Source organism: Notothenia rossii (assembly GCF_949606895.1).
Source record: "Notothenia rossii genome assembly, chromosome: 4".
Classification (NCBI taxonomy): Eukaryota; Metazoa; Chordata; class Actinopteri; order Perciformes; family Nototheniidae; genus Notothenia; species Notothenia rossii.
This window is the reverse complement of record NC_136902.1, coordinates 66,942,543-67,064,438: the sequence shown is the minus strand read 5'-3', so window position 1 is coordinate 67,064,438 and position 121,896 is coordinate 66,942,543. Positions and strand designations below refer to the sequence as shown.

The following is a 121,896-nucleotide window of genomic DNA, read 5'->3' as shown; positions in this document are numbered from 1 at the left end:
TTAGGAGACATTGTAATTTCCTTCAGGGCAAGCTAACCACTTATACGCTACACAAATGGGTTATGCTAGCCCTTATCAGTCACAGTAAGCGATGAACCGCTCCAGAGTTCACTAGCAAGCCTCCCGAGACCACCTCTTTTAGGCGTACCAGAGTCCGGTTCTTTAGTTCACATCAGAGGACTCGGACTGAACAAGAATGGTGAACTTATTGATGTAATATTACGGTAACTTGAGTTCTGCAACAGTGCCCTTTACACTGTGTTGGATGGGATGTAAACAGTGATTACCCTGACTCCCAGTGTACAAGTTCATAATTTCATGTTTAACTGATTGGTTAAATACACTGAAGTTCAACTCAGACCCCAAACATTTGTGCACTGCGTTGAGGAAAGGTTAAGAGACAAGTCTTTGAGAAAATCTATGTCAAGCAATGTACAAATGTTGGAAGTATAGCAGAAGATGGTTGGAAAGAGCAGTGATTAAGCTATTTTTGTTAAAAAAAAAGCCACAGATAATAAGCCACTGGATTAAGAGCAGGGACGTTGTGGCTCTTGTTCTGCCTGTCAACCCCTTAGACAAAAGGCAGTAACAGTTTTGAGCGTGCACATGTCAGCGTACAAATCTGTGTTTTTTTCATGTTTCTTACATAGCTTGCATACATCCAACAGAAAGTAGTATTAGTATTAGATTTGTTTTTCATTGTCCTCATACAGACATGCTCATTGGTCACACTTTGATCATCCAATCTGAAATAAGTTGTGAAAACTTAGCTACAAGGAACAAGAAGGTAATAAGAACACTTTATAACATATTCCAAAGTTTTACACATAGCTTCAAACTGCACAAACTCTAGTTTGTGAAACTATTATTTAAAAGCAGAAAGATAAAAAAAAAGTGGAAGACCAGTTTTAAGAGTTGACATTTAATGTTTTTTGTCCATAAAGCATGATTTTCCGACACATGTAGTTACACAGCTGTAAGGGATTGCAGCAGAATACTATCAAGTATGAAGGTTCATATAATGTATTTTTTATCAAATCATACTGGAATTCCTGACGGCTGGAAGACCACACTTCACTCTTTAAACTGCAAAATAAAAATAAGTATTATACTGTGATTCATATTAATCTAATCTGGCTGTTTGCTTAATTGTGTTCAAGCTTAGGCAAAGGTCGCACTAAGGACACTTTGTTGATTTATTGCAAACAAATTGCAACAAAAAAAAAGAATGGGTTGGCCATAAAAAATACTTTTGTCAAAATTGTATTTCTGCTGTATGTTACAACAGATTGTTACCTGAAACACAAGGGTGTGTGTATTCTGTCTCAGCCTGGTCACCTGAGAGGAATGAAGGAAAAAGAAGCAGAAGATAAGGAGACAATAGTCTATCCAAGCACAAAATCATTTTTAAGCATTACTATTCTGATAATGTTCAGGTTGGAGCAGAGTGTATCAGTGTGGGCTGAAGTCTCTGTTAGGGGTTCGTAAGGATTTACTTGGCTGATAGTAGTCATAGATCTTGACCACGGCTGGCTTCATGTTCTGCACTGGGATCTCCAGTATGAGATCCAAGCTGTGGTTGATAGGTAGGTCTTTTGGTAACTGTTGGGATGCAAAGAAACAAAACCATGAATAACAAATGTGAAGGGCATCATCAGTTGCTGCTTGCTGAGGATAGGATTTCTCTCACCTCCTGTATGTACACCAGAACATGATCCTCCTTTTGTTCAACGCGATCCACCAGCAGGGCTCCTTTGAGCTGTGAGGAGATGGTAATCAGCCGGGTGGCTCAACAACAGATGAAGATTTTTTTTACTTCGAGCTTACTTCGAAAGTTACTGAAATAACTCACCCTCTTCAAAGATTCTTGGTCTGGGACAAATCCAGAGAGTGCTTTGATATCCAGTATCACCATGTTTGTGCTGTTCTCCTTTCCACTAAATCTGTAAGGAAAGTGAGGTTAAAAAACATTTGTCCCATGTCCATCCTCCAGCAGTTACATAGTTCAAGCTGGTAGATGCAGAGGATTGTATCTCAGAAATGTCATGGTTCTTCTTTCGTGTGAATCTGCTTGTTGATAACTTACCGGGACTGAAGATTCAGAGTGAGTTTGGTGTTTTTGCTGGTGCAGTTGAACTCTGTTCTTACATTGACACTGAGGGTCGTTGTGTCAGTAGGAGTTGGGATGTTATAGTGTTGAGAAATCTGGAAAAGAGAGACACAAGTTATTGTAAGTTATATCACTATTCATAAAGAGTGAACCCGAATCTCGAGATTGCCTTTGCTTTTAATATACGATTAGTTAGGATTCACCCCATCAAGAAGTACAACCTCGTTATATACATTCATCCACATTTTATTTCTTGAAGGACAACAAGCTACTTTTGGATTTGTAATGCTTGAAACAAACAATGTAGCTACTAATGGGGGTTAAAGCTCTGAGCTGTTATGGAAGTTGAGCTGAAAATACAGCGCAAACCTCAGCTAAGTTGCTAGCTAATGCTATCAAGTTGAAACTGTATGTCCATCAACTTTACCTACAATTGTGTTGAAGTATGGAAATGTTTTTTTGTTCACAACAAACTGAAACGGCTCAATTGTTGAGGTGTGTTTATGGTTACAAGCTGTGATATGACGGTCGCTATGAACTTTATCCTGGCTATCTCGCCAACTTTAGCAAAGTTGATAATAACTCTGATGTAATTGTGCCTTAAAGTTAATGTCAGTGTCAATTTAATGTCAATCTGGCAATTCAAGGCCATAATTTACCAAAACATAGTGTTGGTGGTTGAGCAATCAGGCAGCTAATATATTAGCTGCCCGATTGTGGTGTACGTATCTCAAAGAGAAACAGATAAATCTGCATGACCACTGACCTGCATTGCAGCGCATGCAGTGCCCTTCACCTCCAGGCTGAACTTTCCTGTCACGTCCTGCAGCAGCTTCTCCTGGTAGAGCAGTTTGTTGTTCTGGTTCACATCAAATGTCAGAGGGTCACTGGGAGACTGGACTGTCACCGAGCTTGAACCTCCTGGACTGAACACCAGAGCGGAGTAGAGAGCCAGAGCCTGAAGAGCCACCACTGTGTCCTACAACACGCATACAAAAATGCCATATGTTGTGTGCGCCTACATTTGTAAATGTTGCTAGGTCAGAGCAAAGCTAAATACATTTTAGGTAACTTTGTTCATCATATTGATCAGGGTGGTTTTTAGCAGTGTGTGCTTTACCTGTGTGGAGGAGAAACCTCCGTAATAGTTCTGCTGGCCCGCCAGCCATCTAACGATGCCAGCAGCATAGCCCAAGTCTTCAGTAGTGGGAGAGGCACTGAGTTTGGCCAGCAGCACGTAGGAGCTGATCTCCACAGACAGAGAGGCTGATTTTTCTGATGCGGTCTGAGACCAGTGAAGGAAACCTCCTGAATCAGCCATCCACAAACAGAAAAACAGATACAAGGTAAGCTACACCCACATTAGTTCAGTCAGATATTTCTTTGTTGGATGATGACTCACCTTGTTGTATTGCAACAGTGTCTAGGTGATTGAGAAGGTGAGCACGGGTCTCCATGTCGCCTGCCAGGGTGAAGACGTACGCCATCAAAGCTGTGGTGTAGGTGTTACTGAGGTCACTGATGGACTCTTTGAGGCAAGACAGGCTCTTGTTCACCACAGGATCCTAGATCAGATTCAAAGAATTACACAGTAAATAAAGTCAGGTCTGAACTGATTTAATCCATCAAAACACCAAGTTTATTCTAGTTCTTGATGCTATTATATTCGTTATCAAGAGAGAAAACTTCAATAAATGCAGGTTATAATGGTAAGCAACAGCAAAAAGAAAAGGCACATGAGAAACAAGTCTTTATCAGTAAGTATTTTGAGCGAAAACACTAAGGCTAGTCAAATGTACCAAACAACATAAATATTTGGGATATTACTACAGACAAATCATTAATCCTAAGTATTTTCAGCATGATGTTCATCTATCTATCATCTATCATCTGAACAGTGTGGTGGTTGACCAGCCTGATTGGTTCCCTTCAAAGAACTTTGACAAATCGCTTCAAACTCATAATTATTAGCCCGAGGAGAATATAATTATGTAAAAAAACAGACATAATGAATCCTAGAGCCCAATTCTTCTTTTGCACAAGATCCATTTAGCTTCATTGGGCAGAGAAAAGTACACCCAGAGAAAGGATGTGGGAAGTATTTTTCGATAAATCATCACACGTTTCCGTAATAATGTAGGATTTGTTAAAATTATTAAATAATTAATGAAATGGTTTCACAAACACAAACACCCAATACAATTAAATTGAAGGAGGAACAGGCGTCATAGCAACCTTAAGTGCACTCCTTGGTGTACTCACATCCACAGATGCATTAATCTCTAAGAAAGCAGCAGTGATGTAGGCACTGAGAGTCACTTCATCAGACACCCCTCCCTGTAGAGAAAAACCATCAAACATACAGATTAGCACAGCGCCTCCCACACCCAGGGCCTGATTCACAGAAGTAATTTTAAGCACGGCTTGCAAGCAGTGTACAAATGGGGGCAACAGGACATTTTCTCATGGTTGTCACTCTGAGCCCACATGTCTCTCGCATGCTCATGTATGAGTTGCAATTATGGTGTTTATTTTGAAAGACAAGTCCAGTGATCTAATCTTGCAAATCGCCGCTTGCATGTCACACATTTTGTAAAACCGGCTGCTATCCAATACTGAAAGTACTGACTGTGTATTTGCATTTAAATAAAGGCACAGCAATATGTGGTTCAGTGAAAATTGAGAATTCTAACCTTCTAGATTTCAGTTATAAGGTATTTTCATGAGAAGAAGGACTGAAATTACCTTCATTCTGTTGTTAAACAGCTTTCCTGACTGTTCAAAACAGCCATTTCCTCGTTGTTTCCTTTGGAGCCACATCTTAGACTCTTCCATCTTTGCTGGGTTAATGTAGACAAACGCCTGTGCTTTGGCAAATGATCTCACCACAAAAGCAGTCAGCCTGAGGATATTAAAACAAAGTTATACATGACTGATATAATTAAACAACTAAAGATCATGATCTGTGTAATGTCTCAAGAGGTACAAAACATACCACGCTATTTCATGCATTCATTTGAAATACATTAACTTGCTTGTGTTGATATAGCCCATTCATGGTAATAAAATAAAATTTTCCACAACATGTGTGCTCCAATTTGCATCATCTCTTTGTTATCACTGGGTAATCTTTATGTATGAGTATCACAGGGTGAAAATTCAACAGCATGTACATATTGTTGTTCTTAGATGTTGATGATCGATCAGCAGTTTTCTCACCAAGTGTTCCCAGTTCCTTTTCCAAATGTACTATAGGCACCATCAATATGCTTGTAGTTCAGCTGTCTCTGGTAGCCTGTATCAACATAGAAACAAACTTGTAAGACTTGAAAGGATTTTGCTAAGTTAAGTTCATGTTTTGAAGTAAATGTGTTTCATGATGTCATAGGTAAAGGTGCATTTAACTATGCTCATTACATATTAGTATAGTTGCCAGCTCATAGGGTCTTTTTGTAGCCCGGAAATGTTGAGTAGTACACCAAAGTTTTATGCGGGAAATGTATAGTACAGGTCCACAGCACATAGAAACTGCCGGATATACAGATGTAGCGATTCATTTCAGACAGTTTGAAACGCGAGGGCCGTGATTGGTACGTGATCTGCCCTCGCTCAAGGGAAAACCTCCAGCTTGACTTGAGACCGCCCCCGTGATAGATAAATGTAATTATAATGAAGCCAGCTGCAATGGATCATTGATCCACCAGGGGGTGCAGTGGGGTTCCACACTGGAGCTCATGTGAAATAAAGTGAGATACAGTATGCTGGATGTACAGCGGAACTTTGTTAAGATCCATATGTCACGGATATCATACTACTGTGCTAAATAAGAGACATGTAATCATTTACAAAACATCAACATGTTGTTATTTAACAAAATAATTTTGTTATTCGAAAAAAACGAACGGGAGGAAATGCAGCCCGGCTCTCGATTTTTAATCCTAATTTAATCATCATCTTCACCACGATCATTTATGTTTATGTTCGCCGAATTGACATGAAATCACTGACACATATGAATATACTGTATTCAACTTCATTAAAACGTTATTAACGTGCCTAAACTCAGTAATTCACCAAAAATATGTATATTTTAATGGAGCTTCGTCGGTCGATCAGGATCCCAAAGTGTAGCGGAGGGATCCTCATCTGGATGAAGGGTGTTATTTTCCCCATAAGGAACAAGTCGCTGCAAATTATCCCGCTTATTACATGGCCACATTCTCAACAAAGTAACGACATGACTCCCAATATTAATTGAAATGCTTTTATGGATTTAGAAAATGTTTTTATTGATTTAAAAAATAGTTGTATGTATTGATTTAAATTGACATGCATCCGCTAAGAAAAATAGTCCGTTGTTACAGTTTTTTAAACAGTCTGAATGAAACGGCAGCTCTCAGCTGTGTATTTACACAACAAATGGCCCATCAACCACAGCTCTCTCCCCCCCTCCCCCCCTCCCCCCCTGATCTTTCTTCTCCAGCAGCTAAATTAACAGTAGGTTACTCTGAGTGACCATAGACTGTATGTGACAAGCTTACAGTTAGTGACGTAACAACACCATAAAAGCTGGTGGGTTGAAAGCAATACGGGAGGTAAAAATAACTACAATAATTGTGACTTATTTATTGTGGCTTTTATGTTTTTAGGTATAAAATGTTATGTAATTCAGGCTTATAGTTCACCCTTCTCTAAAAGCCTTCAACAATGACAATATTCATTGTAATTTAATAAATCCTTCCAACACACATTGTAAAAAATAGCCTACTGTAAGTTAAGAAATCATTTCAATATGTACATCTTCTGATGTAACAACAATAACATTATAAATAGTAACATAGCTGAACATGGTATTGCACATTTAGCTTTGAGTGTTACTGACCTGAGGTTTTTTTTATTACATGAATTAAGGTGACTGAGGCTTTTTAACATACAGGGATGCAAACTCATCAGGTATGAAAAAGGTGACAAGGATCCGAGCCCCGGGCTCCCCCACCCCACGGAATGACAGAGGATTTTAGCAGTCAGAACAACTAAAGCAGCAGTGTTAATAATAACAGAAACGCCAAAGAGTCACATCTAATAGAAATATATAAAAGCATTTATTTTAAATTGTGTAGCAGTCAGTTTATAATTTTGGCAGCACTGTTGAGCATTTTGAAAATGTATTTTCGTGACTCTGTGCAAGGCTTAAGTCTTTTTATCTTTATAGCCACATGGTGTAAAGTAACTAAGTTCATAAACTCAACAAGTACCTACTTGGGCACAATTTTGAGATACTTGTACTTTATTTAAGTATTTCAATGTTTTGCTACTTTGTTCTTCTACTCCACTACAGTTCAGAGGTACATGCTGTACTTTTACTCCACTACATGTATTTAATACCTTTAGTTACTTCACAGATCTGGATTAATTAAGTGAAATATAATCAAATGTTAATTCAGACTTTAGTTCCACCTGGAGTAAATCCACAAGCTACCCTTTAGTATACAAAGTCATTCAAACTAGCTGCACCTTTAGCAGCTTTGAGAACACTTTCATGATCAATCATTATAAAACATATCATATCTATTATTCTGAAATGGACCAATCTGCACAATGACTACTTTTACTGTAACAGAGTATTCCTACACTCTGGTACTTCTACTTTTACTGTCGCTACTTTCACTATATTTTGATGAGAATACTTTTATACTTTTACTTGAGGAACATTTTGAATGCAGGACTTTTACTGTAACAGAGTATTCCTACACTCTGGGACTATTACTTTTACTCAAGTACAAGATCTGAGTACTTCTACTTTTACTCAAGTACAAGACCTGAGTACTTCCACTTTTACTCTAGTACAAGATCTGTGTGCTTCTACTTTTACTCAAGTACAAGACCTGAGTGCTTCTACTTTTACTCAAGTACAAGATTTGAGTACTTCTACTTTTACTCAAGTACAAGACCTGAGTACTTCTACTTTTACTCTAGTACAAGATCTGTGTGCTTCTACTTTTACTCAAGTACAAGACCTGAGTGCTTCTACTTTTACTCAAGTACAAGATTTGAGTACTTCTACTTTTACTCTAGTACCAGATCTGTGTGCTTCTACTTTTACTCAAGTACAAGATCTGAGTACTTCTACTTTTACTCAAGTACAAGACCTGAGTACTTCTATTTTTACTCAAGTACAAGATCTGAGTACTTCTACTTTTACTCAAGTACAATATATATATACTTATACCACCTCTGTTTATAGCCTATGAAAAAAAAATATTAGAAATAGAAGGCTAAAGCTAACGTTAGCAGATAGTGACAATGTATGCTAGCTAGCTAGCTCAACGATTCCTTAAATCAGGGGTGGGGAACCTTTTTCCTCTCGAGGGCCATTTCAATTTTTTCAACATCCTCCGAGGGCCGTACAAATTATTGACCTCTGCTTAAAAAAACTAAAATCACAGCCCATTCATTTGGCCTTTCTTTCATGCTGTGCAAAGAAAAAGCAACCTCTTAATTCAGATATCTCACCATGACTCGCGCATGCATGCACGTGCAGTGTGGCATGACCACCACAACAGAAAGATATGGACACAAGATGTGTGCAAATGTATTTAGTTTCATATCCATGTGGACATGATTTAAGTGGGGGGTTACCTCACACCCTCCAGGGGGGTCCGGGGGGCATGCTCCCCGGGAAGATTTGTTTTTAAATATTGAAATTAAAATAAGGTGACCAGATTTTCAAAATTAAAACCGGGGACATTTTGAGTTTTGCGGTCAATATATCATTAACATATCCAATTTTCTTCACTGTTAAAGAGAAAACAGGGACAATTCTGGTTCAATGTAATTCGAACATTTTAACTGTTGGATACAAACAGACGGACGATAGCCCATATATGAGATTTCAAAACTATTTTATTTTGAAGATCTTCATCAGAGTGTCCTGATTTTCTCTGATTGACTAGATGGGGTCTCCTGCTATCAACCTGAAGTGAAATAAGTATTTAATTGACTTCGAATGACTCTTTGGTTATGGACAGTTTCCAATAAATAATAATCAAAATATAGATGGACAATAGATCTAATTTGAGATTTTAAACAGCATACATTTTAAATTGTGCTTCAGAAAGTAATGTTATTTTAGGAGTGTTGTGAGATGATGTCAACATCAATTGAAATTAGTTAATTGAAATTAGTCACCCAGTGGAAATGTCAGATATCTTCATAACTGTATACTTACATTTTACATTCACTCAGTTCACACAGTTATAATGTGGTAGTTATACGTAGTTTGTTTTAAATTATTATTGATCAAATTATATAGTACATATTTCTTGATTTAAGCTCCAGTATATATGAATATGTTTGGTGTGTTTTTTAGGTATATTTGTTATTGACCGAGTAAACGCTTTTATTTTGAAGACAGTTTTTACAGGCCTCTACCTTAATGCATAGGATATTCGCGCACCGCAATACAACGTGCGGGCTGGCTTGACAGTTTTTTCCGAACTGGGGGCTGGCTTGACCACAGTCTGTTTACCCAGTGTTTCCTGACATAAAACGTTTTATTTCACCTTGCTATATGCTTTTAACGTATATTAAAAAACGGGGACATTTCCGGGGACAGTTTCAACCGGGGACATGCCAATACAAACGGGGACTGTCCCCGGAAAACGGGGACGTCTGGTCACCCTAAGTTAAAAGCATCAATCTGGTGCACTTTGAGAGCAACATGAAGAGATCTATGGATACATCTCTCAACACCCATATGAAACAGAACTGGAAGCAGATTTTCTTTTTCTTTATGGATATTTTACAAATCACTCCCCTTTCAAACTGTATTCTTCTTTATTAATAACAACCTTGTTTTACTGTCATACAGTATTTTATACCTGTTTACTTTATTGTCTTATTTTTTTAGAACTATAATGATCATATTGATAATAATAATAATACATTACATTTATAAAGCGCTTTTCCTGGTGCTCAAAGCGCTTACAAGCAAGTAAAACAAAAATAACAACAGATAAATAAGGATAAAATAAATAAAGATGATGATAAAGATGTGCCTTTACCTCACTGGTTGTAGAAAAAGCTTCTTATATTCGTTAGCATAGCTAGCTAACCAGATGCTAATAACAACAAAGTTATTGACTGTATGATCAGTATGACAGATGAACAGATCGCCCACTGGGCTTTCAACTAAAGACACAGCCACGCAAAAACTGCGGCATGTGTACGGCTCCTTATGGGTACTGCAATTTCTCAAGTGCCGGAGCGGCGTTCTGGCTTTCTGGTGCTCTCTGTCAAAACTGCACCCCTGTCAGACACGTTAGGCTCGTGTTGTGTTCAAGGACCCTCATCTTGGCCAGGAAAAACAGACACTCGCTTTTTTTATTTGTTTGCGGTCTATATTTCTTCAATTTTTTTCTTTTTCTGCGTGTGTTTATAAATTACCTCGAGGGCCGTACCAAATGGTCTCGCGGGCCGTATACGGCCCGGAGGCCGGAGGTTCCCCACCCCTGCCTTAAATAATATTGCCACAGAAAAACTTTTCAGTTCACATCACGCTCTGCCGCACCGACAGGGAGCTCTGCTCTGAACACCTGAACGGCCCGTTCTAACAGCTGTTCACCAGCGGTCCAGTCTGTGCCACAGTGACTCCGGACGCACAGTTAATATTAACGAACGCACCCGTAGGTAATGTAGCTGCTGAAGCTAGAGTCTAGACTCTAGACCACTGGTTCTCAACGGGGGCGGTACCGCCCCCCAGTGGGCGTTCAGAGAACGTCGGGGGGCGCTGGAAGCAATATTTTTGAAAGGGGGGCGTTGAGGTGTTCTTGGGGGGCGTTCACGAATAATGTCTTTTTGTCATGAAAAACGCTGGCCACCCACAGCGTCTTTTCCTGTACAAAAAGCAGCTGTCAGCATCTTTTGTTGCTATAGGAAACCACAACTCTGCTTGCGATTGGTCAGCTGTCAGCAGTGTTATTACGGGTACGTTCGTAAATGCACGAACGGTCAGTCCGCTCGGACAACCCGTCTGTTCCGCCAGAGCACCCAGCTGTGAGCGCTCAGAGCGCAGCGCTCTGGACTGTGGAACGGGGACGCTCGGAGCGCTCTGAGCGCATTTACGAACGTACCCTACAAAAAGCAGCCGGGAGCGGACCGGAAGTCGTTGTAATTTTGGGATCGCGACTGTTAATAATCTGTGTCACTTTGTTAAATTTTGATATGTTTTGATATGACAAATTCCACTAACAGATTCGAACTAAGTGGTCAGTTTATGAAAATAATACCCGTTTCTATGTCTGCTACGACATGGAAGAGCTGGCTAGCCAGGCTGCTCCACACAGAGCTGTTTGTTCAAAATTACAACAACTTCCGGTCCGCTCCCGGCACGATGTCTTGTCATGTCACCAGCTAGCCCTCTAGCGTTATCGTGACACTACTTGTGGCCAAATCTAAAAGTCCACCTCTCCACAAGTCTCTCAATGTTGCAGTAAAGGCAATAAACAAAATAAAAGCCCACGCCCTGAATAACAGATTGTTCCGACAGCTGTGTCAGGAAAATGATGAGACCTTTGAGCGTCTTCTTCTCCACACTGATGTCCGCTGGCTCTCAAAAGGAAACTGCCTTGCTCGTTTTTGTGAGCTGTTTGACAGCATCGTGGAGTTCCTGGAGGAGGTGGATGCAGCTCTCGGGGAACAGGTGTCATCCAGCCGCTGCGACATCATGTACCTCACAGACTTCTTTGGCAAAATGAATGAAGTAACGCTGAAGCTCCAAGGAAAAGGAGTTACTCTGATCCAGAGCAAGGCGGTCATCCACAGTCTCACCTCCAGGCTGGATCTATACCGGAGCATAGGCAGGAGGCAGTTTGCTCATTTCCCGCTGTTGACCAAGGTGATCTAGCCTAGGCTACTAAATAATGATAATAATAAATAATACATGTAATAAATGTAGGCTACTCTATGCAACACTATATTTGTGTTCCTGGTTAGTATAAATAACTTATGTTCTGAATGTATTATGAGAATAAAGAAACATCAATTAGTAAACTAATTAGCAATAAAATAACCAGTTTAAAATCAGATGGTAACATTCTGCACCGATAACAATTTCCTGGTTATACTCATTGCAGGTGTCTGAGGCTCTTACCGATGAGCGCCTTCTCATTTACACAGACCACCTGAGGATGGTGAATGCCGATTTGAAGATCCACTTCAGAGATCTTTTGGACCTCGATGTTCCCACCTGGGTGGTGCAGCCCTTTCAGGCGGACGTGGCGGAATGCGAGCCAGCAATACAGGAGCATCTCATCGACATCCAGAGTGACGATGAGGCCCAGGCTATTTTCCGCACCTCTGGCTGGGGCAACTTGTGGGTCAAATACTCTCAGCGTTACCCGGCTCTCTGGGAGAAAGCGAGGCTGCTTCTTCTGGCTTTCCCAACCACATACCTCGTGGAGCAGGGATTCAGCCAGGTCCTCCACATGCAGTCCAAGTACCGCAATCGCTTGAACTTGACGGCCTCAGGTGCACTGCGACTGAAACTAAATTCTCTGCAACCCGCAGTGAAGAAACTGGCGGAGAACCACCAAGCGCAGGGCTCACACTAACCTTCCCCCCCCCCCGCAATTCGGCGAAATGCTCACACCTTTCCGACCTGTTAGTTCTGTAGGCCTAATGTACAGTTTTGTAGCCTACTGTTTGTTCTGCACTGGACATGTGTGAAATTGCTGCTGTTCCGTAGCAGTCTGTTTGTATTCTCTGCTCTTGTCTGAGTTTGTTTAACACTCATAAATATCATTTTAATTCACATTCACATGGCTTTTCTGCTCTCTGGTAAACTAATGATAATGATATTCCAACTGCCCAGTTAAATCAAATCTATTATTTGGCATTCAGTGACATTCTTTTTAAATGATATAACACAGAATTTTAGTCAACATTAATATTCAGGGAAGAAAATAAGTCTACTTATTTTGATGGGGGGCGGTAAGAGACCTGGATAATGGACAGGGGGGCGCTGGCCCAAAAAAGGTTGAGAACCCCTGCTCTAGACCATCATCTCGGAGCAGCAGAGCCTTATTATACATCCATGAGCAGAGCCGACAGGCAGGAAGACTCGAGCACACAGCTCGTACTTCATTATAATATATAAAAAAAGAACACCATGCGTGTCATGATGGCACATAACAGCTCACGGCCGCAGATTACTCCGGGTCCCAGCCCCCCCCATACCCACAAATATTTGTATTGCAGATCTACATGAATCACACAAACGGCGAATTTCGCCGAAAGGTGACAAGTTTGCATCACTGAACATAGACAGAGCACAACTGAAACATAACATCTGAGATGTAACAACATAATACACTTTTCGGGGATGCTTGGGATGTGAGTGAGGGACACGGCTTAGAACGGGCGTGTCGCCTGGCAGGACAGGAGAGTGTGTGCACCAGTCTGCCTTGATCTATGAATTCATGTCCGTGACACTCACTGCTGCCCACAGCTGTTTTATAGAAGGACATTCCTTCACTTCATGAAAGTGTTTTAACCACACACACTACACACAAATGACGGGTGTTATTTTTCCCATAAGGAACAAGTCGCTGCAAATTATCCCGCTTATTACACGGCCACATTCTCAACAAAGTAACGACATGACTCCCAATATTAATTGAAATGCTTTTATGGATTTAGAAAATGTTTTTATTGATTTAAAAAATAGTTGTATGTATTGATTTAAAAAATAGTTGTATGTATTGATTTAAATTGACATGCATCCGCTCAGAAAAATAGTCCGTTGTTACAGTTTTTTAAACAGTCTGAATGAAACGGCAGCTCTCAGCTGTGTATTTACACAACTAATGGCCCATCAACCACCGCTCTCTGCCCCCCTCCCCCCTTGATCTTTCTTCTCCAGCAGCTAAATTAACGGTAGGTTACTCTGAGTGACAAGCTTACAGTTAGACACAACACTGTAATTGCAAGTGACCCTCAGTTAGTTGACTTTTATGTTCAACTGCTAAATTCGTTACTGATAAAAAAGGGCTTCTACTGTACCTAATTACCTTAACACTAGAACCGCCAGAGGTTTTTGTATAGGCCTACCTAAACCCGTCAAATCCCGCTATTAGAATGCAATGTTTAACAACATAGGGTGCTACATAACACACTTTCAGGAAAAGTCACGGACTGGGAGATTTTAATATTTTATTGAAAAAAAGTTACATTGCACACACACAACACACATCACACAAATTGACCCGATTGGCGGTTCTAGTGTTAAATAAACTCACTAATTAATGAAACCAGTTCAATACGCATTATTCTTATTCTTATCATTCTTTATGAGCGCAGAAATAGTCTTAAAATCAGATCTGTTTTTTAAATGAAATCTGACGGCAGGCAGTTAGCTCTGATCACATATGATAAATGCGCCGCACCTAATCGCTGGCCATTCAGCCACAGACACTGTTCGAAATGGGGGGGAGCTAGGGGGAGCTTGGCTCCCCCGAGGAGGGAGGGAGCTCCCCTGAAGGCCGACTTTGAGATAAATAGGGGGAGCCCAAAACAATCGTGCATATTTGTGTCACACAGATTAGAAATGTTGAGTTTCTGTAATTAACAGTTCTTGAAATAAATAATAGTTATTGTTCATTACAGTTTCTGAATATTTGTTTTATATTTGTGAATATGTCTGGGTGTTGCCATCTGTACGTGGCGGCGCTGCATTCTTACTTACGTTGCTATGGTTATGGCGGTGATGCCGGCGCGGTATTTGAAATGTTCATATTGATATTTTTTTAACTCTGGATGTGTAATAAAAAAATATGGCAAAACGAAAACAGCCAAGCGTCACAGCTTTTGGATTCACAAGCAAAGAAGCGAAGGAGTCTAAAAATGACAACGTGAACGGAAAACAACTTTTAGTTGGCCGGCTGTAAGCGGTGTTAGGGTCGAGCTTGACAGCTCCACACCGAGGGAGAGGCCTGCCGATGCGGAGCCTGAAGAGGCTTCAACAACGACCACATCCGCCGGCATAGTGACACCGTCTGTATTAGTAGAAGAGTGTTTTTATAGCAATTGATCGCATCCGCAATGCTGCGCCAGTCAACAGAGCGTGCGTGTGACATATTTAGTAGCAGGATGTGCTCTGATAAATAGGGCTCCCCGAAAGCAAATGGGTAATTTGAAAACTGACAGAGCTCCCTCTATACAAATCAAACTGTAGACGATGTGAAAGCACCTATTGTTTTAAATAATGGTCGGAATGTGACCTGTGAGCCTTCTGAATTACCGTGGGACAGCACATTCTAAACTAAAATGTTCAATCAATAAAGTAACATCTTATCTTATCTTAATAATATCTTCATATTAATAATAATAATACATCATACAGTATGTGTCACAAAGGGAGCAGGAGGAAGCAAACACAAAAATATACTGCATATTAAAGCAAACGATTGTAAAGGTTAAAGTATGAGCATAACAAATAAAGAAGTGTAATGTAAACATTTACATTATGATTATTTAATATATAAAGACTATATATTATTGAATTACAAGATTAGATATACTTTAGTTGATCTAAAATATTGATGTGTTCAAATGCTCTTCAAAACACAACTGAAAGTCCATGAAACTTGTCTTTCTGTATTTGTGAATGAAGCGCCATCTCCTGGTTAAAACCTGAAATTGAAAATCTGGCAACGCCCTCTTGGAAAATAGTGGGAGGGCTTAACATTCCTCTATACTAGGGATGTGCATCTCCATCACTGAGGCCGATGCGATGCGCATCTCGATACGTTACCACGATACGATACATTAACGATACCTTTGAAACACCAGGCGATGCGATGCGATACGATTCACCCCTGTTGCGATACAGTTCGATACGATTTGATTCAACATTATGCGATTCGGGGCGATACGATGCGATTCAACACGATGCAAAAATAATGATACTTCAATATGGTACGACAGAGGATTTTTGTTTTATTCCTTATATGCAGCAAATCATACATTAACAAAAAAGTGCTTTACATATTTGGTACTGCACATCCCATCATGCCGTTTATTTTTTTACATTTAAAAGCTCTCCAGAGTACAATTGTATAACACCTCACAGTTAAACAATGTAAGGATGCATTGCTCATGATTAACAATGTGCAAATAACAGCTACCATAGAGCAATGCCCATACAGCTGCCAGCCTGATGTGCTTAACACTCAGAGGCTAACTCACCAGTGAGCAGAAAGCAGTGGTTTCTATCTGAACAATAAAGAAAACAAATAACCTTTCACAAACAGGTATTTCATAACTGCTTACAGTAAGGAAGACATTTAAATTATTATTGGCCGTCACAGGCTGCTGTAAGCTAAACACCTCTCTCTGACAGAACACCTCACTGAGTGATTTAACTCATATGTCTCACTTTCAGGTTTCTCTTTTCAGCCGCAGACCCCATGTCGCCTCTTTATGTGCGTCGCTAAGTTCCTCGTACTACTTGTGTACTTTAAAGCGGCTCGGCATCGTTAACAATTTGCGAGTGATTTTTCAAGTTGACCGTCTGTAGTAATAGTGCCGCGCACATATACCATCAGGACGTTACTGATGGGGTGCGGCTGCGGAGTACAATATAGTACAAAGGTCTACGGATACCTTATTACTCTCCATGACCTGCGGTCAACTATATAGCATAAATGACTATTACACCGTCTTTCTTGAACAATCCAAAGTGTTGCCAAACGTTTGATTTGTAGGTATTTTTCGCTGCGCTGTGTTTCTCTTTCTCCTCAACTTCCGTGTGTGTTGATAACTGAGACTCTCGTTCTCCGTAGTGGCGAAGCAAATATCAAAGATCGTCTCTGCTGAACGTTGACAAGATAAGGGGATTTTATATGAATGAATCGGTTTTTTACCGATGCAAAGACGCTACGCAATCGATGCATCGCGAGTTCAACCCAAACTGTAGCCGATGTGCACTCTTTCAACCGGTGCACTCGCATCTTGAACGTTTATGCCGGTGCACCGATGCGAATCGGTGAATCTTAACATCTCTACTCTATACTGGTCTTTGGCAGGTCGTAGGCAGGAAGCTGTAAGCTGGAGTCCGAAATTCAGTGCTACATCTGTATGTCGAGCAATATGCACAATCAACATAAATTGCGTTAATTAGCATGGATTACCATTATAGCCTTTGGGGACAATAGTTTAAAAATGGCTTGGCCGATTTGGACCACTTTGGAGTGGTTTCGGGATTATAGAGGATGCTGAGTCCATTGCTGACACTTTCAGGATCAAAAGTTTCCATATTTGTACTCCCGGTGGACTAATTGCATACATTTTGGTCGATCTTGAAGATTTAGGGGACTCGTCATTTAGATTGGATAGATTGCTTATTTATTTGAACAACATTTTTACACATTAGAGTTAATAATTTTCATCTTGTGCTCCCTTTATCCAATGGTCGCAACACTACTCATGGTAGTAAAATCAGCCCACCAAGAGTACACATACAGTATGGCAACTTTCTGGTTACAACTGCAGTCTTTCGCAGGTTTTAGCACTGCTGTAAAAATAGAAGATTTTCCAAAAATGGGAGAATCAACCATTTTCTAACCAGCTGTGGAGTCAAACTATTAAAATTGTTTTGCTCACTGTCAACAAGGATTGAGGACTTTGAGATCCATTAAAGAGCATCTTGCAGGGTTTTTTTTTTTTCTACATTTATGCTTAAACTTGCTTGAAAATTACAATTAAAAAAGTGAATGTAGGATTTGATATGTTTTACGAGACATAAGGGCAGGAATTCAGAGGGAAAGGAGCAATTTTGAGCTCTGCTCTTAAAAACGGCTTTTTTTTAAGGTCATACGTCAAACGCGTCATATTACATAACAAAGGGGAAACATCTCCGCCCTCTGACCGCGGGTATAGTTAGTAGTTGCGTTGAGTTGAGCGGTTGTGTTTTAGTGAGCTGGTATTTTTCGGTAGTTTTACATTGTATTTCACCATTTGTAATCATGGTGCAGTATTGTGTTTGTGCAGGTTGCACAAATACCAGTCTGTCAGGACATCGAGTCCACAGTAAAAAGGACCGAAGCTTGCGTTCGTTCCTGGGTGCGTTGTGCATCCACCTCCCTGCAGCACTCTCCGTACACAGCACCGTAGTGTGGAGATGCATTAGGTAATGCGAGATACGGCTGATACTTGCGCATTAGTTTCTGTTATGGATCAGTATCAACAGTCCTGCCAGTAACGTTACTATATTATCAATGCTACGTTAGTTATAGCCTGATATATGATAGCTAACTTCACAATGTTGTGATGTGACGTTAGCTAACATTCTGTAGCTAACGCCGGTCACTCACCAAGATAGCTGCCCAGTTCTCCACTGGTTCTCCTCACACCACAGCTCAATTTCTCTCCGATGGCCATTATTTCTTCTAATCCTTGGCTGCTCCTGGTCTCTTGGACGCCTAGCAGGCTCATAATTATAAGGTTGTGGTCCGTCATATGCATTTGAATATTCATGTTCAACTTCTTCTGTGTCTTCTGTGTCGAAACTAGCATTGGGATCCATGTTTATTAATACGTTAAACCGGCCGCTCTCCCCCTTGTGTCCCCCATGTTACGTCACACGCGGGAGGTCACGTGCCGAGGCTTTTTTATGCGGAAGTGAACATTTCTTACAAAAACGACGCCAGATGTCACTGTAGTGTATATTTCTGTATATATTTTTGAAAATCTAGTGTATTCATCATTTTCCTACACATTTATTCACAGGTGTCTTTAACCTGGAAGTTGCTCTTTAAGCCCCTGTCACACTGTCCCGCAATTGACACCAGATGGACACACGAATATGGAATTGTGAATTTCACACGAAGATGGCCCCGAACTTGGTCAACAGCCAAGTAACAGCTGAAGCAACAGCCGAAGCAAGTACGATGCCTACAGAAGGCCACACGATGGCACCCGGCCGAACCACACACGAAAATATGGTCCTAGACTTTACTGATAATTTAGAATGTATCCAGGCTCAACGTAAGAGCTTGTGCCTCTTCGGGGGGTGCTAACATTTAAACATAGACTTTATTCTTTACTTTCTCCGTCTTTATGTAGATATGACTTTTCTCCGTTAATCTCTGTCACGTTGTTTCCATAGCAACAACAACTTCCTGTCAACAGCGCTAACTCTCCTTCAAAATAAAAGCATGTCCATAAAAAATAGGAAGCCAAGCAAAATTACACTTAAGAAAAATACAATATCGTTTTCAATTTCAAAGAAAACAAATTGGGTTCTATACATTAACAAATAACCACAGCCCAACCTAGTGTCAGCAGAAAGTATTACAAATAATGATTACAACAAAATGCAAAAAATAAATAATATATAAAATATATTTTAAGATCATGTTTAATCATCTGATTTGTCTGTACATTCCTGTTTTAGTCTGTGTTCTTCTAATTAGTGTCTACAGTGTGTGCCTATTGAGCTGTTTAGAGCCATGTGGGACAAAACCCGATCATGCCCCTCCCTCTCACTGTCTAAGTGAACGGTGACTGTAAAAACTACACTGCGCGTGCTCAGAACATTGTCCTATTTAATGTGTGTGGCAAAAAATAATGACCATAGGGTCACTGAGCTGCCATCCCCACCATACGTCATCTCACATCATTCAGAGCTGATTGGCTGTAAGTATGTGTGCCGCGAAAAGTGTGGTGTGTGAAGAGCAGACGAGAGACGCGTCCTAAAACCTGGAACGTAAGCTGCGCATGGGTTCCCTCCACAAAAAAGCAATGAGATTTCTCCATGATTTTAGAAAATAGCTTGAAATAAGATCTTTGGGAAACGTACCTGTTAGATAAATGCACGTTTTGTTCAGCAGGATAATATCCACATGTCTACCCTACTTTTATAATTTTCAAATCATAAATCTATCGATTAGATTTATGATAGACTTTTGGAACTACAAGAAGATAAGGAGGACTTTTACAAAAAAGTAATAGAGATTTTTGTCCAGAAGGATAGGCAAATGGACTTCATCTTCAAGTCAAGGTAAGACCGCAATTGTATTGAAAATGGGATCTTACTAAGAGAGAACAATTAAATATTTAAATGATAAAATTACATTTTTTGGGTATCCTTCTGTTGAACTGTCTGTTTAAAATTAATCGAAGCATCAGACTAAAAAAGCTTTTGAAAATAATATTATATTTTGATTTAGGTCAAAATATAATATTTGTAAGCCTGAAGAGTCATAGCCAGTGCCTCACCAGCCATGAACCTCACTGCAGAAGCTTATATATAGACATCTACGTTTTTTGTGCCCCACCACTTTTGTACATATAGAAACGCCACTGCAAATAACTATAAAACAACAATACTGTTGAATATTTTAATACCCCGAATATCCGAATATTCGCTGCTGATTACTACCGCATATCCGGAGCCGGAAAAATGGTATTCGGGACAGCCCTACTTACCAGCAGGCGTCGGTAGTGTGTATTCGTAATTTAAAAGAGGCAACAACCGGAAGACAGACTGCGTGATACACCGAGAGAAGAAGAACAGACTGCGTGATATAAACAAACAGCAAATAGCGTGTGCGTTCCATTTTCACTCTACAACGAGAAGCTCTTGCCAATTAAATATATAGACACTGGGGCTTTCCCGAACCTGTGTCGAGAGCTGGATTTAAATGAAATCTCAGATTTGCCTTCTTAATAGTTTGTTACTTCCGTTTCGCCTCTCATGCACTGATTCGCTAAGCTGAACAGCCAATCAGAGGGATTTCTATGGCCGACCGATTCAACATGTCGAATCGGCGGCGGAAGGTGTCGGCACGACATCTATCGACATCTATCGACGCAGAAAATCGGCTTGGTGTGTAAGGACCTTTATACATACAATTGCAACGAAAGTAACAAAAACAATGTAAATATGATTACAGGACTGTCTCAGAAAATTAGAATATTGTGATAAAGTTCTTTATTTTCTGTAATGCAATTAAAAAAACAAAAATGTCATACATTCTGGATTCATTACAAATCAACTGAAATATTGCAAGCCTTTTATTATTTTAATATTGCTGATTATGGCATACAGCTTAAGAAAACTCAAATATCCTATCTCTAAATATTAGAATATCATGAAAAAGTATACTAGTAGGGTGTTCAACGAATCACTTGAATCGTCTAATTAACTCGAAACACCTGCAAGGGTTTCCTGAGCCTTGAAAAACACTCAGCTTGGTTCAGTAAACTAAATCACAAGTATGGGGAAGACTGCTGATCTGACTGCTGTCCAGAGGACCGTCATTGACACCCTCCATCAGGAGGGTAAGACACAAAAAGAAATTTCTCAAAGAGCAAGCTGTTCACAGAGTGCAGTTTCAAAGCACATCCACAAAAAGTCTGTTGGAAGGGGGAAATGTGGCAGGAAACGCTGCACAACCAAGAGAGATGACCGCAGCCTTAACAGCATTGTGAAGAAGAGTCGCTTCCAGAATTTGGGGGAGCTTCAAAGACAGTGGACTGAAGCTGGAGTCCAGGTATCAAAAGTCACTGTTCACAGACGTGTCCGGGAAATGGGCTTCAATAGCCGTATTCCCATGGTCAAGCCACTTCTGAACTCAAGACAACGGAAGAGGCGTCTGACTTGGGCTAAGGAAAAGAAGCACTGGACAGTTGCACAGTGGTCCAAAGTCCTCTTTTCAGACGAAAGCAAGTTTTGTATTTCATTTGGAAGTCAAGGCGCCAGAGTCTGGAGAAAGGCTGGAGAGGAGCAAAATCCAAGTTGCTTGAAATCCAGTGTGAAGTTCCCACAGTCAGCGATGGTTTGGGGAGCCATGTCAGCTGCTGGTGTTGGTCCACTGTGTTTCATCAAGCCCAGAGTAAATGCAGCTGTGTACCAAGAGATTTTAGAGCACTACATGCTTCCGTCTGCTGAAAAGCTCTATGGAGATGAGGAATTCATTTTCCAGCATGATCTGGCACCTGCCCACAGTGCCAAAACCACCAGTAACTGGTGTACTGACCATGGCATTACTGTCCTCGATTGGCCTGCAAATTCCCCTGACCTGAACCCCATAGAGAATATGTGGGGTATTGTGAAGAAGAAGCTGAAAGACACCAGACCCAACAATGCTAATGAGCTAAAGGCCGCTATTGAAGCATCCTGGGCATCCATAACACCTCAGCAATGCCACAGGCTGATTGCCTCCATGCCACGCCGCATTGATGCAGTAATCCGTGCAAAAGGATTCCCAACCAAGTACTGAGTGCATTAATGGACATTTTCAAATGTTTGATTGTGTTTTGCTGTTATAAATCTTTTTTTTTTACTTGGTCTGAGGAACTATTCTAATTTTTTGAGATAGGATTTTTGAGTTTTCTTAAGCTTTATGCCATAATCAGCAATATTAAAATAATAAAAGGCTTGCAATATTTCAGTTGATTTGTAATGAATCCCGAATGTATGAAATTTTTGTTTTTTTAATTGCACTACAGAAAATACAGAACTTTATCACAATATTCTAATTTTCTGAGACAGTCCTGTATATTTACAGAATATGTTTACATGATTTTGTTGTGTAATAAATGCAATCTCGATGTCATCGTACTATAATACGATGGCTACACGACGGCATTGCGAGGGCTTCACGTAGTCGTGTTTTCTTCCTAAGACAATCGGGCAGCCTCTTGTTTCCTTCGTATTGTCTTCGTGAGGCAAAAAAACTCGATGGCACCGATGATCAGACAAAGATGACACGATTTGACAAGATGCCCTCACGGGTGCCTTACGAAGGGCAAAATGGACACACAAATTCAACACGAAAAGGAACCTTCGAATGGTCCTTCTGCAATTTGTTTGCATGACAAAGATTTTGCCACTGCTCACAAAGTTGCTGCCGGAGCCTGAGAAACTCCACCGGTGGTCATACGATGGCTTAAGATGCCCTCACGAATGGCCCGATGTTGTTACGATCAGTCGAATTTGAACATTTCCTTTATCGTGTGTCCATCTGGTGTCAATTTCGGGACAGTGTGACAGGAGCTTTACCAACACGTTTTTGAGTAAGATTTCGGTTTTTAGATCCATGGATAAAATCACAGGATAACTACAGGTTCTTGGGTTTGGCAGAAATTGTTGATTGTTTTTTAACTACACCATAATGTAAACAAGACTCACCACTGGTCAGGAAGTTGGTAGCCTTGTTCTTGATGACTGGGGTCAGCTGCTGAGTGTTTTTCAAGTACTGGAGGATGTAGATGTTGGGGGCCAGGAGAGCCATGTTCTGCTCACCACATCCATACGGCATCCGCAGCAGCCCATCCAGGTTGTTTAGAGCTCTGCCCAGAATGTCACCTGCACAAAAACAATGAAGCTAAGACTGTGAAAATGTAACTCAGCTGACTTTTGACTTTTTCTGACCCTCCTCAGTGTCATCCGAACGGCCAACGCTCTTTCATCCTTCCAACACACACAAAAGCACAAGTAGCCGGCTTTCAAATCATCTGCTAAAGGGTAGATATTTTGTTCTGTTCTTAGTTCAAATTCTAGTAAAACATGTGAAGGGAAAGGTTTTTGAATTGTTTGACAAACAAGATATCTCCGAAAAAAGAAAATTCAGACAGAGATGTTTTTATTTTATTACTGATACAATTATTGATAAAGCTTCAAGAGAGGGAAGCCTATTGATCAGGAATGTATTTGTTACCCAGAACTGATAGCGAAGCTCGGGCTGATCCAACAATGACGTTCTCAGGCAGTTGTATTTCTATTTCCTCTGTCAAAGCCTCTCCTGTGTGCAGACAGGGAACAAACCCTCAGCTCAGTACAAAACAAAGAAGTTGTTAAGATGTTACATATTGTATTGGTAGTTTGATAAAATGTCACACAAATTGTTGTCCATTAATAAATAAAAATCAGGTTGATCAAATGTATTTACACAATGACCTTCCATAAATCAATGACACCTGCACTTAACTTAACACATTTTCCATAATAATTGTAATTACTGAATGTATTCATTATATTTTTTACATGAAATGTACTCCTAACTAACTTATAAACTTTGGCTGTTCCTTTTCCTGAACAAACTGACCTTCTGGGCAGAGCAGCCAGTTGTAGGTCTTGGACATCTCAGTTCCTTCCGCCTGAAAGGAAAATATATAATGTGAGTTCAAAATGTTCCCTATAGTAAATGGATAAATTATACTTTTTAATTTAGTTTAATCGTCCTGACCTTGACTATGAGAGAACGTTTGACCACGTCGATACGACCCCTTTCTGGCACACTCACAATCTCATTGTCACATGAAGCTTGGGATGCCACAGCCTCAGCAGTCACTGACACATTCATAACCCCTACAAGAGATCAACAAACAAGATGTGAAACTTGATCAAGAATTGTGTTTTTATTAATTATCATGTATAAACATTCTGTCACTAAGGTGGATATGATTTCACTGAGCTAAAAAAGGTTGTATACACCTTGGCAGAGTAACATTTCATATCAGTCAAAAATGCTTCTCTCACCTAAAGCTGAGGGGGCCATGGTCCAGCTGAGGGTCTTGCGCTCACCGCCGCACAAACAGGATGTGTACTGGTCACCAGAGAGGGGGGTAAGGGTGTAATCTAAGGAGGGCTCTGGAACCACAGTAAGCTGTTGAGAGTTGGTTAGAATGAAATGAAATCTGCGGTAAACACATGAGCTTAAGATATTTATTTGTTAACAACATAAATTCCGTAAGTAAATACCACACCGATGAAAATCTGAAGCTTCCGTGTCTTAAAAAAGGGGGTCGCTAACAAGTGGTCAAATGAGATTAATAAACATAGAACATTAGTTGCCTTTAACTCAGTGGCGGTGGCTTAAAAACATACAACTGTGAGTTTGTTTTTAGCCTTTTGGCGATAACATTAATACTTTAAAGAAAACAAAATTATAAGATTGGTGTTAATATGTTAAGATTATCCCGCTAAACTAAAACCTATAACGGTACGTCCACACGGTTCCGTCGCGTGCTTCAAAGGAGACGCTTCCCATTCACTTTGAATGGGGTTACGTCAAGCTTTGCCGAACTGCATGGTGGTTCTGTTGAGTCGCTTTGCCTCCGTTGCTCGCTTCGAAAGTTGAGAAAAGTTCAACTTTTCAAGCGTCGACGGAAGCGCCAGCCAATCATATCATATGCCAGTACAAGCGCAAGCCCATCAAACCGCGTGGTTGTGTGTCCGGGGCGGGAGATTCATGTGATTGGTTGTTGGTCGCGCGCCAGCCACGCCCACCGACGCGACGGAACCGTGTGGACGTACCATAAGTATCATGAACGTTTAATTGTATTTACCACAGCAAGATTCCAAACCCAGTGGGACTATGGATGCTAACTTTCAGGCTTTCCCTCACTTAGGTGTATCTTGCAGACTTTATTTTCAAATAAGAGCAGAGACCAAATAATCAAAGAGCTAGAAAACTAAAGTTAATAAATGAGGATTACTCCAGGTATTTACAAGAACCTTGGTATCCCTGTCATCATGATTTTGTTGAAAGGGCCCGTTAAAGAGATGGAGAAGGAAAAGGCAAAGTACAGGTTTTAAATAGAGACCCTTCTAGCGATGGGATCATGCTAGGTGTGATGCCAAATAGGACCAGGGGTGTAAAGTGGGAGCTAATTGCCCCTCCCCCACATTTCCTACACCCCTACATCAGATGTCTTCACTGAGTAATGCCCATTTCTTTTAGTTCGTCTACATTTTGATCTCAACTACAAACCTCAATTTCATAACTGTCATGGCTGGCAATAATGATCTAATATAGTTTTTTATTTGACCGTCAAAAGTGAGTGGTTTTAGTCGATATCAATAACAGTCTAAATAATGAGAAAATATGTATCAACTCATAAGGAAACCAATTAAAGTATATTGTACAATCCTACATTTGGTTTATGATTTTCAGAGAAATATGTGGGATCACAAGTATAAGGAATATTGAGTGAATCATCTGAGTATCTATTCAGTAATCTTGTCCAGTCTGAAATAAGAAGCAAATGTTTTAAGAACTTGGTCAATGAGTAAGGGACTAAGGCCTTGTTTAGAATGCCAGCCAAAATCTATTTCTGGCGTATGCAGATTATATCCAAATTGACTCCAGAACTTCAATTCCGATCAGATGTCAAAGGATGTGTAACTTGCAACGCAACACACAATAACAATGTCTATGGTGAAAGTTCTGAGCAGAATCCATGCTGCAAAAAAACAGTCAATAGACAGATGCACAAATAAATAGTTTGTTGGGACATTTTGGAGGTAGGATTGTGTAAAGGCAACGCCAGAGGAACCCTATTTAAAATAAACGACCTATCAAGAGATATATTTCTATGCAATGAGATTAAGGATATGAAATTCAGCCAAAGTACATTGCAGTCATTACACAACTATAAATTGCATTTATATTGGGTGCATTTCCATAACATTTGTTGTGGCATGTTAGCAACTATTATGAGCATGCTGACGTAAATATGGAGGAAATATAAGTTACCATGATGCAGCTGGTCAGGTAGTTGAAGACGGTTGCCTTCAGTTCAAAGTGCTCCCCTCGGATGATGGAGTAGGGCAGGCTGAGCTCGAGGAAGAAGGGCTGGAAGACAGTGATCTCTTTACGAGGAGCCAAGCCAAAACCTTGAGAGGACAAACAGAACGCCTCCGTCTCCCAGGTGGTGATGGTGTCTGGGACTGTGACGGACACATCCTTCGTTCCAGACTTTCTGGATCAGCAGAAACACACAAACAGATTCTGTGAACTTGAAAACATACATGATGTAATGTACAAGACTGTAAAAAATGAGGCATATAATACATAAGTAAGATATAACGGTCAACATAATAACATTTTTTAAAATATATTTACAAATTGAATGTTCACCAAGCTTCATTACACTTTTAATGATATAATGTACATGTTATTATACAGTTTAACCTGTATATGGGGCTCTACACTTACATTGGATTGAGGTCTGACATTCTGATTAGGGTCAAGATTGAAGAAGTTGAGAGATTGCCAGAACATTCTATATGTTTTTTTTAATAATTGTATTTGTAAATATGTTATAAGTTATGAGGAACAGTTATTGCATTATTATTATTATTCTGTGAAGTTGTGTAATGAATGGTCAGAACTAATATGTGAATAACACATGCACAGTACTGTATGTGTTTGGCATTTTTAGTAATTGGTTTGAGCTTAGGAACATAAATAAATATGTTATTCTTTGGCAAAGACACAAACTTAAAGAATGTGAATAAAGCCAGACCATTCTATACGCTAACTTGTGTGACTTCTCATTCATTTTCCCAGCCCTCCTCAGATCGCAATCCTGAGATGGTAACAGAAGCCTAACCCTGAAAATGGTTCCCACTAGCACCAAAAAAACACTATTCTGCCTACAGAATCATTTAAAAAGAAATGTCAGTAAAAATGATGAATACATGTTCCTTGGCATAACAAAAGTCCTTACATACATATTTGAGCCAGCTGGTTAAAAAACATTCTAGTTGAACAGTGCTTTTCCTGCTATCCCTTTGTGCAGGGAGAAGCTCCCTCAATTCATGACCATGAAAACGATTTGAGGCAAAATCTTACCCAACCTCTATAAGCTCCCATATCCAGGTCTCGGGGAAAAAAGTGCGGACAGTCTCAATCGGTGAATCAAAAGAATGTTGGTCTAAGGAAGGTGTGCTCATCATTCGCATTCTTTCTGGAGCAGAGTCATATGTTACATGCATACCTGAAATTAAAGCATACAATAATCCAGCAGAAAGCAATGACATGGTTACCTTTTTAAAAGCTGGTAAATAAACAGAATGTGTCATTTGATACAACAAGAAAATCAAATACCATGGCCCTGGTGGTATTTTCTTCCTCTGTACTTGAGGCATGTCGGCACTCTGATAACCAGGTTTGTTGCTATCTTCATACCTACATTCTAAATACATAAATACAGTCATCACTTAAAAGTTGATCAACTAGGCAACAACAACATATATTGGTGTATGCTTTATTTTGTACATTAATGTTTGTGCACTAAGTACCTGGAAAACTGTATCAGCATCATCTCTCTGGTTTCTTTCACGATATGAAATAGCGTATCTTCTGGGTCTCACAAGCAAGCATTCTACACGATCTTCAACATTGTATGGAACATGGGATGCTTTTTTGACAGGCAACAAGTTGAATATCTGAGAAGAAAGGTATGATTCAATTTTATACACTGACAAGTGTTTGTTGTTCTTTAGGGGAGCTCTATGATTTAAGTTGTAGTCTTTTATCTTGAAATATGAATATAAATAATATTTGTTCAAACAGCACCTCGCAAATATGATCATAACTTTTTCCAATAGCATTTTCAATAACAGTGGGCCTCAACTGGGTAAATATGGCAACACAATCAGCATCAAGCTGCATTAAACAGATGTTTTACATAGTTGTTTACGATATTCAACTGGTAGAAGAAGAGAATGATTAACCATGACACAAGGAAATGAAACACAAACTCTAACCTCTTATTAAAGCTTATTCTGAGGTAACGTTAACTATGTATCTATTTGTGGTCGATTCTAGAAGGTACCTTGTCTGCTTCCAGAGTTTTCCCTGGCTCCTTGATGAGGACGCTCTGGTCGACAGCGCTGACACCACACAGAGAGTCTGGCAGGGCCTTCACCTGCAGGGTGGTCGGCTCTCCGGGGACGGCCGAGGATGGAGAAAACTCCAGCGACACCTGACGTATATACAAAAATATATCTAATCAACCAGAGGGTGAGATGATTTGTTTTGAGAACCTACACTGTTGTTAACCTTAAACAAATGTGTAGTTTAACCTTTAATTTAGTCTTAAGTGCCTAGAGGGGAAATGTCCCCACGCCAGACTCGCACATAGCAACATTGCTAGATAGTGTTTTAGTGGAATGACAGGGGCTAGCTGTTGTTTTAATAGGCAAGGCAAGGCAAGGCAAGGCAAGGCAAGGCAAGGCAAGTTTATTTACATAGCACCTTTCAACACAAGGCAATTCAAAGTGCTTTACAAAAAACGAAAGACATTAAGAAAATGGCATTTCAAATCAGTCATTAAAAAGAAAAGATAACAAAAAAAAAAACATAAAAAATAAAAAATACATGGATAAAAGTTACAGTGCAGTTTAAGATGTGAATAGTTCAATTAAAAGCAGCGGCAAAAAGAAAAGTCTTTAGTCTGGATTTAAAAGTAGTAAGAGTTGCAGTGGACCTGCAGGTTTCTGGTAGTTTGTTCCAGATGTTTGGAGCATAATAACTGAACGCTGCTTCTCCATGTTTAGTTCTGACTCTGGGGACAGAAAGCTGACCAGTCCCTGAAGACCTGAGAGATCTGGATGGTTCGTAATTTACCAGGAGGTCAGAAATGTATTTTGGGCCTATACCATTCAAAGCTTTATAAACCAGAATCAGTATTTTTGAAATATATTCTTTGACACACAGGAAGCCAGTGTAAAGACTTCAGAACAGGAGTGATGTGATCCACTTTCTTAGTGTTAGTGAGGACTCGAGCAGCGGCATTCTGAATCAGCTGCAGCTTTCTAATAGATTTTTTAGTGAGACCTGAAAAGACCAGTAGTCCAGTCTACTGAAGATAAAAGCATGGACAAGTTTTTCCAAATCCTGCTGTGACATTAGTCTATTAATCCTAGATATGTTCTTTAGGTGATAGTAGGCTGATTTAGTAACTGTTTTAATGTGACTGTTGAAACTCAGGTCAGACTCCATGACTACACCTAGATTTCTGGCTTTATCTGTTGTTTTGAACATTGCAGACTGAAGCTCAGCGCTAACTTTTATACGTTCTGCCTTGGCTCCAAAAAACATTACCTCAGTTTTATCTTTGTTTAATTGGAGATAGTTTTGACACATCCAGTCATTGATTTGTTCAATGCACTTACTCAGTGTTTGAATTGGAGCATAGTCTCCTGATGAAATTGTTACGTACATTTGTGTCATCCGCATAGCTATGGTAACTTATTTTGTTGTTAATAAATAACTCATAGTGGCTTGCATCAACTTCTGTGTCTAATGTGATTTTTAGATTTTGTTGTTATTCTCACTCCCCAATCCCAACTCTGCTAATGTTGATGCTTCCTTTTGGGAACTGACAAGGTGAGAGGGTAGGCACCAAAAATCAACCTTGTTCAACATTTAAAGGGGTCATATTATGCCTTTTGCGGTTTTCCCTTCCCTGTCGTGTGCTATATAGGTTTTTGTGCATGTGAATGGTTCTCAAAGGTTAAAAGTCCTCTGTACCCTCCAGAGGTAAAACTCGGCTCAATACTAAACCTCGGCTAAGATTAAACTTAACTTTAATTGGCTGGTCATTGTTAGGGAATAATTTGCTTAGGTATGTGACCTTTGACATTCTTTGTCTGTTTCTCCTTCCTATGCCTCCTTTCCCATGGACACACGTCTTCAGCAGTGGGCTTGCTGTTATCCCCCTTAAGGAGGGGCTGCTCAAGCTGTCGTTGTTGCCAGTTTACAACCGGGCACAACTTGACATGAGATAGTTTATTGTTTAGGGACATCTGGAGCACCTTCTTATCTTACTCACAAGGGGCTCCTGGGTGCACATTCTCTAGCCACAGCTGACAACTTCTGTTGATTCAGTGTCTACTCTAGGACTGTTTAGTTTTGATTACACTCTGAACTAGATCGAACCTCCGACTGCGGAAGAGTTCATCAGAATTGGTTTGGCAACCGCTGTGTCAACTCGTGGCACAGCACATGTCTTTTGAATTCTCCGTGCTTTACCCACAACATGAATGATCTTGTATAACAACACTTTGGTTTAACTTCTATATTTGTTATTTTCTTACCAGGAATCTTGATTAATCTTGGAATTTCCACAACAGTTAGTATTTTTGGAATGTTTATAAAAATATATCTGCATATGAACAGAATCCTTGGGCAAATGTATCAAGATTATGGTCACAGAAGCTTCGTAGTTGATTCCTATTGACCAATGATGTTTGAGCGCCCATCAAACCGGCGTGAGACTGATAGCACAGATATATATACACTTTTTTCTATACATCTGACCATAACAATGACTCCTCAAACTGACCTTGTGACTGAAGCATTTCTCAATGGAGAAGTCGGCGCTTTTGGCGATCACAGTCTCACTGGGGAGAATGGCGTAAATTATAACCTGGATGTCTGGAGCCATGTCTGGAGACACTGTGAGCTTAAAGGACACCTGGCCTTCATTCACTGAAATACAAACCAACTGTTATGAACCACAATCCTCAATAACATGACTCCTTGGATCAATAAAACAATACAAATAATTATTTAGCAATGCTTATTTGAAAGGAGATTTTAAGACGTCGTTCTCTTCTCACCTGATTTATCTTGCACTTCAACCTGTTTAACTCCTTGCATGACAATGGCACCTCTGGATAGGACCTGGGGAATTTCAAAAGTTGAAGAATGAATAATGCATTGATAACTCTGCCGACTATTTGCTTAAGCAGTGGGGAAAGGAGCTGTTTGTGAAAAATAACCAATCAGAAGCAACATTGACAACAAAAAGGGGAACTCCGGTGATGAAACTTATCTGGATAACAATAGAGGTGGGTATTGTTATGATTTTATAGAAACCCAGACTGCTTTTCAACCGGTATTCATCTATACTCTTATTGATACTTTAATCCACTATTTTGTGCAAAAACTAGATATTACATGAATAGATGTTAAGATTAATTAAGCAGTGGCGAGCCGTCAGGGCCCTCTAGGCCCTCTCTGATGGTCTACGACAGGGGTCGGCATCGGCAACCTTTTTGATATGAGGTGCCATTAAAAAAAAAAAATTGTATTAGTGCTAACGATCGTGAATTATCAACGGGGTGGGGTTGAGGAGCTCGACGCTCGTGAACTGTCAACAGGAGAGCGAGGGAGCCTTGCTGCGGGGAAGCACTGCAGTGTGTGGACCTGTCAACTTACATGATGCCGAATTTAACAAACACATTTAAATAATTGGTTTAAACGGCATAATAATAAGGACGATCATTCGTTCTGTGATTCTCCAGAACACACATGTTATGATATTAGGGTCATGCAGAGTGAGATGAGATCGCTGTCTCTTTAAGAGAGAGAGAGAGGAGTGTTGCGTGTGCATGTGCATGTGTGTGTGTGGATGGTAGAGCGAGAGTGACCAAGCGTGTGTATGTTTCGGGAAGTAAAAACGAGGCAGCAAAAAAACAGAGGTTTGTGATGTATCTTGTGAAACAGAAGAACAACTAAATAAACGCAACAGCAACAGAAGAGCTCGCCTCTCTCCAGTCATTTAAGCTAAAGTGGGTTACTGAACCTGAAGCTTGTTGCTTCTGCCCTGGGAGACGACAGAGAGCCGAAAGTTCAACACACAGATGGCCAGTCCGCCCCTTTGTAGCATATTATTTCGATGAGAGATGAGCAGATCGCCACTGGCCTTTCAACAAAAGACACAGCCACGCAAAAACTGCGGCATTTGTACAGCTCCTTATGGGTACTGCAATTTGTAAAGTGCTTTCCTTTGTGGTGAAACGATCAGCACTGCACGGAGGAAAGCGGCAGAAAGTCACCTGGAGTCAAGGAGAGCGGGGCTGCGTTGCATGCAGGTAACGGGGAGACGCGCCCTGACGGCGGTCTCGTTCAGGATCCGAAAATACAATTTAAATATTTTGCACATTTATTCCACTTATTCCTAGTGTGCCACTGGTTACGGTGCCAGGGGTTGCCGACCCTAAGATATTCCAAATATTTTTTTTTTAATATTTATTTTGTTATAGCCTATTTTTCATTAGTTTTACCAAAATAACTTGATTTAATTGTATTTAAAATAATATTTCCAAATAAATAAATCCTTCAAATCTGCCTGTTCAGTTCTGTTGGAATGTGAAGGGTTAAATGAAAGAAGCTTGTCTGGCCCTCTCTGCGAGTTCATTCACACCAACGCAACTCCGGTTCAAGCTCCGTGCTAGAGGTTTTCAGGTTCAGAACCGGTTCTTCGGTTTAGCTCCGGCTCTTTTCACACAGCCCAGAGTCCGACTGGTGCTGCGTCATTGCGTCATCGTTTGCGTCATGACGTAACCGTTTGCGTGCCTGCTTCATAAAGCCAAACCGCGCGGAAACCCCTCACAGCTCACACCTCACACCGACGACAACAACAACAACAATGGCCGATTGTGCTCCAGCTTCCTCTGTACCTCTTCGGAAGACCAGATTTGTCACGATTCTTGTGTTACGATTCACGTTTTTAATTTTGTATGTCTTGTATTGGGTTTATTTTGCTGTTCGGTTCTCCCTGTCATGTTTTCCTCTTTGGGTATTGTCTGGTCCCTCTCCCTGTGTTTTTCCTCCCTGTCGTTAGTTTTCCTGGTGTGTCTAATTGTCTGATTTTGTTCACCTGTTGCCCTTCTCCTCCCCTGCCCGCCTGTTTCTCGTCTCGTGATTACCCCTCCCTGTATTTAGTCTCGTCTCTTCCTGTGTTCAGTGTTGGTTCCTCTTTTGTTGGTGACTGAGTTCACCGGTGAGTGTTCTGTTTTGTCCGAGTTATTTTCATTATCCTTGAAATATATATATATTAGGGCCGGGACTCGATTAAAAAAATTAATCTAATTAATTAGAGGTTTTGTAATTAATTAATCGAAATTAATCGCATTTTTAATCACATATAAATATTTGACCTGAGAACAGTGAGAAGATGTCAATAAAGTTTGCCGTCACACAGAGGTAATTTGAATTGCTTACCGAGGTCCAATGATCCCCAGTCAGGGCAACACATTCGGCTTTCTCCAATAAATTCCCTTTATCTTCCTTTTCATTGTCATAAAGCTGCTGGATTCTTTTTGTCACTGTCTTTCTGCATGGCAGCTCATATGTTGTGTGTCAGACGATGCAATCTGTAGTAGCTTTTGCAGCCCCTTATCTTCTACCACTCCAAGTGGTCTACAGTCGAGTGCAATCCAGTGAGCTGGTTATTTTTTCAGACGTGGACTTAGTTATCCTGGCCCTGAAACCAGTCATCTGGTTGAGTGTGGGTTGGGTGTGGGTCATATTTGTCAACCCTCCCGATTTTCGCGGGAGACTCCCGATTTCATTGCCCTCTCCCGGTTTCCTCCCGGGGTCATATTTCTCCCGCATTTCTCCCGATTTCTGACAAAATCAGATTTACACACAACTGTTTCCACTCTGACTTTAATACAGCTACACCATTGTTTGGTTTCCATGGTAACACGTCTCTTTAGTAGCGCGCGCAACTCAAAGTCTGAGAGGATGAGGCAGATATTCACAGAAAACAGAACGAGAATCGACAACTACTCTACTCTCTGCTCACTCCTTTCCTGTAAAATGCAGGTCCAGTCCACACATATGGTCCATTAAGGACGGTGCTACAGGCCGCAAGGCAGTGCACTTACAACTACAATAAGCATGTTAATGTTAATCTAACAGCTCCGGCGATCCACTAGCACCCCCCCCCCCCCCCCAATTTTGCATTTTGAAATGCTCCCGATTTCTGAGGGCCAGTATGGTGTGGGTCCTTGTACTCGGAGTCGGGCTAACGTCCACGCTAGCTTCCACGCTAGCTGCTATATGTTTTGCATTGAGGTGATACTTGAGGCTTGATGTGCTGCGGTGATATGCGAATTCCTTTTTGCATAATTTGCATACAACCGTGCTCTTATCGACCCTTCCATCCGTGCGTTTTTTAAAACAAAATTTCCCATCCACGTGGCCAACCAAAGCGGTCTCATCAGCTTCTTCGTTCATGTTTGACTATTGTTCACTGTGGTTTGTTGTTGTCTGAAGTCATGAACGTTAGTTGGTGCTCCAGTATAATCCGTACGCCTGAAACTCATCCAGTGAGAAACGTTTCGCAGGGCAAAAATAAGTGCGATTAAAATGCGTACATTTTTTTAACGCGTTAATGTTTGTGTAATTAATTAATCTTAATTAACGCGTTAAAGTCCCGGCCCTAATATATATATATATCTGCATTTGGGTCCTGCTTCCTTCACTCAACCGTAACAGTACGAACCAACCAGATATGGGCCCAGCAGATCCTTTTGAGCAGGAATTATTTGATTTTTCCTTTTATTTGGCTAACTGCTCTCATCGATGGAGGGGAGCGTCCGGGGTTCAGCAGCGAGATGCTGCTCTGGCAGAGGCGCGCCAGATGACTACGGAGAAACCAGGCTTGGTGGAATTCTTACCTGGCTGGATTTTGAATTTCCTCTCGGTGTGTTATCCCCTGCCTGCTAGCCCCAGGCATGCTAGCTCCCTGCCTCCCAATTCCCATTATGACACCACACGCATCGGTGTGTTCCGTTTGGGGTCACCCCTTGCTTCTGCCCCAGTTCTCTGGAACTCGTCTGGCTTTTGGAGGTCCACGGATCCTCCAAACGGCTCCTATAAGAAGGAGTCGCAAGTCCAGGCTAGCAGCCCGAGCCCCAAGAGTCATGGTTCCGGCCCAAGTTCTGGCCCCAGCAGCCATGGTTCCGTCCCCAGTTCTGGCCCCAGCAGCCATGGTTCCAGCCCCGGTTCTGGTCCCAGCAGCCATGGTTTCAGAACCAGTTCCTGCCCCAGCAGCCATGGTCCCAGACCCAGTTCTGGCCCCAGCGGCCATGGTTCCGGTCCTGGTTCCGGCCCCAGCAGCCATGGTTCCGGCCCCAGCAGCCATGGTTCCGGCCCCAGTAGCCATGGTTCCAGACCCAGTAGCCATGGTTCCAGACCCAGTTCTGGCCCCAGAAGCCATAGTCCCTTCTCTAGTCCCTTCTCTGGTCTCTTCTTGAGTCCTAACTCAAGTCCCTTCTCTAGTCCCTTCTCTGGTCCCTTTTATAGTCTCTTCTCGAGTTCCCTTCCCTAGTCCCTTATCTAGTCGCTTCTCTAGTCCCTTCCCTAGTCCCTTTCCTAGTCCCTTCTCTAGTCCCTTCCCTAGTCCCTACTCTAGTCCCATCTCAAGTTCCCTCTCCAGTCCCCTCTCGAGTTCCCTCTCCAGTCCCTACTCAAGTCCCAACTCAAGTCCCTACTGAAGTTCCGTTGGAGGTTCCGCTGGGAGTCCTGCAAACTCCATGTCCTGTCCCGTTGGGGGTCCCGCCGACTACTCTTCTGCCGGGGGACCTGCCAACCCTATGTCCTGTCCCGTTGGGTTCCCGCCGACTGCTCTTCTGCCGGGGGTCCTGCCAACCCTGTGTCCTGTGCCGTTGGAGGCCCCGCCGACTACTCTTCTGCCGGGGTCCTGCCAACCCTATATGTCCCGTGCCGTTGGAGGCCCCGCCGACGATTCTTCTGCCGGGGGTCCTGCCAACCCTGTGTCCTGTGCCGTTGGAGGTTCCGCTGGGGGTCCTACCAGCTCCATGTCATGTCCCGTTGGGGGTCCCGCCGACTACTCTTCTGCCGGGGGGTCCTGCCAACCCTATGTCCTGTGCTGTTGGAGGTCCCGCCGACAACTCTTCCGCTGGGGGTCCTGCCAACTCCATGTCCTGTCCCGTTGGGGGTCCCGCCGACTACTCTTCTGCCGGGGGTCCTGCCAACCCTATGTCCTGTCCCGTTGGGGTCCCGCCGACTACTCTTCTCCCGGGGGTCTTGCCAACCCTATGTCCTGTTCCGTTGGAGGTCCTGCCGCCACCTGTCTTGCCGGGGGTCCTGCCAACTCCTGGTCCTCTTCCGTGGGGGATCCTGCCGAAGCCTGTTCCGGTTCCGGCTCCGGTTCCTGCCCGGCCTCCGGAGTTGTTCCGTAGCCGCCTGCTTCACCCTCGAGCACGGCCCCCTGAGAGCCGCGGTCTTCGCCCTCGAGCCCGGCCCCCTGACTTTCCCGGCCTTGCTCCCGGGCCGTCCGCCCGAGATCCCTTCGGGGTCCTCCGCTGTGCCCCTGGGTTATCAGCTCAATCCCGTCCTCCTGACCCCCTCCACCCACCCTGGTGGCCCTGGCGATGCTTATATAACTAGGGTTACAATACGTAACCCCCTGTTATATTTCGCACAGGCTCCGCCCTCTACTGGACTCTATGGGTACAGTGGGCGGAGCCCCGATGTATACACGCCCTGTCATCCAACAACATCGACCCACCACACCGTCCCTGACCGGCTTTTGGCTAACATCCATTGCATCCCCACTTCCTCCCATCCGGTTGTAACCATAGAGAAGTGGGGGCCGCAATTTGGATAAGGCACACTCACACACGCTTACTTCGTGTAGAGTGTGCACGGAAAAGATCTGTGCGGAGACTCCGTCTGGAGCCTACCGCGCACCATGTTCCCAAGGTCCCTCAGGAGCATGGGAAAACATAAGTGCACAACGTCCCCCACACTCACACACGCTCCGTGTAGAGTGGGCATGGACAATAGTGAGGAAGGCTCTCCAAGCCTGCCTCCAGCCCTGTATGGGGTTGATTGCGCACCATGTCTCCCGAGTCCCTCAGGAGCATGGGAAAACACAAGTGCTTTACGTCCAGGGGGGGGGTCAGACACCTGCTGACCCACATCCACCCCCCCTCTCACCAGTCATGCGTTGCCTCGGCAAGAACAGATGACGAGAAGGAGCCAGACATGTCCAGGAGATAACATTTTATGAAGGAGCCTGGCGTAGACCAAGACGCCGCCGTGCATATATCTTCTACACTCACGCTGCTGAATAAGACACAGCCACAGCCCGTGTAAAATGTGCACGGACCCCAGTGGGGAGGGCTCTCCCCGCCCGTCTATAGGCATGTATAATGCACCCGCATAGCCATCCTGTTAGGCGCTTCTTGGAGAGAGCTTTTCCAGCCACACCATCCCCAAAGCACACAAACAGCTGTTCAGTGCGTCTAATGGCAGCCGTGCGCTCTACATAAAATGCTAGCGCACGCACTGGGCCGAGGAGGTGCAATTTAGCCTCCCTGGCCTCAATATGGGGTGGAAGATTAAAGCCACCTAACTGAATAGCCCTTGACCTGAACGAACTCCTTAGGCTTTTAGGAGTAAAGGAGGGGTTCGGTCTGGGTGTCGCCCCGCTACGGTCACCCCGGATCAAAAGGCAGCTTGGGAGCACCGACTAAAGCGCTCAGCTCGGACACTCTTTTGGCCGAAGTCAAGTCAAGTAGCAATGCTGTCTTCCATGACAGTGCTTTCAGGGAGGAGAGCTCCAGAGGCTCAACTGGTTCTGTGACCAGAGCCTCGAGCACCAACGGCAGATCCCACTGTGGGGTGGAGGCGTGCACTTGGCGCTGCCTCCTGACCCCCTGCAAAAACCGCGCCATGACCTGCCTCCAAATCCCTCATGGCAGGACGAAATGGCTGCTGCATACACCTTAATTGTGGAATGAGCCAGCCCCCTGTCCACCAGTATCTGTAAGTAGGTAAGAATAGAGCCCAGCGTGCATAACAGAGGCTCTAGACTCCTTCCTTTACACCATCGCCGGAATCCCGCCCACTTCGGCCTGTAAAAGGCTGTGGTGGATTCTGCTCTTGCTGCTTGGATAGTCTGAATAACGTTGTCAGACAGCCCCACCTGTCTCAGCCTGTCCCTCTCAGGAGCCAAGCCTGGAGAGGTTGGCCCAGAGTGGGTAATGCCCCTATTGCACCTGCTTCCTGAGACAGCGCTCCCCAGACCTGAGGAATGGCCCAGGGCTGGCCCACCATCATCTGTGTTACCCCCGCGTACCACGGCACCAGGCGGCGATCTGGGGCCACTAGGATGACTGGCAGCTGCTCTCGCCTCACCCTCTCCAGGATGGATGGGGGGGGGGGGGGGGGGGGGGGGGGGGGGGTAAAGTGCAGCGGTGGAAAGGCGTAAAGCAGCTTTCTTGGCCATTGCTTGTGTGCAAATGCGTCCACCCCCAAGGGCGGATTGTCCCACCAGGTCCACCTCTAATCTCCCGAACTGAGTCCAGACCTGCTTCACCACCTCCGGGTGAAGCCTCCACTCGTCTGGCAGGGGTCCGCCTCTTGACATGAGGTCGGCCCCCCGTTCTCCCGTCCCGGGATGTGCAGGGCCCTTAGAGACAACACAATCTGTGAAACCCACAACCACAGGTTCTCTGCTGCGGTCAACAAGGCTATTGAGTGGACTCCGCCCTGCCTGTTGATGTACGCCACTGTGGTGCGGTTGTCGCTCCTCACTAGCACATGTTTGCCCTGTATTAAGGGTTTGAAGTGCTGTAGGACCAGCATCACTGCTTGCAGCTCCAGGAGGTTGCTGTGCCGAGCCTCTGTCTGAGGCCAGCAACCACCTACAGCTCTCTCTAGGCACGTCCCCCCCCATCCTGTCACTGAAGCGTCTGTGAAGACTGTGATATAGGAGGTCACTTGCCCCAGTGGAGCTCCCCTCTGCAGATTCTCTGGGGACCCCCAGAATCGGAGGTTGCTCTCTACTGAGGGGGGGATGGTCACCAGATGTGGTTTGTGTCTTGAGATCTAAACGAAGGCCGGTAAACCACCTCTGCATGCGACGTGCATGCAGGAGTCTGAGTGGCACTACGGAGTGAGCAGCCGTCATGAGACCCAAAGTCTGCATGATGATCAAAGCTGTCACCGTCGCCCCCTGACGCAGCCTGCAGACTGCCCGCAGCAGGGATGACCGTCTGCTTTCTGTCAGGGTGGCATGTAGTCTGCCTGCATCGAGCATCACCCCCAGATATTCTACCTACTGGTGAGGTATGGGGGAGCTCTTCTTCCAATTGACCGCAACTCTTTTTCAACCCAACTTGGTTAGGTGTAGGATCAATTGGGCTGTGTGAAACATTGCCCATTCACTGGACCTGGCCATGACTATGAGGTCGTCCAGATAAAAGAACACCCTCATGCCATGGTCCCGCAGCGGGTAAAGCGCCGTAGCTGAACGTGCGTGGGGATAGGGAGTAGCCGAACGTCAGTCTGTTGTACTCGTAGGCTACCCCCTGGAAGGCAAAACGCAAATACTTTCTTTGTTTTGGAGCAATTTCGCCATGAAAGTAAGTGATCTTCAGGTCAATGGTTGTAAACCAATCGCGGCATTATGTTTCTTCATAATGCCGTCTCTTTGAAACGGGCATTATGTGGAAATGTGTAATGTGGAGAGAGGTGACTCTTACTCTGGGATAAATGCAATCGTTTTTACTGAATGCATCTTACACACACATATCACTCTAGAACAGAGTTGCACAACGTAACCCACTGTTCTTCTGCGGAGGTCCCTGAACGCACCGCGGCCACTCTCACGGGGGCCGCGCCTCATAATGGGTGTCCACTTAACATCGTATGAAAATGGCCTTGCCGATCTCAACGAGGCATTATGGGGAAATGTGGAATGGGGAAAGAGATAACTCTTACTCTGGGATAAATGCAATCGTTTTTACTGAATGCATTTTACACACACATATCACTCTAGAACTAGAGTTACACTACGTAACCCACTGTTCTTCTGCTGGAGTCCCTGAACACACCGTGGCCACTCTCACGGGGGCCGCGCCTCATAATGGGTGTCCACTTAACATCGTATGAAAGCGGCCTTGCCGATCTCAACGAGACATTATGGGAAAATGTGGAATTGTGGAGAGAGATGACTCTTACTCTGGGATAAATGCCATCGTTTTTACTAAATGCATTTTTCACACACACATCACTCTAGAACTAGGGTTACAATACGTAACCCACCGTTCTTGCAACAGGGCCTCTTTTCGACTTCCTGTTGAAAGGAAACCTATCTCCTCCCAGGATGATAGATTTGACTCTCTATTGCCCCTGAATGGAGGAGGGAAGCTGCAAAGCTGGAGTGAGCAACCCAGTCTCAGCGTCCTGTCCCTCTACTCTGTCAGTACACAGCTTTTGTGGGGTTTCCATTCCCCACAAAACTGTGTTCAGGGGACATGCCAGCAGCTATGGAGCCAAAGCTAAGAAGCTGTAGTATTCTCTGGTGGCCTACTCCGCTGCCAAACCTTCCATAAAAAAGGGAGTTTTGGCATGGGGGCTGACAAAGAAAAGGGCAGATTTTCTACTGAGGTCCTTGAACGCACCGCGGCACGCTCCCGTGGGGCCGCGGCTCTGTCCTAATGCCGTCTCTTTGAAACGGACATTATGGTGAAAAGTGGAAATGTGGAGAGAGATGACTCTTACTATGGGATAAATGCAATCGTTTTCCCTGAATGCATTTCTCACACACACATCACTCTCTCTTGAAACCGCAGTGTTTTGACAGCACTTCGGTTTATTCCACTCACGTGCACGCGCCCACCTGCTGGCTCCTATACTGGAGTTTACAAAGGGGGCGGGGAGTGTGGGACAGCGTTCTTTCCTCTGGGGATGAGCAAGAAGCAGCCACGCTGCGACTACTCCTCACCCACGTGACCAAGGAGATCGATCCAAAGAGCCCTTCCGTAAACACGGGGGGCTCCCAGTCCGGGAGATCAACACGGTCCTTTTGGAAAGTGCGGCGTGATCCCTCACCGGGATATCACACGGCAGACAACGGCGGCAGCCACGATCAAGCTACAAATAATCGCTCTGATATGGTGAGGTGGGGGCATCTTCAGCAATGAGCGAGATGCCCAACACACCCTTGTTTATTTGCAGTCGCCCTGTCATGCGGTAGAGTGGCAGAGCTCTTTTCAGCTCCCTGCCCAGCCTGCTGCCTACTGGGAGCATCTGCGCTCCGCCGCCATGGTCATCACCGGGCGGTGGACCTCCATGTACCGGACCCGGAAGTGCCCGACAACGGCAAAAGGAGCCATCCGCCCCGCTGGAATGGCGAACGTGAATGGCACGGCCTCGGCCGTATCCTGGTCCCCCAAACACTCTAATCAGAGGTGGTGGAGATCGGCGCCCGCGATCAAACCAGGGCAGGTGGGGCATGGCCGAGCTTCCAGTAATGGTGAGTCAATTTTTCGTTTCTTCTAATCTTCTTTCGTTTAACTCTTTGGTTGTCAGCTCGTCTGAAGAGAAAAAACGATAGTGGGCGGCGGGTGTAGCCGCCTTTATATACTGTGGGCCTGCGCGTGCATTCAGGTAGGCTCGCCCCGATTGGCCGGCTACGTTTACGTAAACTCAGTAGGTGAAAGAACGCACAGCATGATAGAGAGTAGTACCCATAGAGTCCAGTAGAGGGCGGAGCCTGTGTGAAATATAGCACCGTTGGTGTGAATGAGGTATTACTGCCCTGCTGTAAATTCATCAGGGCCAGTTATAACTCAATGAGAGAGTAATGTCAAATGACAGTACAATTGACCAATCATATCTTCCCTCTAAATGGGTGGGCTTTATTTTCGCAGACTTTATGACAAGTTCCGCCCGCTGTGAGGTTTATACATGTGTATAAAGTGGTGCAGTGACGCATCTTAAAACCCGGAAGTAAGCTGCGCTCGGTTTCCCTCAACAAAAAAGCAATGGGATTTCTCCATAGGATTTTGGAAAATAGCTGGAAATAAGGTCTGTGTAACGAACCTGTTAGATAAATGCACGTTTTGTTCAGCCGGATAATATCCACATGTCTACCCTACGTTTATAATTTTTTTATCATAAATCTAATCGATAGATTTATGATCGATAGATTTATGATTAGCATAAGTTCGTTCATGATGGCTCACTTCAGTGATGACATCGTTGTGAAATTATTAACTGAGTCATTTTCAAGATTGAGTTACAATGATAAACTGGAGTGGCATAAAAGTCACGGCTCGCCACTGTAATTAAGTTATTATATGTATTGCTTTTCAGAAATTACTGTCCAACTATAGTCTTCTCAGAAGCAAATAATATAGAACTTACATACTTTTGGGATACTATCATCAATAAGTTATTATCATCAATCCAATATTGTTATAAATGATTAAATCTGCTATAAGCTACTCATGCTACACACCACATTTAAAGCGAACAAGTGCAGTTGCTATTTGTCATGGATTAGGTTTGCTGTTACACTGAACTAGTTGCTCACTGCTTACTGATATCTAGTGGTCTACAGCAAGTGCAATACATCTAGCTTTAGCCACTTCCAAACTTGGTTAAAGTTTTCCAAATCAATTGCGAGCATTAATATCAATGACATTAGTTTATCAATGGATTGAGTCCTGGACTTCGAGGCGTGGCTGAACCTGTCACTGTGGTCCTGCCTGACTCTCATCATACCACTTCCCTGATGGCTCCCACAGGATTGTTGACATCCTCGTTGATTAATTTTCTTATTATAGACACATGCATTTCCAAACATTTGGTCTGCCTATGTTGTAAAATGTATTATCTCTTCGATTTACACACGGCATCTATTGCACGTCTGTCCGTCCTTGGAGAGGGATCCCTCCTCTGTTGCTCTCCCTGAGGTTTCTCCCATTGTCCCCTTTAAACTGAGGGGTTTTTCTCTGGAAGTTTTTCCTTGTTCAATGTGAGGGTCTAAGCTAAGGACAGAGGGTGTCATTTTTTCATACTGATATTCTGCACAAACTGTGCTGTTGTATTTGTTGTAAAGTGTCTTTATTGCAAAGTATTTTTACTGTATGTACAGCACTTTGGCTCGACCAAAAATCGTTTTAAAAATGTGCTATATAAACAAAACTTGATTTGACAGCCCCAAAAATGAAATTTTTACTTACGAGATACATCATATCCACTGAGCCCTGGGCCTCTCCAACTACTGTGTATTGAATAAAGATTTCTTCTTCTTTTTCACAGGGAAGTGGTTTATCCTTCTTCTTCACCTCCAGGAAGCTGACTGTTTTAGTATCAGGAGAAGAGACTTGGGCCAATGAAACTGTGTGATGTCCAGCCTCATAGTATGGCGTTCTATGATGGTGGTGGACCAATGCTGGTGTCAAGCTTAGCTAGATAACAGAAAAGAACAATGTAAATATTGTTAAAGACCAATGTAAATATTGGTCTTTACCTTAACCAATATTGGTTAAGGTAAAGAAAGTCAACACTTCTACATGTAATATGGCCACCTTGGTCAATTGTATTATATCGGGAAACATTTTAGGTTTCAGCTTTTCTTTTATACATCTTTATTGTTGGTTATTAAGTGTTATGATGTGAATTATAATTGTGGGAAGCTTGATTATTTCCTTCTTACCTGGATACGGATGTTCCCATTTACGTTAACTGTGCTGAATGAGAAAGGGGCAACACCATTGCTGTCAGTAGTGAGATTCTGTATCAAACGTGCTGACCACCTTTCAACCATAAACAGGTAGACCGGCATGTCAGCAATTGGTGTATTGTTGTAATAAACTGCTTTAACCTGTGGAGACAAAGTGGTTTTTACTGAGAATTTTTTTCAGTATATACAGTACAGTGCCATTCAGTTGCATGACACTAAAGAAGTGAAGACAAGATGCACTTACTTTTCCCTCCACAACTGATCCTTGGTCATAAATCTTGGGTGTGTCAGTGAAGGACAGCTTTCCAACAACATATGAAATATCCATACGCTTCTCTTGTTGGTGTGAAATACCTGTAGAAGGATGCTCCATATTAAGAAAATCACATCTTCCGTATGTCATATTCCAGATTAAATCACTTTTTAAAATATATATAAATATATATCAAATGTATAGAAATATATTTTGAAGCAAAATACAAATATATATAAAAATACTTGCCCGTGCCCTCCTCTTCCATCTGAGCAGTGAGTTTCAACTTATCTAGCAGAAACTTTTGGGCAACTTTTGTGAAGGTTGACATTGGGAAGATAAAAGTGGCACAGCCTTTCTTGTCCGTCTAGAAAGCACAATAAGATAGATCAATAACAATGAAATAAATTGAAAAGGGAAGAAATGGCCATCAGAAAAGACCTATTCTTCAGGAGAGCAGAGTGTCGCTACAAAAACTGTACCTGCTTTGTCTCCTTGTAGCATGGAGCATATATTCCCTCTGGATTGTCAAGGGTGAATATAACAAATTGTTTAAAAGGCCTGCACATCTCTACGTTAACACTGCCTGGCACCGGCTGTCCATATGTATACCTTATTGGAAAGACAAAGAAGAAAAGGGTTGTTAAAACTCAGTACACCGGACTTTAATGTAATGTTTAATGAAATTAGCAAAGAGCTTTAACTTACGTTGCACAAACTTTAGCTTTGATTTCTTCCTGATCAATACTTACTTTGTCAGATGCAGTTATTTTAACATCAAATTTAGGCAAAACTGTGGACAAAATATGATCATTAGCATTCTTGCCTCATTATTAATATTATTAATGTATTGTAATGGATGGCTTAAAACAATACCTTACCATATTTCTCCACTTTGAAGCTGTGATATACTTTATTAAACCCGGTCGACACACTAACTTTGTAGGATCCTTCACGAGCCTCGGAGTTCAAGGCAAAAGAAAGCTGCAATATACTATCGGATGTTTCATTCAGCCACTGTCCAATCCTGTTCCTGTTAGCGTCCTATTAAATAAATAAAGTAGATGAAAAGAACTTGACGAAAGTAGGATGTAGGGTGCAGAGCAAATAAAAGAAAAAATCTACTTCAAATGAAATCCATTAAAAGGCAGTACAGAAATAGCTCGGTTTTTTTGTCATACTAAATCTTCGTGATATTTTAAGGATAAGGGACAAATAAGAAGAAAAATTGCGGCCTTTATTTTAGATTGTTCTAAGTTGTTAATTAGTTTTTGTTTGTCACAATTTATCAGAATTTAATTATGTCATTCCTAAGAGCTTGGGCGGTACACTCAAATATTGATGTCATAGACAGCTTAGTGCACATGCTCATTTTCTAAACGGGAATAAGTAAAACTGGACCAAATTACTTTCAGGTATTCTGACCCAACTTAACCAAATATAATAATAGTTTAAAATGTTTATATTATTTCATGTATTTTTTATGTACATCATTGTAGTCTTACCTCAATTCCGATGATATTATACTGCAAAAGAAAAAATAATTGTTAAGGGACCAGCTTTGTTGTATTGTTTTCATCATACAGGGTCCAAAAGAAAGTCAGTTTATAGGAGAATACCTGCACGTCATTGTAACCTCAGACTTTAGCTTTTATGTTCAATATGTGTGACAGACATACTGTTGCTCAGAGTATGTAATTCTGATTTACAGTTTTAAGAAAAAGTGATAAACAGTTCAATTTTATCTCAACATTAGTTCCACTGTCTTATTAAAGGATATACGTGCTATAAACGTTTCAAAATGAGGCACAAATTGAAACGCGAAGCATTATTAAACATAATCACTAAAAACGTAATTTGGGAATGACATTTCAGGAGGGACTTTTCTAACACTCACCATCTGATTGGCAGGTCTCATCTTGGTATCCAGTGAGATGACTCTGAATTTCACTGATAAAAAGCAGACAGATTACAAGAAGCTTTTACAGCTCTCCTACAACAGTATTAAAAGGCCATATTATGCTTTGTAGAGTTGTCCCTCTCCTATAGTATGTAACAGGGGTTCCCTCAAGAGGGAGTTTTTTCTTCCACACACTCCTCTGCCTGAAACGCCTCAATTGTACTCATTTTTCTTTCTTCTGAACATAATGATGTCACTATGTACCACTTTTTTGTTCACAACACTTTGAAATCTGTTCAAGTGTGTTAACGGTTACAAGCTGCATATTAGAGCTGCTATAAACTTTAGCTTTGCTATCTAGCAAGGGGAATGAGCTCCTTCTGAGCATTTTAGACAGAGGGTAAAAGAGGTGCTGAAGCACAGGCGGTATGAGAAATATAAAAACCTTTTTGAACAATAAAGTATGAAGACATGTCACATTATAAGCACAAAATACAATACATCTGGAAATTAGCATTATATTTAAGCAATAGCTCACGACAGGCCGTGGTATATGCTCATTATATCACAGCTAAGGGGCGTGGTTCGGCCCGACGGTAAAACGGTTACCAAGTGTGGCAATATGAAAGAAAAATACACACTCTAATTTAAATAGTTTTTATTAGTAAATAATGATGTTCAAAATAAAATAGTCCCTCCGTTGCCTTCTGCACGAAACATAGTGCGAGGTGATTGCTATGCAACAACACTAACAGCTAGCAAACATATTACAGAGAGCGTTGATCCATTATTTGGCTATTTATTTACATTCATTTGTATGTTGCCATTTATTGTGCACCCACTGAAAAACTGTCCAGCATCAGTAGCATGGCTTACGTGGTTACTTGTTGAGGTTGTTCTAGGCTGTTGCTTGGCGTGGCGAGAATATTGCTCCACTTTCTCCGGTCCCTGAGATTCGGCTTCCAGTAGCTCTGGAGAGAGCTTTCGCACCTGTGGCCACTAACGGTCATAATTTCTCTGCTTTGTTTCAAGACCTGCATCAGAAAGCTTTTGAATGGTGGTACTTTTCCAGTTGGTCTACTCTACCTGCTCTTCACGTAGCTCTGCATGTCGTCGTTTAGGTGCTTTTTTTTCTGGAGATAGTTACTGCTCAATTCACTCCTCCGTAGTAAGGCCACCTCGGAGGTCGAAGTTCATCTTAAATGTTTCCATCTTATGCTTTGTAAGTTTGTTTCGTAACGGAAGAAATGTAAATATAAATATATTTATAAAACTGACAGGCCAAATCAAGCAATTGGTCGATAGCGTTTTTGCGGACCTCTTTGATTACAGATTTGAAAAGATCGTTGCTTGCTTTAAAATAAGCAAAATTCATTATGTCAAACCTTGGAAAGTATCTAGATATCCCTGCCCTAATGCCAAAGGAACTGCACACTGAATATGTTTTGCCGTTTGATGTCTATGTCTGGACCGCTGCGTAAAAAGGAGGGTTTCTGCCCCATTACTTCTCCGCTGCTTTCTTGTTCCAGTATGCTGTTTTTCTCAGACGCGGAGGGATACTGACTTGTTGTGAAAAGTAACTTACAATTCTACCCGTGGTATACGCTCAGTATATCACGGCTAAGAACCAATCAGATTGCTTGATTTGACTTGTCCGTTTTATAAGTCCTATTGAACATCAGGGTGAAAACTGATTTTCAGTCAACTCAGAAATCATATAATTTTCTATCAAACGTACAACTTTACGTTATTTCATGTGTCTAATATAAGGATTGGAAAATGTCTAATATCCCAAGAAGTAAAGCTCAGCGTGCATAGCTTCTGGCATCCATCCGGTAATGATAGATCTCAATAAAGTGGTAGTGGATCCGAAGTACAAAGCTGGTGATGAAATAAACAACTAATTTAGCTCACACGTTTTTTGTTTTTATAAATAGGCCTACAGTAAACGTGTTTTATTACTATAATATCCAAGTGTGGGGACATTTATGCTTAAACTTGCTTGAAAATTACAATTTAAAAAGTGAATGCAGGATTTGATATGTTTTACGAGACATAAGGGCAGGAATTCAGAGGGAAAGGAGCAATTTTGAGCTCTGCTCTTAAAAACGGCTTTTTTTAAGGTCATACGTCAAACGCGTCATATTACATCACGCAGGGGACACATCTCCGCCTCTGACCGCGGGTATAGTAGAGTTGCGTTGAGTAGAGCGGTTGTGTTTTAAGGAGCTGGTATTTTTCGGTAGTTTTACATTGTATTTCACCATTTGTAATCATGGTGCAGTATTGTGTTTGTGCAGGTTGCACAAATACCAGCCTGTCAGGACATCGAGTCCACAGTAAAAAGGACCGGAGCTAGCGTTCGTCTCTCTCTTGTGTGTGCGTGGTGGCTGTCACTCCTGGCTCCCGGCTCAACCTCCACTCACCTTCTTCTTCTTCTTCTTCTTCTTCTCTTTAATGGCGAATCGCTTCCACTTGGAGCATATATCGCCACCTACTGTTTAGTTATTAAATGTTCATACTAAATCCTTGTCCTCAGACCAGTGCTTTTGAGGAATTTGAAGATCAGCTTGTTTGCTTCATTTCTTGATTTACTTTCAAATATTGCCTTGAAATCCATGTCCTTGATGTTGAGTTGTTCCAGTGCAGTTTTCAGAATGAATCTTTGTCTGTTATAGTCCGGGCAGCTACAAAATACATGATGTATTGTCTCTGGTTGTTGGCAACCATCACAATTGCCATTTGGATGTTTTCCAATCAGATGCAGTGATGAGTTTAATCCAGAGTGTCCCAATTTTATCCTGCTGTTGATGCTCTGCTCTCTTCTACTACTCCCCCAAGTGCTTCCTGTTCCTACTTCCCTTTGTATCTGATATAAATGTCTTCCTTTGGTGTTACTGTCCCATAGTTTTTGCCATTGTTGCTTGATAACCACTTTAGTAAAAGATTTGACTTCTGCTCTACTGATGGGTACCATAATATCAATCTGGTTTGCTTTCAAACCACATTTTGCCAGTTGATCCACTACTTCATTCCCTCTAATGCCCACATGCACTGGAACCCACACAAATTGAACAACAATTCCCAGATGAACTAACCTAAACATGCTTTGTAAAATTTCATGTAAAATATCCTGACGACATTCTGAAGAGAAGTTGTTTATACTCTCCAGAGCTGCACTGGAGTCAGAGCAAATGACCACTCGCATTGGCTGTATTTCCTCTACCCACTGAAGTGCTAGAGAGATAGCCATCATCTCTACTGTATATACTGCAATGTGATCACTTGTACGCTTTCCCACTTTGACTTTTAACTCAGGAACATAAAATGCACAACTCGTTAGACCATTTTCTGGATTTTTGGATCCATCAGTAAATATTTTTATAAAGTGCCCATATTGTTCATGTAGAACAGTGTTCACATAAGCCTGTACATTTAATTTGTTTTTCATTGAATGTACCCGTTTCAATAGTGATAAATCTACTATAGGTTGAGGTAGCAACCATGGTGGAACAGCTGATAACAACACCGTCGGACTAATATTCCATTCCTTAACTTTGAATTCCTTACATATTTCCGAAACACAAAAACAAAAACTTTCTTTTTTTATTTTGTTACTTTCCCAACTTGTTTGTACAGTTTGTTTAGTAGGGTGAGTATCTTTATGACCCTGTAGATTTGCCCAGTAATGAACAATTAACTGCTTTCTCCTCAAAGAAATAGGTACTTCTCCGACCTCTACCTGAAGTGCCGACACTGGTGTAGATCTTACTGCCCCACAGCATATCCTTAGTGCTTGTGCCTGGACTCTATCTAATTTTTGAAGAGAAGAGTATGCAGCTGACCCATACACTATTAGTCCGTATTCTATGGCTGATCTAATTAAGGCCGTGTATACGTTCCTCAAAGCAGCTTTATCAGCCCCCCACTTAGTGCCTGCCAAGCACCTCATAACATTTAAAACCCTTTTACATTTATCTACGACTTTATCAATATGAGTACTCCATGTGACTCTCTCGTCCAACCATATTCCCAGAAATGTAAATGTCTTCACTTTCTTTAGATCTTGTCCATAAAGTTTTAACCTAACCTCCTCACCTATCCTTTTCCTCGTAAAAAATAAAGTTTCAGTTTTTTCCACCGACAATCTAAACCCCCATGTCAGAGACCAGCTTTCAATTTCCCTAATGGCTTCCTGAATCTTAGCTACAATATATTTTACATTTCTGCCCCTTTTCCAAATAGCTCCATCATCTGCAAAAAGTGACTTACCAATATCAGATCCTACTTGTGTATATATATCATTGATCATGATAGAAGATAAAAGAGGACTGATGACACTCCCCTGCGGGGTTCCATTTTCAACTTCATGCCTTCGAGAATATGACTTGCCAACTCGGACTCTGATGGCACGGCCAAACAAAAAATCCCTAATCCAATTATATACATTACCTCCCAGACCCATAATGTCCAGTTTTATTAATAATCCTTCCTTCCACATCATATCGTAAGCTTTTTCCACATCAAAGAATACAGCTACAACACACTCCTTGTTCGCTTGGGCTTTCCTGACTTCAGACTCCAGGCACAGCAGTGGATCTAAAGTACTCCGCCCTCTTCTAAACCCACTCTGATAAGGAGTCATTAGTTCATTTTTCTCAATGTAGTATGTTAGCCTTTCTGTTATCATTCTTTCCATAACTTTACACAAGTGTGATGTCAGAGCTATAGGTCTATAACTGCCTGGACTGGTTGGATCTTTCCCAGGTTTCCTAATAGGAATAATGACTGACTCTTTCCATATTATTGGCAGCTTCCCTTTCTCCCAGATCTTATTGTACATCTCCAGCAGCTTTCCTAATGCAAAATCACTTAATTTGGTCAACATTATATAACATACATTATCTTTCCCAGGAGCAGTCATTTTACACTTACTTAATCCTCTTCTCAACTCTTGAATAGAGAAAGGTATATTTACAACACTCTGCGACGAATGTCTTTCTTCATATTCATTAGGATGTTCATCTAACACTTCCTGCCTCCTGATCTTACCTTCTTCTGTCAAATTTTCCGAAGAATGAACTTTAACAAAATTTTCAGCTAGAATTTCTGCCTTCTCCAAAGCACCAGTGGCAACTTCCCCTCCAATCTCTAATACTGGCAGGTTACTCTGATGTCTTATTCCCCTCATCTTCTTAATCATTCCCCATACTTTATCTAATGGTGTAGTTCTCCCAATACTTGAACAGAATCGTCTCCAACACTCACTTTTTGCTCTTTTAACAATGTTCCTTACCTGAGCCTGTGCCTTTTTATATTCTAATAAATTATGTAATGAATGTGTCTTTCTTAGCTTTCCAAACAGCCTGATTTTGTTTCGGATTGCATCATTACAGTCTTTGTTCCACCACGGTACCATCTTAACACATTTACCAAGTTTCCCAGTTTTATTCCCAATAGTTTGATTAGCGCTTTTAATTATATTTGAAGTAAATTGCTCATTTATTTCATCAATACTTTCTGCCATATCAATCTGATCCAATTCATTATCGCACAATTTAGCAAACATCTCCCAATTTGCTTTAGAAAAAGTCCATCTCATGATACCGTCTAGCTCAACCACATGATTTATATCAAACTTGATTATAATTGGAAGATGATCACTCCCAATACTGTTATTTGTCATTACTTCCCAACTGCTACCAGAAGCTAATTCACTTGTTACAAGAGTTAGGTCGATCGCAGACTCTGTTCCATCTCTAAAATTGATCCTTGTACCTTGCCCATTATTTAAACAAACTAATTCCTTTGCCTCCATTAAATCCTCCACCACCTGTCCGTTGTAATCTGTTGATCTCCCTCCCCACATTGTATTATGTGCATTAAAATCACCACACCATATTATTTCATTTCCTTGGCAAAGACTGTCTAATTCCTCTATTCTGAGTTTATTACATGGATTATAAAAATTCAGGACACTAATTTTCCTTTTATTAATCCAAACTTCTACACCCACTATTTCTAAATCATGTCTGTTCTTAAAAGTTAGCTTACTATAAGACATGCCTTCTCTGATAAAGATTGCACATCCCCCTCCCTGGCCATCATTTCTATCTTGTCTTATAGCAGTATATCCCCCAATTATGAAGTCCAAATGAGTCTTCAGCCATGTTTCTTGAATACAAATAACGTCTGGTTTTTCTTTTAACTGATATATATATAGGTCTTGAATTCTTGTCCATTTGCAATAAGGCTTCTAGCATTCCATTGCAGAATGAGAAAAACCATTCATCTACTCAATCTGTGAATCATCATTGTTGGTGGCTAGCATTTCATGTATCATTTCAACGGTTATATCCTTTATCCCCAAAAATTCACCTGCTGCCTCCACTATTGTTTTCAGTCTTGACCTCTTTTTTGTCTGTTGTAACGCAACATTCACCACTTTTCCAATAAAGGCCACAAACTTGTACTTATTAACAATCAATGCATCCTCTCCTATCACACACTTATGTGAACACTTTGTGGGGCTTTCCTTTGCCTGTGGGAGTTTGGGAAAATCTTTTGAAGAGAAAATACTTGATGCTACTTGGGATTTCCTAGCTATGTTTAGTGAAACCTTTTCTGTTGCTTCAGCATATGAGACTTTATTTTGCACTTTGTATCTCTGCACCTCCTTGGCCTTTTTCTGCACTTCACAGCCCTGATACGCAGCACTATGTTCCCCACCACAGTTACAACATTTCACCTTAGCACCTGCAGTACAACTACCATATTCATGTTCCCCCGCACATGTTGGACACCTGGGCTTAGTTGCTTTGCACTTGTCTGCCACATGCCCAAACCTTTGGCACTTAAAGCACCGCAGAGGTTTAGGGATGAATTATCTTACTGGAAAGCTCATGCAACCGATCATTATCTTCTGTTGCATTGTTTCTTCAAACTGAAGAAGAACAGACAAACTATCCACTATCTTACCTTGATACCTAGTAGGAAGACGCTTTACTACAGTCACTTTCCCCCCTTTAATTTCCTTCTTGAGTTCTTCTATGCCTATTTCTGTGGGAACTCCACTGATAACTCCAAGTATTTTCCGATTTGCTCCAGGAACATGGCATTTAATTCGAACTTCATTCAGGGTCTTCATTTTCAGTAACTTTTCCTGTTGTCTTGCATTAATCAACTCAACCAACATCCGTCCTTTGCTCAGAAATCTTGCTTGTTTTATCGATCCAATTTCTTTGTGAATTGCTTTAGTCAGGGCCACTGGATGTAGCTTAGCTGCGGATTGCTCACCAAACTCCACAATCACTTTCCACTCTTCATTCTCAATCCTTTTCTTTACTTTCTTCAATTCATTCTGTGAATCAGATTCACTAAGACTGTCACTTGACATGTCTATCTTCTTTCTTGAAGTCTTTTTCCTTACTTCATTCCATCCTCCTTCAGATGCACTTTCCATATCCTCCTCTCCAGGACTCAAAGAAGCCATTCCACCAGCTGCTCTCAATCTCGCACTCACTTCAACGTTCACTCCTATCTCCGTCTACTCAGTCTCAGCACGTGTGTCCGCTCTGGTCAGGCCACTCGAATCAAAGACCTCGCTCTCGAGCAGGATCTACAGCTTCTTCTTCTTCTTCTTCTTTAGTGTTTATTGGCGGTTGGCAAACCAAATTTTAGGTGCATTACCGCCACCAACTGGACTGGAGTATGGACAAGAGACTATGCAGAAAACAATAAACAAAATAAAACAAACAAAAATAAATAAAACCAAAACTCTAGATTATTTTAAATTTATCAATTTCTCTAAGAAACGTAATAAGCTCACAATACATATTGCCTGATGTTTTCCCTAACAGCCCTGATAGCGAAAAGTCAATGTATTTTGCTTTCTTCAGTGTTTGGAAAAGCACATTCCTCTGAATACTATATTTCCTGCAATGCAGCAAAACATGTTCAACCGTTTCTGGCTGGCTACAGTGTGTACACTTTCCGGTTGGATGCTTTCCTATTACCCTTAATGTATGATTGAGACCTGTGTGACCTATTCTCATCCGAGAAATGACATTTTCCTCCCTTCTTTTAAACCCCACCTTCCTTCCATCACCCACATACCTTTGAATGTTATAAAGATGTCTTCCTGTGTCACTAAGGTGCCAATGATCTTGCCATGTTGTTTGCGCATATATATGTATGAATGTTTTAACCTCCGCTTTGCTGAGCGGAACTTCAATGTCTATATTCGTAATTCTGAGTGTTTGTTTGGCCAGAATATCCCCCTGTTCATTACCCTCCACACGAACATGAGCAGGAACCCAGATGAAGCGAGTTGCTATTCCTTTGATTTGCATTTTATACAAAATTAGAAATATTTCATTTATTATGTCCATTCTAAATGAAGATCTGCCTGATCGTATACTCGATAAAGCTGAATAGCTGTCAGATGCAATTACAGTATTATGTATTCCTTTCTCCTCTATCCATTCCAATGCCAATACCAATGCCAACAACTCTGTGGTGTATACTGACACATGGTCTGTTACCCTTTTCTTTATATGTGAATTACTCACTGGGATATAAACTGCTGCCCCAGCACGCCCTGTCTCTGGATCTTTGGAGCCATCTGTAAATATGATTGTTGAGTCTGAGTGATATCTTGCAAAATAATTCTGGACTATGCGCCATACTGGTATTTCTTTCTTTTCCTTGAACTCTTTTTGTATATTGAGATCTACACTTGGCAATGGGAATAACCAGGGTGGAATGGATGTCATGTCCAAGAAACTTATTGTGAAAGTTTATTCTTTATGTTAGAGTTGTCATGTCCCTTTGTCTTGTGCTTTATGTCTATACCCTTAATTATTTCTTCCTCTCATTTCAGGCCTCCACGCTCCCCGCCCCTTTTCTGTCTCCTGCGTCCTTGATTATTTTCCCCGCCCTGATTGTTTCCAACTGTGTCCCCTTTACCTGTGTATATATTGTGTTAGCTCCCTCCTGTTAATTGTCAGTTCGTTGTCTCTCGAAGACCACGTATCGGCTTACCTCACGGACCTTTTCACGGACCTTTCACGGACCTATGCTATAGATCGCATTATAGTTTTCCTCGAAAGAGTGGTTTTGTTTTCCTTGTTTTATTACTGTGCAAATTCCAGTAAAGTCTTTATTTTGAAACGCTATCTGAGTCTGAGTTTTGAGTCGTGCAATTGAGTTCATGCCTCAGTGTTCTCCCCTTGACAATGGATGAGATTGCAACTGTAGGGCAATACTGTATTTGATTCAATCCTATATTTGCCGCTTTAAATCACCAATCCATCTGAAACTTGTTAAATGTGACTCATTGTGCTCCCAGCAGTCTTTCAAAAATACTTTTCGCTGGATGACTATCACCATGCCCCTGAAGGTTTACCCAGTATGCCAACATTAACTTTACTCTTCTTATCCTTAAAGGCATTTCTCCCATTTCTACCTGTATTGCTGATACTGGAGATGTTTTAAAAGCTCCACTACAAATCCTCAGGGCCTGAGCTTGTAGGACATCCAGCTTTTTAAGGTTTGATTCTGCTGCTGCCATGAACGCTATACACCCATAATCGAATACAGGTCTCATGAGTGCCCAATATATGTTCAGTAGTGATGACCTACTCGCTCCCCACTCCTGTCCCACCAAACACCGAAGTACATTGTTGACCTTTTTACATTTACTTTGAACTTTTCCTATATGATTGCTCCACGTTAGCTTTCCATCAAACCCCTCCACTCACCTGCTACAATCAGCTGTGCACCTTCCCCGACTACACACCTGATTCCATCAAGCTATTTACAACGACATATCAACGGAGGCTCCACAACCTTTCTCCGCCAGATCTTCAAGTATCAGCCGTATCTCGCGTCTCTCCTCCGGGACACAGCACCGTAGTGTGGAGTTGCATTAGGTAACACGAGATACGGCTGATACTTGCGCATTAGTTTCTGTTATGGATCAGTATCAACCAGTGTTGAAAGTGTGCCAGTCCTACCCGGTCCTTAGTACCGGTAAGAGATTTCCAGGCGGTCCGGAGGACCGGGAAGAATTGATAGCTCCACCCGTGGAATTTATACTACGAAGGGCAGATATTTTGGTTTGGATTACTGGTCTGGTCGCGCGTGTGTGTGTGTGTGTGTGTGTGTGTGTGTGTGTGTGTGTGTGTGTGTGTGTGTGTGTGTGTGTGTGTGTGTGTGTGTGTGTGTGTGTGTGTGTGTGTGTGTGTGTGTGTGTGTGTGTGTGTGTGTGTGTGTGTGTGTGTGTGTGTGTGTGTGTGTGTATTTGTGCGTATTGTGTTTGTGTCCCGGGGAAAACACTAACGAGAAACACCGGCTGCTGTTATGCCTGCTGTGACCTCAAGTTACTCCGTTCTTCGCTTGTAATTATGCCGTTACAAGCTTCTAAGTTGTATTTATCATCTGAATTTGCCGAAACAAGTTTCATATTCTGAAAGCCAAGACTTTGTTTATTAAACAAAACACCCGAACCCCGAAAAACAATTTTTTTACGCAAATCCACGTTTATTTTGAAATGAGCCGTTGCGACTTCCGACTGATTTCGATAGAGCGGGTCACATATTAGCTTTTTCCCACTTGATCAGAATAGCGGGAGGAGAAAAGAATGGAGTGACTGAATGACAGCTAGAAAATTAGGATACGTGGTAATTAAAGCAAAAATGCAAACGACGACTCTTTAGATGTTTAAGAGAAAGGAGAGAGATGAAGAAACTCAGAATGTGCTTAAAATTTGAAAAACAACGCCCACAGATGACACAGGTGATGATGCTTATTTAGCCCAGAGAATGGACATGAACATGGCCATGATGAATATAATAAGTTAGCTAACTAGCAAACTGTATATCTCTATATGGGGTGCCCAACCAGTCGATCCCCAGTCGATCTCGAGATGTCTAAAAGTAGAACAACAATATTCAGTTTTATCGTTAATGTCCTACAACAGGGGTGGCCAAACTTTTTGGTTCAGGGGCCACAATGATGTATCAATGTGACAGCCGGGCCGGGGGGCATTGTTTGGTTCCGTCTTGATTCATGTCGGGCTGAGGGTTGTTTTAATCTCATTCTCCCGCGCGCGGGGTGACGTCCACGCGCAGCTGCGACGACCAGGGAGGAAGGGACTTTTCGCGGCGCGCGCGGCGTGTGGACAGTGGGGGATAACATAAATAAAAATTGGATCGTTGTATTTTAGACTTTAAGGCTTTTTAAGATCAGCGCGGGAACCCTGGCTCATTTATACCAATATTGGACGGGCCACATTAAACACATCAACGGGGCGCATGTGGCCCGCGGGCCGTAGTTTGGCCACCTCCAGGCCCGGTTCTACGGGGGTGCATAAGGGTCCCAGTTGAATGTTAAGCACCCTCACTTGAAAAAGAGAAGGGAGTGAAAAATATTACATATACAATAACAATAATAATAATAATAATAATAGTAGTAGTAGTAATATGAAGAAGAAGAAGAAGAATATAGTTGAAAATAAAATAAACTGTAATTGTGTTCAAATATTGTGGTCAAATAACTATAGTTAATAACCCCCCCCCGTCAACGATCGCCGCCGTCTTGGTTCAAAAAAGGTTGGGCACCCCTGCTCTATATAGTCAATGGCTATTTTACTCAGAACACAACATGTACACAGCATACTATTTTAACATTAAATATTTTGCTTTGATATCTTCTATTTTAATCTGCACATTGTGGCATACATTTTATTTTATTAGTATTTTAATTTATGTAACCAATATTCTGAAAATTCAAAGAAAGACAGAGACTTGTACATTTTTGACTGTCTGCTGAATTTAGTTATACATCTTTATTCTAATTTATAACAGTTGAGGCCCAGAGGGAGGAAGAGGAGACTCAGCCAGAAGAAGTGGCAGCAGGTCCCTCAGAAGCCACCATAGGTGATGCTAGCCCTACTGCATACCCTTCTATATGGAAAGAAGAACAATATGAACAGTTCAAACAGAAAAATGAATGGATGTATGCTCACAATGGAAGGCTAGGCTGTACCCCATGCCATGATGTGAAGGATCTGGGTGTCATGGCCTCCCGTGGTGTTAATATTGCTATTCAGTGGGCTGATGGAAAGATAATCCCAGCTGGTCCATCAAGGGATGTCCAGCTTTCATCACTGCGCAAAAAAATCCGTGAACACAAGAACTCTGCAGCACATAATGAAGCAGTCAAGATTATTCAGACAGCAAATAAAGATATTCTTCTGAACATGAACGCGAGTAGTCAGGAGTCTGTGTTTGAGTCTACTGCCAAGGTATTCATGACAACCTATTATGTGGCCAAGAACAACAAGCCTTTCACAGACTTTGAGATTCTGATTGACCTGCAGCATGCAAATTCTGCTGATTTGGGGCGTGTTTTGCATAGCAAAACTGTCTGTTGACATAATTGAGCATGTGTCATCACAGATGAAAAAGGAACTTCTAAAAAAGATAATAGAGACCAAAAGCAAAATCACAGTATTGGCTGATGAGTCAACCAGTGTTGGGCACAAATCAACACTAATTGTGTTCCTGAAGGCTAGTGTTGATGGAGACATGGAGCCCATTGCCTTTCCGTTGTACCTGGTTGAGCTGGATAGTATGTCTGCTCCTCATATCAAGGAACAGATTATGGGTTGCTTGCTTAAAAATGGCTTTACTGTTGAGGTGCTGAGAGAAATCCTCATTGGATTTTGCAGTGATGGGGCCAGTGTCATGCTGGGAGTGAAGTCAGGTGTTGGGAAGTTGCTCCAGGATGACTTCCCAGGCATCATACTATGGCACTGCCTTAATCACAGACTGGAGCTTGCTGTTGACCAGGCACTGGATGTGACAGGGGGAACAAAGGACTTCCAGGCATTCATGGACAGCCTATATTCATTATATAGCCAGTCACCAAAAAACATGCGGCAGCTGAGTGAATTTGCTCACAACCTGGACATCGCCCTCAGGAGGATTGGAAAAGTGTTCAGTGTTCGCTGGGTAGCTTCTTCATGGAGGGCAGTCTCTGCAGTTTGGTAGTCTTATCCAGTCTTGGCACAACATTTCCGTGAGGCATCAGAGGATGATACAAGGGACAGCAGAGAGAGGGCCAAATTCAAAGGTCTGCTTTCTAAGTTGTGCTGCATCAACTTCCTGAAAAGTCTTGCACTGATGGCAGATGTTCTGACTGAACTTAAGAACTTGTCAGAAATTCTTCAGAACAGGAAGACCACACTCCCAAAGGCCCATGACATCATGACGACGTATGTCAAACGCATAGAAAGTTTCAATCGCTACCCAGGACAACATGCAGTTGATGCCAGTCAGGCAGAGGAAGTGATGGAATTCAAGGGAGAGGATTTAAGAGTTGGCAGGTCTCCCATCATTGACTCTGCTCAGTTCATCCAAGCAGTGGCAGACAATATGAAAGAAAGACTCTTCACAACCACAGCAAACAGAGCACAGGCCAGTGTTGCAGCCAACCGAAAAGAGGCTTATAACAGCCTTATCAATCAAATGGCAGTCCTCAACCCTGACAACTGGGACCATGACAATCCTCGATTTGGAGATAATGAGGTGAGGGCTTTGTGTGATGTCCTACATGTGAACCAACAATAGGCCCATCTTGGATTCACAGAATACAAGGCCAGTGGAGGAAGAAACATTCCCAACAAAATGAAGAAGTTGCTCATGGCAGTGGCACTGTCTCCAAGCAATGCTGACTGTGAACGGGGGTTCAGCACAATGAATAACATCATAACTGAGTATAGGAGCAAACTTACAACAACAAATGCAGCAAATCTCCTCTTCATCAGCTCTGTGGGACCACCATGCAGACAGTGGGATCCACTGCCTTATGTGAAGACCTGGCTGGGCAAAGGAAGAAGAGCAGCCCACTCAACAAGCTGCATGGCTCGCCGGTACACAGAAGAGGAGAGCTACTTCAGCCCTCTGTGGAAAATGTGGGAAAGTGTGTAGTTTACCTCCCTCAACATGCCTTGCTAATGGTCTGTTAAGTTTTGACACAAGTTGTATGCACAATTGAAAATAAATAATTGACTATACATATTGTCAAGTGTTTCTAATTTCTACCCCATAAAGACATTACAAATTTGAAGTTTGTGTTCAGGGATGCATGAAGCTGGGGGCGGGAGGAGAACAATATGAACCAATGAAGGTCGGGGTAGCATTATAGTACCTGCAAGAAATTCAAACCACTTTCACCCCTGGTATCAACAGTCCTGCCAGTAACGTTACTATATTATCAATGCTACTTTAGTTATAGCCTGATATATGATAGCTAACTTTACAATGTTGTGATGTGACGTTAGCTAACATTCTGTAGCTAACGCCGGTCACTCACCAAGATAGCTGCCCAGTTCTCCACTGGTTCTCCTCACACCACAGCTAAATTTCTCTCCGATGGCCGTTATTTCTTCTAATCCTTGGCTGCTCCTGGTCTCTTGGACGCCTAGCAGGCTCATAATTATAAGGTTGTGTTCCGTCATATGCATTCGAATATTCATGTTCAACTTCTTCTGTGTCTTCTGTGTCGAAACTAGCATTGGGATCCATGTTTATTAATACGTTACACCGGCCGCTCTCCCCCTTGTGTCCCCCGTTTTACGTCACACGCGGGAGGTCACGTGCCGAGGCTTTTTTATGTGGAAGTGAACATTTCTTACAAAAACGACGCCAGATGTCACTGTAGTGTATATTTCTGTATATATTTTTGAAAATCTAGTGTATTCATCATTTTCCTACACATTTATTCACAGGTTTCTTTAACCTGGAAGTTGCTCTTTAACTGGTGCAGCAGGGAAACGCTTGTGTAATAAAAGCCACAACATAACATCACATGTTTTATATTTATGATAAACTTTTTTGTATGAGCTAATATCACTTTTAATATATGTTATGCAACAACATACAAATGTATCTCTTGATAGTAATCTATTGGGGTGACAGCAAGGAGCTTTATTTTTTAGAATTCTGAAACGTCGATATTGTAGTGCCGAGAGATAGGGAGTCAGAGGCGGTGCATCGAAGGTGCAAAGTTGTCTTTAATAGAGAGCTGCAAAGGACATGTTGTCGGGTCGCAGCCCGGGACGACAAGAGGAAGAGCCAGGAGGGCACACAATATATATAAGGAACACACAACAGGTCCGTGTGGAAACAAAACCCCAATTGTAGTTCCATGTGTGAATTATGAACCAGTGTATCAATACGTGGTCACCACACAAGCCCCCCCAGAATTCAAATATTGCAAAATAAATCCTCGCGTCCGTGGAGGAAGCACCACAGGGGCCGAGGAGGGCGGGGTCGCAATTGAGGACCGGGCCATGGAACGGGCCGACGAAAGGAGGCCGCATGAGAGGGTAGGGACCCTAACGAGGGCGAGGGCACCCCCACCGGGGGCGGGCCGGAACGGGCCGTTGCAAGGGGGGCTGCAGTAGGTGTCGTGGCGAACCCAGCAGGAAAAAGCGCTGCCCGGCCGCAGGCGAAGGCACGGCGGCGGCGGGCATGAAACCTCCGGAAGGACGGAGCGGAATCCCAGGAAGGCAGGAGCAGTCACCCCGGGAGGAAGGAGCCGTGGACAGGGGAGAAGCCAGACGGAGCGCCGTCCGAAGCTGCCGTTGAGGCCAACCGTGAGCCGCGGTAAGAGGAGAGGCCAGGCAGGGTCCCGGAGCGCGCCACCCACGGGCCAATGAAGGCATGGGCGACGTCCGAAACCGCCGAGGCGAGACGGGGTCCAGAAGCGTGCCACCCAGGCGCCGATGAGAGCGCGGGTGGCGTCAGAAGCCGCCGTCGAGGTGATGAAACGGCGAGAGGGTCCACACGAGGCCGACCAGACATGGTCGAACCTCCTCTCAGGCACCAGAAAAAGCTCAAAAAGGGCCGTACTGTCCACAGTCCAAAAAAGGTAGGTGAAATCGTGAGAGGATCCACACGAGGCCGACCAGACATGGTCGAACCTCCTCTCAGGCACCAGGGGGAAAAAAAAAACTCAAAAGGTCGATAGCCGTTAGCAGCTAGCCGTTAGCCGCTAGCTGGCAGCCGTCGGTAGCCGCTAGCCGTAGCCGTTAGCTAACGAGGTTAGCTGCTAGTCGTCGAAGGCTAGCGCAGCCTGGACGTGCAGCCGCACGAGCAGAAGAAAACAGCCCCAGGAGGTAGCAATCGGGTTCATCCCTACCCAGCGGGTCGTGCATCGTCTCCCTGTTGGTTGGAAGACCGATGCGGGAATGGCGAGCAACGTCCCCAGCCATTCTGCGAGGCGTGCACCGAGCCTCAATCCGCGTGCCGGTGGCAGCAACGGACGATTCCAAAAATCCCCGGCATTTCGAGAAAGAAACCTGAGTTTCCTTTGCCGTGTTCGGGTCCGTCTCGGAAACTTCTGCGAGACTTATATGTCAGGGTCACCAATGTAGTGCCGAGAGATAGGGAGTCAGAGGCGGTGCATCGAAGGTGCAAAGTTGTCTTTAATAGAGAGCTGCAAAGGACATGTTGTCGGGTCGCAGCCCGGGACGACAAGAGGAAGAGCCAGGAGGGCACACAATATATATAAGGAACACACAACAGGTCCGTGTGGAAACAAAACCCCAATTGTAGTTCCATGTGTGAATTATGAACCAGTGTATCAATACGTGGTCACCACAATATATACAATATGATGCCATTATGCTAATGAATGTTCTACCCTGTACTGCATGCATTTGCTTTTAAACCCAGGTACTATCAGTGTTAAATATCATAGATCATCCTCTCTACGTTACCTGTTTGTCCAGGAAGGTAGATTGGTTTATCTGTTTGGATAAACGTCATTGGTTGATAGCTTCTGATCATGACTTTCCTGACTTCTTTTGAGTAAAATGTGTCGCCTCGCACTTCCACCTGGAACTTCTGCACCACTTCATTCTCCACGGAAGGAGTCTGTGACAGAAAATATTACAAAGACACTAAATGAGCCGTATCTCAATGAAAACATATTTTATTAGTATTTAACTCATCCTGGGGTGAAAAAGCACAACATTTGTACACATAAGGAGTTGCAGTTGCATTTAAAATCTGTGTGCAGGGCCGCCCCTCCCTACACGCAGATCACGCAGACTGCTTGGGGCCTCATCTCGCGGCGCACCACAGTTTCCTCCGCTGTGAGGCTCCGGCGAGTCCACAAGCGTGGTCCACTAGCAGCCCTCACCCCCCCCCCCCCCCCCCCTCACATGGGTGACGACTTGGGTACAGACCCGGGGGGCCTCATGACACAACTTTGCGTAGGGCCACAAGTCGGCCAGGGGCAGCCCTGTCTGTGTGTTTGTGTGTGTGTTGCTGGATGTGTGATGAAAGCATGTTAAGATTTTGCAACTTAAATGTTGCTGGAGAGCTGACCTTGAACTGAGTGCAGATATGGAAGTCTTCACTGGACGTCTGCTGGATGAGGGTTGTATTCGTCTCTTCCGACATCAGAGTGACGGTCATCATCAGAGTCTCGTTGTGCTGCAGGAGACTCACACAGAATTTGGTCTCAGCTCCAGCTTCAAGAACAGCAGGAATGGCTACCATGTACTGCCTACAACCACAGAAACACACACACACACACACACACACACACACACACACACACACACACACACACACACACACACACACACACACACACACACACACACACACACACACACACACACACACACACACACACACACACACACACACACACACACACACACACACACACACACACACACACACAGTAGATATCTCACTGATCCTGAAATGGATAAGCTCTCTAGACTTATGAAGAAAGTCTTTAACCAACACTCATTTTCGAATCAGACAGTACTTACGGTCCTGCCACTGCTGGACCCACACACATCCAACTCAAGAAGACACACAGTGTTCGCCCCCACATCTGAATCCCTGGATGACCCATGACTGACTGCAATGATCCTGAGTCAGCATCTGTTAAATATTGAAATTGCCCACCCACGCACACCTCCCCTCCACTCCCCCTCCCCCCCCCCCCCCCACACACACACACACACACACACACACACACACACACACACACACACACACACACACACACACACACACACACACACACACACACACACACACACCTCCCAAATACACACACATATCATGCAACGCTTTTATTTGATTATCCAGACATCCTATAAATCAATCATTTCTAGACTTCATGTTGCTCTACTTAGGGTGTAAGTCTGTCTGCAATTTCATGATCCGCCAATGTTAGAACTTAAATATAAAAATCAAGTTGTTGAATAGATTATGAAATGTTCTATAAAATCTAAGTTATTTCAACCAGTTACAATGCGGACTCTAAATGCATACACTGCTTTATTCAGTAAGTAGAAAACTAGAAAAATATAAGCTTTACAAATATCTTAGCATTATAAAGCTATTAAGTAAGATTTTAAAGATGTTCCTAATGTTTCACTTCATATATCATTTGAGGATAGGCACACTTTATGTATCCAGGAGGATTCGAGGACACTATGGCTGCTAATTTACTATTTCCGAAAATGAATCGGTCCTAAATTGCTAAAGTTGAGTTCTGCAACATTGCCCTTTACCCAGCGTGGGCTGTTTGGTTTTGTCATGCAAACAGCTTTCAAACTGATTACCATGGCCAACGTGGACCATTTTCCAGTAAGTAAACATTTGTGAACTGATGACACTAAATACTGTTCATAAGTTACAACAAAAAACTGCTATTGTTCAAATGTAAAACGTATCTAATTGGTTGATTGTTGTAATTGTTTCTTATTTACAACCATTTCTTATTGTTATAATTTTCCTCTACATGATCTTCAATGCTTTTCAAGTAAAAAGGTTGCATGTTGTGAATTAAACTAGAGCTGGAGCTGCCCAGGATTGCAGTGAGGTAAGTTGATGGGATTTAATGTGAAAGGATAAAAAAAAAAAAAATTCTGTTTCATATACAGTATGATGGTAATAACAAAGTACGGGAGCCTACTCTTACCCACATGTATGCCCCCTTTCTTTTTAATAATTATATACGTTCAAACACAAGAAAGTGCAGTTGTTTATATTCTACCAGTTAACCTCAGGCCGTAGGTCACAAAAGGTTTGTTTGATCAGCTCTTGCCACACTCAGGTGGAGAGAGAGTCTGAACCTTGACTGTTTGATCAATTACTAGGAGGATTGCTGGAAAAGGCTTGCTGAAACACTGACTCAACAGTCAAGCCAATGAACTAAAATCACTCTCTAGCCGAAGTCCCTGACCAATGTTAACCATGAATACATATTTAGTATTAATTGTTAAATCTGTAGCAATTCATACTACATTAGTTTGTGCCCCGTGTGAGGCCCAAACAAACCATACGTTTTTATACACACAAACTCTTGATCAAGTAATAATTCAAATGTCAATATGTGTATTTCAGTTGCTAATTAAAAGCACTGACTATTCTGTATCCTGGTACAGTATGTGGCATATTGTTAAATAAGTTTATGTTTATTTATGTTACACAGGCATGTGCAGAAGATGTTAGAGGGGAAGTGGCTTAAATGCATACAAGGGAAGATTGGCAATGTTTGTTAATAATTTAATAAAAATATGCCTGGAATAAAAAGATATTGGTGAAATATTTATATAAAAAAATAAAAAAATGACCAAACAACTAAAACACTGCTTCATGAGTTATTTAAACATAGATGTAACAAAATTCAGTTTCTCCCCCCCACCCTTACTTTGGTGTTCCCAGTCAAATGGCTTTTAAATCATATTTAAAAACATTAAAAAAATATATATATATATTTTTTTAGTTATATTTTTCATTAGTTTTACCAAAATAACTTGATTTAATTGTATTTAAAATAACATTTCCAAAGAAATAGATCCTTCGAATCTGCCTATTCAATTTGTTTGAATGTGAAGGGTTAAATGAAAGAAGCTCATCTCTGCGAGTTACTGTGAAGATAGGAGCTGATTGGTGGTCCTGCTCTAAATTCACAGAGGGCACGCTATAGTAACTGAACGAGAGAGTAATGTCAAATGACAGTACAATTGACCAATCATATCTTCCCTCTAAATGGGTGGGTTTTTATTATCGCAGACTTTATGACAAGTTCCACTGTGAAGAGGGCCTAGGTATAAAAGTCACGGCTCGCCACTGTATTTAACACCCTTTCAAACTGTAAACAATGAACAAGACTACTGCTCTACATGAAAAACTGCATTAAATACACAAAGAATACATACTAATCATGAACGTGATGTAATTAACATTTATTGAAAAAAACAAATCTAATCAAAACAGAGACCAAATTCAAAGACCATCAGAACATCAACAAGAATAATCGTCTGTGTGTTTGTGTATGTATGTGTGTCTGACAGCTGTGGTTCACGTAGGGGGATGGGCACATAAGAGCGGGAAACATCACCTCCCGGACTCTGCATCCCAAACACTTTGTGTAGGCCCGTTGTTTGTGTTTAGAGTCAACAGACCTATAGTATGTATGCTTGGATGTTTACATGGTCAACACGTCTCCACGTGTCCTGTGATATAATTATGTTAATGTCACCTTATATATTCGTGTGTGTTAAATTTGAAAGTACATTTTTAGTCTTTATATAATAGAGAGGCTTTTCATATATTCCTGAAACAATGTCCCACTACTTAGAAATAATAAATTAAAGCAATAGTATTTTCTTCCACTTTTTATGTGTAATCAAAAGGGTGGTTTTATGACCTTTGAAATCTGCTTTGCAGTTCCCAGCAAGGGAGGGGCCCTGAGTCTCTAGCTTCCTCTGCTAATTGCTAAAACCCGTATTGATTAGCCCAAAGGGAGATGTGCCTCAGATATAAGACAGTTGAAGCCTTGTAGAATTAATGATTTATCTCCTACAGACCCCAAAAGAGGCCTTGAGAATTGAGTCAAACAGTTACCGAGGCCATAGTCTTTTGTTCTCATTGATGTCTGTATTCATTCCAGTAAAACGGACTTCGAGGTGAAAGGAAGTTCTAATAGGGCCTTAAGCTACCAGAACAATTAGACTTCTGTTAATCAACCAAAACTCATGACTGTCAGGGGACAGGACATTTGGACCTATAACAAGGGTCACTTCATAGAGAATATGTGTGTGTATTCCTTACTGTGATCATATGTCCTGTATAATCATTTATCAACTATTCCTGTATTGGTGTTTTATTTGATTCCTCTGTTTTTATTCTTTCATGTGTGGGTACTAAATGGCTACAAACATTGTGGAGAAATTAGCTTAAACATGTTTTATTACTCTATAGGAAATGGAAGCAGCTTTTATGATAGGGACGAGAGAGCTGTGGGAGGGGACACTCTTCTTAAGATTTTTAGCATGTCAATTATCAGGGAAATCTACTTGTTTTAAATCGATGTGTGTGGTTGGTTGCTTTGTATTAATAATAACAGTATGTGTAAAGGAAGCTGGAAATATACAATGTGAAACCTTTTATTTGAAATAAAGATTCTGCAGTGAATATTCTTAAAGAACAATAGCTCAAGTGTCTGGAAGAGCCGCATAGCTCCTCCTGGGGTTTTTGGATATAAGCCTGTGTTTTCTTTTGACCGGTCTCTTCTTTTCTTCAAACTGACCAGATCCGTAAGATTGGAGGAAGAGCAGGAAGTACTTCCTTTGTATTTGTATTGTTACTTTTTATCATTAAAACAAGCTTATTGTTTAACTTGCATTCTGGTGTTTATTAATCCCTTCCTTTTTACGAATTTACCCAGCTTACCAAACGACACGCGGAGACGAGGTTGGTTTTAAACATCCTCCAATCTCCAACAGTCCCCAAACACACGCCACCCCCCAAGGTTTGTCATCTGCAGTATAATTTTCTGAATGGACTCTGGTAAAAAGAGGTGGAAGCTGGATTTGATGTCATCCACACATGATGTTGCATAACGGGTTTATCCTGGCATCATCCTAACAATATTTTCCTCGTTCTTCCTCCTCTTTCCTGTGAGTAGGAATTCCAGAGCAAGTTGCCAAACTTGGACTGTAATGTCACCTCAGGTGCCTGTTCTTCAGTTGCCCCTTCCTCAGGGGCCTCTTCAACGCCATCTGTTGACTGTTCAGTCTCAAAAGAGTCTGGATCAAAATCAGGATCAATATTGTCTTCCATTTCTGAGACATCTTCCTCTATTTCGGGTTCCCTTTTCATCTGGCTCAAAAATGAGGTCAAGAACTTCTCTGGAAGATAACAGCCTAATCGCTCGCCTACTCATTGTGTTCACAGAGTAAAATGAGAGCAAGGCAAAACAAAAATGATATATGCAGCAACCCCATCTGTGCACCAGTGGAGGTCATGTTCCTGGCACAGACAGTGCAGGCTGCCACATATTCTGCCACCTGCTTCCTCATAGCCGGCCACCAGACAAGATGCTGGATCATAAATGTTGTGGGTTTCACCCCAGGAGGACAGGTGAGCAAAGACGTGTGAGCCCAGTGTATTACCTGTGACCGAACGGAAACAGGGACAAACAACCTATTTCGCGGGCAACCACTAGGTGCTGGGGTCTCACCATTTGCTTGCTTCACAACTGATTCTATTTGCCATGGAACTACTCCAACCACACGGTTAGGTGGAAGGATGCTCTTTGGCAACAGGTTCAGGATCTTACAAACGTGAAAATACATCAGGTTTAACATTCTCTGTGCCTGGCATGAGTTCTGTCTTTTGGACTTGTTAATGTATTTGTCATGGCCCATTCTTGTAGGATATTTAAAACTGTGCCACATTAACAGGGATCTGCTTCTTGACTCACACGTTAAAAACAGTCCAAATAAAACTCTGTCGGTGCTGATTTCTTTGCCTTCCTCTGGCGGATTTATTTACTTCTTCTATTAAATTAAACAAACAAATAAAGAAAATGATCAGTGTAACGTGAGGTCAAAGACTGTACAGATTCCCCATTCCGTGCTGGAGACAATTTCCCCCGAGGCTCAGTCCCAACCCTTCCTTATATAACAGCTGATTGATCACAATAAATCAAAGCTATTCTCAGAATATTTAATTCAATATGAATTCATAAATGGAAATAATATATTAAGATCTAAATTAATAAGAAAATAATACATTAATTATCAACACAAAAAATAGCTCAAACAGTATTCCAAGATCGTATGGTCAGTCCAAACTAAAAATGGTTGTTCTGCCCCCTCCAACCAATGACGCCATTCCTCCAAAGCCGTTTTAACAGCTAAAAGTTCCTGGTTCCCCACCTCATAGTTCTTTTCTGCAGGTGTGAACTTACGTGAAAGGAATGCACATGGGTGCAACTTGTTGCAATGCCATCATTGGAGGCATCCACATCCACGATGAATTGTCTGTGAGGATTGGGGCAGTCGTGAACAGTTTCTTGAGCTTCTGGAAAGCTTCATCAGCCTGAATATTCCACTCAAACATGACATGGGGAGAGGCTAAAGCATGCAAGGGCGCTGCATTGGCACTAGAGTTTCTTATAAGCTTGCCTAAAAATTGTTTCACTTTTTTCCTGTTGGTGCAGAGGATGGCCAATTGGCCACTGCACTGACCTTCTCTGGATCCATCTGGACTTGGTTCGCCGAGATGATGTACCCTAGGAAGGAGACGGTCTTAACATGAATCTCACACTTTTCAGCTTTGCAGTAGAGTCGATTGTCCATCAATCTTTGCAGTACCTGGCGGACATGATGGGTGTGGTTCTCCTCATCGGTTGAGAAGATTAAGATGTCATTGAGATAGACTAATACAAACTTGTACAAACACTCATCCCCCTCTCGTATCGTAATGAGATGGTAAGCGCTTCTCAAGTCAAGTTTGGTGAAGAGTATTGCATCCTGCAAAAGTTCAAAGGCTGAAGACATGAGTGGGTATCTTTTATGCACTCCTCAGACAAGGAAGGAAACTAAAAGGGACCAATGTTTACATTAACGAACACCTTACGAAGAAGAACGCGGACATCGCAAGGAGAGCACGTATACTAAGGAAACAAAACAAGATTCAAGCAACATGGTCGACAAATTGTAAAAATGCTATCAAACTAAATGGATCAACAGCAGAGATGGCGAAAGTGCTCATTATCCGGGAAATCACGAGCTGGATCAGTTTGAGGAATGAAACATCAAAATCAACATAAGGTAACTGAATAGCTACACACTGAAATGAACACACTAAGAACACCCATGATAAGCTTGGACAAAAACCACTCACCTGCTGAATATGAAAAACTGGACTTGAAATGTTTCAAATACACAGAACATAAATCACAAGACATTCAAAAGGATATTGACCCTGAAAATAATTTCTACAATAACATCCATAACCAATGTGAATACTACACAGAAGATCAACTCAAAATAAATGGAATAATGGATGGATCAATGTCAATATTACATTTTAATAGCAGAAGCCTCCTTTCAAATGTATCAAAGATCAAACACTGTTTAAGGCAACTGGAGAAACAAGTTACAGCCCTAGCAATATCAGAGACCTGGCTTAGTGATGGGCAAGCTGACATGGTTGTAATTGAGGGATACAACATGTTTTTTTACTAATAGGACACATTCTAAAGGTGGGGGGACTGCACTTTATATTAACAAAAATTACAAAAGTAGATCTGTCAGTAATATGTCTTTCGCTATAGACAACATTATGGAATGCATAACAGTAGAAATTGAAATGAAAACATCTAAAAGCCTTCTGATAAGCTGCGTGTATAGAAAACCAGGATCATGTATTGACACATTTGAGAAAAAGCTAGCTGAACTTTATAACTACACAAGCAGCAAAAAAATGCTCTTTGTATGTGGAGATTTTAACATTGATTTGCTGAACCCACAAGAACACAATGCAACTACAGAATTTATTAATTCTATATAGCAACAGTTTATATCCTACAATCACACGACCAACCAGAATAACATCACACAGTGCTACACTCATTGACAACATATTCACAAATGTTATGGATAGGAAAGTAATACGTGGAATATTAATCAATGACACAAGTGATCACCTGCCAGTCTTTGCAACAATACAGAACTGTACTAGGATCAAAAAAGACACCAGAAAAGTCACAATTACAAGACACAAAAGACCAGAGTCTGTTCATTCTTTTAAAGAAGAATTATCTAAACAAGACTGGAACAAAGTGTATGTACCAGATGCAAATGAAGCCTATGAATCATTTCTACATATTCTATCAGGGCTGTATGAAAAACATTGTCTTCGTGTAAAGAAAATAGTGAAACAAAAATATGCTGAAAAACCATGGATCACTAAAGGAATATTAAATGCATGTAAAACGAAAAATGAATTATATAAAGACTTCTTAAAGAATGGATCAGTAGAGGCTGAACAAAAATACAAGACATACAAAAACAAACTAACAAAGATAATACGATGTAGCAAAAGGGATCATTACAACAAATTATTGGAGGATAACAAAAATAACATTAAAAACACATGGAATGTATTAAATACCATTATTAAAAAAGGAAATGGAAAGACACAATACCCGAACAGTTTTCTGTAAAAAAAAGATACAGTAATTTATGACATGACCTCAGTTGCTGAACATTTCAATAAATACTTTGTCAATGTTGGTCCTTGTCTAGCTGGGGAAATTCCAAATACTGGTTGTAGTGATGGTGTTGAAAGTAAAGATATATATGTGAAGGAAACTATATTCTTAAGAGGGACTGATGAAGATGAAATTATTGGCACAGTTAAAAAACTTAAGAGTAAAAGGTCTACAGACTGTCATGATATTGACATGTATACAGTTAAAAACATTATTGAATGTATAGCCAAACCACTAACTCACATCTGTAATCAGTCAATACAAACCGGTGTATTTCCAAATAAAATGAAAACTGCTAAAGTCATACCAATACATAAATCTGGAGATAAACATGTACTGTCAAACTATAGACCAATTTCATTGCTCTCACAGTTTTCTAAAATACTGGAAAAAAATCTACTATACAAGACTAAATGACTTCATCACCAAACATAACATACTCTATGAACAACAATATGGTTTCAGAGAAAACAGAACTACATCATTTGCAGTTATAGAATTTATGGAACACATTTCTAATGCAATAGAAAAAGAAAGAATATGCAATAGGGATATTTTTGGACCTTAAAAAAGCATTTGAAACGGTTGACCATGAATTATTAATTAAAAAACTACAGAGATATGGCATTAGAGGTGTTGCATCATTGTGGCTATCCAGCAACCTACATAACAGGGAACAGTACGTTGAACTACAAAGCCATAAATCACAACTACTGCAGGTTACATATGGGGTGCCTCAGGGCTCAGTCTTGGGGCCATTACTATTTATTCTGTATATTAACAATATATGTGAAGTATCAAAAACTATTAAAACCATTCTTTTTGCAGACGACACAAGTCTACTCTGCTGTGGGGACGATTTAGAACAGCTATTGGTCACAGCAGGATGAAGATCTGGTTTGACCAAAATAAATTAACATTGAACGCAAGCAAAACCAAACTCATCATATTTGGGAATCGATCAACCAATACAGAGAAGAAACTCACTATAAATGGCGTCCAATTAGAAAGAGTATCGGAAATAAAATTCCTTGGACTAATCATAGACAATAAATTAAGTTGGAAACCACATTTAAGCTATATCAAAGCCAAAATATCCAAATCAATAGCAATTCTGAATAAAGCCAAATACCTAATTAATCAAGCTTCCTTGTTTATGCTGTACTGCTCCTTCATACTTTCATACAATATGTATTGTGTGGAAGTTTGGGGGAACACATAAAACAAATACACATCCTATCTTCATCCTGCAAAAAAGAGCCATACGAGTTATACATAAAACTACGTACAGAGAAACAACAAATAAATTGTTCATCAAACTAAAAACACTAAAACTACAAGACCTGGTTGACTATAAAACTATTCAAATTATGTTCAAAGCCGCAAATCAACAATTACCTCATAATATCCAGGGACTTTTACACGGAGAGAAAGCATGCACATGTTGAGAGGAAACTGCATTTTCAAAAAACCACCCGTGCGAACAAATGCCAAACTTCATTGCATCTCATCAAAAGGTGTTAGTCTGTGGAATAACTGTAATGATGCACTGAAATATTGTACAAGTCTATCTAAACTGAAATTATTATTTAGGAGCCAAATCATTAATGGTTATGAACAGGACCTGTAAAATCCCATTTGTTGTTATTTCTTGTAATTGTAAAAGTAATTTCGTTCTGATTGTTTTGTCAAAAAGCAAACAAATTAACAAGACAAACATGTTGCTGATGACGATGACCTAATATTTTACTTATAAGAACAATACATGCTAGAGGGGGTAGGACCAGAAAAGTTTTTTAAGCTTCTTCTTGCCCCTGTTGTTCATGACAGAGACTATTTGAGAATTATTATTATTATTTTATTTTTTTATTATTATTTTTTTTGTACTTTGTTATAATTATTCATTTGAGTGAGAAAGAAAAAGGGAAAAAAACAGTATATACAGTATACGTATATATATATATTTATATATATATATATTATTGTTGTATGTTTTTGTTTCTGACATGTTCTAAACTTAAGGGGGACTATAGTCAATGCATGGACGGAGGGAACCATCTTTCTTATCGACAAAGAAAAACCCAGCGGCTGCTGGGGAGGAAGATGGTCTGATGAGACTAGTCCTTAGAGAGCAGTCAATATAAGACTTCATAGCCTCCCTTTCCGATGCAGAGAGAGTGTAAAGTCTCCTTTTTAGGAATCTGAGAACCAGGCAAGAGGTCAATGGGACAGTCCTAAGGTCAGTGGGGACGTAGGGACATGGCCGTAGTCTTGTGAATGCTTCTTTTAAGTCCTGATAACACAAGGGCACATTAGTCAGGTCGGGATAATCTGCATTGGAGTCAGGTCTATGAGTGTGTTTCTCTTGTTACTTTTTAGCTTCTGTGGAGGACCAAGGAAGGTTTGAACAGGTCAGGCTACAGCCTGGGCCCCAGTCCTTAAGCCTCCCTGATCGCCAGTCAATGTTCGGATTATGTTTGATCAGCCATGGATAACCCAAAATCAAGGGGTGCAGTGACTCAAATAAATGGAATTTCATTTCCTCTATGTCAGGATTTCCGTGAGCCGGTAATTCCCTGTTTTCCGCTGGTAACATTAATAAAAACCGGTAAATTCAAAACCTGCCTGTCAAAATGTCCTGTAATAACTAGGGATGCTCCGATCGATCGGCCGCCGATCATTATCGGCCGATATTCACGTAATAGTTTGATCGGTGCTCTCTATAAGGCCGATCAGGAGAGCCGATCAGATGACGCAAAATACATGAGACTTTTCTCTGTGCGCGGCAAAAGAAGCTCGCCAAAATGGCTTCACCAGTCTGGCAGTTTTTCAAGGTGTCCGAAAAAGACAATAAAATAGCTATATGCAACGTATGTGAAGCAGAAAGAGAGAGAGATCAGGATCAGCTGCTGCTGACGGAGACACGCAGCTCTACCGGATCACAGCTCCTCCCGCTGTGACGGACCGGTGAGCAAAACACAAGTTAGACCTAACACACTTAGCTATTTTATCTAGCCTACCTCTGGAACAAGCTAAACTAGTAATACATATGTTTATTCTTCACTGTCGGGTCACTCATTACTGGATCAGCTAGCTGCATGAGACGGATACTGACGGGCTGGAGAGAGAGAGAGGGAGAGAGGAAAAGAGAGCGCTTCCGCTCATTTAACCTGTGTTATTATCCAAAGTTAATGTAAACTTTTGAATAATGTACTTCATCTATAAGTAGTTTGTTTGAATTTAATAATTATGTTGTTTGTTGTTTGTGGAAGCGCATCATTTATTGAAAAATGAATCTGAACTTTTCGAGGCCGCCTTACCCCTAGTTTCCACCGGGTCCGTCTGCGTCGCGTTACAGCTGCGTTACGGCTGAGCCGCGGCGTCAGCAAGGATCGCGGCCACTCTAGTCAATGGGTGCTATTCCACCAGACGCGCCGCGGTACGGCTCAGAAGCGTCCCAGAAGCGTCTCGCCGCTGGGCTGCGCTCGAAATAGGATTGAAGTCTATTTTTCGACGCAACGCAGCCGTAAGGTAAAGTCGGGCAGGCAGGAAGTGGAACGTTCAGAGCATATATAGCATATATATATATATATATATATATAGGCCTATATATATACACACACAAACTAATTTTGCAGACCCTATCCCTCCGTAGTCTTTCAAGTAGGAGGAGAAAGGCCAGCTTTCTCCTCCGGTTTACAGGCACTGTGTAAATATATATAGAATAATTATGATGATGAATGAATTTTTCTACCACTAAAATACAGCAACACATCTTTGATTCATGTCGTTTATAACTGGGATATTACAATTATTATTAACGTTGTCTGTACAAAGTAGTCTGTCCAGGAAATATGCCCAAATCAACTAAAACTGCGAGCCGGCAGGCAAGACGCTCCGCTTCTGAAATGCTTCTGAAACGCGCCCGGTAGGGTATGACGCCGGAGGAGGCCGGACCAAAACCGCGGCGCAGCCGTTACGCGACGCAGACGGACCCGGTGGAAACTAGGGGTTATACGATGGGCTTGCGCGCGCATTCAGGTAGGCCCTCCCAGAGGGGCCGGCTACGTTTATAGATATCTCAGTAAGTGAATGCTCGCATAGTTTGGTTAAGAGGTAGTACCCATAGAGTCCAGTAGAGAGCTGCGCCTGTGCTTATATAACTAGGGTTACAATACGTAACCCCCGTTTCTCCAAAAGTCTCTGGACACCAGACGCTGTCTGAATTGATCCACACTGTGAATATGAGGGGAAAATGTGTGTAATAAATGCTTTAGACAAAAATAAATATGAAGTTAACTGTAAGGAGTGGCTCAGTTTTTTAAAATAAACAATACTATTACTGCATTTTAATATCTCACGTCCGAAAGTTTAATTTAAAAGAAGAGGCCCCAAAGTAGTGAATGTGAGAGTATTTCAGTAGTGTGTGTGCAAGGCCAGATGTGTTCAGTAGTGTGTGTTAATATCCTTGCAGTCTGAGTGTTTGATAGCTTTGTTCGTTATTCTCGCGTCCAGGAGAGAAGCTTTAAAAGTAAGGAGACCATTGGAGTCCCTGAGAAGGTTCAAATGGGTACTTTAATTAAAATGGCGCGGTAATGTTACAAGCAGAAGATGGTTCAGAGAGAGGGAGAGAAAAGCTCCCTCTCGCAGTGCCAGCCGAGCAGAAGAGACTCCACAAGTATTCGTCTTTCCCGTTTGCTGGCTATTCGCTCCTCCTCTCTGGGGGCTGTGGTGACGTAGGAGAATTCCCCCCTCGGTCTTCTGTGTCAGATATTACACATAACAGAGGATTTTGACATTGTACATTCAAAAATAACTAAACACGCCTTTACCCCTCTTTATCTCTTTCATGACTTTTCATGTAATACATGTTAACGGCGTCAATAGCCACTTTAATGATACTACTGGACTGTAGTCCCGGATGTCGTCATGGAGGATTTTCAGAATAAAAGCTTGATATTAAGATTGTGCGAGAACTTCCGTTTTTTTCAGAATAAAATGGCATTTAAACTGACGGTATGTTCTAACTAAATTATGCCATAAAACATTGATTTTCATTTCTAACATGGTGTAACATAAACAAAACTAGATAGCGAATATGGAGAAGGAAAATTATGTTTAATCACTTAAAGAAACACCCATTGAGAGGAGGACATTGGAGGGAAAGCTGAGAGTAAAAGAGCTCGGACCTGATCATCTGACAGAGGAAGGCAGTATCCTGCTCTTTTTCAAGGAGCTGGTTTAGCAAGAAGGCTTGGCTAACTACCTTTAGCAACACCAGTGCTATATGTTTGCTTCCCCTGCTTCTCTTTTCAAACGTCAGGATCAGACCAGTCTATAGACCAGACCCAGCATTGATCCAGACAGATGTGAGTGACATAAAGCACATATCAGAAAAAACTAAAAAGCATGAACAAACTACAGTCCACATGGATGATGCTATGCGAATAGCCATGTTTAGGAAAGTAAACACAGCTGTCCAATGAGGGCTACAGGATAGGGATCAGTAAGCATAATAAGGAGGTTGACAAAAACAGGCACTAAAATATTAGACTGTATCAAGTGCCGTGTGCCTTTGAGCTAGCCCTGCGTTGTAATATGACATATGTTTTGAGATTGTGTATAAGTTTGCTTACATTTTGGTAGAGCCCCCCCTGGAAAAAAATGCACCAGCCGCCACTGGTGGTAACTCTGATGCTAAGGTCCTGTCAGTAATAAACAAGCAAATCCAAACCTGTTTTGACCATGACACTGAAGGTCCTGACGTCAGTAATTGGGGTGTTAAAGTGAATAGAATTCTGGCCAACAGGTACATAGGAAGATTTTTTATAATAATGAAAAATGAACAAACTGAATATGACTATTACCTCCCATAGGCTTTGATACAATAAACGTTACTCCACTTAAAGATATCTGTTATGGACGCAGCCCTGTTGTCCAACAGATGATTAAAAAAAGTATATACTTCCTATTAAAGGATAAAAGACAATAACATTAACACATGGCTTCCATAATTAATTACTTCATGAATGTAGAGAAAAGTTGGACTACAACACATTGAGGTAGACTTTTAGCATTCAGTTTGTTTTTATTTATATTCAACAATCATTAGTCATCAGTCACATAATCAGCATAGTCTGAGTTATGTTATCCAAAGCTTCCTCCTAGGATTGCATACAAATGTCCACACCAAGCTGACCTGCACAAATTCTTCACTGTGATATGATACATGTAAAGCAGAAGGAGGAAACAGTGGAAGACCAGTTTCAATGTTTTAATTAATAGTTTTTCCAAAAAGCACACATTTCAGATATGTGCTGTAGTAACAGCTGTTAGACATTGCAGCAGTAAACTAAGCTAATTAACAAAGTTAACTGGTGAGAAAGTACATAAAATGCATCTTTGATTAAAAAAAAGTATTTGTATATCGTACTGGAATCCTTGAAGGCCCGAGGATCAGACTTCACTCTTTAAGCTGCAAAATACAATTTTAAAAGAAAGTCAGTCACTGTGAAATCTTACAGTCTACAATAGTTGTTTTGTTTGATTTGGTTTAAGGTTACACAAATACCGCATGTATGAAAGATTTCTGTAAAATAGACTGTATTTCCGCTTTATGTAAGAAAAGATTGTTACCTGAAACACAAGGGTGTGTGTATTCTGTCTCAGCCTGGTCACCTGAGAGGAATGAAGGAAAAAGAAGCAGAAGATAAGGAGACAATAATCTATCCAAACACAAAATCATTTTTAAACTTTACTATTCTGATAATGTTCAGGTTGGAGCAGAGTGTATCAGTGTGGGCTGTAGTTTCTGTTAGGGGTTCTTAAGGATTTACTTGGCTGATAGTAGTCATAGATCTTGACCACGGCTGGCTTCATGTTCTGCACTGGGATCTCCAGTATGAGATCCAAGCTGTGGTTGATAGGTAGGTCTTTTGGTAACTGTTGGGATGAAAAGAAACAAAATCATGAATAACAAATATGAAGGGCATCATCAGTTGCTGCTTGCTGAGGATAGGATTTCTCTCACCTCCCGTATGTACACCAGAACATGATCCTCCTTTTGTTCAACGCGATCCACCAGCAGGGCTCCTTTGAGCTGTGAGGAGATGGTAATCAGCCGGGTGGCTCAACAACAGATGAAGATTTTTTTTACTTCGAGCTAAAGGTGAAAGTTACTGAAATAACTCACCCTCTTCAAAGATTCTTGGTCTGGGACAAATCCAGAGAGTGCTTTGATATCCAGTATCACCATGTTTGTGCTGTTCTCCTTTCCACTAAATCTGTAAGGAAAGTGAGGTTAAAAAACATTTGTCCCATGTCCATCCTCCAGCAGTTACATAGTTCAAGCTGGTAGATGCAGAGGATTGTATCTCAGAAATGTCATGGTTCTTCTTTCGCGTGAATCTGCTTGTTGATGACTTACCGGGACTGAAGATTCAGAGTGAGTTTGGTGTTTTTGATGGCGCAGTCGAACTCTGTTCTTACATTGACACTGAGGGTCGTTGCGTCAGTAGGAGTTGGGATGTTGTAGTGTTGAGAAATCTGGAAAAGAGAGACACAAGGAGAACACTATTCATAAAGAGTGAACCTGAATCTCGAGATTGCCTTTGCTTTAAATATATGATGTTGCTTTCCTTTTTTGGGACCTAGGTGGAAGTTAAGTTTGTATACCTGCAACGCCACGTCGAAAACACTCTGTTGGCTGCTATGTGCACGGAAACTTTGAATGGACCTTTGTGTGGACTCCCAAAGTAACAGGAGTTAAATAAAAGTGAAATTCATTTCTACGTTAGAAATGAATTTCAGCCACTTGTATTAAACTCCTGTATTTAACTGTGTTGAGCGATGAGGCTGCTAACATTACGATACAGTTTAATCAGCAGTTTTTGTTGTGGTGTACATATCTCAAAGAGAAACAGGTACATATGCATGCCCACTGACCTGCATTGCAGCACATGCAGTGCCCTTCACCTCCAGGCTGAACTTTCCTGTCACGTCCTGCAGCAGCTTCTCCTGGTAGAGCAGTTTGTTGTTCTGGTTCACATCAAATGTCAGAGTGTCACTGGGAGACAGGACTGTCACCGAGCTTGAACCTCCTGGACTGAACACCAGAGTGGAGTAGAGAGCCAGAGCCTGAAGAGCCACCACTGTGTCCTACAACACAGATACACAAATATGAAATACTGTGTATTATTTTTGGTTTATACATACAGTAGATTTCATATGTAGGAGTTCAAAAATTGGTTCATGTCGCTTTTTGGTGAAAACTATTTCTATCTTTATTATACGATTTTGAATGCTTCACTTGAACTGAAGGATTTAGTATTCCTTTTTAGCAGATTTCTTTTAGCCCACAGGTATTTTGGAAATATATGGTTTTGACAAGAAGGTGATGGTTAAGAATGGTTAAGCTTGTTAGGTCAGATCAAAGTCACATATGTACATTTCAATTTAAAATTAACTTTGTTCATAATTTTGATCAGGGTAGCTTAAATGTTTAACTGTAAGTCCAGCTGTAAGCAGTGTGTGCTTCACCTGTGTGGAGGAGAAACCTCCGTAATAGTTCTGCTGGCCCGCCAGCCATCTAACGATGCCAGCAGCATAGCCCAAGTCTTCAGTAGTGGGAGAGGCACTGAGTTTGGCCAGCAGCACGTAGGAGCTGATCTCCACAGACAGAGAGGCTGATTTTTCTGATGCTGTCTGAGACCAGTGAAGGAAACCTCCTGAATCAGCCATCCACAAACAGACAAACAGATACAAGGTAAGCTACACCCACATTAGTGAATCCAGAAAGATATTTTTAAGAAAAATGACTCACCATTTTGTATTCCAACAGTGTCTAGGTGATTGAGAAGGTGAGCACGGGTCTCCATGTCGCCTGCCAGGGTGAAGACGTACGCCAGCAAAGCTGTGGTGTAGGTGTTACTGAGGTCACTGATGGACTCTTTGAGGCAAGACAGGCTCTTGTTCACCACAGGATCCTAGATCAGATTCAAATAACACAATTTTTAACAGTCAGCATGTCAAACCTGATTTAATCTATCAAAGCACCAAGTTTATTCTAGTTCATGATGCATTAACACATTTCTATAAAGGAAAAAAACCGTGAATGCAGGTGATAATATTAACAAACATCAGAAAGTATGGGCTCTGCAAGTCTTTACCAATATGACAAACCTGAATAATGAAAGGGAGAAAATACAACTCGCACCGACCAGAATGAACCAGCAAATATCATTGTTTAAAGACGCCTACAATCATAAAATGTAACCAAGTTCCTAAATATATTAATGAAGACAGTCCAGTGGTCTTATGTCCCAAAACTATTTTTAGCAAGTCTTTCATTTATATTAGAGGTCTGAGCAGCTGGTAGGAGGTGCAACATTGGCAGATGAACAGTGGCGGCGCTAGGGGGTGGCTACTTGGGCTCAAGCCCCGGATGTTTTCTGAAAAGCCCTGGATGAAAAAAAAACAATTACAAGTTTTTTTTTTGTTGAAAACGTCTCGGGAGTAATGTGCAGCACCGGAGTCCACCAGAGAGGCAGCCGCTGCGGGACATTAGCCTGCGTACTGCGTAGCCTTCCCTGCCCTGAAGAAGAAGTGATCCTTCCTAGTGCCTGACTAGTTTTAAGCTAATATAGCCTATAAAGTTATGGATATTAGAAAGTTATTTTCATCGAAGCAGGCACCACAAGCTGCAGCAGCAGCAGTATCAGCAGCTGACAACAATGTTATCACCAGCAGTGAAGAAATGGATGATGTTTCAGGTTTGTGAATCTAATGTTGATATCTGTGAGAGTGATGTAACGTTAATGTTATAGCTAGTAAACATGGAGTAACCACACTAAGTATACCCTTATATGTTAGTATGTTTACAGAACATGACTAAAAATTATCCTAAGATGTAACGTTAACCCTTCATACCTCAGTTTTTAAGACACTAAAATAACGTATTTTTATTTTTGTTTTCGCGCGTAGTATTATACCGGCTCTCGTTTCAGTACACATAACAACGGAACCATAGCAATGGAACTGACCGGCAACCCTCTGAATCAGACTCCGATTGGCTGTGACTGCATCCACTCAGAGTGTCCGATTCAGAAACGTGACTCTTACACTCTTTACGTAACAAACAAAGATGGTGGAAGAGAATAGATCTATAAAACGATAAGCAATGCGCCCGAATCAAGGTGAGACTATCCGCATCCTTTAAAACTCTACGCACATTCGTTTCACCTAAATAAGTTAACGACTGTATTTGAGTGAGTTAAGGCATTAGTTTGCTTCATTAAAGGGTGTTAATGAATAAATGTTCTCCAGTGCCTTTTGTCCGCTTTAAGGTATTATTAAGGTAGGGTTAATGTTGCTCTCAAAGTGCACCAGATTGATGCTTTTAACTTCAATATTTAAAAAAATATCTTTCCGGGGGAGCATGCCCCCGGACCCCCCTAGAGGAGGCGACGACCCCCCTAAAGGATGTTTGGTCCACCCCCCAACAACTCATGCGCTAAGCCCCGGATCTCCTACAATCCTAAGTCCGCCACTGCAGATGACCAGCTCGGCGAATTGCCTTCAAACTACTTTGCGATTAATAAACGTCATTGTTAGACTGAAAATAATATTGAAAAAATACCACCATAATCCATTTTAAAGCCCAATCCGGCAAACAAATACTTGAGCGGAAAACGCTTTGTTGTACTCACTTCCACAGATGTTTTCACCTCCAAGAAGGCAGCAGTGATGTAGGCACTGAGAGTCACTTCATCAGACACACCACCCTGTAGAGAACAACCATCACACGCACACACACACACGCACACACACACACACACACACACACACACACACACACACACACACACACACACACACACACACACACACACACACACACACACACACACACACACACACACACACACACACACACACACACACACACACACACACACAGATCAACACAGCACATCTAACATCCAGGGTCGCGCTCACAGAAGGTGCTTGCGAACAGTGTTCAAATGTCAATACACATTTTGTGAAACCGGTCCCTAGGTTAGCATTAGTTACTACTGAGCCATGTTTGAAAGTCCTGATGGTGTATTTGCATTTAAATAGAGGTACAACTGCATGTGGTTTAGTGAAAACAAAAATGTACAACATTCTTAAGGTATTTTCATGAGAAGAACGACTTTGATTACCTTCATTCTGTTATTAAACAGCTTTCCTGACTGTTCAAAACAGCCATTTTCTCGTTGTTTCCTTTGGAGCCACATCTTAGACTCTTCCATCTTTGCTGGGTCAATGTAGACAAAAGACTGTGCTTTGGCAAATGATCTCACCACAAAAGCAGTCAGCCTGAGGATATTAAAACAAAGTTATATGACTGACATAATTAAACAATCATGATCTGTTTAATGTCTCAAGATCATCACAAAAATATACAAATCATACAACTCTATTTATGCATTAATTAGAAAGACTTGAACTTGCGTGTGTTCACATAGCACATTAGTGGTTTTATTGTGAATAACTTATGAGTAATACAATAAAATAAAGTACTTCTACATCATCTACTCTGTTACCACTAGTGCTAAACTGTATGTCTTGGTGTGACATGGTAAATATTGCACAGCATGTACACATGTATCTGGGTTGATGATCGATCAGTAGTTTTCTCACCAAGTGTTCCCAGTTCCTGTTCCAAATGTGCTGTATGCACCATCATCATGTTTGTAGTTCAGCTGTCTCTGGTAGCCTGTATCACAAAAATAACACTTGTCAAATTACAAAAGGGTTGTCATGTCCAAGAAACTTATAGTGAAAGTTTATTCTTTATGTTAGAGTTGTCATGTCCCTTTGTCTTGTGCTTTATGTCTATGCCCTTAATTATTTCTTCCTCTCATTTCAGGCCTCCACGCTCCCCGCCCCTTTCTGTCTCCTGCGTCCTTGATTATTTTCCCCGCCCTGATTGTTTCCAACTGTGTCCCCTTTACCTGTGTATATATTGTGTTAGCTCCCTCCTGTTAATTGTCAGTTCGTTGTCTCTCGAAGACCTACGTATCGGCTTACCTCACGGACCTTTCACGGACCTATGCTATAGATCACGATTCTAGTTTTCCTCGAAAGAGTGTTTTGTTTTCCTTGTTTTATTACTGTGCAAAATTCCAGTAAAGTCTTTATTTTGAAACGCTATCTGAGTCTGAGTTTTGAGTCGTGCAATTGAGTTCATGCCTCAGTTTTCACCCCTTGACAAGGGTTTGGCTAAATTAATCAATGAAGTAAACACTTTAAAGCTTTTGATCAACCTGGAAACCTTAAAGTGATTCAAATAAAGAACGCAAATTAATCACATTACCAAGTTTGACCGAAACTTCCTCTCATATTTTCAGGATGTTTACCATTATTTGCATAGCAGGGAAAAGGCAGAAAAAAGGGATGAATCGGCACGGGCTACATAATCGTGCAACACTCTTTCTGATACTGGTTGCATTTTTGTGTGCCAGAATGTTACTCATGCTACATTTGACATATTTGACCAGAGACCCACCACTGGTCAGGAAGTTGGTAGCCTTGTCCTTGATGGCTGGGGTCAGCTGCTGAGTGTTTTTCAGGTACTGGAGGATGTAGATGTTGGGGGCCAGGAGCGCCATGTTCTGCTCACCACATCCATACGGCATCTGCAGCAGCCCATCCAGGTTGTTTAGAGCCCTGCCCAGAATGTCACCTGGACAAAAACAATGAAGCTAATACTCGAAAATGTAACTCAAAATACAACAAAAACAACTCAACAGAAATGAATGTATTACCCAAGACTGATAGCGAAGCTCGGGCAGATCCAAGAATGACGTTCTCAGGCAGCTGTATTTCTATTTCCTCTTTCAAAGCCTCTCCTGTGAGAAGACAAGATACAGTCAGCTCAGTACTCAAACGAAGATAGATTTCACGGATGGTTAATGGATCATCGATTGAAACAGGACTGAGAATAAGAATTAGGTGTTCTTCCATCAGGGTGATAAAATGTATTTAAATAATGACCTTATATGAATCTGTGACTCATTGACAAATAAGTTAAGTGCTACCCGCGGGTAGTGAATGTATCTATTATATGTGACTGACCTGCTCCATCAAAATTAGTCACATGCCCCCTGAAACACATTTTGAATTATATACAATCTTGGAAGAAGGAGGTTCTTTGCTTTCTTTTATATCCTTCTTCTTTTTGTTCTAAAACAATCAGAACAAATATCCCCACAAGATGCTGACTGTGATCAAGACAAAATGATGAGAAAAAGGCCTTCAAAGTTTGCAGTATCTTTTTAGCGATAGTTTTGAGTTAGTTTGCTTTTTTAAGTGATATTTTTCTTATTGCATAATATTTTTGGCACCCCCTCAAAAGCACCACTCGATTAGATATGATTTGTTTGTCCATAAAAAAGGTTGTCAGCAGGCCGTCCCTCTACTAATGTTCATTCAGCGGCTTATTGTTCACTGAGATTCATCTGTGTGTTGTGTGTATTTTCTGAGGCAACACACAACACACAGCGCCTGTTGTAATATTTCTGCACAAGGTTTTGGACATAAATCCACGATTAACTCGGTATTTGCCAGACTAATTTCGATAAGAGGGTCACATATTCTTGATGGGAAATCTCCTAACTTATTGGTTGTTATTTCTCTGAACAAACTGACCTTTTGGGCAGAGCAGCCAGTTGTAGGTCTTGGACATCTCAGTTCCTTCAGCCTGAAAGGAAAATATATAATGCGAGTTCCAGAGTTTCTTTCTAGTTAATGGATGAACTTATACTTTATCATTTTGTTTAAACGTCCTGACCTTGACTATGAGAGAACGTTTGACCACGTCGATACGACCCCTTTCTGGCACGCTCACAATCTCATTGTCACATGAAGCTTGGGATGCCACAGCCTCAGCAGTCACTGACACATTCATAACCCCTACAAGAGAACAACAAACAAGATGTAACACTTGATCAATCAATTGTGTTATTTTATTAATAATAGTGTATAAACATTCTGTCACTAAGTTGGATCTTAATGATGTCACAAAGGTAAAAAAAAAAGGTTTAATCTACCTTGGCACACTTTAACATTTCACATCAGTAGAAAAATCTTCTCTCACCTAAAGCTGAGGGGGCCATGGTCCAGCTGAGGGTCTTGCGCTCTCCACCACACAAACAGGATGTGTACTGGTCACCAGAGAGGGGGGTAAGGGTGTAATCTAAGGAGGGGGTTGGAGCCACAGTAACCTGTTGAAGAGAGACAGCAATATATTTTAGAAAATGTAGATTTATAGCAAAAGCAAACAAAAGAGTGATGCAGAAATTATTCTTAACACCCAGAATGGGTTTGAAAGATGTCTTCACTTGGTCCAAGACCATTTCTGAACTTTGCCTTTTATTTCGCTCTCAACTAAATGAGAAATCACAAACAATAAACTTCTGAGTAGACTTCAGCCTCCTTACACCGGACGCTGGTTGGCTTCCGCGAGAACGCGTCACGTGAATTTGACGCTTGAGTTGAACTCTCGCGTTTGACGCGGCACAGTTCAATCGCCTCAATCGCGTGATTCGCGCCGTGTCCACCGTTTCATGCTCGCCGTCGGAGCGAATTTGCGTCTGTCCTCATCTCTGCATTGACTTTACATGTAATCGCGCCGCCCCCAAACATCGCATCGCGTCCGGTCTTAACGCAGCATTACAACGACCCCTGATAGATCTCGAGAGAATGTGTATAAATATAGATACATTTTCATAACAAAACAATGGTGTTGCTAAGCCGTTGCTAGGCCAATTGTTGGAGTTGCTATGGCAACTCCAAGCTACCCCCGGGCGCCACCCATGCCTTTGACTCAATCAACAATTCCATCCTCCTCTCACACCATCGACATAACTGCCTTCTCCTGTTTTACACAATTTCTCTACACCAAAATCCCTAAATAACTGCCATTCCCCCACTGCCCAACTCCCTCATGGTGTCCCCCAGGGTTCAGTCCTCGCTCCCGTCATTTTTCTCCTGTATATCCTTCCAATAGGAAGCATCCTCCGTCAACATGGCATCTATATAAAAAAAACTGCCCAAATTCCCTCGCCCACTATGCCCAGTCATTTTCACTGAACATCTCATTCTCATCGCCCCCTGCACAACTATTGCATCATCTTCGACCCGACCTTCTCATTCCTACCATATCAGCAAAACTGCTTTTTTTTCATTTGAAGAACATTGCTGTTCTTCTTACACTCCCTATCCTTGCCTTCATCATTACCAGACAAGACTTTTTCATTAGAATACTCTAAGTGTTCACCAAAAAAGATCACCAATGAGTTGGGTCCATGAGTATGGGACTAAAGCCTTGGTTACAAGGATTGTATCCAGATTGACTTCAGAAAGTCTAGACAACAACAAAAAGCTATTTGGAGATGTTTCGACCTACAATACAGATTTATAAAGATGGGCACAATATAAAAACCATACGGCAAAAAGAGCTGAGCAGTATCCATTCCGCTACTGGCTATGAACGGTATGATGCACAAATAAATTATCCGTTGACATTTTGAGGGGAGGATCTGTACAGGCAAAACTGGGAGGAACCTACTGGAACAAGACAGTTTATCAAGAGACAGAATATTTTCTGCGCTCGGACTTCACAAGTTCAATGTTTGGAGGGTGAAATGTTGGACCTTTTCTCATGCTTCCTTATAGAAAGCAGCTAACTTTTACTTGCACCAAAGTCGTTACCACAGTGCAATACAAGTAAGTAAATACAGTGAAGGCATTATGAAACCATAAACTGCATAAATATTGGGAGCATTTACATAACATTTCTTACATTTTCATCAAATAATGAATTGTATTGCACCTGCTTAGCATGTTAGCAATTATTATGAGCATGCTGACGTAATAATAGGTCATGTGAAAACATGAGTTACCATGATGCAGCTGGTCAGGTAGTTGAAGACGGTTGCCTTCAGTTCAAAGTGCTCCCCTCGGATGATGGAGTAGGGCAGGCTGAGCTCGAGGAAGAAGGGCTGGAAGACAGTGATCTCTTTACGAGGAGCCAAGCCAAAACCTTGAGAGGACAAACAGAATGCCTCCGTCTCCCAGGTGGTGATGGTGTCTGGGACTGTGACGGACATATCCTTCGTTCCAGACTTTCTGGATCAGCAGAAGCACACAAACAGATTCCGTGACCTTGAGAAATATACTTAAATACTAACTTACATATGTGAAATTGTTTAATTTCCTTTGAGATCTCAAAAACGATTACTTGTTTCAGTCTTGCTAAATCAATTCTGGCAATATTCTAAATAAAGAACCATAACCCTAAAAATGATGCACACAAGCCCAAAATATTTCCGCACATATCGTCATTATAAAATAAACGTCTCTAAAATGATGAATATACGTTTCATAGAATCACAAATACCCTTTCATTTCCCTTCAAGCCAACATGTTAAACACGACTAGATGAGCAGCGTCATTAAGGGATTTTCTTGCTATTCATGTGTGCTGTGAGTCTGGCCTACATATACTGTATATCTGGTTTAAATGAATACATTTACTCAATTCATGACCCTTAGAACTCTTTATTGCATATTCTTACCCAACTTCCAACAGGTCCCATATCCAGGTCTCAGGGAAGAAAGTTCGAACGGTCTCAATTGGTGAATCATCAGGAAAATTGTTTGCACCACCCGCTGACCCAAATGACCTTTCCATACTGGCTACCACAGGACTATCGTCATAACCTAGACACATACCGAAAAAAAAGCAAAAAAAGGAATCCAACAAAAGCAGGAGAAAAATCTTACATGGTGACCTGTTTGATTGCTGGTAAATGTTAAGTATGTGTCACTCAGTAGAACAAGAAAAGCAATTACTATAGCCATGGCCCTGGTGGTATGCTCTTCCTCTGTACTTGAGGCATGTTGGCTCTCTGATAACCAGGTTTGTTGCCATCTTCATACCTACATTCTGAATACATGAATACAGGAATCACTGAGAGTTTATTAAAAAAATGGGCTACAGCAACATATATTGGTATATTAAACATCATTGTTTGTGGAGTTAGTACCTGGAAAACTGTATGAGCATCATCTTTCTGGTTTCCATCGGGAAATGGCATAGCGTATCTTCTGGGTCTCACGAGCAAGCATTCTACACGATCTTCAACATTATATGGAACATGTGTTGCTTTTCTGACAGGCAACAAGTTGAATATCTGAGAAGAAAGGTATGGTTCACCACTATATTCTCACAAGAGTTTTATTGTTTTTATGACCATCTGACAATTGAGAAACTGCAGATTACTGAGATGCATTTAACCCTTATGTTGTGTTCGAGTCTCCCGTGACCCGTTTTAAGTTAAAATTATATAATAACTAGGCTCTAGTTTTTTTTTACGGAACAAGGCTTCATGCTACCCTCCACAACAGCTATATAAACACTACAAAACTGATTTTGACAGCATTGTTGTGGGTGACTCGGGGTCAAATTTGGCCCAATCAAGATTCATCTTTTACTATAGACACCCCACCCCAACCCCCTTCATCCATTGTAACAATAATTTCAAACTTTTTTTGGAGAGATTGTATTCTAATATTAGTCTTTTATAGTCAGATAACGTAAAGATCCACTGTCTTCACTATAGTGAATATAATGAGTGAATTGAATCACATGTTTTACTTAAATATATTGGATGATAGTAATTATTTTTGAGTTTTTTGGACTGAGATAAATCACGGGTCAAAATTGACCCGTGGACACAACATGAATGGTAATAGTTTTTGAACACAACACAAGGGTTAACAGAAAGTTGGTAACAATATGTACAGTAACTGGTAGAAGAATAGAATAAAGAATGATTGACCACCATACAAGGAAATATCAGAAACATCTTGAACCTCTGCATGACGAATGCAAATTAAGGAAAATAAAATGCTATGGTAACATTAACTTTGTATCTATTTGTGGCTGATTCTAGCAGGTACCTTGTCTGCTTCCAGAGTTTTCCCTGGCTCCTTGATGAGGACGCTCTGGTCGACAGCGCTCACACCACACAGAGAGTCTGGCAGGGCCTTCACCTGCAGGATGGTCTGCTCTCCGGGGACGGCCGAGGATGGAGAGAACTCCAGCGACACCTTACATATAAAAAAACATCTCACCTGAGACCTCAGAGGCGGTAGAGAACCTAAAATGGTTTGAACTTGACAAAAATGTGCAGTTTACCTTTACTTTTTTCCATGCTCTGGTTCTGAGAGGAATGGCCCCATGCCAGAACCGCTCATAGCAACATTGCTAGCATTTTCTTTTTAGTGGACTGACATGGCCTTGCTGTTGGTCCTACCAACGCTTAAAAAATTACATATATTTTCTTTGAAGTGGTTCCATGGCCAGTTCAGAGCATGTGCCTGATTGCAAATCAGTTTTTTGTTTTTGTTTGTGGTGCTATGTTGCCAAACATTGTATATTAAAACTGAACAAAAATAATAATTCATGGGGATATATGCTTCTTGTTGATATTGTCACTCCCAAATCCCTGCTCTGCTAAGGTTATGGGTTTTCTTTTGAGAAGTGACAAGGTGGTGGGCTGGAAGCCAGAAATCAATGCTGCACTTATTATACATAACAATCCATTCCTTGTAAATTGGCTGAACTTAACACTGATTTTCACGCCATGGCTTTAGAGAAACATAATTTCTTTACCCACAAAATGAACTATCTTTTTTCTTGTGTGTAAGTATAGCAAGGACTGCACCTGCATTATAATTCCTTAATAGTGCTTAATAAGGTTTAAGGTAATCGTTGTAAAGAGATATTTGCATATGAGCGCAGAAGGATTATGCTTTTAGTCCAGTTCACAGTCCATTTGAAGACCGTTTGTAACCTAGTAGTATTGACAAATCAGGTTTGAGCCATTTTTTAGTCGAACAGACTTTGGCAGGTGGAAGAGTCCGCAAGGATAACAAAAGAGGTGTTGCAAAATGGGCCTAAAGAGTTATAACCAATGGTTTTGAGATTTTTAAATTGATAGCTATAGTGTGATATTTTTGATTTCACCAAGAATTACTTTGATTGTACACTTGCATCTGAAAATAACAGAAACTTCTGAAATTGACCTTGTTAGTGAAGCATTTCTCGATGGAGAAGTCGGCGCTGTTGGCGATCACAGTCTCACTGGGGAGGATGGCGTAAATTATAACCTGGATCTCTGGAGCCATGTCTGGAGACACTGTGAGCTTAAAGGACACCTGGCCCTCATTCACTGAAACACAAACCAACTGTTATGAACCACCAGGGACGTGCACACATAGACCCTAGGTAGTGCTTGAGCACCTGCCCGTTTTGCCCTCTGGACAGCAATGTGCCCTTTTGAAAGTTCGGTTTTTTTTTTTTTTTTTACAGTGTACTGTATGTGGCTCATGTTAACATCGATCAATTCTGGATTAAAAGCTTCTAATATATACAACAATGCCCTAAAAAACGGTTGTAATTTTGTCAGACATCCCCACACGTGCCCCGCGGCACTCCCGTACGTACACTGGCTGCAGCCCCTCCCTTCCCTGCTTTCAACGTGAACGCGCAGCGCGCAGAACAGACAGTCAGTCACTCAGTCGGACAGGCCACGGCGGGTGTGTGGTGCAGCAGCACGCAGCAACACGATTAAAAGTGCCCTAGTGACGACCAAGTAAGTAACCACCAGGTTACAAATACAACGAGGGTATTGTTTAATCCCCTAAATCAGATGCCAAACTAAACTATAACTTCACTTCTTTTCTTGCATCCATCCATTTAGTTTCGTTGTGCACTTTTGAAAATAGCAGATCTCGCATTGCGTGGCATTGTGAGCTTGTAGTCTCGTTGTGCACGTTTGAAAATAGCAGATCTCGCATTGCGTGGCATTGTGAGCTTGTAGATGGCTTTCTTATATTATTTGACAATTTGGCCAATGTTTGACCAGTTTTTATAGTAGTTTTTTGATTACTTTTGATGCATTAATGCAATTTTTTCATTTCATTTTATTTATTTATCAGGTATTAAAAAGGTCTTAAAAGTCACTTGTTAATAAAGTATTTAGTCAATCAATCAATGCTCACTCAAGTCATTAGTTAGTCAGTTATTTATTTCATAGACACTAAAGCATGCATGCACAATGTGGCACTGCAATCTTAGTTCGTTCTGTTGTTGCTTATTTAAATTGTTACAATAATTGACCAGAAACCAACCTGTTGAATATTATAAACATCTGCATCAAACAGCATATGGTTTTGATATAAATATATATGCAATTACGACATACAAAATTTGCCTTACACTACTAAGGCAGCCGGCGGTTCCACCAGGGGCGTCAATCCCGGGGGGGGGGGGGGTTCGTCCCCCCCTAGCTTCAGATTGGACCCCCCTAAGTCATTTAGAATAATAAAAGTAAATTTTAAAATAATTCATTTTTTGATAATAAATCAGTAAAATCAGGCAAAAATAAGAATTAAATAACATAACCCGAACCTAACCCTAAAACCGAAATAAAGTAACCAAAAAACGAAAAGAAACTAACAAAATCCGCCATTATCCGGCAAATGTTCGCGCACAATTTCGGAGCGCAAAATTTCGGCACACCTGCCCCTATAAATGTTTGTGCACGCCACTCTGAACAACAATCATCAATCATATGATTTTGTTGGCAATGCTTATTAAAAGGGAGATTTTTAAGATGTCATTCTTTACTCACCTGATTGATCTTCCACATCAATGCGGTTATGTCCTTGCATAACAATGGCACCTCTAGATAAGACCTGGGAAATTTCAGAAAATTGTCACAAAGAACTACATTTGTACCACAAAGCATGGCTGGCAGTGTTAACTCTGACTTTAACAAACCAACTCCAACTATGTGCTTAAGCGGCAGGAAAGGAGGGGTTTGTTAAAAACAGCCAATCAAATGGAGCATCAACATATCCAGATCATCATTTATTAGATTTGCTATGAATTATTGATTCATGCAGTAATTAAACGTATAAAAAGTAGAGCTGTCAAACGATTACAATTTTTAATCAGATTAATCACAGTTTAAAAATTAATTAATCATGATTAATCAACATTCGAACTATGTCCAAAATATGCCATTTATTTATGTATATTGTTGTGGGAATGGAAAGATAAATGAAAGAAGGCGGATATATCCATTTAACATACAATATGTATTTATGTATGTATGTATGTTTATTATAACATTGTTCTGTGTGGCAAAATGAAAGACAGCCCACACACCTATCAATCATCAAACCGTGGTGTCTTAATTCATTACGTGTTGATTTCTATCAACGTGGGAGTACTTCAGGAAAGTCGACTTTGTCAACATTTCACTGAGCTGTGTGGGGTTTGTTCAACTTTTAAAAGATGTTTGAATCGTGATATAAACAGTGAAAGGTGTTAAAGACTAACGTTTATCATAAATACATTTGTATTGATTTTAAGATATTTTCATAGTTCATACAATCATACGTATTGGGATCATTTGTATTAATGTGGACCGGAGGGAGAGGGTGACGAGCATAAGTTTCACTTTCCTTTTTTATTTCAATTCCAACTTTGGTCACGAAGAATATGTTTCTCTGTTGTTCACAAAGCATAAAGCAACAGCATCAGAGCACGGTGCAGAGTCGCTAGATGAGTCCGTCGTTCTTATTAAACATCCATGTTGTAGTCCGTTGTATAGAAAACTGTAGTTTCCATAGTTTCCCCACAGCAGCAGACGCACACAATGATGTCCGCTGGCGCATCATAAACACGTTGGATAGTGAAAGTGCATTCGGATTCTCTAAAGTACCGCAGTATCTTCTCCTAAGTCCTTTTGAATTCTCCTATCCACTATCCCTTAACCCCGTGACGTTTCACTCAGAGGTCAAGGAATAGGAGATAGGGTTAGAACTCAGGAGTTGATTTTTAAACTATCCGAACGCAACCTGACTCTGTCGTCCGGTGATCTAACCGCCTTCTGGAAAAGCTTCACAAGTACGTCGGTACGCAAATGCGCTTTGTGACACAAGTGACGGTACGCATTTCAGATTACGCACATAACCTGCTGCGTACCAGTTATGTGCACCCCTGTACTACAGCAACAGTATTCTCCGTCGGGACTTCCTGCAACAACACCACGCCGTTATCTTGATTCTGATTGGCCAGAAGACATTATCAAAGATGTTCTATTGAGAAGACGATCACTACGTGACAAAAGTTTTCAAAACCGTTTCTGGTCTTCGGCATTTCCAGACAAGTGGCTACTGAAATCAATCTTACTAACTGCTGTCTGTGCAATTCTCGGCGCGAGTTGGCGGACTTTATTTTGCTAACTTTAACATCATTTTTCATGGTGGGGCTAAGCCATTTCTTGGTGTAGCCTACCCCAGCCATATCCTGGCGCTGCCACTGGTGGGATGTATGGGGCGGGCCATTCTGCACATGCAGAAATATTTTAACGCAATTAATTCAAAAATTAATTACCGCCGAACGCGGCAATTTTGACAGCATTAATAAAAAGAGGAACTCAGATGATTATACTCAACTGGAAAACAAATCTACTAACGGGTGTAAGGACTTAGAGTCAGGGTTGAACTTGTTCCTTTCAGCCAGTACTCGGTTGTGAAGGTCATTATAAAAACAAAAAAAAATTTTTTAACTTACGAGATACATCATATCCACTGAGCCCTTGGCCTCTCCAACCACAGTGTATTGGATAAAGATGTCTTCTTCTTTGTCACATGGAAGTGGTTTATCATTCTTCTTCATCTCCAGGAAGCTGACAGTTTTAGTATCAGGAGAAGAAACTTGGGCCAACGAAACTATTTGATCTCCAGTCTCGTAATGTGCCGCTCTATAAGGAGCGTAACCCAATGTTGGTGTGTTGCTTAGCTAGACAACAGAAAAAACTATGTTAACATTGGTTGGGATAGAAGAAAGCTACATGTTGTACCACTTCGGCCAGTTGCTGTATATTGAAGAATTGATTTTCGGTTGGTTTATGCTGTGACAGACAACATGTTGGATACAAGATGGTTATTTTCCTATTTACCTGGACATGGATGTCCCCATGTAGGTTAGCCGTGCTGAAATTGAAAGGGGCAACACCATTGCTGTCAGTGGTAAGATTCTGCAACCAACGTGCTGACCACCTTTTACCCTCAAAAAGATACACCGGCATGTCAGCAATGGGTGTATTGTTGTAATAAACTGCTTTAACCTGTTGTAAAGAAACAAGTTATATTACTGAGAAAGCATTTCAGAACAATTTGGTTGCATGACCCTGAAGAAGTGAAGACAAGATGCACTCACTTTTCCCTCCACAAAGGATCCTTGGTCATAAATCTTGGGTGTGTCAGTGATGGACAGCTTTCCAACAACATATGAAATATCCATAGACTTCTCTTGTTGGTGTGAAATACCTGTAGAAGGATGCTCCATATCAAATACATGAATTCATATTCATCAAGAGTAGGATCACATTATGAAGAAATAGATCAAAATACTTGCCTGTGCCCTCCTCTTCCACTTTGGCACTGAGTTTAAACTGATCTCGCAGCACTTTTTGTGCAACTTTTGTGAAAGTTGACATTGAGAAGATAAAATTGGCACAGCCTTTCTTGTTTGTCTAAAAAGCACAAAATATAGATGAAATACAATCAAATACATCCTGGATTGTGTTTCTACTTCAACCCCCCAGGAAGTGTGCTGGCCGTTGAAGCACATTTTAGTAGTGGCCAAATGGTGGTACTACACTTATGTTCTAGTCCACGACATAATGAAGGTCTCCGCCCACTTAACAGTAAAAACAAGGCATCGGCGCCAAGCAGTATTTAACTTCCTCTACAAAAAAAGGACAGTAAAAGAAACAATCTAATTCAGAAATCAAAGTTTAAGTGCTAGCTTGCTGCCTGCCACTCGTTCACTGGCAGACTGACCAGACATCGTTCCCCTATTGATTTATATCAACGCCCAACAAATCGACGCCGTTCATCAATCTCCAATAACATTGTTTAATTATTTGCTTGTCTGAACATAATATCTGCGCTCCTTGTCGATAAAAAAAGGCGCGGTATTATAGTTTTTTTGATGTGATCGGCGAAAACTTCAGAATCTGTATTTAGCGCCAGTCAAATGATAGCGAGTGTTTTCACCCAAAAAGGGGCATGGCCTTGCATACAGGGAAAGTACCCAGATGTGTTGCTCTCATCTATTGACTTATATTGGGAAAGAGACATTTTCAAATTGTCGTACAATCAATTACCCAGTAATTGTATAGCCCCTATATAAATCATAAGGGTCTTAAAGTTGTAAATGTGCTAAAAGACGAATCTAGACTTATTTTCCTTCTGCATCAATTTGAATGAGCCGAAAGCTGGATATCAGAGGCGGGGCTTAAGAAATATCAAGTTTGCATTCTCTATGGGACCAAGAACAGATTTCTTATTTTTTTTTAATCTACAGTAGTTCTATTTTGGGCCACTGAGCGCCACTGAGCAAATCTTGTAGGAATGAACGGGCTAGCTTCTGACGCTTTATCCAGTTCTCTTTATATCCATTCATTGAGAAGGAAACTCTATTTGGTGGTGACGTTTGTGAAATGCAGCTCCCAAGATAATCAGTTAGCTTGAGTTCACTTTTTTTACAATGAAACTACTATATCCATTGTGATTAATCAGTTGATATGCTCGCTCATCAATTTGTACACTACACTGACAACGTAGATGACAATATATCTAGTCCAATGTGGTGTTACAGTAAGTGTGCACGGTATGTCGTGTTTGAATAATACAACTTAATACAATATATAAACACTCTGTAGGAGGTAGATATGTAATGTCTATCTTTATGTGCACATTTTAGACGGACATGAGACTGTCGCCTCAGCAACTGTACCTGCTTGGTTTCCTCGTTGCATGGGGCGGATATTTCAGGGACTCCCTCTGGATTTTCCGGGGTGTATACTAAGCTTCTTTCAATGTAGCTATTAAAATGTCTGCACATCTTTAGTTTAACACTGCCTGGCACAGGCTGTCCATATGTATACCTAATTAGGTTGATAAGAAAACTGTGTTTAGAAAAGACCCATTCACTCACCAAGCTGGAACTATTCAAGAGCAAATGAGCGAAGAGCTTCTACTTACGTTGCACAAACTTCCGCTTTGATTTCTTCCTGATTGATACTTACTTCTTCAGATGCAGTTAATTTAACATCAAATTTAGGCAAAACTGTGGACAAAATAGGATCATTAGCATTCTTGCTTCATTACTAATGGATTGTAATGGATGGCTTAAAACAATACCTTACCATATTTCTCCACTTCGAAGCTGTGATATATTTTATTAGACCCAGTCGACACAGTAACTTGGTAGGATCCTTCACGAGCCTCGGGGTTCAAGGCATAAGAAAGCTGCAATATTTTACTATCAGATGTTTCATTAAGCCACTGTCCAATCTTGTTCCTGTTAGCATCCTATACAAAAAAGGGTAAATTGGAACAACATTCAGGATTTAAGATTCAAAGGTTTTATGTCATCTACAGGGTCAGCTACAGTGTATGACAATGAAAATCTTAATTCCCCTGCTCCTCCAACAATGCAACATAAATATGTATACAAGACATAAAACACTTCAATAATAAAAATTATGCAAGAAAAAACTGAATAGAAATGACAAAACTAGAATGTTGATTGTTTATGTTTTTCATTCAAACAAGATGGCAGAGGAATTGTACTTGTTGATTCTCATAGTGAAAAGCGGGTAAAGTAAAGATGTTTGTTAGATATATACGATACTGTATGCGCAGGTATTCAAACTGAAAATACAGGAAATTAGCCTCATGTTGTCTTTCAATTACAATAAAGGTAGTTTGAAATTTTAAGTGGAGCTTTTTTTCACACTACATTTGATTGATATATGGAGGATATATGCACTTCAGTTATATCTTACTTACACATTGATTGTCTAAAAGACAAATCAATAAACTCGACCATCTTGCTTTAAACTGTTCCTAAATAATCAAACTTGTCACCTTCAGACTATATTCATGTATATTATTTCTATATTTATTCATGTATATTTTTATTCTTACCTCAATTTCGATGGCATTATACTGCAAAAAGGAAAAATAATTGTTAAAGGATCAGCTGGTTTGTACTGTTTTCATCATTCAGTGTTCAAAGACAGTCACAGTAATAGTTTCACTGTCATTACCAATTCAAATAGGATTATGCGTAACAAAATGTTCCACATGTGGCACAAATAAAAAACCGCACATTTAACGTAATCACTAAAAATGTGTTTCATGAAAGAGATATTACGAACGATTTTTCAAACACTCACCATCTGTTGGGCAGGTCTCATCTTGGTGTCCAGTGAGATGACTCTGAATTTCACTGATAAAAAAAGCAGAAAGATTACATGAAGCTTTTACATTTCTCCTACAACAGTGTTTCACATCCTAAAAGGGTTGTGAAACTGATCTTCTGTCAACTCAAAACATTACGTAATGAACTTGAAATGTACAATTAAGAATAGTAGATCATTTTCTTTTGACATGTACAGTATTTCCTCTGTCTGGCAACATGTCTAATTATAATCAGTGAAAAAACAATTTCCCAAAAAGTAAACCTCCTTTTTTGGCAAACGGTATAAAAGCAGCTATTAGAATTAACGTGTTATATTACTGTCATATCCAGAATGTGGGGACGCATACTTTATTATATATGCCAACATAACATTTTTAGTGCTAAACACATGTTTTATATAAGCTAATGTTTCCTTGTTAACATTCTTTTTTTCATATTTATGTTTATTGTTTATGGGAGAGGAGTAGGGACATCTTTTTTGTTTTTTGCAAGCTTTTGGACAGATCTAAAAAAAAAAATCACATGTGGCCCTTATCCTCTTCTTTTTCCATGTATGCAACCAAAATGTTTTTCATGTTAAGCTAAGTTAGGGAAATGTGCCAATGACACTTTACCAGACTCACATGTTGTCTCTGGGCTTCAGTGACTTTTACCCATACTGTGTGTTCTTATACTGGGGCACACACACATTTTCTTCTCAAATATGGTAGTACGGTATTGGGTAAATGTAACACTCATTCTTCTATTGACTAGCACTCCAACACATTGTACGTGACAGGCTAAGGGGCGGGACATCTCTTATACAAATCAATTGTTTACTCCTTGCTGCATGCTATTGATTGTAAAGGGGAACCCGGGTACCAACAGTTAACAACATCATAGATCATTCGCTCAACGTTACCTGTTTGTCCAGGAAGGTAGATTGGTTTATCTGTTTGGATAAACGTCATTGGTTGATAGCTTCTGATCATGACTTTCCTGACTTCTTTTGAGTAAAATGTGTCGCCTCGTACTTCCACCTGGAACTCCTGCACCACATCATCTTCCACTGAAGGAGTCTGTGACAGAAAATATTATGTAGACACATAGGGAGCCTTCAAACGATTGAATTGTACCTGTTGCAATGATAATAAAGGAATTATATTATATTCTATGTTGTACTATTCTACCTCCTACTGAGAAAAAATGTATGAGAACTTAACTTACTTGATCTCACTTGATCTTTGAAAAAAGCTAATAGCAAAAATGCATTCTGTGTTACAAAAGCGTTAGTCATTTAAGCCCATTTTAGCTTTTTATATCGTGTGCTTTGTGTTACAAATCTGTGAGTGTGTGTCAGTGTATATGTATAACGGTATGAAGGATGAAAGCTAATTTAGACTCCACAACAAAACATTTAGCATTTTAAAGACAACCTTTTTATATTGTACAAATGAATCAAATCGGGAAAGCTGACCGTGAACTGAGTGCAGATATGAAAGTCTTCACTGGACGTCTGCTGGATGAGGGTTGTATTCGTCTCTTCCGACATCAGAGTGACGGTCATCACCAGAGTCTCGTTGGGCTGCAGGAGACTCGCACAGAATTTGGTCTCAGCTCCAGCTTCAAGAACTGCAGGAATGGCTACCATGTACTGCCTACAACCACAGAAACATACAAGCTCTCTAGACTTATGAAGAAAGTCTTTAACCAACACTCATTTTCGAATCAGACAGTACTTACGGTCCTGCCACTGCTGGACCCACACACATCCAGCTCAAGAAGACACACAGTGTTCGCCCCCACATCTGAATCCCTGGACGACCCATGACTGACTGCAATGATCCTGAGTCAGCATCTGTTAAATATTGAAATTGCCCACCCAGACACACCTCCCCTCCACTCCCCCTCCCCACACACACACACACACACACACACACACACACACACACACACACACACACACACACACACACACACACACACACACACACACACACACACACACACACACACACACACACACACACACACACACACACACACACACACACACACACACAAACACACACACATATCATGCAACCCTTTTATTTGATTTTCCAGACATCCTATAAATCAATCATTTCTAGACTTCATGTTGTTCGATATAGCGTGTAAGTCTGTCTGCAATTTCATCATCCGCCAATGTTAGAACTTAGTCTACATATAAAAATCAAGTTGTTGAATAGATCATGAAATGTTCTATAAAATCTAAGTTATTTCAACCAGTTACAATGCGGACTCTAAATGCATACACTGCTTTATTCAGTAAGTAGAAAACCAGAACATTATAAGCTTTACAAATATCTTAGCATTATAAAGCTATTAGGTAAGATTTTAAAGATGTTCCTATTGTTTCACTTCATATGTCATTTGAGAATATTAGGCACACTTTATGTATCCAAGAGGATTCGAGGACTCTATGGCTGCTAATTTACTATTTCCGAAAATGAATCGGTCCTAAATTGCTACAGTAGTTGAGTTCTGCAACATTGCCCTTTACCCAGCGTGGGCTGTTTGGTTTTGTCATGCAAACAGCTTTCAAACTGATTACCAGGGCCAAAGTGGACCATTTTCCAGTAAGTAAACATTTGTGAACTGATGACACTAAGTACTGTTCATAAGTTACAACACAAAACTGCTATTGTTCTAATGTAAAGCGTATCTAATTGGTTGATTGTTGTAATTGTTTCTTATTTACAACCATTTCTTATTGTTATAATTTCCCTCTACATGATCTTCAATGCTTTTCAAGTAAAAAGGTTGCATGTTGTGAATTAAACTAAGGAGCTGGAGCTGCCCAGGATTGCAGTGAGGTAAGTTGATGGGATTTAATGTGAAAGGATAAAAAAAAAAATTCTGTTTCATATACAGTATGATGGTAATAACAAAGTATGGGAGCCTACTCTTACCCACATGTATGTCCCCTTTCTTTTTAATAATTATATACGTTCAAACACAAGAAAGTGCAGTTGTTTATATTCTACCAGTTAACCTCAGACCGTAGGTCACAAAGGGTTTGTTTGATCAGCTCTTGCCACACTCAGGTGGAGAGATTCTTCTTGACTGTTTGATCAATTACTAGGTTTGCTGGGAAAGGCTTGCTGACACACTGACTCAACAGTCAAGCCAATGAACTAAAATCACTCTCTAACCGAATTCCCTGACCAATGTTAACCATCAATACATATTTAGTATTCATTGTTAAATCTGTAGCAATTCATACTACATTAGTTTGTGCCCCGTATGAGGCCCAAACAAACCATACGTTTTTATACACACAAACTCTTGATCAAGTAATAATTCAAATGTCAATATCCGGTCAAGGTCCGCTCCGACCACATCACCCCTATCCTCCATGACCTCCACTGGCTCCCCATCAATCACCGCATTGACTTTAAAATATTACTTTTCACTTTCAAAGCCCTCAACAACCTTGCCCCCCCCTACCTCTGTGACCTCATCCAATGACACACCCCCACCCGTCGCCTCAGGTCTGCTGAAGCTAACCTACTGCAGCCCATCAGGACAAAGCTCCGGACCTGGGGTGACAGGGCCTTCGCAGCAGCCTCCCCCAAACTCTGGACCTCCCTCCCCAGCCTCGTCAGATCCGCCAACACTCTCACATCATTCAAACAATCCCTCAAAACTCACCTTTTCACTCTTGCCTTCAACTCCTAATCAACTATCCCCTTGCCCTTATTCCTCCTAGCTTAGCACTTTCTACTTTTGTCGTTATTTTGTTTTACTTGCTTGTAAGCGCTTTGAGCACCAGGATAAGAGCTTTATAAATGTAATGTATTATTATTATTATTATTATTATTATTATTATTATAATAATATGTGTATTTCAGTTGCTAATTAAAAGCACTGACTTTTCGGTATCCTGTTATTGTTAAATAAGTTTATGCTTATTTATGTTACACAGGCACGTGCAGAGGATGTTAGAGGGGAAGTGGCTCAAATGCATACAAGGGAAGATTGGCAATGTTTGTTAATAATTTAATAAAAATATGCCTGGAATAAAAAGAAATTGGTGAAATATTTATATTAAAAAAAAAAGAAAATGACCAAACAACTCAAACACTGTTTCATGACAGTTATTTAAAAATAGATGCAAAGAAATTCAGTTTCTCCCCCTCCCCCTTACTTTGGTGTTCCCAGTCAAATGGCTTTTAAATCATATTTTAAAAAAAATATTTTTTTAGTTATATTTTTCATTAGTTTTACCAAAATAACTTGATTTAACTGTATTTAAAATAAAATTTCCAAAGAAATAAATCCTTCGAATCTGCCTATTCAATTTCTGTTTGAATGTGAATGGTTAAATGAAAGAAGCTCGTCTCTGCGAGTTACTGTGAAGACAGGAGTTGATTGGTGGTCCTGCTGTAAATTCACAGAGGGCACGCTGTAGTAACCGAACGAGAGAGCAATGTCAAATGACAGCACAATTGACCAATCATATCTTCCCTCTAAATGGGTGGGTTTTTATTATCGCAGACTTTAAGACAAGTTCCGCCCGCTGTGAAGAGGGCCTAGGTTAGGGTGACCAGACGTCCCCGTTTTCCGGGGACAGTCCCCGTTTTCCGGGGACAGTCCCCGTTTTCCGGGGACAGTCCCCGTTTGTATTGCCCTGTCCCCGGTTGAAACTGTCCCCGGAAATGTCCCCGTTTTTTAATATATGTCAAAAACACATAGCAACGTGAAATAAAACGTTTAATTTCAGGAAATACTGGGTAAACAGACTGTGGTCAAGCCAGCCCCCACTTCGGAAAACACAGTCAAGCCAGCCCGCACATTGTATTGCGGTGCACGAATATCCTATGCATTACGGTAGAGGCCTGTAAAAACTGCCTTCAAAATAAAAGCGTTTACTCGGTCAATAATAAATATACCTAAAAAACACACCAAACATATTCATATATACTGGATCTTAAATTAAGAAATATTTACTATATAATGTGATCAATAATAATTTAAAACAAACTACATATAACTACCACATTATAACTGAGTGAATGTAAAATGTAAGGATACAGTTATGAAGACATATCTGACATTTCCACTGGGTGACTAATTTCAATTGATGTTGACACCATCTCACAACACCCCTAAAATAACATTACTTTCTGAAGCACAATTTAAAATGTATGCTGTTTAAAATCTCAAATTAGATAGGTCCATCGTATATTTTGATTATTATTTAATGGGAACCGTCCATAATCAAAGAGTCATTCGAAGTCAATCAAATACTTATTTCACTACAGGGTGATCGCAGGACACCCCATCTAGTCACTCAGAGAGAATCTGGACAATCTGATGTACAGTTTCAAAATAATTTCAGTGTCTCATATGAGCTATCGTCCTTCTGTTTGTATCTGTTTGTATCCAACAGTTCAAATGTTCTAATTACATTGAACCAGAATTGTCCCCATTTTTTCTTTAACAGCGAAGAAAATTGATATGTTAATGAGATTTTGACCGCAAAACTCAAAATGTCCCCGGTTTTCATTTTGAAAATCTGGTCACCTTAGCCTAGGTATAAAAGTCACGGCTCGCCACTGTATTTAAGCGCCTTTCAAACTGTAAACAATGAATCAGACTACTGCTCTACATGAAAAACTGCAGTAAATATACAAAGAATACACACTAATCATGAACGTGATGTAATTAACATTTATTAAAAAAATAAAATCTAATCAAAACAGAGAACAAATTCAAAGACCATCAGAACATCAACGAGAATAATCGTGTGTGTTTGTGTATGTATTTGTCTCTGGCAGGTGTGGTTCACGTAGGGGGATGGGCACATAAGAGCGGGAAACATCACCTCCCGGACTCTGCATCCCAAACACTTTGTGTAGGCCCGTTGTTTGTGTTTAGAGTCAACAGAACTATAGTATGTATGCTTGGATGTCTACATGGTCCACACGTCTCCACGTGTCCCCAAACACACGCCACCCCCCAAGGTTTGTCATCTGCAGTATAATTTTCTGAATGGACTCCGGTAAAAAGAGGTGGAAGCTGGACTTGATGTCATCCACACATGATGTTGCATAACGTGTTTATCCTGGCATCATCCTAACAATATTTTCCTCGTTCTTCCTCCTCTGTCCTGTGAGGAGGAATTCCAGAGCAAGTTGCCAAACTTGGACTGTAATGTCACCTCAGGTGCCTGTTCTTCAGTTGCCCCTTCCTCAGGGGCCTCTTCAACGCCATTTGTTGACTGTTCAGTCTCAAAAGAGTCTGGATCAAAATCAGGATCGATATTGTCTTCCATTTCTGAGACATCTTCCTCTATTTCGGGTTCCCTTTTCATCTGGCTCAAAAATGAGGTCAAGAACTTCTCTGGAAGATAACAGCCTAATCGCTCGCCTACTCATTGTGTTCACAGAGTAAAATGAGAGCAAGGCAAAACAAAAATGATATGTGCAGCAACCCCATCTGTGCACCAGTGGAGATCATGTTCCTGGCACAGACAGTGCAGGCCGCCACATATTCTGCCACCTGCTTCCTCATAGCCGGCCACCAGAAAAGTTGCTGGATCATAAATGTTGTGTGCTTCACCCATAGGTTTCACCCATAGACTGTATATATAAATAGACGTAGGGTCCGTGACGTCACCCATAGGATTCTGCAGAGTTGCCGAGAAGCCCTTAGTAGGCGGAGTCGGCCAATAACGGCTCGACAGTGACGTCCGATTTCAACTCCCGAGGCGGGATCTGCTGCCACCAAGCTGAAAGTTCCAGAGCTAGCTGAAGCTACCAAGCTAAGCTAACATGCTCCCCATCTGCACACTGCCGTGGCATTTTATGTTTCTAAGGTAAGCGGACATGAAACTATTCAGCAAAACTATAAATAATAATCTAAGTTATTGAGTTTTTAGCATAATACTTCAGAATCTTAAAATCCCTTAACGTTTGTATGCAATTGTGCTAAATTCAACACTGGAATCAAGCAAATATTAATATGTTTGCATGACATTAGTTATTTATATTTTGATATAACTTAATTATACGCCCGAAAAGGCAACGTGGGCAACACCTCGGCTTCTCCGTCCTGCGGGCCCACCACCTACGGGAAACAGCGATGGGGTCGGGTGCGCTGCCAGAAAGGTGGCAGTGAAAGCAGAGGGTCTCGACGGACCAGACCCGGGCGAAAGAAGCTGGCTTTGTGGACGTGGAACGTCACCTCTCTGGGGGGGAAGGAGTCGGAGCTTGTGCGGGAGGTGGAGCGTTACCAGTTGGATCTGGTTGGGGTCACCTCTACGCACAGCGTCGGCTCTGGAACCTTCATTCTGGATAGGGGTTGGACTCTATTCTTCTCCGGAGTTGCTCAAGGTGTGAGGCGCCGGGCGGGTGTGGGGATACTCACAAGTCCCCGGTTGGGTGCTTCGTTGTTGGAGTTTACCCCATTGGACGAGAGGGTCGCCTCCCTACGCCTGCGGGTTATGGGGGGGAAAACGCTGACTGTTGTGTGTGCTTATGCACCCAACAGCAGTTCAGAGTATACGGCCTTCTTGGAGACCCTGGAAAGAGTCCTGTATGGGGCTCCTGAAGGGGACTCTTTAATCTTGCTGGGAGACTTCAACGCACATGTGGGCAATGATGGAGACACTTGGAGGGGAGTGATTGGGAGGAACGGCCCCCTTGATCTGAACCGGAGTGGTGGTTTGTTACTGGACTTCTGTGCTAGTCATGGATTGGCCATAAGAAACACCATGTTCGAACATGGAGCTGGCGGGGAGCTGTGGTCTCAAGGTCCTCGGTGCCTCAAGGGGCGGTAACCCTCAAACCTCCTGGTGGACACCGATGGTCAGGGAAGCCGTCAGACTGAAGAAGGAGGCCTTCAGAGATTTGTTATCCCGGGGGACTCCCGAGGCAGTTGCAAGGTACCAACAGGCCCGAAGGGCAGCAGCCTCAGCCTTGGCCGAGGCAAAGCAGCAGGTGTGGAAGAAGTTCGGAGAAGACATGGAAAAGGACTTTCGGGCGGCACCAAAGTTGTTCTGGAAAACTGTCCGACACCTCAGGAGGGGGAAGCAGGGAACCATCCAAGCTGTGTACAGTAAGGATGGGACGTTGTTGCCCTCAACTGATGGAGTGTTAGGGCGTTGGAAGGAACACTTTGAGGAACTCCTGAACCCGAAAACTCCGCCCTCTATGTTAGAGGTAGAGCTGGAGTATGACGAGGTATCGACACCAATCTCCCGGGGGGAGCTCACTGAGGTCGTCAAACAACTTCACAGTGGCAAAGCCCCGGGGGTGGATGAGATCCGCCCAGATAATGCTGAAGGCTCTGGGTGTTGAGGGACTGTCATGGTTGACACGTCTCATCAACGTTGCATGGAAGTCGGAAACAGTACCGAAGGAGTGGCAGACCGGGGTGGTGGTTCCCCTTTTTAAAAAGGGAGACCAGAGGGTGTGTGCCAATTACAGAGGCATCACACTACTCAGCCTTCCCGGGAAAGTTTACTCTAAGGTACTCGAAAGGAGGGTCAGATTGAGGAGGAACAATGCGGATTCCGTCCTGGTCGTGGAACGACGGATCAGCTTTTTACTCTCGCAAGGATCCTGGAGGGGGCCTGGGAGTACGCTTATCCAGTCTACATGTGCTTTGTAGACTTGGAGAAGGCGTATGACCGGGTTCCAGGGAGTTACTGTGGGAGGTGCTGCGGGAGTATGGGGTGAGGGGGTCTCTACTCAGGGCCATCCAATCTCTGTACTCCCAAAGCGAGAGCTGTGTCCGGGTACTCGGCAGTAAGTCGGAACCAATTTCCGGTGAGGGTTGGCCTCTGCCAAGGCTCCGCTTTGTCACCAATCCTGTTTGTAATATACATGGATCGGATTTCGAGGCGTAGTCGTGGGGGAGGGGGTCTGCAGTTCGGTGGACTAAGGATTGCACCACTGCTTTTTGCAGATGATGTGGTTCTGATGGCTTTATCGGTCTGCGACCTTCAGCACTCACTGGATCGGTTCGCAACCGAGTGTGAAGCGGCTGGGATGAGGATCAGCACCTCCAAATCTGAGGCCATGGTTCTCAGCAGGAAACCGATGGACTGTCCACTCCAAGTAGGGAATGAATCCTTACCCCAAGTGAAGGAGTTCAAGTATCTCAGGGTCTTGTTCTCGAGTGAGGGAATAATGGAGCGTGAGATGGGTCGGAGAATCGGAGCAGCGGGAGCGGTACTGCGGTCGCTTTATCGCACCGTTGTGACGAAAAGGGAGCTGAGCCAGAAGGCAAAGTTCTCTGTCTACCGGGCCATTTTCGTTCCTACCCTCGCCTATGGTCATGAAGGATGGGTCATGACCGAAAGAACGAGATCGCGGGTACAAGCGGCCGAGATGGGTTTTCTCCGCAGGGTGGCTGGTGTCTCCCTCAGGGATAAGGTGAGAAGTTCGGTCATCCGGGAGGGACTCGCGATCGGACTCGGATGTGTGTGTGTGTGTTGTTAAATATGTTCTTTATTCTCGCGTCCAGGAGAGAAGCTTTAAAATGAGACTAAATGGAGTCTCTGAAAAGATTCAAATGGGATACTTTAATTAAAAAAGGCGTGGTAGTGTTACAGACAGAATATTGTTCCGGCAGAAAACAGCTGTGATCTGGCTCTCCTGAGCAAGAAGAGAAGCACGAATCCCCCGTTCGGTGCCGTTATATATCCTCTGCTGGCTCCTCCCCGCCAGCCGGCTCGCCTCGCCTCTAATGTCCGTTGTTGCATTTAAACAGAGGATTGGTACTTTTCACCTTTAACATATGCTTAACACGCCTTTTCTCCTCATATTCTCTTCCATCACTTTTCATGTAACACATTCTAAACGCTGTAATCAATACTCTAGAACATACAGAAAATGCTTCACGGCTGGTTTGGTTTCCGGTCATTCCGGATGTTGTCACATGCTACTCTCGTCTGTAAACAATAGTGTATTCAAATAAACTGTACTTTCATTTAATATTCAGCATGGTAGTATCTCGACATCTATAGTTGTAGTGTTAAATCAGTAGGCTTCGGTCTGCACCACTCCATATCATTTCGCTACTCAATTCACCTCTTTAGGAAATCGTATATTAGCCACATGCTAAATGCTAACCGTAGATGAAGGATTTTCAGAATAAAAGCTTAACTGCTTGTGCACAAGAATTTCTGTTTTTTCAGTATAAAAGAGCGTTTAAACTGACGGTATGTTTAAGCTACATTATACCATCAAAACATTGATTTTAATTTCTAACAGTCCCTCCTTACACACCTAAAAGGTGTGTATAATACTGAAATTAATGAGTTCTTCATCTGAACTTCGCATAGTACATATCTCATATTAACAAACATGCAATCAAAATGGAATGGTTCAATAGGCTTAACTTTACAAAAATACAAAATAAATTATTTGCCTGTGCTCAAACATAAAAGTATTCCCTTGTGTATAACTTCTAGTGTTTGCATTCAATATCATTCTTCAAAATAGCAGCAATGGCTTGGTATCAGAACATTTCTTCCTCCCTCCTTTCACAGAAACCGTTCTCATACCACGCTCAGTGTTAAGGCACTTGTTTTTACAAAGTGAAAAGAAACAAACCATTTTAGAATAGCAATGATTTATACAACATGAAATCTACCATATTAGAATAGTATAAAATAATAAAGTCAAATAAAATGGACTATCTTAGAATCGTGTAAAATTAATTGGAATAATAAAAATATACTATCTTGGAATAGTATGAAGTAAATTGAAATGGATTCACTCCATTTTAATTTTGCTCACTTCTTCACATGATTTCATCATTTAAAGAATCACATCGGCTGGACATTCATTGAACAATCTCATCTCCGAACATCCATATAATTTAAACTAACTCATCATTGTCATCCACATCTGTATACGGGGTGGGTCGTCTTGTTCTGCTAGCATTTGTAACTGTCTCCTCATGAGAAAATTACCCTCCCTCCTTTCATACCATTTAAGGTATGAAAGTAATATGTTCTCTAGAAGGGGCCGTTGTACGTTGTACTCTGGGGTACGGCATTCTAGACAGTCATTTCTGGGAGAAGATTTTGGTCAGTTACAACAGTTGTAGAATTTCATCACTTAAAAGTTCTACTCAGTACCTTTGGGTGGTCTGTTCTAATGCAGTGATAAAGTCCCTGAAATGGTGTGAAAACTCGTGGAATATCAATAACTCATTATACTAATTTATTTTCAATTCTGGTCTACTTAAATAGCTATGCTAACCCCTTTTACAGTGTGTGGAACCTTGGGTGCCCGAGCATGTGATAATTACATCCTCCTTTAACAAGGATTTTAAAAACAGAAGTCATTTCATTAATGGTTTGTAGTTTAATTCAGGAATTTACACTTATGGCAGATATGTTTCTCCTTTAAATAACATCTCTAAATGTCAAGTCATCACTGATTGAATGGTGTCTTTTAAAACTCATACTCTGGTGCCGTGCGCTCCCTGTGAAGCTGCAAGTAAGATTTAAAACATCTGCAGGGTGGGTTGAGCGACCCCTTCTTCCTGAACGATATTTGTTGTAACAAATATGCACAATCACAATGAGTGATCCAAGGCCCCCCATGTATTACTCCCAATTATATTAGTTTTTTTAAATTAAAATGTGCAATCTCTCTTTGCCCAGTGTCTTTTTAAAACTCTACATCTTGGACGAGAAACAAATGTTATTTCCACCTTAATCTTCCCTCCTGAGGTAATAACCATGCTATAATGGAAAAATCAATACTCTAGATTGGAATACTATCTTTGGCTTGGTACTAGCTCTACCTTTAACATTTTCCATACAAATAAAGGCGTGTCTGCTTTTATAGAGTGGTTACTAAAACCATCCCTTTAAACTGTAGGTCTATACTGTAACAAGTTAAATCTCCCCCAAATTCAAACATGAATAAAAATCTCTTAAAGAATAATTTGTTCATATGATGAAAAGATTGAATAATATGTTCTACCCTCAGTGTGTTTTTAGGGTTATCTAATAGTTTCCTCTTTTTTTCTTTATAAATTCACCAATTGATTAATTCATGGCTAATAAATATTTTTCTTTACGTATTTCTCGTTGGTGAATAAGTGTGTTTATGTGTAAACTCACTCACTCCCGTTTTCCTTCTCTCCCCCTCTGGTTGTCAAGCCACGACCCCCTCACGTTCTGCCGGACCATGCCAACTCCTCCGTCCTTTCTTCTCCTCCGTCCACCTTCTCCTCAGTCCATCTGCTCTTGGATCCTTCCGCTGTAAATCTTTTCAGTGTCCCATCTGCTTTGCATTTCATCTCCTCCTTTACAGTCTCTACTGGTTGCATGGAGAGCGTATTCCGCTCTCATGTCCCACACTCTGCTCTTGTGCCCAAATCTTGTGGCTCAGCTTGGAACTTCATGTCCTGTGGGGGACCGATGAGAGTGTGCCTTTTTATGTCACCTGGTTTTGGTTCTTGGTGCCTCAGGTGGAGATAGTTCTGGATGCAGTGTTGGAGTTGTTGGTTCAGCTCTGGTTCTCTGTCTGTTCGATGGAGGAGGAGGAGTCTTCCGTGGTGAGGTCTTTTGTCTGCTTGGACGATGGGGTCGTAGCGTTCTGACAGGCGGATAGATAGAGAGAGAGAGAGAGATCTCGTGACGCATTATCTATAGTTAATTCTAACACACTTGAGGTAAAATAAATGATTTAATCCAACCTTTTCCACTCTATTTTCCTAATCTTACTATCCATCTTAGTTGTTAAATGTCATCTAAACATAATTCATGTCTACTAATAATTTTACCATATCCCTAAACATTGCTTTCACCCACTGTAACATGTTTATTCCAATTAACTCTTTCAGGAAACCATTTTCTTCTATAAATTTAAATACCTACATGTTTCAAGCACCACATATTTCACACACTATAAAAGAACGTCTCCATATTTTCTCCATCACTTTAAATCTCACTGTTATTTAGAACCGGAGTAACTTTTGTGACTGGACATATCTGCAATGTCGCCACTATCTGCTGGGGAATCTTGTTCATAGAGTTTGTACATACAAAGCTGTACTTGTGGGTTAGTAGCCTGTGTCTAACAATCATTTTCAATAATTGTGCTCAGGTCACCGATCGGTTGTTCATAGCTTAACAGGGGGTGTTTCTGGTACGGACTAAAACATGGATCCAGTATATTTAGAGATTCCCCTAATCTGTAAATCCCCATCACTTACATATCCCGATCACTTAACCCCATCTCATCATTTGATACAAGATCTGCATATAGGGGGGGTGAATCATCTTGATTATAACCGCCTCACCTTTGGGAACGAGTATTTCTAACTCCTCCTCTTGTTGCTCAGCGGATCTTTTGGCTCTGGGGATAAGTGAAAGTCTCTGAAACACAGCTGGAGTCTTGTTAGTGATGTGGGCATTCTTTATGAGTGAACTAATGGTTCCATGTTTTACTTGATATTGTACTCCCCTTCCAACCAGAAAGGTGCCAAGTGTAATGAGCACAATCGACAATGCTATTCTAACTCTTATCCCTAGGGGACCCCACAATTGGTTTGGCTTTGTTCTTGTCATCATCTCTATTTTATCCCTGGTTGTGTCCGTTACAGAATTTAAATAATGAGTACAAAAATAACATATACAAAAAATGTGACTCTTTTTACAGATGTAAAACAAAAAATAGGTTTTCACATTAATGTACAATCTATAAAAATCTATAGACAATTTGTCTTTTGAGCTGTTTCTATCTTTATCTTATTTCTATTTATTGTTTTGTTCCAGCTCTGCCAAATCAGTCCTAACTCCCAATAATGTTCTGGAAGTTGCCAGTGAAGGGTGACAATGTGTGAGGTGGTGTCAATTTGCTCCTTTTTCTTTACCTTTAACCGGAGCGCGTGTGAAGTTTGTTACAACTTTTCACGCTCCCGTCCACCGGGGATGAGCCCACTGTCTTTTGTGAACTTTCACCCTCACCCAATCACCTGGCCGAACAGGAGTCTCTTCTGGTGTCTCGTCTGGTATCTCTGTAGTTTTCTTAGCCTGCTGTGTAGACAAAACTTGCATAATATTACTCAGAGTTCTGACATATTCATCCACTTCTATTTGTCTAATATCTAAAACTGGACCACTCCCTCCTTGGAGAAGGCCCAGCTTTGGCATACCTCTTGTTGTTATGAGACCTATTTTGTTATGAGACCTATTGTTAACTACATGTTATTATTTATTAACTACGTCACTGAAATCAACATATCTGTATAATCATGACACTCCCTCCTTTGAGCATAAAATGCTCAATTAATATTGCAATGATTACCGTATTATGAACAGGACATGTAAAACCCATAACGTTGCATTAAATAAATATAAATTCTCCGTGTACCCACAAGGCGTACAAAAATATCATATGATGTATGGCTTTCTGATGGCATAAATGCATATTCACAAAACGTTTTCCATTAGCACTTCTAATAGTTTACTTGTTTCAATAATGGCTTTTGTCATGGTATTATGCATCATCGTTGCTGCGAAAAACAATACCCCTGGTGTTACTAATGCGTCTCAATAATTCTAGGATTAGAGGATTGGTTGAACACTGCTGAACTAACATATGATAAAATAATATTTCTCCAAACTGGAGGGAAAATATGAACTATTCTCACAGAGGCTGACCTGCATGAAGGGCTGGTGCCCCTCACTCAAATGAGATATTGCCTTACACTATAAATCAGTAAAGTTACTCAAGAATAAATAAATAAAGACTGATTCTTGAAACTGTTGTAAAAACCCTACAACTTCTTCATCCAAGCTCTCAATCAGTGTTATGTTATTTAATCTGCAGCTCACGCCTTAAAACAGATACTTCAGACCGATTATAAAATTGTGTTTATGAGAAAAATGTAATCTGACTCCATAAATCAAATAATTGTTTGATTAAAAACTGCACTTCTGGCTAACAATAAATGAAGTTCCCCTTTAAACACAGCCCCGGTCTTCTGACGGGGTCCATCTATGTACTGGCTGGAAAATGTTGGGCCAGTCTCCGTCGCTCCGTCACTGTTCTCCCGCTAACAGTCACTCTCTAGTTCAGCTGGGTTCTTGTTGACTTCTTCACTGGTTTGAGACAAGCAACCCTATCGGACACCTCCCTTTGTAGCCAGAATTCACCACCACAGAATCGAGTTTCTGTTTTCAGGTCTGGACAGCTTCACGTCAGGTGTATCGCCGCCCCTTGCATATTTTGGGTGGAAGCCCGTCTTCTTGACCTCACTAGTTGTGTGGACACAATAGTTTTCTGTGTGGGGGAACAACATCACTCGTAATGTATTTTCCTTCTCATAATTACAAAAATAGTCTGCTAAATGTTCTACTCTGCTACTTCTAATCTGTGGATGCTCTGTGTAAATGCAATATTCTACTCACTATCTTTTAAATAACATTCAACCTCTCCCTCCTGTGGTGACATATGTGGCTCTATGTAGCTGGATTTCCAAATACTCTAGTGCTGAAGATGCATCACCTGATGGTCTGGTCCTCTAAGCTTCCTCATTGTTGTGGTTGATACCAGGCTGTCTGCGGCATTTGGTTCATGTTTGGAAATTTGTACGTCTTTGACATCTCTGGGTTGCTTGGTATTTCATATCATGGTAAATGAGATGTTGTCTCCATTCTTCAATGGGTATAGCGTCTAATGCCACCACATCTCCCAGGCTTGCCTGCACTGATTGGGGAAGGGCGTTAATGACCACGTTCTTCCACAGCATTACGACAGACGGTGAAACGTCATGTCGTTCTCCAGTGGAGTCCTCCCACACTCCTTCACATCTCTTCAGGAAGGCATACATGTCTTCCCCCGGTTCTTTTCTCAGGCTGTTGAGGGCATGTAAACTCTGTGTTGTTGGGTAGATGTGACGAATAGCAGCCCAATAATTCGACCTGATGTAGTTGAATGGAGTGTCATCTGGGTCATTTGTGCAATTGGCCTCGGAATCTATTGCTCTCACTTCAAGTCGTCTTTCAATCCGTCCGAGCAGGGCCCTCATGTCTCCCAAGCACAGGTGGTCCTGGGCTGTGTATCTCTTCAGATCATTCACCCACTTCTGACCTCCTTTCGTGAGTGGAGGTAGCTTTGACACTAATGCTTCCATGTCCCTGTGAGTCCATGATTTGTATTGAAATCCTCCTCTTCCAGCCGCTTTCAATGGCATGGAGGTATATGCACCGGTTCTTCGTTCTTCTTGTTCTCTCCGTTGTCTATCTGCAACAATGTCATTATGGGCTTCAACTGACTTTCGTCTCTCTTCAATAATGTCATTATGGGCTTCAACTGCCTTTCGTCTGTCTTCCATTCCTCTGTTGAGTTCCTTTTTCATTATTCTGCCGAGTTCTTCCACATGTAAGCTGTTTGTCAATCCTTGGCTGGCATCTTCCAGATGGAATACCAGACTTGCAACCATAGCTTTTCTTTTTTCAGCTCTGTTCATAGCAATGTTTACAGGTCTATACCAAGAGGGTTGTCCGGCTTTGATCCATGCGTTTTCCTGTTGTAGATATTCAGCATTCTCATGTTCAACTACAGCTTTTCTATGGGCTTCCGTTGGTCCAGGTTGATCATCTGCTGGAATCAATCCTCTCGTTTGCCACTGTTCTAACAGTTTCTCCATTTGGTTCCATGTCCTCTGTCTTTTACTTGAAACTGTTAAAGCATCGGATCTGATTTTTACCCTTTCCTTGATATCTGCAGTTGAGCCTGGCTCTAGTCTCAACTTAGTTTGTTTTGGTGACATGTTCTCTAATTATTTATGAACTTATCAAAGATGAAGCACTAATCTTCTGACTAGCACCTTCGTTGCTGTTCGTCCGAACTTTAACTTTTTTTTTTTTTTTTTTTCTTGCTCAAGGTTTTATTATTTTTATAGATTTTTTTTTTTTTTTAAGTTTAAGGTAAAATATTAATAAAGTTAATTAATATATAAAAAATATGCAAAATTAAAATATTAAATGTTAAAATAAAGTTGTACCGTGTATGGTTTTGACTTTGAAATATGAATTTGGTTCAAATTCACAATGTTAAGGTGTTTGCGCTATTTGGGTAATAATTCTGTACTACCACCAGAGTGCGCTATTTTAAATTCCAGCTTAATCCACTAGGGAATAGCTGTTTCAAAACTGACTCGTTTTTAACAAGGAGAAACTTAGTTTCCTCAAAAATATCTTTAAAATAGGAATTTACACTATGGTTAAACAACACAGCACATAACCGCCAAAACACATTTGCAAAGAAGAATATTCACAAAACCGCCAATACACATTTACCAGCAGAAGTACTTCCAATAGTTCTAACTCTAACAAGAAGTATGATGTTCTTTAGAAGATGGAATGCCTAGCCTCAGTGTGTTAAAGCAAACAGAGTACTTCAATTAGCATTTCATGAAATGGTGACTGCCGTGTGGCTCACCGTGAACATGAGGTCAAGACAAGATGGCAACTGGTTTTCCAACCTTTGACCTGAAGAACAAAGGGATTTGAGAAAACACCTGGAGTTGAAATTGGTGAGGTGATATTTTGTCTAGTAAATTCAACACACAACACTGTAGTTTAAAATAACATTTCTATTTAGTTTACAATGATAAATGGGCCTCATACCCTTACGTCATAGCCCTCTACCCATGTACGTAAATGTTTTGACTTTAAGAGCCAGTATGGTCATCTCTTCTGTTTAAACACGCTATTTATGGGACAAATAGGACGCTATCCAAACACAATCAGAAGAATATCGTCTATCTAACGCACGAATGTCGCACTTCCTGCCGTAATCCACAACGCAATGTCTTGAAAAACAGAAATAGAGTAACCACTGAAAGCTTCAAACTCCTCAGGCCTTTTCCTTGAAAAAGGACTTTTTTAAAACAGCCTCACACTGTTGTTACACAAAACACTCACTCCAATAACCTTAGCTTCAAACTTTGGCTGTGTCTTTGCCTCAAGCAGTCCCGACTGCTTAATGGCCTAAAACCATTCACGTAAAACGTAAAACGCAACAAAAGACACATATAGTGATTGGCCTCTAGCCGACATGTAATAACAGACAAACGAATAGCATGCAGGGTTAAATAGAAAAAAAGAAATTGAACTCACCCTGCCTGTAACAAAGCAACGCCACGTGGTATGATACCAATGTTTATCAATTTAGGCTTGTTTTAACTTAAATTGCACAGCTATTTTCAGGATCCGCTGGCCGCCGTCAAACACACAGAACTAACATTGTCCTACATTAACTATTGAAGAATTCGATATAACAGGTTTCTCCTTACCTAGTTGATTTGAGCTCTCTGTGTGTTGAACGGATGCCAGCGGGTCCAGCAAGCAGCCTGCTGTAGTCTCTCCCGGTTTTGCGAGATCCCGGCTAGCTCGCCAATTGTTAAATATGTTCTTTATTCTCGCGTCCAGGAGAGAAGCTTTAAAATGAGACTAAATGGAGTCTCTGAAAAGATTCAAATGGGATACTTTAATTAAAAAAGGCGCGGTAGTGTTACAGACAGAATATTGTTCCGGCAGAAAACAGCTGTGATCTGGCTCTCCTGAGCAAGAAGAGAAGAGACCGGATCTCTCCTCCGGCGCTGTTATATATCCTCTGCTGGCTCCTCCCCGCCAGCCGGCTCACCTCGTCTCCAATGTCCGTTATTGCATTTAAACAGAGGATAGGTTCTTTTCACATTCAATATATGCTTAACACGCCGTTTCTCCTCATATTCTCTTTCATCACTTTTCATTTAACACATTCTAAACGCTGTAATCAATACTCTAAACACAACAAGTCCTCCAACTAATACGACCAAATAGGTCGATTGTTTTCCTCGTTTTCCGACCCATTAATACGACCCAGAGCAGCGTTTTCAATCAACGGGTGCGTCAGCCTGTATACCTTTACGACCCACGGGCGCGTTTTAAATCAACGGGAGGCGGCGTAATGACGTACAACGTCCTCGACAACTTCTGTTAACAACCATCGTTTTTCAGACACGTACACTCTTCAAAAATCACGGCTTTCTGTCGTAGAACAAAACGTGATCCGCCTCTTAAATTTGTGTCGACCACAGACCTTATTTCGAGCTATTTTCCCAAATCCTATGGAGAAATCTCATTGGTTCTGACGCGAGGGAACCGGAAGTGGTCAAATGCTAACTCACCGGGGTTTTGGACTCGTCACTGCATCAGACAACATCCATTTATTTCCCAGACAAGCTAATAAACGTGAGTAGTCAGATATCAAAAGTATATTCATTTTGGGATATGTATTATGTTGTTTTATTTTGTCGTCTAGTACAGTGACTAAGATTACTATGTTTACCTAGGAATAATGATAGCAAAGCTAAATTAGCCAAAAGTAGAATCAGCTAACGTTAACGTGAGCATGGAAGTTATGTGATCCATCGGTTCATGCGGTTGATCCAAATGTTATCAAACGTCACATTCTTTATAACTATATTAAATACTATTTATCTATTAAGTGAAGAGTGACCAGGGGTGTAATACTGCCGGAACACCGCTCCGGCACCTAAAACGGGGATGGTTGTTAGCATCTGGTGCTAGCTAGCTATGATAACGGATAGGCTAAGAGGCTAATGTACCTAATGTAATGTTTACACAGTTAACTTTAGTCTAAGTTATCTCAGTGGGTCTGAAACAGTTTGGTCACCATATGGAAATACATATTTCCAAGGCACACTTTTATATTATTGTAATGTTCCACAATAGGAGTCGGAAATTCAAGTTCTTAGGTTCAATAGCTCCTTTGGTAGTATACAAATACAGGTTCATAGGTCACAGGTTGCAGGTCGCAGGTTCAACGTCACACAGCACCCTAAAAAAAATCGAATGAATCTAAAACATCGATGAAATCATTACAATTCATACTATTGGACATACAACAAATGCATAAAAAAACAAAACAGTAAATAGTTAAATATGCACAAAGATACATTTAAAAAAAGTATTATTCTTATCATTTTTTTTATTATTGAAATGTATACAGTTAAGTTTCATATGGGTGTTGACAGATGTATCCATAGATTTAGTTAATTTTGCCCTCAAGTGCACAAGATTGATGCATTTAACTTCACGGGGGCCTCCGGACCCCCCTAGAGGACATGAGGTCCACCCCCACTTAAAACATATTCACATGGATAGGATACTAAATACATGTGCACACTTTTTATATAGTAACCTTTGTACCTCAGCAGGAGGGAGTTAGTTTATAAAGGTCCTTCACTGATCACTTAACTATCACGCAGCTGTGTGCAGCATTTACTGTAAGAATCACACATTTATTCAATAATGCAGACTTAATAAATGACCATTCTTTGTTGATTCTGGCTGGAGTGTTAATTGACAGTAGTTACATAAGCTTCAAAACAAGCCACAACTGCGCGTGCACACGTGCAGAACTTATAGAATTAGCAATACACCCCTGCTAATGATGATTTTAGTATTATTTTCTGTGATGATGGAGCATCAACTTTTGGATCAACCAGATATTTACAGATTAGGGTTGTCCATAACAGTCAATTTAAACATGTGACTGACTCTGTATAACATTGTTTTCCTTACTCTTGTGATTTTTGTTCATCCTATCTAAAAGATAAAAAAACATGAGTTCATTGTTTTAACAAGATTTTTCACGATATAATAAAATACATGAATCCTGTAAACATTTGTAGTATAGTATTCTTATTTTTGGTATTCCCTGACATTATCTGTGTTTCTGTTACAGATGCCTACTCAAAAAGTGTGCCAGACATGCAGGCAAAGCATAGGAGTAGCAAGTAAAAAATGCAAACAATGTGGTGCCATCCAACCCTACAAAGAGAAACTCTCCAAGCAAAAAGAAAAGGTTGCACAGGAGTGGAAGGCCACGCAACAGAAAAACCACAGTGTCAACAAAGTGTATGACTCGACACATTTACTGGTAAGCTTTTTTCTCTTGCAGATGTCAGTTATCATAAAAAAGTGTGTAAATAATCCCTGATCTTAATCTTTTTATACAAATTGTAAAATTACTGAATTGATTTATACTTTCCAACAGTCGCCCTCATTTACTTTTTAAAAATAATCCTAATTTCTTAAGTAAGTTTATGTGAGAAGTACAGACTAGTGCACGATTACTGCACTTCATGTAATGTGTTAAGCAAAATTGTTGTCACCGTTGTATTTAAAGCTGTAAAGGCATAACACATTTTTTCGAACTGATGTTAGATAGTGTTTGTACTTGCAAGCACCCAGTTTTAGTAAAACATTATTTCTTAACCAGAAGTAACATAGTTCAGGCCAGTGGTAATTCCTAGAATCAGAGCTTCAATGTACATGTTTTTCTAATTATATCTTACAAAAAAACCTGCATTTTGGTGTTTTATATTTTATTTTGGAACTTCATGGTATGGAAAACACATAATTATGTGACTATGGTTTCCAAAAGTAAAATAAATGAAATATCATATACATTTTTGAATAAATGGTAAAACCAAGAATGTCACAGAATCAAAACCAGCCCATATTAATATAGTGCTTGAAAGACAATCAAGACCTGGAAAGAGTTAGTATTAATAAAGAGGCCCTTAAAAGCACTTTCATTAAGCTTACCAGAGTCTCTGACTTTGAGCCGTGTTCGAACAGTCATTTAAAAATTCCCCTGTAACACCAGCTTTACATCTGAAGTGCTGTTAATGCGGAACTTTGAACCTGAAATGATATAGGTTATAGCTTGCTGACATGTTTCAAAGCTAAATGTAGCTTATTCAGATATCTGAATGTGAGAATTAAATGGACAAATATTAGGCATGCCAGAAACTGACCATGATCAAAATCGGACAGCCCTGGCGAATATTAATTGATTATTCGCCGCCGAATTGAAACTAAGCCAGGAAAAAAAAGAAATACATAAATAATAATAAAAATATATATAAATAAAATCGAATTCTAAAAATAATTTTCGATTATGGAGACTGTAACGAATATTCGAAAAATAGAATAATCGCTGGCATCCCTAACCCATATAAAAATAACTATGCCCATGTAAAAAAACCTCAAAGTGAACCCGAGCTCGATAAACTTCTTTTTTTTTTACAGTTCTTTTTTAGGGGCTCCCCTAAAAGGGGTCTAAAATCACACCTGGTTAATTGTGGGGTGCCTTCCTCAATGTGCACACGTATCACATCAGTGCATTTTTCACTTATGCAAAATAAATGGAGTTATAATGGCTTTAGGTGTGTGATGATGTTTAGAGCTGTTGTGTACATAATATTTCTTGTTTTTTTGTGTCCATTGTGTTCCAGCTTCACAAATGGAAAATGTTAGATCGGCGTCCCATCCTCCTTCTTGCCAAGAGAGGCACAAATGGTTTTTGCCGATTGCATCTGTCCATGGCAAATCGAGACAGAAGATGGTAACAATGCACTTGTTACCATAAAGAGGATTTACGAAAGCCTTATTAATGGTAAAGTATACAAATCTGCATGCTATATTTCAGCAATTTATCTGTTAACATGTTTTATAAATTAGTTGCTCAGTTATCTGGTTTTAAATGTAAAAAAATGTGAATCACTGTTTACCAAGTAGTACAAATATGTCGTTATGTCTTGTTTTGTCAGTTAAAGGGCCCATGTCATGCTTTTCTGGTTATTACCCGTCCCCTTGTGTGTTATGAAGCTTTTCCTGCATGTAAACGGTCTGCAGAGTCACAAACCCTCAAAGTACACCCTGTAGCGAGTAAAACTCTAACACAGAAAATACCTGTCTATGCTGCTCTTTTTCAATTTTTTTCTTCCTGAGTATAGTGACGTAACGGGCATAGTGACGTACCGGCTCACACACACACACTCACTCAGCCTTATCTTTTCTCAGCCGAGGCTCCGCGGATCTCCTCACGCACACACGCACACACACTCACAGCCTGGCTGTGAGTGTGTGTGTGTGTGTGCGCTCAGGCTGAGTTCCTCGCTGTCTCGCAGACCCCACACAGCAACCAGGAAACAACACCAGTAATCCAGCTCACACTGTCTGCTCCTCGAGCCTCAAAGGGCGGAGCAGCGAGCCCCCCAACGTCCCGCCAACACGGCACCCAGACCCCACGCAGCATTCTCATCTGTTTGTCCTTACTGGTGTCATTTCCTGGTTGCTAACAAACGCCATTGTAACACAGAATCACTGATGTTCCGCTGTTTCATTTTTAGCTGTAATTACTCAGATTATAAATGTATATGGCGGATTATACTTGGTCATTTACTCACCATGCGTCTACTTTTTTTTCTTCTCAATAGTGACTTTGGCAGTTGAACCTGAGGGCCCTTGTACCACACAGGCAGAAATGGCCGCAGACCCAGGATCAGACTTGTCTGTACCTCTTACCACCGAGACTGACACTGAGTTCACTCTCTTCCTCACTCCTGTGTCCTCCGGCCTGACTCCTGCTCTCTCCTCCGGGCTGACTCCTGCTCTCTCCTCCGGGCTGACTCCTGCTCTCTCCTCCG

The 121,896-nt window shown here is 41.3% G+C and overlaps 3 protein-coding genes and 1 long non-coding RNA gene across 6 annotated transcripts in view; 2 read left to right on the top strand and 2 right to left on the bottom strand.

Annotated features, from left to right (window-relative positions):
• Positions 1-906: 906 nt before the first annotated feature.
• Positions 907-64,353, bottom strand: LOC307036118 (alpha-2-macroglobulin-like). 3 transcript variants are annotated; one of them, XM_079676140.1, is made up of 36 exons: positions 64,226-64,353; positions 63,768-63,948; positions 63,155-63,311; positions 46,363-46,415; positions 45,971-45,991; positions 45,347-45,509; positions 45,174-45,258; positions 44,948-45,077; positions 44,715-44,832; positions 44,457-44,566; positions 44,186-44,353; positions 43,710-43,937; positions 31,530-31,593; positions 31,253-31,398; positions 28,739-28,888; positions 28,203-28,349; positions 28,009-28,096; positions 27,754-27,898; positions 26,653-26,878; positions 24,654-24,780; positions 24,361-24,482; positions 24,220-24,271; positions 23,833-23,916; positions 23,304-23,480; positions 5,330-5,405; positions 4,856-5,012; positions 4,373-4,447; positions 3,513-3,675; positions 3,231-3,418; positions 2,877-3,089; positions 2,087-2,205; positions 1,853-1,943; positions 1,691-1,759; positions 1,497-1,602; positions 1,297-1,338; positions 907-1,086 (listed from the first exon to the last, which is right to left on the bottom strand). In XM_079676140.1, the coding sequence occupies exons 1-36, from the start codon at positions 64,309-64,311 to the stop codon at positions 1,082-1,084; spliced, it is 4,332 nt and encodes a 1,443-aa protein (XP_079532266.1). In that variant the 5' UTR covers positions 64,312-64,353; the 3' UTR covers positions 907-1,081. The 3 variants fall into 3 exon arrangements, with proteins under 3 accessions (XP_079532266.1, XP_079532265.1, XP_079532267.1); XM_079676139.1 differs by having other exon boundaries at positions 907-1,338; XM_079676141.1 differs by having other exon boundaries at positions 907-1,338; positions 27,754-27,868.
• On the top strand, positions 10,896-13,167 carry LOC307036119 (zinc finger BED domain-containing protein 5-like). Its single transcript, XM_079676142.1, has 2 exons — positions 10,896-12,005; positions 12,244-13,167. Exons 1-2 carry the CDS (start codon positions 11,835-11,837, stop codon positions 12,718-12,720), a joined length of 648 nt encoding a protein of 215 aa, XP_079532268.1. The 5' UTR covers positions 10,896-11,834; the 3' UTR covers positions 12,721-13,167.
• A 13,689-nt stretch (positions 64,354-78,042) lies between the features above and the next one.
• Positions 78,043-100,258, bottom strand: LOC307036117 (alpha-2-macroglobulin-like). Its single transcript, XM_079676138.1, has 36 exons — positions 100,105-100,258; positions 99,839-100,019; positions 99,284-99,440; positions 98,357-98,409; positions 98,106-98,126; positions 97,322-97,487; positions 97,158-97,242; positions 96,910-97,060; positions 95,524-95,641; positions 95,326-95,435; positions 95,066-95,233; positions 94,678-94,905; positions 92,726-92,789; positions 91,116-91,261; positions 89,988-90,137; positions 89,072-89,218; positions 88,878-88,971; positions 88,601-88,745; positions 87,927-88,152; positions 86,120-86,246; positions 85,814-85,935; positions 85,672-85,723; positions 84,789-84,872; positions 84,530-84,706; positions 83,662-83,737; positions 83,181-83,337; positions 82,686-82,760; positions 80,801-80,963; positions 80,518-80,705; positions 79,924-80,136; positions 79,406-79,524; positions 79,172-79,262; positions 79,010-79,078; positions 78,816-78,921; positions 78,616-78,657; positions 78,043-78,454 (listed from the first exon to the last, which is right to left on the bottom strand). Exons 1-36 carry the CDS (start codon positions 100,188-100,190, stop codon positions 78,450-78,452), a joined length of 4,362 nt encoding a protein of 1,453 aa, XP_079532264.1. The 5' UTR covers positions 100,191-100,258; the 3' UTR covers positions 78,043-78,449.
• A 16,939-nt stretch (positions 100,259-117,197) lies between these two features.
• Positions 117,198-121,896, top strand: part of LOC307036115 — a 4,759-nt gene continuing 60 nt past the window's right edge. Inside the window, exons 1-4 of the long non-coding RNA XR_013807283.1 lie at positions 117,198-117,625; positions 119,145-119,339; positions 120,703-120,863; positions 121,687-121,896. The exon at positions 121,687-121,896 is cut by the window's right edge and continues 60 nt beyond it. This is a non-coding gene — a long non-coding RNA (uncharacterized lncRNA). The remainder of the gene's footprint in view (positions 117,626-119,144; positions 119,340-120,702; positions 120,864-121,686) is intronic.

What these genes read in the sequence shown, in the direction of transcription:
- LOC307036119 (XM_079676142.1), top strand. Translation starts at nt 11,835, where the DNA reads ATGTACCTCACAGACTTCTTTGGCAAAATGAATGAAGTAACGCTGAAG. An exon ending in ATTTCCCGCTGTTGACCAAG is followed by an intron (nt 12,006 to 12,243) that starts GTGATCTAGCCT and finishes TACTCATTGCAG; the next exon opens with GTGTCTGAGGCTCTTACCGA.
- LOC307036118 (XM_079676139.1), bottom strand. Translation starts at nt 64,311, where the DNA reads ATGGGTCATCCAGGGATTCAGATGTGGGGGCGAACACTGTGTGTCTTC. An exon ending in CACTGTTGCAATACAACAAG is followed by an intron (nt 3,419 to 3,512) that starts GTGAGTCATCAT and finishes TGGCTGATTCAG; the next exon opens with GAGGTTTCCTTCACTGGTCT. An exon ending in ACCAAGAATCTTTGAAGAGG is followed by an intron (nt 1,760 to 1,852) that starts GTGAGTTATTTC and finishes ATCTCCTCACAG; the next exon opens with CTCAAAGGAGCCCTGCTGGT.
- LOC307036117 (XM_079676138.1), bottom strand. Translation starts at nt 100,190, where the DNA reads ATGGGTCGTCCAGGGATTCAGATGTGGGGGCGAACACTGTGTGTCTTC. An exon ending in TGATGTGGAAGATCAATCAG is followed by an intron (nt 91,262 to 92,725) that starts GTGAGTAAAGAA and finishes TTTGTGTTTCAG; the next exon opens with TGAATGAGGGCCAGGTGTCC. An exon ending in TGTTTAATAACAGAATGAAG is followed by an intron (nt 82,761 to 83,180) that starts GTAATCAAAGTC and finishes TGTTCTCTACAG; the next exon opens with GGTGGTGTGTCTGATGAAGT.